Source organism: Eptesicus fuscus, chromosome 13 (genome assembly GCF_027574615.1).
Source record: "Eptesicus fuscus isolate TK198812 chromosome 13, DD_ASM_mEF_20220401, whole genome shotgun sequence".
NCBI lineage: Eukaryota > Metazoa > Chordata > Mammalia > Chiroptera > Vespertilionidae > Eptesicus > Eptesicus fuscus.
The window spans coordinates 64,877,506-65,021,684 of NC_072485.1; the positions used below are offsets into that span (position 1 = coordinate 64,877,506).

A 144,179-nucleotide genomic window follows, 5' to 3' on the forward strand; every position below is an offset into this window, starting at 1 on the left:
CAATAAACCCAACTTAGTTCAAATACAGATGTATTTCTGGTGATCCTTGGCAGGGGGGATCGATAGAGAGGATAGAACATATAAGAGATAAAATACAGCTTTGATGTTGGAATTTTATCAACCTGCTTTCTCAGAATCATTGCCTTGGACCCCAAAAGTTCTCTCTTGGGCTGTATCTAAGTCAGAGGTTTTTGTGGGGGTTTTTTCTAATAGGACCTGACTTACTTGAAGGTCATGAGATAACATAGAAAATATAGTGCATTGCATAAAATAAATATATAAGAATTATTTTTTGTGAAATTTGTCTTAGTAATATATTAAGTTGATCATATAAAATTGCCCATTTCTAATTATTTTTGCCATTTTCTGTGGTTTAAACTAATATATGTATCCAATATACTGGGACACAATATAAAATATATTTCAAATTGTGATCAGTCAAAACATTTAAAAGCCACGGGATGTTTCCAGTGGACGTTTCATGAAGCTTAGCTTTGGAAAAACATGTGTGCGTCCCCACCCCTCTATCTCACCCTGAACTGTCTCCGTGGAAGAGACTTCCTTCTGGGTGTCCTGTTTAGCTCAAGCTCGTCACAGTAAATTGCCATTCTCTAACCTAAGACAGCAATTTCTTGGGGACAGGGTTGAGTTTTGTAATGTTCTTGGAACACAGACCTCATCCCATTTTAACTTAGTCTGGGTCTCTGGTTGTCACAAGAAGCTGGAGTCCCATTAAACCCTAACCTTGGAACCACAGGGCATGCAGGACTGTAACTGGGGGAATAACCTGTGGCCAGGTCTGTTGCCATGAGAACCAAATTTGCGAGACAGGTGCTGAGGTGAAGGGAAGAAGTTTATTTCAATTGCCAGCAATTGGGGAGATGGGGGACTTTTTTTGTCCTCAAAAACCCATCTCTCCCTCTCATCATAGGCAGGCGTTTTTATAAGGAGGGAGAAGGAAAACAGAACAAAGAAATCAGGGCAGGGAGTATAAGGGGGTTTCTGGTGGTTTGCAGTCCTGGAATTCGAGTCCCTGTGGGGGTCTTGGGTCTTGATGAATGTCTTTATTATTGGTGCCTGGAACAGGATGGTCAGCGTTCTGAAACTGATCAAGCGGTGATCAGGTGTGCAGCATACAGGTGTTTCTGAGACCTAATTGATCAGCCTCCATATTCCTAGTAGCCAGTTGTGTAAGTTCAGGGCTGGGTTAAAAATCTTTTTGCTCCTGCCTGGTCAACTGAGAACTGCAACAAAATCTTAGCCAGAGTATAGGGTAAATATATACTGTTGATTAATCAAGTATACGTTCTTAGTAAAAGGGTGGGAAAGGAAAGAGAAAGGAAATTTAAAAATCATATTTTTTATTCTACCCTTGTACACACTTATCAAGACCTCGTCCAAATGAGCCTCTAGCTGTGTGAGCTAATTATGAAAGCACTTAGAGAGACCTAGGTGCCTCACAGTGAGCTTCCTGACCTGGGTGATCTAAGTGAGTCATTTTACTTCCTAGGGTTTCAACTCTAGTTACAAACTGGAATATATCAGGATACTGATGAGATAGCATTGGGGCAAACTCTGAGTCCTGAGAGGAAGAGGCAATTGAAATCCAAATAAGTCAGGACGGTTGAGATGGCTGTCCCTGCTGGTCTGGTGTGGGCACAGTAGAGACTGGTGACACTCCTCAGCCTACTCCAGACTTGTGCTCATTACCATTCAGAGAGACTTCCTCTTCATGCAAATACCTTTACAATAGCATCTCACTTCATCTTCACAAAGTAGAAGATGTACCTCTCATGCTGTGGATGAGGAAACTGACGCTCAGAAAGGTTATAGGACTTGCTGAAAGTCACATGACTTAAATATTAAGAAAAAGAATGGCTCATACCTACTGAGTATTTAGAATTTGCCCTTTGCAAAGATGATTTCATTTAAGTCTATGGAAAAAACAACACAGTTTTAGTTAGGAACTGGGAATATGGTTATTCTATCAGAGAGGAAACTGAGGTTCAGAGAATTTAAGTCGCTTTCACAGAAACCGAAAACTAAGCATAACAACAAAGCTAGGGGCTTAGTCTGGGTCAAATATTGGCCTCTGGTAATTCCTCATGCCTCAGTTTGGTTCTCTATAAAATGTAGTTGGCCTGATAAATTCCTACGTTACTTGAGGAGATTATGTGAGATAATGGATGCAAAGACTTTGGAACATCTTGACCTTCCTAAATTTGACAAATATCACACTAATGCTAGGGGTCTGATTTGCCGCTGCAGTAAGATTGGGACTCTGGGAGTCAAGACAGACAGACAGACCTGGGCTGAAGTCCCAGCATAGCTGCTTACTAACCCTGTGATCTTGGGCAAGTTATCTCACATTTATGAGAACTTATTTCATCTACAAAATGGGGATAATCATATAACTATTATTACAAGGATTAAGGGAGATAATGCAAGGAAATCTTTTAGTACAGTGCCTGGAACGATGTGGAGGTAATTCTGATGGTGGCAGGTGGAGGTGAGTAACAGCGGAGTGCTGGGTACACAAAGATATATGATCAGGATTCACAGTTGAGTGGGTCAGGCACCCACAAAATATAAATTACTCCTTGTGAAAATGTCCGAGCATCAAACAAAACATGGGAAAATGAATGAGGGACACAAATTCGAAGTGGGAGGGCACTGCCAAGGCTTCTGAGATGGAATAGGACTCCTCTCAGCTGGGCACATTTTCAGGTTTGTTCAGTTCTGGCCTGAGAGGATCCTTTCAATAGCAGCTGAAGGCCCATCTCTGATGGTCTCAGTTCATTTCCTGGGATAAGGCCCCCCACCCTCCGGCTGCCAAAACTGAGCTACCCAACCAAGAGGGATGAGGTGGCGATTGGAGCATAATGAAGGTTTTGACATGAGATTAAAAAAAAAAAAAAATTAAGGGCTCAGAATGGACCGCCCTAAAGTCCAAATCTGAACTGCTGTTGAGACCAAAGGAGGTGCTATTAATAATTAGACAGGACATGTTAACTGGAATGTGTCACTCCACTTTTATAGGGGACTTGTTTGCCACAGACTGACCTACCCTGTCACCCTGATCTCTGCCAACTTCTCCCTCTGACACCCACCCACTGATCCCCACGTCATGTCAATTCCTGGCTGTGCCTTTGTCTGTTGAAGACTTACTCATCAATCTAGACTGGGTTCAAGTGTCCTCTCCCCCAAGAATGCCTTTTCATTTGCCCCCTCTCCCCTGACCCTCACATACTTCTCAATCTCCAGGAAGGATGCATGTCTTACTCCTCTTCACCTCCTCAGCAGTATGTGACTAGGAGTGTGTTACTTTGCATGAGCTCTTCGTATGGGGGAGGGATGGCATTATGCTCATCACTTGCTTCCAGAGCTCAGCATCAGACCGAACACCTGGCAGGTGCTCTACTAGAGGTCTTGTGTGGTCCCAGGTGATGAGATCCAGCTACCACCGAATCCTTTTAGGTTGCTTGCCTCTCTTGGAATTCTTAAATGTACTATTATTTCATTAATAAACCAGTTTTAAGCCCTGTTTTGCCCATAATAAGAGCTTGAATAAATGTGAAGATGAATAAAACTCAGTTTTCATTGTCTCAAAATATTCTAGTCAAGTAGACAGATAAAAATAAAAGGGATGGGGAAGGGGGAGGTAGTAGCATGGTGGAAGCGTCCAGTTGCACGTTCCTTTTGGAACTGTGAGAAACAGGGTGGAGAGGCTGCTGAAATTTCATCCCAGCTGATGACAGAATGGGGACTGCTGGACAAGTGTCAGGGAGACCTTCCTTGTGACATTGCAGTGTCTTCTCCTGGAACAAACTTCTCTTAGACACTGGGTTGTTGCTATGTTATAGGCACTGTGATGTAAAACAAAAAGATCTTTCTCCTTATTTTGACTTCCAGAAAGCTTAGACCTAAATTTTGACCCCTTCTACAACATTATTGTTGCTAAATTCAATCTTAGTTCCACCTTTTCTGCCTTTATATTCCCTTCAGATTAACTCATTTTTCAAAGTTTTGTTATATGTATTTGTACAAAACACCATCAATTTTTTTTAAATAAAGGAAATGTATACAGAGCTGAGCAGTTGTGACAGGTGACTGATATATAAGGAAGGGCCTGGTCCACTTCTGAGTCCCACCTCTGAGCCCAGTCCTTATCTCAGCCACAATCTCATACCTCTGGCCTAGGTTGGTCCAAACCCATCCTGTCTTAGTGACTGTTCTCTGTACTTCATAGAGGGGACTGTTGTAACCCAGATGGTCTCTGGTGATCTCAGGAAATTCCTAAAAATTTGACATTGAAAACTAATTTTAAATTTAATTAATTTTTAAAATCAGGTTGGGGATGTAAATAAAAGTGGAATGGTGTATGTTATAAAAAAATGTGTTGAAGCACCAAATGGTTGGGAATTATTAAATTGTAGGCAAACAAACCAGCAGGTTTGGAGCTCAAAAATCAGACTAGGATTCAAGGAATCTCTGTTGAGCTTCATGGTCTAGGGAGTCCAGGGTGGGGAGAGTAGAAAGTAAAGGAAATAAAAGGCATTTAAATCATTCATTCATTCTTAAGAAGAACAACCCTTTACTAAATGCTAAAGATTTAAAAACAAAACAAAACAAAACAAAAAACACAGAAGGGTAAAATATAGAGAAAAACATCTTGTGACCTTGAGTTAAACAAAAAAAATTAGATATGACACTAAAAGCACAATCCATAAGAGAACAGGTTAATAAATTGGACTTTGAAGGACACCAGAATATGTCATCCCAAAATATGCTCTTTGACATAAAAATTATTTTGAGCTAAAAGCAATTAAGGAGCAGCAAAGGCAAAAAAAAAAAAAAAGCTCCTCCTTTTTGACCTAAAGGCAAATTCTTTTTACTGGAGACAGACTCTTAATCAACCCAGAGATGCACCAGGGGAATCTGCAAAGAAAAGAAACCTTCCTCCATCAGTTTACCTTCCCAGAGGCAGTTTCCCTTTGTCCTGTCTTTTCTCAAAAAATGTGTTCTGCCCCATGGAAGATGCTAGATAAGCTGGAATCTCAGCCGCCACTTGAGTGACTTTTGGTACATGTTTCTCCCACATCACGTGTGCTGCATGCTTTAATAAACAGTTTTCCCCTTGTTCATTCTTCTTTTTGTTAAGAGTCCCAGCTGAAGACCTAAGAGGAGTAGGAATAAAGTCTTGCTCCCTTACAACTTCCTCAAAACTTAGAAGAACTTAAAGCTCCAAAGCATAACGTTCATATAAATATGGGTAAACGCACAGGACTCCCAGGCTGGGAGCCTGCTTTTGCAAAGGAAGCTTTATTGAAACACAGCCACACTCGTTTGTTCCCATACTGTCTGTAACTATTTCCATGCTACAATGCTAGAGTCTACAACAGAGATCTTGTAGCACCCACGCCTAAAAATATTTGCTATCTGGCCCTTTAAGAAATAGTTTGTTAACCTTTCAGATTAAGCACAGACTGTCCAACAGAAGCCAAAATGTATTCATCCTTTCAACACCATGGTAACCAAGTGGGGACTGAGACTGTCAGACAAACCAGCCCTCCTGTCATACCAGGGAAGATGCAGCCCCTGCCTCCAAGGAGCCCACATGCCAGCAGGAGAGAGGCATACACACAAACAGTTAATACGCAGTGTGCTAAGTCCCATTATGGTGATGTAAAGAAAAAGTATGGCTTGTACACCCAAACACCTCAATTTGAATACCAGTTCTGCCAGTTATCAGTTCTGCAATGTTGGGTGAGTCATTTAACCTTTCTGAGCTTTGGTTCTCTTCTCTGTTAAGTGGAAATGATTACATCAAGTGTGATGGGGTGTTGTGAGGATTACTGAGCTGCAGAGCATCTAGTTTAATGTCAGAATTCAAACTGATCATTGTTAGTGGCAGTGGTAGTCACAGTAGTCAGAAGTAGATGCAGTAGTGATAGATGATGTATAAGGTACAGTCACAGCAAAGATAGGTGTATTGACCAGGGATGTTTTCACAAAGAAGTTGAAATATGATCTGAATCTTAAAGCAGAACAGGACTTACTCATGTGGAGAGGGAGGTAGTGGGACAAAAAAAATAAATAAATAAACCCTTTTGGGGAGATGCAAATTTGCCCAAGATGAGAGAGGGGGTGGGGTGGTTTTCTGATATACCTTAGGTCTACTAAACTCTGGTGACTGTCGGGATAGAGGAGGCTCTGCGCTTGGATTTAGACAAGGGACCCTTGCATTTCCCTGTAGGACTAAGGCAGAAGTGACCTGACCCCTGGTGATTTTTCCTTCTTTCCTTCCCCTTCCTTCTTATTGTGGTCTCTTTTACGCTGACTATAAGAGGGTCACTGATCTAAAACCGTAAATGGCCCTACTGGTTTGGCCAGTAGATAGAGTGTTGGCCTGTAGACTGAAGGGTCCTGGGTTTGATTCCAGCCAAGGGCACATGCCTGGATTGAGGGCTCTATCACCAGTGTGTGTGTGTGTGTGTGTGTGTGTGTGTGTGTGTGTGTGTGTGTGTGTGTGGTGGGGGGGGGGGGGGGGGGTCATGCAGGACGCAGCCAGTCAATGATTCTCTCTCATCATTGATGTCTCTATCTCCCTCTCCCTTCTTCTCTGAAATCAATAAAAATATATTTTAAAAAAATAAAACTAAAACCGTGAATGCTTTCGCATCGCCTATAGAATGAATCTAAAATTCAAGGCCCTTACAGTAGAGCCCAGTCTTCATATAGAACTTAATACAATTCCCAGCTATTCCTCACCCCACTCCTTCCTCCATATATTTTTAAATTTTATTTATTGATTTTAGAGTGAGAGGGAGAAAGAGAGAGGTTTGTTGTTCTAGGCTTTGCATTTTTAGCTTCCAATTTTGCCAAATTTCTGATCAAAAGTTATCAAATCCTTTCAAATCTGTCAGATTTCAGCATAACTAAATATTTCTGGCTATATTAAATAATTGCATGGACTCTAGAGGATGTGCAGGTCCTTGTCTTCTAGGGTTATTTCCTCTGAGAGCCGAAAGAAATAATTGGCTGAAACCGGTTTGGCTCAGCAGATAGAGCGTCGGCCTGTGGACTCAAGGGTCCCAGGTTCGATTCCAGTCAAGGGCATGTACCTTGGTTGCGGGCACATCCCCAGTAGGGGGTGTGCAAGAGGCAGCTGATCAATGTTTCTCTCTCATCGATGTTTCTAACTCTCTATCCCTCTCTCTTCCTCTCTGTAAAAAATCAATAAAATATATTAAAAATATAAATAAATAAATAAATAAATAAATAAATAATTGACAGCCTGCTCCTCCCAGTGAAACTGAGGGTCCTATGACTTCCATTAAATTTAGTTTTAAATTCTAAATTTAAATTTTAGCTCTAGAAACCATCTCTCTCTTTTTCCTTCTATAACCCTTAGAGACCTAACGTTGCCCCCTGCTCATCAGCGACCCCCAGGCAGCAGAAGACAGTGCCTGGACTTGACTAATGGTCCCATGGTCAGGACCTCTGCAGGCTAAAGATAACATCTTGACCTAAGTTATATTTCAGCTCCTGAGCCCTGAGGTGGAATGACCCTCTGGCTACTTCCCAACAGAGGGACACTGAAACAGACCTTAGAACTGTCCTCAAGACCTGAAGAAATGATTAACTATCCTTACCTCACTTCTGATCAATCAGCTCTCAACAACCCGAATCTCGAACCCATGGTGACTTGTGATTTTGCCCTATACAATCTATTACCTAAAGGCCATCGGGGAGTTTGGGCTTTGAGTATTAGCTTCCCGTTCTGCTGGATGGTGCCATTCATAAATAAATAGCCAATATTTCTCCACTGCAATATTTCTCGGTGCCTAGTGTTTGGCTCTCTCAGCCCTGGGTGGATGAACTCTTTCTGTTCGATAACACCAGGCAGGCAAAAAGTCAAGCCAAGCCTTTAGGGCACAGGCAACAGCTATCCCTGGGAAAGACAGGATAAAACCCAATTGGTCTTACAGCCTTTTGTTTTAGGTACTTCTCACATCTTTAATTTTTTTATTAGCCTATTACAGGAGATTCTTGCTTTTCATTACCTGCTCAGATGACCAAAGTTATTTTGGGATTCTTCTAGAGCTGTTTTTTACAGTAAGTTTGTTTTTTAAGAAGCTTCTGCAAATCAAAGAATACATTCCATCATCCCCAAGAGGTTTAGGATTCCCTCTCTAAGGAAGGGCCCTGGAGGTGAAATTAAAGTTTTTATTTAATGGCTGTTAGAATTTTAAATTATTTTGACTAAGTTGGTTGGTTTTACTCAAAAGAAAGATGAGGCGGGACCAAAATATTTTCTAGAGTTCCTTAGGAAGGAGCTTTTGGGGACTTTTAGAGGATGAAAATCCATGTTAAATATAAGTTTTGGCCCTGGTCAGATAGCTCAGTTGGTTAGAGCATCGTCCTGATATACCAAGGTTGTGGGTTCGATCCTTAGACAGGGCACATACAAGTATCAACCAATGAAAGCATAAATGAGTGGAATAACAATTTGATGTTTTTCTCTCTCTCCCTTTCTCTCTCAAATCAATAAATTAAAAAAAAAAATTTTTCTTAAAGATAAATTCTCCTGAAAGGTGTCACAGCTGGGCAAAAAAAGACAAAAGGGATGTCAGTCAAAAGCCCCAGGGAGTTTATCTGCAAGCTCATTAGTTTTGGGAGTGGGAGTGGGCCTGGAAAACAGGTTTATAGAACTTATGCCTGGGTGCTCCCCTATGAAATCTTTTTCTTATTGGTTGGCCAAGGAAGTTGCACAATAATAAGTGAGTTTAGATTTCTTTTTGTTTAGTCTAGAATTTGCTTTTTAGTTTCAAATTTGTTTCTTGAAGGGAGGCTATCTTTGAACCATTGAATTTCTTAGGGGCCTCTAAATATCACTCAGCTTGTTTAGCAGAGCTAAGATTTTCTAATTGTGCATGTAAACATATTAATTTCAGAATCTCAAAAGATACCCAAAGTGGCCACTGTAATTTCAAACTGTCCTTATCAGAAGTCCATCAAGGCAAATATTTAGCAGAGGACAGCCTATAAAATCAGCTGGCATTGTAGAATGAATGAATGTCGTTGTCATTCCATAAACAGACTTAGAAAGAGGGCACCCGTTACTAGAACCAGTATCAGAGGAGCCAAGAATTAAAGCTCTGAACCAATAGAACTCACCACTGGAATCCTGAAGCAGTCAGGAAGCTGACTGAGCACCAAAGGCTCAAGAAGGTAACCTTGCTGGAATCCAGCGGCAGCACCAGATTCCATGATACTGACACCATATATGTCAAAAGGATGTGAAGAGTTTGGAGGCTTTGGCTAGAAATAAATGATAAAGATTTATTCAAGGGTCTTAGAGTTTGCCAACTTGGAACACAGCTAGGCAAAAACCCAAAGTGTTCCAAAAAAGAAAAGTTAAGGGTTTTTTTTACTAAAAAGTGCATTGTTGAGAATAATCAGTCCTATATTCTTAGCCCTAGGATTGGTCCAGGACGGTTATTAGTCAAATGTTGGGCAGTCTGGTGATAGATGTCAGGAGGTCTGGATACGTGCATCCTTTAGGGAGTATTATGAGAGTTATCTACAGGACTGAAAAGTTCAAAAAGTTTAAGTTCCCAGGCTAGTCAGAGCAAGAATGCTCAACTTTCATAATGTCAATCATTTTAGTATCTTGGTTAAAGTAGAGTTTGTGTTGAGTTGCTATTCCCAGGCTCCCAAAGGCTGATTGGAGATAAGGATGCTAGAGAGCACTGGGTGAAGAGTAAAAAGAATGTAAACAGAGATACCCAATGTTTCCTAAGATGAAGTTGGTCTAACGGGGAAGCAGGAAGGTGCAGTGGGGAGGGAATGTCCCGGACTAAGTTCTTATTCTTCTATTTTCTAGTTGGGACACTGGAACGGATTACTGAACCTTTCTGACTCCATTGTGCTGTGTTTAATGTTGGGGTAGAAATAAATGAAGTTTGAGTTCCTTCCTGTATTAACAGGAGGGTGCTGACATATGGCAGGACAGCTATACGTCCAAATGCAGGCTTTAACACATCCTGGGTGGTGCCTTGGTTTGCATGTTTCCTTGGCTATCCAAAGAGCCTGCCAGGCTTCTCCAGAACTTGTCTGACCCGCCTATTGTGAAAGCCATCTTCTGGGTGTAGTGAACAGCCTGAGTCTCAACTCTTCACAGGCAGATGACTCCTGGAGGCTGTGTGAGACTGGGTCAGTCTCTAGTGGCCAAAGGCCCACACTCAGGGCAGAGTGTAAGTCTAGGCTGTGACCAGATGGATCCTGGGAAACAGCTGGTATTTCTCTGAGAAACTTACAGAACTCTCTCCTCAGTCTGAAGTCTTACATTAATCCAAGCTATTCCAGACCTTAAATACACTGGATGTTTGTATGTCATTTATAAGCACTTTCAGATACTCAAGTTTGTCTAAATCATGTGACGACCTATGAAGATAGTATTTGTCCTGTTTCATACATGAGGAAGCTCAGAAAAAGTGACTTGTCCCAAAGTTTAGAGACTTCATAGAACTTGCCATAGAGCAAGATTTGGTACAAGTAGGCACTGGCTTTGTCCAAAAATAAGTGAATTTCAGGATAAGATGACCTCAGTTACTAGGTGTTCCATGGCAGTGGGGTGGAGTGACCTTCGGAGACAGAACTAAAACTGCAGTCCTATCAGATAGCACTGGAGCAGGGGGCTTAGATCAGTAGTGTTCATTCTCATTCCCCTCATTGTGAAAGAGAGATCGTATCTCAGAGGATTAAATGACATGAAATAGTGTAGAGATGCCTGACATAAGTAAATGCAGTACTCATATTATGCCACCTTAAACAGGTAGATGAAAACACAGAATCTATTAGCAACTTTTCATATTTTCCCCTATGCGATTTTCCACAACTCAGTTTCTATCCTCAAACTGACCAGAAATGAGGTAGTCAAGAGTTCTTCTGTCTTTGAAAGGTTTGATTGGAGTTCAAATACTTGAGATTAAACCATATTAAAGAAAACCTTCCCCATCTGCAAGCCAGCTGGCGGGTATAAGGGCAGTCTGCCTTTTCTAAGCTGAGTGGCCTGCAGAGATTTACCCAAGGGCCTGGCTTCATGGAGATTTACCCAGCACGCCTGATTGAGCCTGGCCTGGCTGGGAAGATTACAAAGTTGAAATCACTTGAAATTCCTCTTGTTCATCCAAAGATACAGAAATAAAAGAAGCAAACTCATGATCTTGCTGAGGTGAGATCTTTATTGTGAGCCTTTCCTGCATCTTTTATTTTCTATTTGCCCAAAATTGATCCACCCAAGTACTATAAGAGTCACATGCATGTGGATTTTCTTATCTCATGCCCCACACACATTACATCAAAAGAACAAATTATATTTTTTTGTCTTTATTTATCTGTAGACCTTTGAGCTCTATAGAAGCTTTTAAGCAGATAGAGGAAATTTTTGTCACATTCATTTTTTTAATGTACCATCATCAGAGGATTCATTCTTGAATCTGAGGCTTCAAGCCTAGGTGGAATGAGACAAGAGGCCAAACCATTCTTTTAAATGTCCTGGCCTAAACAATGCTGGCGACACACATTAATGCACATAGACACCCATGCACACAATAATTGAAGTTATATCCAAATTCTATTTTCTTTCTCCTTTTCCTCTTCACCAACCCCTTTTCTCATCCTGATGAAAGCTCCTTTCCCCATCACCACCTTATTCTCAGCTATTTCACAAGGTGAGGATTTACAAAAACCATTCTAAACATTTCAGATATGTCTCCCTGAAATATTTACTTGTCCTCTCATGGTTTGACCAGCAGTCACCACGATGAGTCATCCGTTGGGCTTTAATCCACAGCGGCCTGAAATAACAGCCATACCAGGGCTATGACTTTACACTTTCCATTTTTATTAAAACTCTCACTTCCCTCAAACTTGATTATCTTAAAGCTAATTTTATTCTATGCTTGGCCTTCAAGTTTGTACTAATTTGCAAATCTTTTCCAAATGGCTCTCAGGAGGAAGTTATCAACTCTCACACATGTGATTCTTTGACAGTCAGGAAAACAGTCTCTTTCCCCATGAAGGGAGCATTTCTGGAAACAGTGGGATGGAAGGAATCTTCTTTGCAAAATAAGGATTAGGGGCAAAAAACTAAATTTGTGCGTTTTAATCATACACACATATAGGATATCGTTATATGTACATACTTATATATATATATAGTTTATATGTATATAAAAATATTATTTCCCCAGAGATCCTATCCATATACAGATCTGAGGAAAAGAGTTGAAATCTAAAGATCAAAAATCTCTTTTGGATTGTGGATGGTTAAAAATATATAGACTCGGAGTGTCACCATTTTCCCTTTGTTATAGAATAGGCACCTATAGCCCTGGCTTAATGTCAACCCTTCATTCAGTCTGTTTCATCCACTTCAGGTGAGCATGATGTGATGTCTAACATGCAGACCCATGCATGTTCATGTCTTTATTATTATAGCTAAGTGCTCATTTCCCCCTCCTGCGAGTTTCTTGAAGAAATGATACAAAGCACAGTGCTGGAGGTGCACTCAACAGACCTGCTCCTATTTCCCCCCAGTCAGTGGTTAGTACTTACACCTTTTCTGGACTCTCTGCCACTTCAAATGTGCCTCTTATGCATAAACATTCCTTCACGTGCAACTCAGCAGAGCTTACGCCATGCTCCATGGATCCCTGAAACTTCTGCAGGTGTCTGCGCTGCAACATCCAAATACAGAAGCAAAACCCTTGAAGAGGGGTCATGCCTTTCAGATTTAGCAAGTTTGTAATGTTATTTATTTCCCATTAAGAAATTTTCTAGTCACCTTTCTCCATTAAACAAAGAGCCCAAAATACTACATAAACTTAAGAACTTCACGTCAATAAGCAGCACTTTATCAAAAATACTGCTTGTAAGCAGAAGAAACAATTTAAATAGGAAAAGCTTGAATTAAATAAACCTCTATGCACTCACTGGGGGACTATCGATCTACACCAAAATCACAAATGAAATAAAACCAAACAATAATCCTCAAGGGGGTAGCTGGTCCTCTATGGATATTATTGCCTCACATTCTTCTTTTTACTGTTTCTGTCATGATTTCTGTTGATTTGGTACTCATCCAACCACTGAGACACAACTAACACTCCAGGAAGAAGTGATTTCTGGTCCTCATTGAGCTCCTTCTTTTTTAAAAACATATTTTAATGATTTTTACAGAGAGGGAGAGGGATAGAGTTAGAAACATCAATGGGAGAGAAACATCAGCTGCCTCCTGCACACCCTACACCGGGAATCAAGCCTGCAACTAAGGTACATGCCCTTGACCGGAATCAAACCCAGGACCCTTCAGTCTGCAGGCCAACACTCTTATTCACTAAGCCAAACTGGTAAGGGCGAGCTCCTTCCTTTAATTCCATAACATTTAAACCCATGCCTTACACCTCCAACCTAGTATTGATCTCTTATATGCATACAACCTTGTTTCCATACTAGACAACAGGGCCTTACTTCCCTTGTATTGCCTTAATTTCTACCAGAGTTTTCACATAATATTGACTTCATGCACCCATGTGGGAAAGGTCCTAAGGTAAGTCACCCATTCCACCTCATGCAATCTATGTGAACTAGCTCTCTCTGACTCATGGCCCATTTAAGAACACAAGAAAACCTCAAATAGGTAAATGAAATTTATTTGGACCCCCAATCCAAGGTCTTGCGTCTTAATTGATTGGGGTTATGAAATGATACACCTACCTGAGAACTTTTGGATTCCCATTTGTACTAGTTCATAGGCCCAACTGCCAGTGAACTTTTCCATTAATGCCCTCGTTTACTGGTGGGCACTTGTCCTACTCTTTCTCTCAAGGACATTAAACACAGAGTGCTTCCGCTTTGTTGTGAAGCATGGAGGCTTTGCTGTGTATTGTTTTAGTAGCACTGGCTCTCCCACTGGGGACAGAGTGGGCCTCACCCTCTCCTCATGACTAAGTCCAGAGAATGTGTAGTGAAGTAGTTCCGTGACTTTTTAACCTGAGCAGTATTCCCCCCATCGTCCATGAATGCTTGGGTTCGTAACTGTATTGCAGCATTGCTGATTACAATAAATGTATGCTCAACCCCGAACTCACCAACATTGGACACTTGGAAGCATGAAGCATTACCGCACACCCCCAGCTTCCCAAGTTTAGAAGTTAGGTGAGCCTAATCTTTTCCCCAAGCAGAATCTTAACAGCTCTACTGCTCTCTTCTTTGACAAGTATGGACAACATTGACACTAACATTGTGCCCTGCAGGACATGTACAGTAGTCCCCCTCATCTATGGGGAGACATCCAAGACCTCCAGAAGATGCCTGAAATGCAGATAGTAGAGAACCCTGTTTTTTCTTAACAATAAAAGATGAACAATAACGAAGAATAAAACAATTATAACAATAGCCTGTAATAAACGTTAAGTGAATGTGATCTCTCTCTGATAACTGAGATGGCTAACTGACTAATGGGAGGGTCAGTGTATACAGCGTGGCCACCCTGGACAAAGGAATGATTCATGTCCAGGGTGGGATGGAGCAGGCTGCATGAGATTTCATCACAGTACTCAGGACAGCACACAGCTTGAAACTTATAAATTGCTTATTTCTGGAATTTTCCATTTAATATTTTTGTACTGCAGTTGACCATGGATAACTAAAACCATGGAAAGTGAAACTGCAGATAGTGGGACTACCGTAAAGTGGTTGTTTGTTCAGTGCTAGGGATATACTCCATGGATCCATTTTCCAACCCTCTGTGGCAAAGGTACAGTGATAGAGGTTCATATCAGGCCTCTAAGCGAAGGGCATAGAGGCTCTTAAGTCAGAAAGATCTGGGTTCAAACTTAGTGTACCATTTGCTAGGTGGGTCATCTCAAATAAATTATATGTTTCTGTGAGCCTGTTACCTCATCTGCCAAATGGGAATAACACCACGTCCCTCATCATGGTTGTGAAAATGGTAATATACATAAAGCCCCTGGCATATTGCTTCAATATAGTAGATACTCAATAAGTGTTAGTAACTATTTTTATTATCCAAGAGTTTGAATTGGATAGAGTCCATGATTCTTAATTTCCTGGTATAGTCAGTCCTCTTAGTAGAGTCTTCCAGAACTAGAGTTAAAAATATACGTGGCCTATGAGGCTGTTAAATGTCAAAATGTCTGTAGAGGTTACTTAGTGGGTAGAAAGGTTAGAGCACTGAGGTGGAACAATGGCGCCCCTGCCCCGTTCCCATACGGCCCCAGCATCACCTCCATCCTCCCAATTAAACCTGCATTCCCATTTGTCCAGTTCTCCAACCCTACTCGATGAAAATGCCTGTGGTCTCAAAGGTTTTAAAAAACTTAAGAATGGGAAAGTGAGGCCTCAGAAAACTATAAATATTCCATTAGAAAAGAAAGGAAGAAAGAGATGGGTAACTGCTACTTTTGTTGTTGTTATTGATCTTCACCCAAGGACATGCTTAGAGAGAGGAAGGGAGGCAGAGACGAAGGGAAGGAAAGACAGAGAGAGAGAGAGAAGAGAGAGAAACAGAGAGAGAGAGAGAGAGAGAGAGAGAGAGAGAGAGAGAGAGAGAGAGAGAAAGAGAGAGAGAGAGAGAGAGAGAGAGAGAGAGAGAGAGAAAGAGAGAGAACTTCAATCAGCTGCCTTCTTTCTATATGTGCCCCAACCAGGGATTGAACCAGCAACCCAGATATGTGCCCTGACCAGGAATCAAATCAGCAACATTTTAGTGCACAAGATGACGCTCAACCAACTGAGCCACTCCAGTCGGACTAACTGCTATATTTTCTTGTCATTAGTAATATACCGGCTTTCATGTGCTGAGATCCCAGTCTGATGAGAAGAAATGACACGAAGGTCATGGATGGACCTCACTGTCCACTGGGAAAGCTCTTGGAGCACCTTTAGGCCCCACAGCTTCTTTTCAAAGAGACCACCGTCTCCAACAATTTCAGGCATCGCATCAGCCTCACTGGGGGGGATCTTGAGTTCCAGGAGCGTCATTAATTCCTCCAGCTGGTAAGCAAAGGCAGCAACTTGGAGTAGAAGGGTATGTATTGCTTGATGGAAGTCACTGTTAGCTGGAGTAAAATGCATCCGTTGGTCATCTAAAAGCCTGATCAACATACCATGGAAGGTACGATAAGCTTGGAGGTTCTCTAGGAGTCGCTCTGCCTCAGACAGCTCACTCCACCGATCAGTGCTTGCCATTGGCACACCATCCACAGAATCCAGGTCCATGTCCTTGTTCAGACCCTGATGTTTCACCTGGCCAAGGATACAGAAAAACATCACATTCTCAATTAAATAACCCCTAAATCTCATATAAAATCTTATTCACCTCCCTGGTCATGGACCCAAATGATAAAGAAAATAAAATGTAGAACAGAAACTCTTGATTCAGGGTCCATGATTGGACTTTCGGGAGATACTGTCCCTGAAATTATACAAATTGCTTTGACTACCTGTTTATTTTTCTTGGGAGACTCTGCCATTTTCCTTAGGTTTTCAAGGTTGAAAACCACTGTCTGGAGTAACTTTTCCTTCCCACTTCAAACTTCCTCCTGGGCATTTTAATCATACTGAAGTTTTAAAGTATTTTAAACATACTTGAAGACACTGGCCACAGCGAGGAAGCCCTAGAATGTAGCCATAGGATTTTTCTAATTGTCTCTTCTCTATTGCCCACTCTCCGTAGTGAGGACAATCCTTTAGAGCAGCCATCGCCAACTGGTGGTCCGTGAGGTCCGAAAAGTTGGCGACCACTGCTTTAGAGGATTCAGTGGAAATCATTTGGAAAAACTAGTGGGGCTGTGCAGATACTCTCCAAGGGTCTGGAGTGTTTTCACAGCAATTCTTAGGTAGAGAATCTTCCACTATCAGAAAACCAATCTGGAACCCATGGTTAAGGCTTTAAGAATATAATACTCCCCAGAGAATCTTCTAGGAAACGCTCTTGATAGTGTAGGTGACCTTTCTGTTTAGATCCAGAAATACATTTTTCCTTTTATATTGATTTTAGAGAGGGAGGAATGGAAGGAGAGACACATCAATGTGAGACACATCGATTGGTTGCCTCCTGTACATGCCCCGACTGGGGATCAACCCTGAAAGCTAGGTATACCCTGACCAGGAATGGAACCCTCAACCTTCTGGTGCATGGGACAATGCGCCAAACCATCAAGCCAGGGCACTCCAGAAACACTTTTGATGTGTTTAATTAAAAAGTGGGTGGCTAATATTATATAGGAGAAATTGATTTGGTTTACACTGCACTTCCCCCAATCCTATAAACCTTACTCTGCCTTTCATTTACATAGTTCAAAAATTCAGAACAACCTATATGACGAACCCAATCTTAGGGGGCTCATGGTTAATCTATTCTGGTAGAATTCAGATTGTAGGCAATCAAATTAGGAACAGCCTCCAAGACATATAGCCAACCCTACCTAGCGACCCATGGATATTTTCTTACTCAGGAACAAATCTCCTAAAAAAACTAGAGAAAGGAAATAAACTCATGTAAGTTTCCTTAAGGATAGGGGCCATGTCAAGTGATATGTGCCCACTATACAACTGACTGTATTAGGGCTTTCATAATTGGAAATGGGGCTGAAGCATGATGGTAAAGGGTTGGATCAGAATAGATGAAGTCAAAATAGACAACAGCAAAATAGGCAACTTACATAAGATTCCATAAGAGCCGTCAGGTCTGAACGAATCTTTCTTGCTAGCCAGATGGAGCGGCTACAGAGATCCCGACGGTGAGGGGTCAGCGATGAGTGCTCTGCGAAAGCCATCCCCTAACTCAACTGTCCCAGGAAACAAGTGAGCTGAGTTTGTTTCTGTCTACACTGTTCCAAATAAGAAATGTGACACTCAGACTAAATCCACTGGGCATTCTCTAATGGAATGGCGTTCCCTACCCCCACCCCCTGCCTGACTCAGAGGTGGCAGCAAATTCCTGGCTGTGGATTTTTGTGCCTGTGGAATCAAAGGCCCCTTTTACTCAGCTTTTTTCCTGCAGCGTCTGCCTCCATCTCTCTCCTCCACTGAGTGCCTAGCCTACTTGTTTTTATGTCATTGTTTTGCTTTTGCACTTAGCAACAAGGTCACTATCACACTAATCCTCATGATACCTAATGTAATCTATTTTATATACACATATCAGTTCATTTTATTACACTCTCCCTTGTGCTATGTCCTTTTCTTTTTCTTTTTGGCCTGGTAGTCTTCAATATTACAGCATTATTACTGATATAGCTGCCATTTATTAAGTACCTATCCTGGGCCAGGCACTGCTCAAGGCTGTAAAGCCTTTGATCTTCAGAATGATTCTGAGATAAGTATTATTTACCTCATCTTACATAAACAAAGTTTATGTGAAAAAGGTCCTTTAAAATATACAGCTTCTTTTTACTCCCATCCTTTTGCTGTGTATTTAAAGTTAACTTACATTTGATTAAAAATGAGCTAAGAAGTCATCTCTGATCTCAATCACAGTGCCTTCCTCATAGCTACAGGATGAAGAAGATACTGTTTAGGCCTGTTCTTTTCCAAAGGACAGTCAACACCCAACCCTGACATGGTAACATTACTAAGGCAGTCTCACTCAAGTGACAACATGTTTTTCTTTTTCTTCCTTATCGCAGTATACCACATGCTTCTTAACAAAATAAGATGAGTTGGGCTTTGAAATGAGGGCAAAAGAGTTTCAAAGCAGCTGTAGAGTTGCTATTCTATTGCACTTAACTCAGCAGGTTAGAGGATGGTGCTAACTGGCAGAAGTTGCAAGTCTCAACTGCAAATGAATTAATTAGCTTTCACTATTTCCTATCATAGACATTGCCTCTAAATTGAAACATGCCTTCTCAGGTGCAAATGTCCATAGGTAAATAAGAGGAAAACAAGAGAGAAAGAAATGAAGCATGGGTGGCTGTCACAGTAGCCTTTCACTTAGATAAAAGGATACTATTTTTTTTTAAAGTTAGTACTTTGTCAGCTCATCACATGGCATATCAGCATCATAAATCAAGAACTAAACAGTCAAAAGTTAACCCCACCCCCCGATTTTCCACAGAGCAAACAGTATCTGCCACATAAAGCCTGCTCCAAGGGCACCTGGTTTTCTTATTTAGCTGCATCAACTGTTTCACCCTGGGACAACTGTCACTCAGTACAACCAAGGAAGACCAGTTGCTTCCATGAAGACATTTTTATTTTCTTCTTTACATACTTATTTTGGATATGTCTTACCTAGATTAAGAGAAAACAAGAATTTGAAAAGCAGAGTATCCCTTTTATTATTATAATTTCTTTTTACATAACTTTTCAACCTAGATTCAGGTAACTACCTATCTCTCCCATAAAAGGAGAAGGGTCCTGCACATTACAATAGGCAAAAGGCTTTTAGGAAATAAAAATATTTTAAATTGATCCATTACAATTTTTCAATCTTCTTGAGTACATTGGAAAGTGGGAAAAAGACAGGAGAGAAAAATGGAATTTCAAACAACCAGACTGTAATAACCTCAGATTTAATACACTCTTTATATTTTTTCTCCAAACAAGTACAAAGGAGGTTCAAGTGCTCTATGTGGATGCCTTTCCATACCTTAATATATATATATTTTTTTACTCCCAGTAATCCTGGCCAGTGTTTATCTAAACTTTCTGAAGCATATTAGGTCTCAATTATGCAAAATAATCCTGGGCAATCAAACAAGGGGAAGCACAGAAATAATGCTTGTATCTCAACTAAATTTTCAGAATCTAGAATTGCCAATTCAAGATGGAGGATATGCAGTGGAGGAAAAGGATAACAGAATTTGACTAAAAGTAAGAAGTGCAGAATTTTAAGATTAAAAGAGCTCCTTGGAAGGACAACGAAGTAAACAGCATGAAGAGCAGAAAAAAGGGCCCAGTACATACACCAATTCTTTCCTATGCTAGCATCCTCATCTCAAAAGGAAAAAGATAAAGTCCATGAAAAATACTTGTTTATTGCAAACTGCTATAATTTATTGAAGCATATTATAGGCAAATGGTAGCTATGAAGAGGACAACAAAGGGAGAAAGAACAGATAGTTTCAATTATTAGAATTCTGACAGGGAGAGGAGTGTGAGAACATATTTACCTCTATTCTCATAAAGATTTATTTTAATGCAGTTTGCTTTCATGTACATGACTAAAGTATCTCATTACTACCTACCAAAAATGTAATTATGGACACAAAGGATAAAATAAATGTAATGAAGACAAAGGTAAATATGGGGAATGGATGTTAGCTAGTGAAACAGTACAAAATAGACTTATATGGGGGGGAGGGGAGAACAATTTTGTTGTAGACCCACCCAATCAGTCATGTATATTTTCGTATCTAATCAACATACCAAAGTCAACTCCAAATCCTTACTGTGGGCAGGAAAGCACATTCTACATCCCTTCTATCCTTATTCCACTTTCTACCCCCACACTGGAGGGATGGCAATGCTGCCACACACTGAAGAGAAACAATAGTGCATTTAAGACTGTGCACTGTAGGTGCCTCACTCCCCACTCCCTGGTATCCCAGCCACGGGCACTAGTGGGTGGTCAAGTATTTCAGAGATGACATTTTGTTAACCTCTTCTTGGGGAAAAAAAAATCAAAGAGAAAATTGATAAACTTTGTAGTTTTAGTGTTTGTGAAAAACAAGCTGTTCCTTATTTTGTTCTTAGCAAAACTTCATTCTTTCCAACAGCCATCGCACATTTCTGACAAACAATGCATAGGGCAAGCCTTGAATTCCAGCTTCTGAGGTACACAGGACAAAAATTGCCCTTTTAATTCCCTAAAAACGAGCCCAAATAGGTTTTGTCTTCTGGGAGTTAAGAACTTATACAAAAACATTACCTGCCTCTCTCATGGACAGTAATAAGCAATCCATCCCTTGAAAATCCCTATTTCAAGGGAAATGGTAATTCCCAGAATTTCAGGTGGGAGCCAAAGCTATTATTACCTTAATTTTGTCTATTGGAGCCTTTTTTCTTCTGAAGTGTTACTAAACTTAGGAAACAAAACAGAGCAATTTTCTTTGACTTAAAATTGTACGACTCCTAGACTATTCCTTCACTAATGGCAGTGTCCTTCACTAATTGGGAGCTGGAATGAGCCAATGATAAAGCAAAGCAAAAACAAAAACAAAGCAAGGGGCCAGAGTTGGGTCAATAGGGAGGTATGTATAAAGAAATGATGGGGACAAAATAAAAACAAATTCACAAGAGAAAATCTTGTATCTGTAATTCAGACCCTGAACAACCTTCCTCATCCCCTCAAAATTCCTAAATCTCAATGTTCTAAAAACTCACAGAGCACTAATGACCACAAATATAACATTCTCCCCTAAAAAGGCTTCTGAAAAAGCACTAAGCTACTGTAGTGATTTTATTAGTGCTGAGGACCAGCTTAAAGGCCACTGGAGAGCTATGATTTTAGAGGCTGGCTGTGCTTCTTCAACCCTATATCTTGCCTTCAAAAGTACCTCTTATGGAAAGGACCCCATGTCAGAATAATGTAATCTCTCCCAGCCCCACAAAATATAGCAACAAAGACAAAAAAAGAAAAAAAAATCAGACTTTCCGTTAATAAATAAGAAATCTCAGGTTCCACAACACAAAAACACACATGTTCAAAGTGCAAATTTCTGCCATTAAACTGGGACTTTTCTGTCTCACTGATATGCAGCCCTGTCCTATGGTCAAAGAGACCATGTAAAGGGCAGCCCCCTCCCTGTTGGGAGCCTGCTTCCAAGCAAGTGAGCACCACTGAGAGCCATATAAAGGTATTGGGAGGATTGAGGTGCTGGGGTCAAAGTGGTCCCCATGTATGTATCCTTCCTTTCTGAAACCAGGTGAGGAACGGAGGAAAAGGGGGTGAGAGATGTGTGCTGTTTTAACAGCTCACCCTGCTAAGGGGCCCTAAAGTGCCAAGTCAAGCTGCCAGCCTCCAGAGATTAGAATTATATGATACTTTGAGAGTAAGTGTGCTGCAGTGGGTAGAAGCCAGACCATAGGGCAGCAGTAAAGGAGGAGAAGGGATTTTGAGGACAGTATATACTACTAAGAGTTAAAAGCTGATCCAGAACATGTAAGATTTACAGGTTGGGAAAGGGAATCTGCTAATCAGTAGGAAGTCTGCCTGGCTGGAACCTAGCATGAGGATAATCTTCGCTTTAAGAGCTTTGTATTTTTTGTCTACCTTTCTGGTAAAGGCAACATCAATTTTATAAAGGGGACAGAAGAGGGAGGAGAGTGGATGTATGTGTGTGTGCTGTGATCCACATTGGAAAGAGCAGGCCCTTCAGTTATTTTACTAGATCTTAAATGCTTTAAATTTTTTTTTTTGTCCTTTTTATCTTTTAAATACAAAGTCTGAGCTGTCCCAGTGCCTAAAGTCTTCCCTTCTACTAAGGTCCAGTAGAGTCTGAATCTTCAATCAGAACCTCTGTGGTAGCACCGAGTATATCCGAGTTCATGACCAGCCCTTCAGTGCCCCCACTGCTGCTGCTTCCCACAAAGATCTTCCCATCAGCCATCAGGCTCACCCGTTCCGTCCCACTACAGTATGATTTTGACATCCCTTCAGCCTCTAGCAGGAGGCACTCTCCAGAGGTGGAGTTTCCCAAGGGCTCAGGAAGAAGAGGAAGACCCTGACCATCTGCAGGTTGTGTCAGAGACTCTGGGTTAGTGCCTAAGATATCTGTGCTGGTGATGAGGGCGCCTGCATTGGCAGCCAGAGCTTCGGCAATCAGCACCTCAGGGTGGCTTTTTGCTTTGTGTGCCACTACGCTGTCCTTCTTCTCAAATTTTTTGCCACAGATATTGCAAGAGAACTGGTAGAAGGAGTCTGCATCATGCTTCTTCATGTGCCAATTAAGGGATGCCTTTTGCCGACAAGTGAATCCACAGATCTCGCATCTAAGGAGAGGAAAAGAAAATGGTTGATCAGATATAGAAATAAAGAGTTCTTATTCAAAGTCAGGTGTGATTTAGAGATCACATACATAAGTAATAGAGTAACATATACTTCTTGTGAGAGACTAGAAAAAGTTACCAGATGGAACACTAATCTGACTTCTTTTCTTCTGTTTGTTTAAACAACAAAAGAAAAAGTTCACTAAGTAGGCTCACCCAAACCATACCCACTCTAATTTGGTAAAAGTAAAGAATAGCAGAAGCTTAAGTGTTTATAAAGGGCTAACCCTCAAGTGGGGTAAATAAATGTACTTCTCACCTAGATGTTTACCAATAAATAAGTACTCACTGTAATGGCTTCTCGCCTGTATGGATCATCCGGTGCACTGCCAGATTGTGGGAACTCTTGAAGGCCCGAGCACAGTATTCACAGATATAATCCCTTTGATCTAGGAAGAAAAAATTGTGGTTCGTTTTCCATTCAGAAACCCTTTAAGTATTTTTTTTCCTAGTTTACAATAAGTAAGCAGATAATCGGGCAGGTCAATTTCAGAGTAAGAGCAACACTGTTTTCATTATATAAAAATTGGATAAACAAAAATTTAGAATATACAGTTCTGTTTTGTTTCTTTTTTAACTCCATGCATTCAATAGTGTAAGGACCTATTTTTTAAAAAACCAACTCAATGGGAATATATGAGAACTAAAATCCTAATCTTAATTTTACCAGCAATCCAGATCTTGGATAAATTGCTTGGCAAGTCAGTAACTACATTTTTCATGAATTTTATTCTTTAAAAATGTTACCCAAGATAAACAATTTATACTTCTCTCAATAGACTACAATTGCTTCTATCAAATATACTGCACAGAACCTGTATTTACCTTATTCTCCTATTCCACATCATCTACACCATTCAACTACCACCCTGTCATTTCACAAGCCCTTCAAATTTCATAGGATTTTTGATGAATTTGATAACATGGTGTGGAATCTATGTGGCAAAGGAGCATCGTACTTAATTACTTCATCACTTGGTTCACAAGAGGGTGCACAAACAGATGCTTAATACCATTTGTTGAATGAATGACCAGTACATTTTCTTTTTTTTTTTTCTTTTTAAATATATATTTTATTGATTTTTTACTGAGAGGAAGAGAGAGGGATAGAGAGTTAGAAACATCGATCAGCTGCCTCCTGCACACCCCCCACCGGGGACGTGCCCGCAACCAAGACACATGCCCTTGACCGGAATCGAACCTGGGACCCTTGAGTCCGCAGGCCGACGCTCTATCCACTGAGCCAAACCGGTTTCGGCGACCAGTACATTTTCTATGCCTTTCACTTAATATTACTACAAATAGAGTGAAAACACAAGGATAAGTTAAAAGGCAAAAAATAACAAAATTAATCCTATATTCCATCCCAAACAGTTTTAAAATTAAGTATGGGAGAAGAGCCAAGTTTTTCTCAAGCTTGAATGTACATAGGAACCACCAAGAGACCTTGTTAAATAGAGATGCTGATTCGGCAGGTCATCCCTTGTAAAATTTATGTCATTATATTTTACTTTTCCACCTTTCTCTCATACTTGACTATAGATTCTTCTAAGATTTATGTTAGAAAAAGAACATAATTACCACTTGCACTTAAAAGTACAGTGCATTTATATACTTGCTGAAAAATTTTATTTTGAAAGTACCTGTATGATGTTTCGCATGTCGCAGAAGTTGCTTCTGGAGCCTGAAGAGTCGCCCACAGGAGGGATGAGGGCATACGTATTTCTTCTTCAGCAAATGCTGATATTTAATGTGGTGCTAAAACAGTAAAAGAAGGTGAAGAGGGATTAAAAATTAAGGCTTCTCAGATATCTGTTCCTTTGCTAAGTCAAAGTGCTGAAGAAAAATCAAATACTTTGTATATGGACAGAGAGGCTATATAATCAAACTAGAGGCCCAGTGCACGAATTCGTGCACAGGTGGGGTCCCTCGGCCTGGCTGGTGATCAGGACTGATGGGGGGGGTGGGGGAGGGAGGGACCGCGGGAGGTTGGCTGGCGGCTGGGGAGACGGACTGTGGGAGGTTGGCTGTGGGAGCACACTGACCACCAGGGGACAGCTCATGAGTTGAGTGTCTGCCCCCTGGTAGTTAGTGCGCATCATAGCAACTGGTCGTTCGGTCACTTAGGCTTTTATATATATATACAGATAGTTAAGAACATAGGCTACAGAAATAAACTTGTGATTCCAATCAGGGCCTGTCATTTACGAACAGCATGATCTCAGGAGGTGTGCACTTAATATACTGTAAGCTCCAGTTCTCATTTGTAAAATGGAGATCACCTGTCTTGTAGTGTTGTAAGGATCTAAAGATCATATACTGCATGGTGCTTAATGTAGCAAATGATACATAGCACAAGAACACTAGCTATCATTGTTGTAACAGAACCGAAACAGAAAGTAAGGCCTAAAACTCATGTTGTATTTGCTGCTAAACTAAATATCAAACAGGCATTTCCTAGGCTTTAGTGATTTGTATTCACTTTCATATTTTCTGTGAGACCTAAAAATAAACTGTTATCTTTATTCCTATTTTTTAAAAATCTATGCACTTCTAAAAAACCCTGCAAACTAAAAATTTTTAATTTATTTTAAACAGTATTCAAGAAATCACTAGTGTGAGTTACTAAATTTATCTTTTAAAAATACACATTAAAATTAAATCGGTTCTCCTTTGTCTTGGTGTATCATTATAATAATATTATATCAAAAGTATTTGCACTATAATGGGAAACACTGGAATTTTCTAAAATTACAAGGAAAATCCTCCATTTGGGCTCAGGTTCTTAAGACACTTCTCTTCCTCTTTTTTTTTTAAACCAATGAATAAACTAATTTTATGTTTAAATAAAGATTTTTCTTGACATTGCATGTTAATGATAAAGCTTACACAAAATCATACATCATAAAGTCCCATGAAGCTTGAAAACTAGTAATGGAACATAACCTGGAAGGCTGTCTTACACAACTTCACTGACCTGTAAATAGCGAGGGTGAGCAAGAACGGTTCCACATCCTTCCATCTCACAACGCACATACTGGATTGGAGGCTTTTTTCTAAATCAGCATGTAGGAGAAAAGTTAGCAAGAGAAGATACAGTCTGCCCAGTGACCTTCAACTCAAACTGCACTATTAGGAAATAGCAAGTTTATACTATAATTACAGTTTCCATATAATTTGTTAGAAGTAACCAGCAATTGCAAAATGTTTAATAATGTTTATACAAAAAATAACACAAAATAAATTAGTAATCCCATATCCCCAATGGGTAAAAAAGTATTAAGATTTTTAGAAACACTCGGATCCTGCAGTGGAAATAAAAACACAGTACCTCTGCATCATGGACACTAATAAAGTTGTTTTTGTCCATTCCTGCAGGATTATTATAAGGGCATATGTGAGTAAAATGCCTACCACCAGAAACAAGGTAAAACACAGGAGTACAAATCCTCACCTCCTTTTGGGTAATCGTGGACTTTTGTCATCTTTTCTTCTTCTTCCTCTCCTATAATAATAATTTAAAAAAAAATAAACTGTCCACATATTCTGGATTGAAGTTTATTGAGTGAAGGATGGCTGAAGACATATATATTCAAGACCAAAGAACAGGTAACAGAATACATAAAGTCACTAACATATCTGGCAAACCAAACCAAGATTTCACTCGCAGTAATTTTACTTTCCAAAAAGTCTGCATCATAAGTTAAAAATATACTGTTCATAAACTATAGTATACAATACTATAGAAGATTTGGATAAACCTCAAGGTTACTACTTGAAGAGTTGTTTCAGTGAAAAGTATACCACTTAAATATTCATTTAAAGAGTAAAAGAGTCTATTATCTAAAAAACCCTAAAAATATACACTATAGTCTCCTTGCACTAGAACCAGAAAGCCTAAACACACAAAAATCTTATTACTGCAACGAGAAATGGTTGCTATATAAGAGGTTTTACCTGATCAAGGTTATTACATCATTTGCCATACTTTTTCTTGCTGTTCTACTCCTTTTGCATCCTTATAACTTACTGTCTTGCCTATTCATTTGTATGTCTTTAATTACCACCTCTGAATTACACTTTTCAAGCTTTTTTTGAGAAGAGTCTCTGCAATACAATTGTTAGCTGCTCAAGGCAGGAATACAGGGTGGGGCAAAAATAGGTTTACAGTTGTAAGTACAGGAAACAGTTTATTACTGTATTAGAGGCCCGGTGTATGGATTCATGCACCGGTGGGGTCCCACAGCCTGGCAATCTGCGACCCCTTGGGGGATGTCAGAGAGCCGGTTTCAGCCCGATCCCCACAGGCCAGGCTGAGGGACCCCACCATGCACAAATCCATGCACTGGGCCTCTAATATGCATATATGATCTTTGATTAATCTCTTCACACCCCCCTTCCCTCTAAGATTCATCGTCTGTTCCATGTTTCCATGCCTGTGGTTTCCGCTCCTGTGTTGAGCATCTTCCCCCTGGTGGTCAGTGTGCATCATGATACCGGGCAAATGGTCACTTAGGCTTTTATATATACTAGGGGCCCGGTGCATAAGTATTCGTGCACGGGGGGTGGGTCCCTCAGCCCGACCTGCACCCTCTCCAATCTGGGATCCCTCAGGGGAGCCCTCTCCAATCCAGGAGTTTGTCTCTGCAATCATATGAGCGAATTGTCTGAGACCCCAACCCAGTTTGGTTTGTTGCTCACAGAATAATAGAGGCATTTTTTTTTTCTTTGCTTCATTGGAGATTTCCTGGAAGTTTTAGGATACCTTCCCTTTAATTTTTCCTAGACACTCTGATTTTACTTATGTCTCTCACCTTTGCTTTCCCTCCATTACCCACTGCAACAGTAACTTGCTCCAGGCTCACTTTGCTCTAGTGTCTAGGAGATGTCTGCCACCAGAACTACGATTCCCAGCATTCCTGGTGCTCCCCGCGCTCTTGGTTTTCCCTTCCTGCTCTGTCTTCATCCCAAGGCCTCCTGCTCTGCCAAGTCCTCCAAGCCACTAGCTCTCCCTCTCTGCTCTCTGTCTGGTGGCTTGGGGAGCCAAGTTCCCCAAGCCACTCCACTCTCCGCCGGCTCTCCCGCTCTGCTCTCCGCCCAGCGCCTGTGTACGCAAATTAACCTGTCATCTTTGTTGGGTTAATTTGCATACTCATTCCTGATTGGCTGGTGAGCGTAGCGTAGAACATTTACATGTTTCTCTTTTATTATATAGGAGGATAGATTAGAGGCCCCGTGCACAAAATTCCTGCATGGGGGTGGGGGTGGGGTCTCCCCTCACCCCGCCCTGCACCCTCTCCAATCTGGGACCCCTCAGGATATGTTGGACATCCAGAAGTTGGCAATCTGGGACCACTGGCTCCTAACCGCTCACCTGCCTGCCTGCCTGATCACCCCTAACCACCTCTGATTGCTGGCCTAATCACCCCTAACTACTCCCCTGCTGGCCTGATCGCCCCTAACCGCCTCTACCTGCTGGCCTGGTCACCTCTAACTGCCCTCCCCTGACAGCCTGGTCGCCCCTAACCACCTCTGCCTCAACCCCTGCCACCATGGCTTTGTCCAGAAGGACGTCCAGATGGATGTCTGGTCAAATTAGCATATTACCCTTTTATTAGTATAGATTATTATTTACTTTATTATTTTCCATAAGACCTACAAACCTACTTTTACCCCACCCTATATGTATATGTCAGCATCTCCCCTCACACTCCCACTTTTTTTCCACTAGTGCTTTCAAAATGTTAAGTTTCCATTTTTAGTAGTAATTGCTCACTCACTTCCTAGGAGGTTCCTCATCTTCCCTAATGTCATTCTCTTCTTCTTTCACCTCTACCTCTACTTCCACTTTAATTTCTTTCTTCTCTTTCTCCTCTTTCACTTTTCCTGATTTTCTCCGTGGCTTTGGGGTTTCCCTGAAAGCACAAATACATTTCAACATTGGTATCTAGTAAAGTATCCTTTCAAGGAAAACTTGATAACAAGGTAAAGCCTGGGGTTATCATGGATTTATTATAGAATGATGATCCTTGGCTCATGAAATGTGATTTCCAGCTAACCATTCCTCATATGCACAGTAATGACAAATATTTCAAGTCTATGGGATGACCTCCACCAAAGGCTAATGATGCCCTAAAACGAAATCTCACTATAGTTACAAAGAGAAACAAAATAAAAGCAGAAAATTCCAAGTATTCAGGCAATTCATGATATCTTATTACAATAAAACATGCAGACATCATAATAATATGGATATGATCAAAGTAAAGTTCTATAATGGAAGAAAGGGTTGTAAGAGGGGCAATAAGAATGTTAGAAGTGCATGCATAATTAATTATCCATTTAAAATTAAGTCTAGCCCTAGCTGGTTTGGCTCAGTGGATAGAGTGTCAGCCTGTGGACTGAAGGGTCCCAGGTTTGATTTCAGTCAAGGGCACATGCTCAGGTTGTGGGCTCAATCCCCAGTAGGGGGCATGCAGGAGGCAGCCAATCAATGATTATCTCTCATCACTGATGTTTCTATTTCTCTTTCTCTCTCCTTTCCTCTGTGAAATCAATAAAAATATTTTATAAATAAATAAAATAAAATTAAGTCTATACCCATTAGTTTGGCAAAAAGCCAAAGCAAAAACATGCAACAGTGCTTTCCAAACTTATTTTTCATTGACATGTCTGGAATAAAATGAGACATACCTTTCTAAGTGGGGTTTATAGGTCTCATCTCTTGGGTCATCCTTGAATGGTATTTCCTCTTCACTGATTAACATCTCTTCTTCTTCTTCTTCCTCCTCACTACTAAAAAGAAGCAAATAAGATTAGAAATTCTAGCTGTAAAGATTGAATCCGAGGGGATTTTCTAATTTAGTATATGTTATTAAGTAAATTTTTTTGGAGGTAGACAAAGATTCACAGTAAGTTACCTAGAATTTTTATCCTTATGATCTAGTTGAACTGCATCTAGCTGCTCTATCCTGAAGAAAAAATTTAACTAAAAATGCTAGATATGCTATCAGTTTATTAAACAAAGTCAAGGTGATGACTGTTCAATGGTGTGATGGGCTAAAATCCAATGGACTTTATAATACTATGTTTAGTAATCTGTTGTATCAAAAAACACATATCAACAGACAAAAGAATACATAAAAATCAAAGATATTGATAACATTTCAAAACCCTGGTCTAAACAACCTCATTTCATATTAGTGCCAAGCATGGACTAAACCAGAACACAGAAGATGCTTGAGATAATGATTTCTAAACTATACAGCTACAGTTTACATGGTCATGGCTCTATAATCAAGAACAAAGTGGGCCCTGGCAGGTGTTGCTCATTGGTTAAAGCCCTGGCCTAAGGGTCTCGGTTTCAATTCCCCTATCAAGGGTTGCAGGTTCAATTTCCGGCCCTGGTTGGATACGTGCAGGAGACAAACAATCGATGTTTCTCTCTTACATTGCTCTCTCTCCTCTCTCTGTCTCCCACTCCCCTCCACTCTCTCTTAAAATCAATGGGAAAAAAAAAATCCTCTGGTAAGGATTTAAAAAAAAACCAACAAAGTGGGATTTAAACTAAATACCAAAACTTCTGAAGTTACTTTCTTTGTTCTAGCTCAAAATTCAAATAGAAAACAACTTTAAGAATTTAATGTGATTGTGTTCTATGTTCCCGACATGAAATATGAAATGTTTCTTACCTGATGCCACCTGGAGATTGATGCTCTTCTGCAACTTCTAGAAAAATAAAGCCAAAACAAAACATTACCTATGTAGTTTTCTCCTTGCAGCTAAGACACCAAATTACTGCTTCAGGTAATCACGCAAAAGGAGAATATCTACAAATTGTCAAAAAAAAGAACCCTCCCTATATCACCACATCTACCCCTGAAAGTTAAGCTATTTTGGTAAATGTTTAGCATTACATTTAAAAGCAACAGACAATGGTTCTTACATAACCATTATCTGCTTGCCCCATACCATAATCAAGCTGATCTGTATTTGGTTCTGATTTGCAGATGAGCTGCAATGAGCCAGTCTTGGACCTAGAGCTTCGGGTGTTCTCTGTGTCACGATGCCGAGAGATAGATGTCCTGCTGCTACTGCGCCAGCCCCGGCTCGGCCTAGTTGTAGCAATGGAAACTTCCTGAGGGAGGGTAGAATCGTCTTCTTCCTTTTTCTCTTCCTTGGGATCTAGATGAAAACATATCATTCTTTTTAAGTTGATAGTTAACCAAAAACTATACTTGTATATCTACTATTGTAAATTCAATCAAGAAGGTAAACTTTTAAAAAATATATATATATTTTTTTATTTCAGAGAGGAAGGAAGAGGGAGAGAGAGATAGAGAACATCAGTGATGAGTGAGAATCAATGGCTGCTTCCTGCTAGAGATCGAACTCACAACCTCGGCATATGCCCTTGACTGGAATCAAACCCGGGATCCTCCAAGTTCACAAGCTGATGCTTTATCCACTGAGCCAAACAAGCTAGCACAGTAAGCATTTTTTTACAGAAAAAACACACACAAAAACCTTCAGCTTTTTAAACAAAATAGAAACAACAAAATGAGAGAAAAATCAGATAAAACTTACCTTACTATCATCTCTTTAAAGAAAAAACTTATTTTATACTTCTTTATCTACTAAAAAGTATGCTTAGAAAGGAGTAAGTAAAATATACCCAAGTAATTTAATTCATGGAATTCTAACTTTGAGATCTAAGACAACAGAACCTAAATTAAGTGAGTAAGGGATAACTGAAAAAGTATAGAGGCATTAAAAACAAAGAATCATAGATCTACATGTTTTAACAACAAAGAAATTCCATAACAGGAATGCTTCCCTTGATTCTTGTTACCCTATACTTTTCCCATACTTTAAAAGAGAAACATGCAAATTGACCGTACCTCTGCTACGCCCACCAGCCAATCAAGAGCAAGTATGCAATTTAACCCAACCAAGATGGCTGCGGCCACAGAGCAAGAAGGAGGCTTGGGTTTCCCCGGCAATGGAGGAAGCCAAGCTTCCTGCACACCCTGGCTGGCCTGGCCTCTGCTCAAGGCTACAAAGTTTCAATTATAGAAGATAAATAAATCCCAGATACCAGGGTTTCCACTTGGGTTGCCGGGGGGCGTGGCCAGCCTGCAAACCACCACAGGCCCCTCGCCCAGGCCACCCTACACCCCATGGGAACCCCTACCCTGATCCGGGACACCCTTCAGGGCAAACCAGCCGGACCCCACCCATGCACCAGGCCTCTATCCTATCTAATAAAAAGAGTAATATGCAAATTGACCGTCACTCCAACACACAAGATGGCTGCCACAAGATGGCCAGCAGGGGAGGGCAGTTGGGGGCAACCAGGCCTGCAAGGGAGGGCAGTTGTGGGCGATCAGGCCAGCAGGGGAGGGGAGTTGGGAGGGACCAGGCCTGCAAGGGAGGGCAGTTAGGGGTGACCAGGCCAGCAGAGGAGGGAAGTTGGGGGCGACCGGGCCTGCAGGGAAGGGCAGTTGGGGGGGGACCCAGGCCTGCAGGGGAGAGCAGTTGGGGGGGACCGGGCCTGCAGGGGAAGGGCAGTTGGGGGTGACCAGGCCTGCAGGGGAGGGCAGTTAGGGGTGACCAGGCTGGCAAGGGAGCAGTTAGGCATCAATCAGGCTGGCAGGGGAGTGGTTAGGGGGTGATCAGGCTGGCAGGCAGAAGTGGTTAGGGGCAATCAGGAAGGTAGGCAGGTGAGCAGTTGGGAGCCAGCAGTCCTGGATTGAGGGACACCCCTCTTCCTCCGTGCACAAATTTCATGCACCGGGCCTCTAGTATGCAATAAAAATTTTGCATTAGAAATTGGCTTTCAAACCTATAGTTTGTTGTTTCTATATAAGTTAGTGTATTAAAAGTGAGCCTGTTTCGACTATGGAAGATTCCTTTAATAATCTCAAAATAGAAAAGGCCTTTCTAAGAACAGCACAAAATTTCATGTCTTAACATTAACACAACTGACTACATAAACATAAAATATGGCTTTCAAACATACAAACAATAGGAAAGCTCAATCTACTCATAACAGAAACTCAAATTAAAATGATAGTGTGACACCACTGTTCCACCATGCTGGAGATGATCCAAATGTTTGACCAGACACTGAGTATTAGCAAAGCTGTAGGAAAACAGGCATTCTAATACAGATGACGATGTCATGTGCATTGGCAAAACCTCTAAGAACAATTTGGCAATATCTATCAAAATTATAAATGCACACACCATTTCATGTTAATTTTAACTATTAGGAATTTATCCTACAAAACTACAACCACACTAATACCAGGGAGGGACTGGTTATATGAATTCTGATATATCTAATCAATGAGCAATAGTATGGAATCAACTCCATGACACTTTATTATGCAAAAACTTCATATCCATTTAATACCCAATATATGCATATGTATGTGTTATATACATACACATGTAATATATATAAAAGATAAATTTCTTATAGATGGTAATACTTTTGGAGGACTATACAAGAAATTGACAAATATTAGTCACCTAAAGGGAAGGTCCAAAAATACATCCAGCAATTACACTTCTAAGAATCTACCCAAGGAAAATAAACTGGCAGGAAGAGGTTCACTGTAGAATCCTTCTATATAATAAAAGGCTAATATGCAAATAGACCAAATGGCAGAACAACTGAACAACTGATCGCTATGACGTGTGCTGACCACCAGGGGGCGTGTGCAGAACATGGCAGGCATTGGCTGCAGCAGGATGCTAGAGCAGGTGAAAGTTAAGCTGTTTTGGTAAATGTTTAGCAACTGCTGTCATTTGGTGAGCCTCTGGAGGTTACTGAAAATTCTTGGCTCCTGTGCGGCGCAGTCCCGCCTGGTGCTCGCACCTGCTGCCGGCACCGGCCCCGCTCGCACCCGCTGCTGGCGCCGGAGCCGCCACTCGCACCCACTGCCAGCACTGGCCCCACTGGCACCCGCTGCTGGTGCCCGGTGCTGGTCCTGATCACTCAGTGCCATCAGTGGGTGCGAGTGGCAGGCACCAGCCCTGATGCCCCATGAGGGCTTCTCCACCTCTCCCTGCTCCTGAGGAGTGATTGGGCAGCAGCCGCTGCTTGCACCCGCTGACAATGCCAACCCCACTCACACCCGCTGCTGGCGCCAGCCCCAATCGCCTCGCACTGTCAGCGGGTGCGAGCGGGGTGGTGCCATCAGCACATGGGAGCAGTGGCAACGGGAGTGGGGCTGACAGCAGACAGAGGACTGGGGGCTGCGGTGGGAGGGGCCACGCAGGAGCACAGAGGATGGGCTGAGACCCACCCCTGTGCCTACTGCAGCCTCGTGGCCCACAGTTCCTTTCAAGGTGCATGAATTCATGCACTGGGCCCCCAGTGTTTATATAAAAAGTGAAAACAACCTAACCCTCCATCAACAAGAAAGTGTTTAAATAAACCACACTATATTAATAAGATATTATATAGAGAAATCTATAAAAAAAAATGACATGAAATTATTGGCAAAAACATTGTTAAATGGAAAACTAAGACACAAATCCACCCACCTAGCTAGCTAACATTTAAACAAAACAAAACAAAAAAACTAAGTTCTAATGCATGCTAAAATATGAATAATTCTTGAAAATAAGAACCAAGTTTCTTCTGTATGATACTTCAAAGGCAATTACTAGTTGTTTCTCATAATAGCAGCTGATCTGAGGAGGCTTCCTGATATGTAAGTAATATAAAAAAGAGAAAAGCCACAGCAGCTTAGGTGAAGGAAGACATCAGATAAGCCAATGCCTGAACATGCAGGCCCAGTAAATACAACCATGTTCTTGAAAGAGGAAGAAGGGACAAAGAAAGAATGGCTAATAGTGTGAACTGAGACAAAAAGATGTTAATTAGTACTTACTACTGGCAGGTAATGTTTCTCCTATTTCTTCTAGGTAGCAAAAGATGAAATGTAAGAGTGATTTATGTCCATCCTACAGCAACAGATTCTTTCAAAGCAACCTAACTCATTAAATTCCAAAAGATGATAGCCACTTCATCATGATAAAATACTTGAAATTAGAAGAATCATCCTAATACGAACTGGTCCTCCTTCAAGGTACCCCATTTTTCTAACTGAAGCTTAGAGTAATGAAATGGTTTCTTCAAGATTACAAAGCTAACATATAGACTATGGGTGAAACAGGGAGTGGCTGGTTGATAGGCTAGGAAGAAGTTGGAGTAAAGGTCTTCTCATCTCTAAATATTTACATTTCCTCTGAGAAATGAACAAATGTTAAATACTGGTTAAGTGCTTGGCAGTATATGTATTTTTCATCTTTCTAAATTTAGTCTTCATAACCCTGACAAGTAATGTTATTATTCTTACCTTTATAGTTGAAGAAAGCAAGTAGTAACTGACTTCTCTAGACTCACACATAAAATTATAGACCTGAGATTTGAACCCAGGTGTACCTAAGTCCAAAGTCTATATTTTTTTCATATAATACACTTAACCATGTAAAAGAGGGCCAGGGCTTCATTCAGATTTGGCTCATTTTCACCCAACCTTAAGTTCAAGTGCCAAGAGAGGGCCCTGTTTATGTAATATACTGGCCTAATGGCCTAAAAGATCACAAGAATTACTCTATAAAAGTGAATTTTAATGTAAAACTGCATGCACTATTTTTGTTATGTTGCAAAACAGAAGGGAAGAAAAAAATTTTTAATTAAAATCGAGCAAAAAGCTGATTTTTTTTGTACGTTCCAATCTGCTTTATTCTTTTTTAAAATGTTTTTTATTTTTAGAGAGAGAGGGAGAGGAATAGATGGAAACATCGATGAGAAGCACCATCCACTGGCTACCTCCTGCATGCTCCTATTGGGGATTGAGTCCGAAACCCAGGCATGTGTCTTGACCAGGAATCAAAACCGGTGACCTCTTGGTTTGTGGTTCAACCCTCAACCACTGAGCCACACAAGTTGGGCAGGTTTATTCATTTTTAAGTCAACAAGACTGTTTGTGTACATATGTGTGTTAATACTTAGATTTTTTTCTTTTTTGTTATAGTAATCGGCTTCACTGTTTACTACATCTATGTTTTAATTTTATTTCCAGCAGACAACAGCTACAGAAACACTAAAAGGACAAAAAATATTAACGACCATTAGCAAAATTTCTATAGATAAAATAGGTTTGAGAAAGTGAAAGGATGCTTTTTCTTTGAAAGTGCCAATATGAAAACATGTTATTAACTGAATGGTTTCTATTGCTAACAATTAGCTCAAAATTTAACATTTAAGTTTGAATAAATATGGTTGGACTCTTGAGTAGATGGGTGGGTGACAGAGCAGGAGAAAGTAGGCACGTAATAGTCAAGAGATGGAAAATGAAAATAAGACCAACATGACTGGAGCAGTGAGAACATGTTGCTGAAGAAGTAGGAAAAATTCTAATAAAAAAGGTAGCCACAGAAAGCCAGGGAAGAGTTTAAGTACAAAAGCAGGATCAGATTTGGTTTTAATATTCACTCTGGTTGCAGGTGAGAGAATGACTTAGGTAGGTAAGAGAAGATTCTGGAGACTTGTTAAAAGTCTGCTGTAATAGGCTAGGCCCATGGTCGGCAAACTGTGGCTCGTGAGCCACATGCGGCTCTTTGGCCCCTTGAGTGTGGCTCTTCCACAAAATACTACGGCCTGGGCGAGTCTATTTTGAAGAAGTGGTGTTAGAAGAAGTTTAAGTTTAAAATATTTGGCTCTCAAAAGAAATTTCAATCATTGTACTGTTGATATTTGGCTCTGTTGACTAATGAGTTTGCAGACCAAACTCATTAGCTAGGCAATGAATAATCCTATATAATAAAACCCTACTGTGCAAATCGACTGAACAGTGAAATGACTGGCCAGTATGACATGCACTGACCACCAGGGGGCAGACGCTCAATGCAGGAGCTGCCCCCTGGTGGTCAGTGCACTCCCACGGGGGGGGGGGGGGGGGGGGGGGGGAGCACCACTCAGCCAGAAGCTGGGCTTATAGCTGGCAAGCACAGGAACAGTGGCGGGAGCCTATCCCACCTCCAAGGCAGCACTAAGGAGCAACAAGCCCGGCTCATGACTGGCGAGCGCAGTGGCGGTGGCAGGAGCCTTGCCAGCTTAGGCCCGTTCCCCCTAAGCCAGCAGATGGACATCCCCTGAGGGGTCCCAGACTGTGAGAGGGCGCAGGCCGGGCTGAGGGACCGCCCCCGAATGCACAAATTTCGTGCACCAGGCCGCTAGTAGCTTGAAAAATAATAGCATGGGAGATGGAAAGAATTGGAAATGTGTGAAATACTAAGGAGACAAACCAGACAAAGACTTAATAAAGGAACAGAAGGAGATAGAAAGGTGAATGGATTTAATTGGTTTCTAGATTTATGACCTAAACAATAGGATGGATGGTGGGAGCATTTACAGAAAAGACAGGTGTTTTTGTTGTTTAGAGGAAATACTGGAGAGTGTGTTTCATTCTGGACATGTAAGTTAGAGGTGTCTGCTGAGTAAAATTGTGCATACACAGACCTTCCAATCAGCATTTTAGTACTTTACTCCAAAAAAATATATATATATATCAAAGGAAAGTTAGAGAGCACCTGAACCTTGAGGAAAATCTCTAATCAGAGGTTAAATAAACAAACAGGAAAAACAACTTAAGATGCCGAGGCTGGTTTGGCTCAGTGGATAGAGCGTCGGCCTTCGGACTGAAGGGTCCCGGGTTCGATTCCAGTCAAGGGCATGTACATTGGTTGCGGGCACATCCCTGGTGGGGAGTGTGCGGGAGGCAGCTGATCAATGTTTCTAGCTCTCTATCCCTCTCCCTTCCTCTCTGTAAGAAATCAATAAATTAAAAAAAAAAAAAAAAAGAAATGGGCAATTCAGGAAACAGAAAAACATGTTTTTTACATATCCTAGAATGGGAGGTGAGTACACCATTAGATAAAAACAATATACTACATGTTTGGGCAAAAGTAGGCTTACAGTTGTGAATACATGAAAGTTTATTCTTGTATTATTAATTACTAGAGGCCCGGTGCACGAAATTTGTGCGGGGGGGGGGGGGAGGGTTGTGTCCCTCAGCCTAGCCTGTACCCTCTCCAATCTGTGACATCCCTCTCACAATCCAGGACTGCTGGCTCCCAACCGCTCACCTGCCTGCCTGCCCAATTGCCCCTAACCACTTCTGCCTGCCAGCCTGATCACCCCATAACCACTCCCCTGACAGTCTGATCGATGCCTAACTGCTCCCCTGCCGGCCCGATTGCCCCTAATTGCCCTCCCCTGCCGGCCTGGTCACCCCTAACTGCCCTCCCCTGCTGGCCTGGTTGCCCCTAACTGTCCTCCCCTGCAGGCCTGGTCACTAACTGGCCTCCCTTGCCAGCCTGGTTGCTTCAAACTGACCTCCCCTGCCAGCCCAGTCGCCTCCATCTGCCCTCCCTTGCCGGCCCAGTCAACCCGAACTTCCCTCCCTTGCCAGGCTGGTTGCCCCTAACTGCTCTCCCCTGCTGGCCTGGTCACCCCCAACTGCCCTCCCCTGCAGGCCTAGTCCCCACAACTGCCCTCCCCTGCAGACCTGGATCTTCCCCCCCAACTGCCCTCCCCTGCAGGCCTGGTCACCCCCAACTGCCCTCTTCTGCCAGCTCAGTCACCCTTAACTTCCTTCACCTGCAGGCCTGGTTGCCTCCAACTGCCCTCCCTTGCAGGCCTGGTCCCTCCCAACTGCCCTCCCCTACTGACCTGATCGCCCAAACTGCCCTCCCCAGCTGGCCTGATCGCCCACAACTGCCCTCCCCTGCCGGCCATCTTGTGTCCACATGGAGGGCAGCCATCTTGTGTTGGAGTGATGGTCAATTTGCTTATCAACTCTTTATTATATAGGATTACTGTACTAGTGGTCCAGTGCATGAAATCTGTGCACGGGGGTTAGGGGTGTCCCTCAGCCCAGCCTGGGCCCTCTCCAATCAGGGACCCATTGGGGGATGTCAAATTGCCTATTTACAGGCATCAGGCCTAAGTCAGACATCCCTCTCGCAATCTGGGACCACTGGCTCCTAACCACTCACCTGCCTGCCTGCCTGATCATCCCTAACTCTTCTGCTTGACTGCCTGATTGCCCCTAACCTCTCTGTCTACCTGCCTGATTGCCTCTAACTTCCTCTGCCTGACTGCCTGATTGCCGGTTACTGCCCTCCCTTGTCGGCCTGATCTGGCCCCAAATGCCCTCTCTGCCTCGGCCCCCACTGCCATGGCTTTGTCCAGAAGGAAGTCGGACGTCTGGAAAATGGCTGGTCGACCCAGTCTAATTAGCATATTACCCTTTTATTAGTATAGGTGGATTATATAGGATAGGATTGCTTAAATGGGGAGGAAAAGCCTTTTTCAGCAGGAGATGCTCTTGGCAGACAAAAATACATAATCCCTGTATCTGAACTGAAGGCCAGCCATATGCACTATACTGCCAAACCGGTCATTAAAAAATTGAATCGCTTTCTTACACCTTACACCAAACAGCTGTTGCCCTTAAAACCCATCCTCAGGCCCCACCTTAAGTTCTGTCTTCGAAGTTCACCCAGATTAGGTTCTGATTGGACAGTTTCTATGCCAGTCAGTGTCAGAAGCTCCTCTTCCTAGGCACCATTGGCTAGGTTATAATGTGCAGGTGTTGGGTCAAATACCAGTCTAGTTGTTGCTTTGAATATATTTTTTAGATCTGATTAACATTTAAATCAGTGGAATAAATTATCTTCCATAATGTAGATGGGACCAAGAGCAAAAAAAGGGATTTGGCCTCAAGAATTCAACTAGAAATCCTGAGCTTCCAGTCCTGTGGCTTTTAGAATTAAGACTACAACACGAGCTCTTACGCGTTCAGAGATCATAATAATCTGGCCACTCAGTGTATATATCCCATTGGATGTTTCTCTGAAGAACCCTAAAACAGACTGATACTTAAAGTGATTCCAGAGGAAGAGAACCTTAAGGGGTTCTGAATAGTTTCTGTGGGCTGATTAGATTTAAAGGCACTAATGACTAATATTTCCAGTAATAAAGTGAGCACTAAAAGTCCATTTTCTGATGTGACAAATGGTCATGGTATTCCACACAGCACTTCTAATCAAGGAAATGACTTCACAGCAAATGAAACGCAGCAATGGGCCCATGTTTATGGAATTCACTAGTCTTACCATGTTCCCCACCATCCTAAAGAAGCTAACCTGAGAGAATAGTGGGATGGCAATAACAAAAATTGGTGAAAATTTCGAAGAAACGAAACCCTCATTTATAGATGATGCGATGTAAGCGTCACAGCCACTATGGAAATGTTTGCAGTTTTTTGAAGTTAAAGATACATTTACCATAAAATCAAGCAATTTCACTATTAGATATCTACCCTAAAGAAATAAAACCATTTGTCTGCTCAAAAACTTTTCCATGAATATTCAAAACATTATTATTCATGACAGCTAAAAAGTGGACAATGGATGAATGAATAAATCAAATGGATTATCTATATATATATGAAAGCCTAATTTGTAAATTGTCCCCTCGGGAGTTTGACTGGGAGTCCAATCGCTCGCTATGACGTGCGCTTACCACAAGGGGGTAGCACGGAACGAAGGAAGGCCCTGGCCAGCAGCCAGGGAAGGAAGACCCCAGCAGGCAGCCAGAAGGCCCTGATCAGCCCTGATCGCCAGCCAGGGGTAGGGACCCTACCCGTGCACAAATTCCATGCACTGGGTCTCTAGTATAATAAAGGAGTATTATACAAAGGAATGAAAATACCAATACATGCTACAACATGGATTAACCTCAAAAACATTATGCTAAGAGAGACACAAAAACAATAAACATATTTATAAAATGTCTAGAAAAGGCAAATCTATATACAGATTGCATTCTTGAAATGGGCAAATTTTATGGTACATAAATTATGCCTCAAGGTCCGGGTGAGGCCATGTGTCCCTGGATCCGGGTGAGGCCACGCGCCCCTGGGTCTGGGAGAGGCCACGCGCCCCCGGGTCCGGGTGAGGCCATGTGTCCCTGGATCCAGGTGAGGTCTCGTGCACCTAGGTCCGGGTGAGGCCATGCGCCCCTGGGTCTGGGAGAGGCCACGCGCCCCTGGGTCTGGGTGAGGCCACGTGCCCCTGAGTCTGGGTGAAGCCGTGCCCCTGGGTCCGGCCGAGACCAAACCAGAGGGAGTCGGACCTCCGTTACCACCATTTGTCCACCATCCAGAGCTGAGGGGTCAGTGCTGACATGTACACATAAGGAACTGGTGAACATTGAAATTGGGTCTCTAAAGAACTGTTGGTCCAGAAAGAAATTCACTACAGACTGATTCATTTGCCTGTCAGCATAACTATTATTGCTCGTCTCACATTCAGTTCTTATAAGTATATCTCTAGTGACACATGATCTCGCTCATCTAGGGGAAATGATGAACAACATAGACTGATGAACAAGAACAGAACCAGAAACAAGGAGGCATCGATAGGACTATCGGGCCTCAGAGGGGAGATAGGGGAGGTTGGGGGGAGGGGGGAGAGATCAACCAAAGGACTTGTGTGCATGCATATGAGCCTATCCAACGGTTAAGTTCAACAGGGGGTTGGGGCATCCGTGGGGAGGGGTGTGGGATGGGAATGGGGGGATGAGGACAAATATGTGACACCTTAATCAATAAAGAAATTAAAAAAAAAATTATGTCTCAATAAAGTTGCATTAATAAAATATGCATTGCAGCACCAGTCATAAAGGCCAATAATTATGACTCCCCATAAAGCTACCCAAATGCCCATAAACAGTAGGATGGATAAACAGCGATATATTCCCACAACAGAACAATCTACAGGACTGTTACATAATGGTGAGCAAAGAAACCCTGCACCAAAGAGCACACACTGTATTATTTCATTTACATAAAATTCAAAAATGGCGAAACTAAATTTTGCTACCAAAAGTCAAAATGTTTAGCCTTGAGGGTGGTCGATCATGTCCTGCTTCTTGAGCCCTGTGAACATTCACAAAGCTATACATTTATGCTAAGTGTGCTTTTGTATATCACCTGTAATCCCAGAAAAAAAATACTGAAATATCAAATGTCCTTTAATCAGGTATGATTACTAGTAAATAAATTATGGTATACATATGTGCTGTAGTCATGCTTGGATGCCCACAAAGTATCTATTCACCTCTTCTTCTTTCCTTGAGGAATCAATCCCACTCTTAGAAAGAGGGTGGGATTCCCAATTAGTGTAAACTAATAGTTTTCAATGTGTAGTTTGTATACTACAGAGGTTCCCCAAGAACTTTTCAGATTTTCTCCACAGAAAAAACCCTATTGGAATTTTTATTAAATTGCATTTATAGATTAACTGGAGGCCCGATGCATGAAAGTCCTCCCAGGAGGGGGGGGGTCCTCCAGCCTGGCCTGTGCCCTCTCGCAATCCAGAACCCCTTGCTCCTAACTGCCTGCCTGCTCACTCCTTACTGCTTCGCTCGCTGCTCCTTAGCACTGCCGCAGAGGCGAGAGAGGCTCCTGCCACCGCCGCTGTGCTCGCCAGTGGTGAGCCCAGCTTCTGGCGGAGCGGTGCTCCCGCTGTGGGAGCGCAGTGACCATCAGGGGCAGCTCCTGCGTTGAGCATCTGCCCCCTGGTGGTCAGTGTGCATCATAGCGACCGGTCATTCTGGTCGTTCTGCCATAATGGTTGCTGGGCTTTTATATATATAGATATGGGGGGAAATGATATATTTTTTAAATTTAAAAAAATTTTCTTTAAAAATTTTTAATTAAAAAAATTTAACTCTAAGTAGAGTTGATATACAATCTTATATTGGTTATATTAGTTTCAGATATATAATACAGTGATTCAACATTTTTATACCTTACAATGTAATCACCCCACCAATCCTAGTAATCATCTGTCATGTGTAAGCATCACACTATTAGCTACCGTATTTTCCGGCGTATAAGATGACTTTTTAACCCAGGAAAATCTTCTCAACAGTCGGGGGTTGTCTTATATGCCGGGTGTCATCTTATAGGGCGGGTATATCCCAAACTCTATATTTTAACTGGAAAAGTTGGGGGTCGTCTTATTATGTCTTACTTCGTCTTATACGCTGGAAAATACGGTATATTCCCCTTCCCCTTTTTACCCATCCCCCCAACCCCAGAGTCACAGTAAAGAAAACAGAGTTTAGAAACTATCATAGTGGTATAATTACAAACAGAAGCAGCCAATAAGAAGTTATAATACAAATTGGGCACTTAACTAGGATCAAAGAAGCAAAGTAGGTTTAATGAGGTAGGCAGGCAGAAGACTAAACCATAGTCACCTATAAGGGAATTAACTGCACTGAACCTAAAGGGGTCCTTTCGCCAGATGTAATTAAATCAATCTGGCTAGTTTTAATTCAGAGGAGCTTGATCCTTCTTGGACTTAAAAGGTCAGAGAGTATTACATTAGAACTAATTTCTTTTTGTCAGAGGTTCTGGTCCACTCAGGATCATCTCAGTGTGAGAATAACATTAGGGCCTAATGCAGAGATGAATGTCTCTTAGGGATTTTAGATTCTTATCAACTGAATATAGGTTTCCCCACTCAAGACCTTAGATTTCTTCTGCTTCAATTTTCTGCTACCATGGCATTCTGATGCAACTCTCAAGTAATTCTGGGATGGAAAGGGATTTCAATATAAAGAAATTACTATGTAACAAAATAAACTTATAGCTGTGTCAGAGAATGTACATATATAAAAAGGCAGCTACCATAATAGCCATAATGACCTAACAACTGGTTGCTATGATGCCCACTGTGGCCAGCGAACTGGCCCAATCAGGGTGTGGGGGCAGCGGCCAACCTCGCGGTCCCTCCCCGCTACTGGCCTCCTCACCCCCTGATCAGACTCTCCCACCCTGAACAAGAGCAGGGCCTGCCGGCCAAATGAACCCTACCTTCCCCACTGCCAGCCACGCCCCCGATCAGCCCACCCCACCACGATAGGCCTGCAGCCTCTCCCCCAGGCCACCCCACCCCTGATCACACTCCCTACCCCAATAGGGGGTGAGGCTGGCCAGCCACCAACCTCCTGCAGCCCCTTCCCCCCTGCCAGCCACACCCCCGATTGGCTCCACCAACCTGATCAGCCCACAGCTCCTCCCTCTGGCCAGCACCGCCCCTGATGGCCACCCCACCTCAATAGGGGACAGGGCTGGCCAGCCAACCTCCTGCAGCCCCTCCCCCCACCCGGCCCCACCCCAGATCACCCGCTCACCCTGATCAGGGACAGGGCTGGCCAGCCAACCACCCATGGTCCCTCCCCCAGGCCACTGGCCCCTGATCGGCACCCCTCACCCACCTCATTTGGGGGCGGGGATGGCTGGCCTACCACCCACAGCCCCTCCCCATGGCCAGCCATGCCCTCAATCATCCCCCAACCCCAATCGGGAGCAGGGCCTGCCAGCCAATAGCCCGCAGCCCCTTCCCCCAGCCAACCTGGCCCTGATTGGGGGCCCTGATTCAGCCCTGATCCGGGCGGGCCGGCCAACCTCCCACCATATCCTCCTCCCTACAGGCCCAGCCCCGATCCGCCCTGATTGGGGCCGGGCCAGCAGGACCCCATCTGTGCACAAATTCGTGCACTGGGCCTCTAGTCTATATATATAAAATCCTAATATGCAAATAGACCAAACAGCAAAACAACCAACTGGTCGCTATGATGTGTGCTGACCACCAGGGGGCGAGCGCAGAACATGGCGGGCACTGGTAGCAGGCAGTAGAGCAGGGAACATGGTTGGCATCAGCCATGGCAGGATGGTGGAGCAGATGAGCAGGGGTGCCAGACCATGGTGAGGCGCTGGTCGCTATCACTGGGGCGAGCCTCAAAATTCTTTGCTCCAGCGCACTGCAGTCCCACAAGGAGCTTGCATCCACTGCCAGCACCGGCCCCGCTGGTACCTGGTGCCTATCCCGATCGCTCGGCACCATCAGTGGGTGTGAGCGGCAGCTGCTGGCCCCGATCGCCCCTGAGGGCTTCTCCACTTCCCCCTTCTCCTAAGGGGCGATCGGGACAACATCCATCGCTCGCACCCTCTGATGGTGCTGGCCCTGCTTACACCTGCTGCTTGTGCCAGCCCCAATCGCTCCACGCTGTTAGTGGATGTGAGCAGGGCCAGCACCGTCAGCGCAAGGGAGTGGTGGTCCCCGGCAGACAGGAGACCAGGGGCCACAGCGGAAGGGGCCGAGGAGGGGTGCAGAGGATGGGCCGAAACCCACCCCTGTGCCCACCACAGCCTCGCAGCCCACAGTTCCTTTCAAGGTGCATGAATTCGTGCACTGGGTCCCTAGTGTTCTTATAATATAACTAGAGGGCTGGTGCACGAAATTCATGCATGGAGGGGGGCCCCTTGGGGGATGAACGACTGGACATCCCTCTCACAATCCAGGATCGCTGGCTTCTAACTGCTCACCTGCCTGCCTGCCTGCCTGCCTGATCGCCCCTAACTGCCCCCCCTGCTGGCCTGGTCGCCCCTAACTGCCCCCCCCCACCGGCCTGGTGGCCCCTCACTGTCCCCTCTGCCAGCCTGGTCGCCCCCAACTGTCCTCTTGCCGGCCTGGTCTCCCCCAACTGCCACCCCTGCCGGCCTGGTCACCCCACGCAGCCTGCTGTTCGGTCATCCATCTGGTTGTTTCGGTCATGACAGCCCCTGGCTCTTTATATATTAGAATTGGCACAATGTTATAGTTACTTCTTTATAGGTAAGGGGCAGAAAGTCTCATTTATATAATGTCCTATAACTGAAATGAGCTGATAATCAAGGCTTTCTAAGCCTGTTTGACAATTCAGACATATCATAAATGAGTTATGTCTATACTTCTGGATGTCTGAACCAGGAAAAGGATTTAAAGATATGGGCCATCCTAAGGAATAAGGTGTCCAATAGATCATTCTCAAACTGAGAAATAATATGGTTTCTGCCATCCTATCTAATAAAAGAGAAACATTCAAACTGACCGTACCTCCGCTACGCCCACAAGCCATGCCCACCAACCAATCAGGAGTGAGTATGCAAATTAACCCAACAAGATGGTGGTTGATTTGCATATCCAGGTGCAGAGCGAAGACTGAAGACAGCGTAGAAGGAAGCCAAGCTCTGCAGAAGGAAGCGAAGCTTCAGAGAAGCAAGCAAGTGGGGCGGCAGCGAAGGGAGGGAAGCAAGCGGGGCAGCGGAGCAGGGAGGGGCGGTGGAAACTGCCGCAGGAAGCCCTATTCTTGCAGGAATCTTCCTGCAACGGGTCTCTAGTCTTAAGATAAAGGGCTAGGAAGGAAACAGGGCAAATAAAATGCTTATCTAATGTACTGTCACCCATTTGAGACATAAGCATTATTGTAACAGACACTTGAGTTTCTGAAACCTGATCAGACTACTCTGTATTTCTATAATTAGCTCTACTTTTTTTTCCCATAAATAATTAGTAAAGTCCATATTGAAATATTAGCCAACCTCAGAAGTATTAAGTCAGGAAAAGTGAATTTTTTTTTAACTAATAAGAAAAAAGCCAACTTTAGAAGAGTATTATTTAATTTGTGCAGGAGAGTTGTTTCAGTATTAATAAAACAAAGAGTTGTACCTCTGGAAAATATCACAACCTGTTCAAAATTTTTAAAAAATCTCAGTCTTTGGAATCAGTATGAGTTACTTCAGTCAAAATTCAGTAGACTGAACATGAAAATTGTTCTGGAGCAACAGAATAACTTTTTGAGAAGTTGAAAGACAAGGAAAAGGGAAAGAATTGAGGTGAATTCTTAATATTAAAGAGCACAGAAAAAAGTGACTACGACACTCTCCATTTCTTTATTCACTGATCTAGCTGTTGAAAGCTACTGGAATAGGTAAACTAATGATGAAGAGATAGAGATGGGAGTTAAAAGAGTATCCATTTCTTTAAAATTTTACAAACTTAACAGCTATTATTTATTGAGTGCTCACTGGATGCTAGGCATCGGAATTATTTGCAATAAAAGACAGAACTTGAATTCAAACCCTGAGCTCTAATTCTAGATCCAGAGCATTTAACTGGTAGATTAGAGTGGGATTGATTTCGTGATTGAATAACCCATGACGCAGTTTTAATCTCTCCACAGCTGCACAACTACTATTTAAGTAGTTGCCAATTTCTGGCTTATGACATCTACACAAAGAGCAATTGATTTATCTCCCAACAAGAGTTCAAAATTTCAACCACACTCTCCAAATTATCCTCATGGCAATCCAAAATTTTTAGACATATTCTTTAGATGCACAAAGTACTTTTAGCTCTGATAAAAGCAGGATGAGATTTTGTTTTTTTTGTTGTTGTTTTAGTAAGAACTGCTCTGATACTTGATTGCCAGCTGTCTCTACATTTCCCCACTTCACAAAATTTCCAAAATGAACACAAGCCCTTCCCTTCTTGGCAGACATACCCTATTTTGCAAGTAACAACAGTAACAAAACCAAAAACTTGCTAAACAAAATAGTCATATAAAACTTTCTACACAAAAATTTGCCTCATACAAAATACTTCTGCCTGGTATAACTATGGAAATACTAGCCTCAGAATCTAAAATTCAGAGAAAAAGAAACCTGAGCATTGACATCTAATTATTTACAAAACCACCACCACTTCAAGTTACTGGGGCCTAACACATTGTCATTCTCTAAAACAGCATAAGATCCAGGTTTTAACTTGATATATATACATACACACACATATATTTATTTATACACACACACACACACACACACACACACACTAAAAAAGGGTAATATGCTAATTAGACTGGGAGACCTTCCAGACGTTCTTCTGGACAAAGCCATGGTGGCAGGGCTGAGGTAGAGGCAGTTAGAGGCCAAGAGGAGAGGCAGTTGTGGATGATGAGGCCAGGATGGGACGGTAGTTGTGGGTGATCAGGCCAGTGGGGAGGGCTGTTGGGGGTGATCAGGCTGGCAGGGGGTGGGAGGGAAGTTGGGGGTGAGTAGACCAGCAGGGGGGCCAGTTGGGGCAAGCAGGCCGTCAGTGGAGGTCAGTTGGGGGTGATCAGGACAGCGAGGGGGGGGGCAGTCTGGAGTGAGCAGGCCAGCAGGGGGTCAGTTGGGAGCAAGCAGGCCGGCTTGGGGGGGGGGGGGGGGGTAGTTGAGAGCAAGCAGGCCGGCTGGGGGGGGGGGGCAGTTGGGGGTGATCAGACTGGCAGTGGAAGCATTTGGGGGGCAAGCAGGCTGGCAGGCAGAGTGGTTAGGGGCAATCAGGCAGGCAGGCAGGTGAGCAGTTAGGAGCTAGCAGTCCCGGATTGCGAGAGGGATGTCCGACTGCCAGTTTAGGCCCGATCCCTGTAAACCGGCAGTAGGACATCCTTTGAGGGGTCCCAGATTGGAGAGGGTGCAAGCCGGGCTGAGGGACACACACCCCCTGCCCTGCTCACGAATTTCGTGCACCAGGCCACTAGTGTATATATATATATTCTTAATAAAGGTTTTTCTGTTCATAAATAATGCTTTCACTATTTATGTGTGTGCGTGTGTGTATATATACACATATATATACACATATATGTGTGTGTGTGTGTGTGTGTGTACACACATGTACACATATATATGTGTATACACACACACACACACACACACACACACACACACACACATATATTAGGGGCCTGATGCACAAAATTAGAACAAGAGAAGGCCTTCCTTCCCCTGGCTGCCAGCACCGCTTCCCCCTGGCACCTGGGACCTGGGCTCCCCTCGCAGCCCTGGCTTTGTCCAGAAGGTCATCCGGTCTAATTAGCATATTATGCTTCATATATATATATATATATATATATATATACACACACACACACACACACATATATATACACACATATATATGTGTGTGTGTATATATATATACTAGAAGCCCAATGCACAAATTCGTGCTTGGGTGGGGTCCGGCTCGCCCGCCCCAATGGGGGGGGGGGAAATCATGGAAGGGGTCAGGGGCTGTTGGCAGGCCGGCCCCGCCCCCCTGGGCGAACACCCAGTCGAGGGGACAATTTGCATATTAGCCTTTTATTATATATATATATATATATATATATATATAGAGAGAGAGAGAGAGAGAGAGAGAGAGAGAGAGAGAATAGGAATAAATTAACCAGTCACACTTCAGTTAAGTAGATTCCTGTCAGATACAATAAACGAACAATACTTTAAAAATGCTTAAAGAATATAACTGTTCCAGTTTTAACCTTTTGCACTCGGATGTCGAGTGTGACTCGACACGGTTAGCATAGAGATTAAAATTACTCTTTGAATGTATCAATAATTTGAAATATAAAAAAAATCCAAATAACTAAGTTTGTATGAAAAGAAACTCCAGTTTTTTATTCTACTGCTGTGCTTTGTAAAATCTGGGGTATTTAAAAAATTAAATCCCGAGTAGAATAAAGGAATCGAGGAAAAAGCTAGCGAGTGCAAAGGGTTAAGATGGATGCTATACATTTAAACTTAGCATCAAGGAACATAGTCAATGACTAGAAAAAATAATGAAACAAATGAGCAATTGGCCCAACATAGTAGGATCAATTTTAATAACCTAATCTGCAAAGCCAGAATGAAGTCTCCTTTAAAAAGTGTTAAAGAAAGGAAAAGTGAACATTAGCTTCCCTTCATAATTCAGATAAGAAGACTATATTCAATATACATATTTGGTTTGTTAACTCTTTAAAGAGAAATGACCTAATGACCTCATTTAATTATTCACCAGGCTGACATCTTAGAACACTCTCTTTCCACATTCTTCAAGCTGCATTTATAATTTGAGTCTCTACCAGCATCAAGATTTTGCATATACTTTACTCTTTATATTGTGCATCATTCCTCTTTTTGGTATCTTACGAGAGAGAGAGAGAGAGAGAGAGAGAGAGAGAGAGAGAGAGAGCGCGCAAGCTTAAAAAACTGCAATAAATTGGCATCAAATAACCTCCTTTTCCATTATTAGGTTTCTAAATAAAGTCAAAGTGTTCCACTTACCCAAACTGCCTTTATCTAAACAGGTTCTATCTATTCCAATAATTCTTAACTAAATAAAAGTCACTTTTAAATGGGAACAAATAATCAGGCTGAAGTTCATTCTATTTTCTATCAGGTTATAAGACAATAATCAGTGTAATGTACATTAGAGGTTAGAATGACCAACTCTTACCTTTGTCTGTTATTTTTTCTATACATCTGAAAGAAAAAAAAAATTAAATGAACAATCTTGCACACTTTCTTAAAGCACAAATATTTACCTCTTCAGATTCTTCTACAGTGATGCAGAATTATTAGCTAAAATACGAAAAATGATGAGCCTAATTTTTAGAGTACTGATATAAAACCTTTTTCAACTTTGGTTTATATTTTCTTAGCCTTTAGGTTTTTATTTATTCTCTTGAGCGCATTTACTGAAAATTTATTTCCCTTTACAAAATTTCCTACTCTTTTCATTAACTTCTGAACATTTCAATGCAAATGAAGTTTTTATAAATTTGAGAAAGTTTATGAAAACTGTAACCTAACTATCATCTAACTGTAAGTCTCATTTCACAAATCATAAATTGTCAATTATAGATGAAAAGATTTAAAGAGGTTAAGTGACTTGCCCAAGGTCACTTAGTGAGTTGCAGAAAGCTGGGACTTGAAACTTTCTAAGTCCAATGCTTCTGCCACTAGTATATTATTTTGCCTTCTAATAAGAAAAGAGGTTTCAATCAATCCAATTTGCTGTATTTATTGACCTTTCAAGCTGTTGCACATTTGCCGTCTCTTCAATCGAGAAATAAATGTAGGTTAAACAGACGATTATCAGGAGTTTATAGGGGGCAATGTTGAGATATGGAAAGAAGACGTGAATAAAACAATTAAGAGTAAGATTAAACTTCTTACTTCATTTTTTAAAAATGTGTCATGTTATTAGGAAAACCGAGATGAATCAAGGTCAGAAGGCACTTGACCAGGGTTTAGAAAAACTGAAACTCAAAACCGCTTGAAATGTCTTTTAAAAGATTAAACTTCCTACTTAATTAGTTTGAAAATTTATTTCATCACTCTGAAAATCTATAATCCAGACACACACCTCCACTAATCAATGAATCTTCCCCTTATACCACAAGGTCCTTGGTTAAGCCTCACCCAAGGATATTTTTCCATTGATTTTTTTAGAGAGAGTGAAAGGGAGGGCGAGAGACACAGAGAAACATCTTTGTGAAAGACACACAATGGAGCCTGGGGATGGAGCCTGCAACGAAGGCACATGCCCTTGACAGGAATCAAATCTGGGACTCTTCAGACCACAGGTCGATGTTCTATCCACTGAGTCTAATGGACTAGGGTTCATTATCTTTATAAACTCTAGCTCAGCACACCACCAGGCCCAGTTAACGCTCAATCAAGGTTTACCAAACTCCTTTGATTTCCAGGGCTTGCAGCAAATTGAAAATGTGTAACAAAAAAATTATGGGAGGTACACTAAGAATTAAGACTTCCTCCCCACAGAAATATTGTGAAGGAGAAAAAGATTTAATTTAATAATCTTATCCAAGTTTGAATGTTGTAACATTTATATTGTGGAAGTAAAGACTCATTTTGGTACTTTTTGGTCAAGAATCAGGGAAAAAATAAACTTTTATGGTAAAACTACTACCACTATAGCTACAATTATCTTAAACTTACGAGATCATTTCTATAAGCAAAACTGTTGAAACAGAAGGAGGGGAAAGGTGTCAAGGAGATAGGTATATTACTCTCTCAAATGGGTAGGTGAGAATAAAAGGGAATGTTAAAAAAACATTTTAAGTTATTAACCTTCCTATGTATGGTAATAGGAAAAAAAAGAAAAAAGTTTAATTTTACATGAAAATACACCCCTACACACTTAATACCTTTTTCATACCATCACTATTAAAAACAATAGCTTTTAATAAATATTCACTATGTAACAGACTTCGTGCTGCCAGTGATTTTCGACCCATGTACAGCAAGAATTTTTAAAACATGCAATACCAGACTAGTCAGAGGAACTGACCTCTTTTCCCTTAGATTATTAAATAAAATGACAACAGCCAACACGACAATAGTCGTCCGATGTGAATCAAAATTACACCTATTTTATTTGGTCAAACTGGCAAAAAATATATTATTGGTGTGCTGCGGAATTTTAGTATTTAATTTATGTGTACCATGAGATATAAAATAGGTTGAAAAAGCTGTGCTAAGTGCTACACATGCTGCATTTAATTCTCATAAACTAATCTCATAGGGATTAACATTATATCCTATAGATGAGGAAAATGAGGCACAGGCTGTTTAAGAAATTTGCGCAAGAAATTGAGATCCAAATAAGGCTCACAATAACTTAACTCTTATTTTGGAACAGGTGTGGTTTCAAACCAACTGGGTCTGGTATAAACCACAGCTTGCCACACTCTATCAGGAAAGTGGGGGGTTTAAAACTGATTCCTTCCACTCTTCAACTTTCCCTGCTTTTACTAACTTTTTTCACTTGAAAATCAAAAGACACAAATGATGTTATCAGTCACGAATTCGATGGCTAATGTGATTAACTTCTAGAATTTACAAATGTGTGCTTCAGCGTTTGCAACATAGGAAGGTTATTTTGATAAACAGTTTTAAATATTTATGTTCCTGGTTCCTCTATTATCTCTAGGAAATAAAGGAATTCTAATTAGTCTAATTTTTAAGGATGAAGTTCCTACATTAAAACGTATGCAAAAACAAACAATAAAACGTTACTTGGCAAAAAAAAAAAAATTACCCATTTAAGTAAGTTTGCTATATGAAAGACTACACTTAACAAAACTGGCGAAGTCACTTTTTTTTCCCTGCTAGTAAGCACCAGATTTCCAAAACGTGTACAAAGTAATGTGAAAACTTAGTAGTGAGAAAAAGCTCTACAGGCTCCTAAGCTAATTAAAGGGAAGGGGAGTAGGGGGGTCGACCCGCTTTAAGGCCAGATAGTGCTGTGGGTTTCTTAATGGGGAAGTGATGTAATACTGGAGAGCCGCGCAAGGAGGGAAAGCGATAGGCTGACAAAGGGATGCAGATGCCAGAGTGCGGGATAAGCCTGCGACGGCAGGGATCGGGTGAGTCACGAGGGAGAAGAGGTAAATGCTACAAAGAACGATTTCACGGAGTGGGGAAGTGGCCCGACAGACACGGGAACAACGAGGAATGTAAGACAGCCACCAGGGAAGCGGTGTGACATCTGTCGTGCGAGCCGGCAGGGGGCAGAGCAGGCAGGATGTCACGTGGAGTGGGCACTACGGGAGCCGAGAGGGGAGCGTGCGGACACAGGGGGGTCTACCTCACCGCCTGGAAGACTGCGTTACTCACAGGAGTCGCGGACTCTTCTTGCCCTGAGCTGGAGACGCGGGCTTCGCGGCCTGGGACTGCAGCCCCGTGGGGTCCGGGGGCCTGGCGCTGGGGCTGCTCCTCCGCCGGCGGGGATACTCGGCCTTCCTCCGACGGGACACAGCAGCGGCGGGGGCGGCGGCGGCCGCCGCAGCGGCCCGGCCCCGGTCCCGTCCTCCCCTCAGCACGCGGCTGCTAGTGGTCCCCGCAGGCGCCGCCGCCGCCGCCGCCGCCTCCAGGGGATGTTGTTGGAGCTCTTCTGGAGCCGCCTCGGCCACCGCCGCCTCTCCCCCTTCCTGGTCCTGCTGCTCCGGGGGTCTCGGCTCTTCTGTCTCCCCCGGCATCGGGGCTCGCCCGTCCCCCACCCCCTCGTCCCGGGCGGTGGAGGCGGAGGCGGCGGTGGCCGCGGCGCTGCTCCCCCCCCCGCCCCCTGCCTCCTGGAGCGTCCTGCACTCTCTCACTCTGCGCTCCTCTCTCCCCCCCCACCCCTCCGCCCGGCTCAGAGAGTACCCCCCGCCCCCTGCCACTCAAGGCCCGCTACCCCTGGCGCCGCGCGCGCGCCCGACAAAACGCTCCGCGAGCCAATCGGAGAGGAAGAATGGCTTCTTCGCCCCGCCCTCCGGCACGCAGCGACGTACTGGGTTCCCTCCCCCACTCCTTCCTTCAACCAATCAGGGGACAGCTCCAAGGGAGCGCGCGAGGTTTCCTTCCCCGCGCACCCGTTCTCACCGTTAAACGGCCGCGTCCCGTGACAATCCTAGTGACCTTTCCCTCTCTCCGGAGTTCCACGCGCACTAGGGGTAGTGGGAGGGACCGGTTTCGCGAAGAGGTTGGTGGGAAAAAAAGCACCTCTTACCCCGCCTGGCGCGCTCCCTGGAGTGGCTGCGCGCGCACCTGCCTCCCTAAGGATCCGCTAATGCCACAAGGGCTCTTTCTGTCCTTCCTTAAAGCCGCTTCTTCTACCCCGGCGTTCTTCTACCTCCACCCAGATCCCACTTTCCTGTATGTGGCCTTTCTCTCCCCAGCGTTGCCAATTCCTGAGGGAGAAGAGGGAAATTTTTTTGAGCTGTCGCTTCTCCTTTAAGAAAAAAAGCCCCGTCGCTGCCGGATGAAAGTCTCTGAAAAAATGGCGGCGGTAGAACAGAGGCGGGGTCGGGAGGGCCTGGAGGAGCCGCCTCTTCGACGCATGCGCATAGTAAACTTGCTCAAAAGCATTCTGGGAGTTGGAGTCCTACTTAGCCTATGGTTTAGGGGTGGGGGAAGGTAGGAAACCAGAGGCGAAATGGTTGCCGGGAGTTTTTGACTGATGCAGGATGGGGAAAGTAGTTTAGTATTTCCACAGTCCAAGTGTACTTTTCCTGGGAGGCAGTGTTTCCGGGTTAAAGCGCGACACCTAAGCAGATCCCCGCGCAAATTTTGAGCCAGTTACCTGTCAGGATTTCCTGGGAAGGTTTTCCCTGCTTGTTTTCTCGGCGTTGGCGAAGCATTTCTCTGGTAGTCACATAATAGCTCTTTCCTTGGTTTTGGTTAGATGGCTTCTCCGGCCAGCGTTCTTGTCGGCAATATTCGTCTCGTCATCCTGTGTCTGACCCACCAACCTGTGAGCCCCTGGAGGTCAGGGACTGAATCTGGTTCTGCCGGATCCTCGGGCGCCTACCCATCAGTTATTTGATTACTAATAAAAGTTTGTGGAAATCACTGTGGAGTTGCGTTTCTGCTAGATATTGCGACCACTGCTTCACTTGGCTGTGGCCACTGGGCTGGAGGGAAGTTGTTAGCGTGTCCTGTCACCAACCTGGAGGAACTTGAAGGCCTCCCTCAGGCTCCCTACTCTGAGGCCAACTGCTTCTGCGGTTTTTAACTGTTTCTGCTGCGCAGGAAGCACAGTCAGATTAGCCCTTTTGTCAGAATTTCTTTTCTGCCCAATAACATGTGCAACTAAATTGTCCTAATCCCATAAACGGGAGTTTCCATTTGCTTATCTACAAAAGGATGGCAGTGGGCCTCTCATATCCCTTTCTTCCTTTCATCCATTATGACCAAGGGCAATTTGCAGGACCACTTTCTTACCCCTGGAAAATAAAGCATCCGGGGGTAAAACGCCTAAAGAAAGCGGATGGAAACAAGATCTGGGGAATCCAATTTAAATTTCACATTAATCATTCAGTTAAAGCTGCAGATACAGTACAATATATGCAAGTCAAGTGCTGACTTGCAATTTTCCTTCCAATTCTTTGGCTCAGTTATCACTTCAGATTAGGCAAATGTTTTCTATTTTCTAATGAGCATTTTGCACTTTCATAAGGCTAATGGCATTTCAGTTGTAAAAACTGGCAGAGATGGATGGGAATTTTTGCAAATCCATTTTTAAGGTATGCAGGCTTTTGGAACAGCACTGACATCCAATGGCTGCTCAAAGTAATGCAGAGTGGGAATCTTAATTAAAAAAAAAAAATCTTCAGTGACTCTAGGGAATGGAGAATGAATGATTCCTTTAGATCATCTGAAAAAAAGACCACTGTCTTATAGAGGAAAGTTCACAGGCCTTGAAGTTAAATATAGATTACATTAGGTAGAAAAGCTACCTATTAACTCTATTATCTTAGCAAGTTACTGTTCCTTGAATCTATTTCTCCACTGGTGAAAATGGGGGTAATACCTATTTCACCAGGCTATAATTATAGTTCTTTCCATAGTAGGCTTTTGTAAATGTTTTATTTTGTTCAAGGTGAATAAAATCAGTGGTTTAAAAACAAAGTAAAAGTTAATCTCAGCGTCACTGTTCAGAAAACTGCTATAAAGCAATGTAAGTAGGCAGGAATTATGCTTAATTGAGATATCTGCAATTAGCACTTTGTGTCTTAAACCGTCCAGTTTCATTCTTCATGACTCCTTTGGTTGTTTGCATTTTGGACCCCTGAAATAAACCAAGCCCTGAGAATCCAAAAGTGAATACACTTCTGCTGCATTCAATGGACTTACAATCTATTCAGGAAATTAGGTAAGCAAAATTTCCGGGTAATTAAATAAAGATAGCAAAATGAATCGGGTGCTGGCTATGAAGCAAACTATGCCCCCCGCCCCCCAGCTTCACATGGGGGGAAAAAGTTTCCTGATGCATATAGTTGCAGTGTGATACCTACGTTGGGGGAAAAACACAAGTGCAAATATGCCATTCCCATGAATTCCAGATGAATTCTAGCATGTAGTAGGTGCTCAAATTTTTCAAAATTACTTTTGAATCTTAATTGCCCTAGCCCGGTGGTTGGCAAACTCATTAGTCAACAGAGCCAAATATCAACAGTACAACGATTGAAATTTCTTTTGAGAGCCAAATTTTTTATTTTTTATTTATTTTTTTTAAATATATCTTATTGATTTTTTACAGAGAGGACGGGAGAAAAATAGAGAGTTAGAAACATCAATGAGAGAGAAATATCGATCAGCTGCCTCCTGCACACCTCCTACTGGGGATGCTCCCGCAACCAAGGTACATGCCCTTGACTAGAATCAAACCTGGGACCTTTCAGTCCGCAGGCTGATGCTCTATCCACTGAGCAAAACCAGTTAGGGCAAGAGAGAGCCAAATTTTTTAAACTTAAACTATATGGGTAGGTACATTGTTATTAACTTAATTAGGGTACGTGGTATTTTGTGGAAGAGCCACACTCAAGGGGCCAAAGAGCCGCATGTGGTTCGGAAGCAGCAGTTTGCCGACCACTGCCCTAGCCGGTGTACCACCAGAATTCAAATTTTACTACCTGCCTTTCTATGTCCCGTTTTAAAAACTCTGACCTATTAAAAAAAAAAAAAAAAAAAGAAAAGAAAAGAAACTCACCAAATCAAAAGAGAGGAAGTGCTAAGCAAATACAGGAACCAAAAAGGGTTATAGAGGCTGCTTCACACTGTCTCGTTCAGTTCCTTTGCGGTCCTCTTCTTCAGCACAGACCAAAGCAGTTCCTCGCAACCTGTGGCACCAGAGCATCTTGGGTGTGTGACAATGGAAGAGTTGGGTGAGTGAGGAGCTTCCTGGTAGAGAAACTCTGAGGGAATAAAGACCTGGCTGCCATCTCCATGTGTGGTGGGGTGTGCTACTAGCCAGATGGAGGGTAGTGCAGGAAGATTTTATTTTCACTTCTCTCCTGACCTCACTAAATTTAAAGCACGAGGAACTATGATTAGGGAAATATGGGTTCACTGTTTCTGTGGCACAAAAGGCAGAGAGTTTGGTGCTAACCACAGAGTAAACTCCACACAAATACTTTTGGATTGAATTGTGATTAAAATGGTCATTTTATTATGAGCATTTGCCCTTTGGGGGCTACTGGAGATCATAGAGTGATCACACGGTAGGCGACGGTAGAGATGTGATTTGAGGAGAAAAAGAAGAAATGAGTGTTATGAGGAGAAGAAACAGAAGTACAAGAATGAGGGATTCATAAAGATTGGAGAAAGGCCAGGGTGGTTTCAATTGTTCTAGGATTTAGTATTAAATCAAGACAACATAGCACTAATAACTCCAGGGTTTTTATTGCTCAGCTTTTTATTCAGAGGAACTCTGAAGGAACAGATTACTATGGCCTGGAAGTATAATACCTCCTTCCATTCCAAAGCAATTAAAAACAGCAGTGAAATTATTGGCCAAGTTGCTCAAGAGAGATCTCTGATTTCAAGCCTTTGGAGTAACGTAAGATTTATCATTCTTGGGAATGTATTCCATATCCTTTGCCAACGTTTGTTGCCGACATCCTTACTAACACTGAGTCACTAACCCGATTTCCAAGCTGTATTAATTACAGTGTCCTGGTTATTAATTACAGTGTCCTGGTATATTTGGGGCACGTCAAAAGTGCAAACAATGACCAAAAACATATTTTACATATTGTCTTTTTAAAAAATTGTTTAGAGTATAATTTGAGAGTTGGAGGAGTAGAGGAAGGAAGGCAAATTACAGGAGGGAAGAGGAAAAGGTGGTGTTTGATAAATATGTATTGAACTGTTTTGGAGGTAAAGTCTATTTTGACACTTGGGGTAGAATCCAAATTCTTATCTTATGTGAGGGTTGGGGAATTTCATATTTCTACCCGAGTTCCACTAGAAATGGAGTTTAGCTCTGCTTTTTTATGTTAGGGATACCTGATGGCCTTCATGCAGGTAATTAAAAAAGCAAGTAATACTTTTTGTGATCACTTAAACTAGACATTTTTACATACAATAACCATTTTAGTGTCTAAAGCAATCCACTAAAATGGGTATTATCCACATTTTTTTTAAAAATGAGAAAACCAAGAAAAGCAAAATAACTAGCTCAATGTCACTCTCAGAAGCACCTGACACCAAAACAGATTAAGCTACAAGGTATTCTCTTATTTTAGAAATGTGTTGGCTCAGATGTTTTGGCTAACGGACTAACCCAGATAACAAAAAACATGAAATAAATAGATTTGCACAGCTTTGCATTTCTTGAGCAGGAAAAACGGTAGAGAAATTTGGTCCAGAAATGTAGAAAGAACCACGCAGTTTGGAGGGTAACATTCCTGTTGATGATTCAAGTGGCTAAACCTCTTCTTCAAATTGCCATCAGCCCAATTGCTACCCTAATGACTTAGGATGGTTCTCTCTTCCTGCTGGAGAGAGGTAGCATGGAGGGCAGGTCGGCACAAGTGATCACTTAAACTAGACATTTTTACATACAATAACCATTTTAGTGTCTAAAGCAATCCACTAAAATGGGTATTATCCACATTTTTTTTAAAAATGAGAAAATGAGGTAGAAAGAAAAAGCAAAACTTTTTTATACCACTTTAGAGATAAGCAAACTGAGCTAAATTCTGTAGATAAGCAAACTGAGCTAAATTCTCCTGTATTTCCTCTTTGCGTCCTTCTTACATGGGGATACTAGATAAAGGGAAACCAAGAGCAGATTCTGGCTCTGAATGAAATCACTACAATCCAATGAGACCTCCAAGAGACCTTGCTTTACAAATGTTTTCTTGTTAATACCGATGACTATTTGATTCCTGCAGATGAAGGGCTACAGAGAAGGACTGTAGAATTTTCAGTCTAGTATCCCCCACCACCAGTCATCCCATATTTGTCATACTGAAATTAGTCATCTTCAAATTACGGAATCTGGCAAAAGGCAAGATGATCTTTGGGTGTTGGTGATACGTGCACTCAGGAAACAGGAAGAGAGGGGCCTGTCAACTCCTGACCCAGAAAGAGAGTTGCAATAACTTTAGCGAGCCGGTCCTTCTAAGGGTAACCTTCTACTCTTAGTGGTATAATTTGTTTCTCTTGTAAAGGGTCTCCCTTCTCACCTAATCTTTATTGTAAATGCTTTTTTATTTTTAATCCTAGAGGATCCATGACTTCTAGTTAGAGAAAAGGTTAGAAATAGAAAAGAAAGGGGCTATATCTTGATGGATATAGACTAAAAATTTGGAACTCAAAAATTTGGCATTCAGTCTGGCTAGTAAAGTTGTGAGAAAAGAAGTTTTGCTTTTTCTTTCTACCTCAGTTTTTGTTTTATTTTTTCTTCTTTAGGAAATCTTTTAATATAGAGAATTTAAGCATATGCAAAAGTAAAGAAAATAGTTTAATGAAATCTGATGTGCCCATCAACCAGTTTAAACTATCAAGGTTTGGTCAATCTTTTTTCATTTATAGACCCACCCATTCCTTTAATAACTGTATTATTTTAAAGCAATCTCAGATATTATATAATTTCATCTGTAAATATTTCATTATACTCTCTAAAATAAATCTATACATACTTACACAAATAATCATAATACCATTATCACACCCACAAAATCTTTAATAGTAATTCTTTAATATTATGAAATACCATTATCACACCTAAACTATTAAAAGAAATAATCAAATATTCTTATCATACCTAAAATAAATTAATAGTATTTACTTAATGTTATTAAATATCCAGTCAGTGTTTAATATTCCTGATTGTTTCTTTTTGTTTGCTTATTTACTTTTACCCTCAGATTATTTTAAGTTAAGGCTCATATACTAAAATTAGTTATAAGTTTCTAAAGTCTTCTTTAACCTATTGGTTCACTCTCCATCTCTTTTTTCATTAAAATTTATTTGTGAAGGGTAATTTTCCCTGGAGAATTTAGCTCAGTTTGCTTATCTCTAAAGTGGTATATAAAATTCAATCTTTTTGTGAGATGGATGATTTAGAAATATATGTAGATTTTTTATTAAATTTATTGCAGTGACATTAGTTAATAAAATTATATAGTTTCAAATGTACAATTCTGTAATACATCATCTGTACATTGCATTGTGTGTTTACCACCCAAAGTCAAATATCCTCTGTCCCTATATATTTGACCCCCTTTACCCTTTACTACTTCCTCCCACCCCCTTTTCCCTCTGGCAACCACCATACTGTTGTCTGTATCTATGAGTTTTTGTTGTTCGCTTGTCTTGTTTGTTCACTCGTTGCTTTCAGTTTTATATTTCACATATGAAAGATCTATGGCTTTCATTTTTAAGAAATGATTAGGTCTTTTCTTATGCTATCAAGAAGTATTCATCCGCCCAACATCTGAAATAAATGAAAATCTTTTTCTTCATAATGTGTGAAGTTCATTTTCTTCATCTGAGGACTTCCAAGGTAGGCATATACTTAGAAACAATATAATCCAGTGTTTTGCAAACTTTTAAAAAGTACAACCTGTGGTAAGGAAACCACTAGAGAATCACTAATGGGTGTTGATCCACAATTTGAAAAGTATTATTGTACTATAATTGCTTAATCATGTAGATAAAGAAATAGCTTCAGAGAAGAACATGTCTTGCCCAGATGACCCAGAGAATCCATATGAGAATGAGGTCTGGAATTTCTGACTTGAAGTTAGTGCAGGGGTTGGGGATCAGATAGCCCAGGATCAGACAGCCAGGTTCTGAACTCAGTAACAGTGTGAACTCAAACAATTTATTTGGTAATTTCTTGAACTACAAAATAAGCATAATAATATCTTCTGCTTCAAAGAATTAAGGTAACTAAATTAAATATATAATCCTTAATTTTTATTCATTGTTATTAATTTCATCATAACAGAAAGGTAATATTGTAATACTTGAAGTCAGAGTCCATTATTTGTTCTTAAGAAAATATAAGAGAAACAATCAACTATTTGGACTGTAAAATCTAGCTTGATTTTATAACATCTGTGGGTTTTTTTTCCCAATTTCCCTTTCTCCCCATACCCTAAAAGGACAGAATACTTATACTCTCCTTTGAGAATTTGATTATGTGCTTGGGATATAAGAAAAAAATCATCAAGGTTAATAATAAATGTTAGCATCCTGGTATATTTTTAAAAACTGTAATATAATTGCTTATATTTTTCTGATAAGAAAAATATGTAGAATTTACTTTTTTTCTAACTGGGAATCTTTATGAGTGATTCACTCCAAATAAATGACAAAAATTAATACCATGCAATAAAATAAGCCAAATTATAGAGTGCGACTATGAAATTGAATGCAGCCATAGGAAATAAGAAATAGGCCACAGGATATGGAGGCTTTAAACATCTTTTAGTAGAATAGACCACATTCTAGAAGTAAAATAAGGAGTAAGGGAAGATGTTTTAAGGAAAATAGCCTTAACCCAAGAGAAGAGGGAGATGAATGGGGGGACAGGGGGAGCTATATAAGAGGGAAATTATTCCAGAAGACTTTCGTATTCTATACTATGATTCCCTTTTGTGTTATGATATAGATGCTTTATTGGAGGAATTGGAACACTCCACCCTCCAGGACAGTGGTGAATACTCCAACCCTGCTCCTCTTCCCAAGGATCAGTATTCCAGAAAAGAGAGTGCTGAGACTTCAGACATCCCTTCTGTTCAGGATGACACAAGTCCCTTGCAGGTAACTTTTCATTTATTGCAGTGCCTTGAATACAGATGTTTGAGTGCTTTCTGAATATGAATTGTATCCTACACAAAATAATGTGAAAGGACAATCATATATATCCAAGAAAGAGAAGAAAATCCCTCTATGATAATTTAAAGGTGCTCTCCCTGCTGTTCCTTCTACCTGCACCAGGTTACTCCTGATATCTTCAAACTTTTCTCACCTCCTCCTATCAGTCCTTGCTCAAGAGTCCCCTTCTCAATTAATCCTTCCTGGATCAATTTATTTATTTTTAAAATTTTTCAATTACAGTTGACATTCAATATTATATTAGTTTCAGGTTTACAGCATAGTGGTTAGACAATTTTATAACTTTTGAAGTGATCCCCTCACTAAGTTTAGTATCCACCTGGCACCATATATAGTTATTACTATAGTATTGACTTTATTCCCTATGCTGTATTTTACATCCCCATGACTATTTTGTAACTTTCAATTTGTGTTTCTTTTTCTTTTAGGCTTTTAATTTTTTTTTCAATTACAGTTTACTTTCAATATTATCTTGTATTACTTTCAGGTGTACAACATAGTGGTTAAACAATCATATACTTTACAAAGTGTTCCCCCTGATATTTCCAGTACCCACCTAGCACCATATGTAGTTATTACAATATTATTGACTATATTTCATATGCTGGACTACATACACATGGCTATTTTCTAACTAGCAATCTGTACTTCTCAATCTCTTCTCCTTTTTCACCCAGTCCTCCAATCCCCCCCCCCCCCCCCTTGCTTTTGGCAACCATCAGTTTGTTTTCTGTATTTATAAGTCTGTTTCTATATTGATAGTTCATTTCTTTTGTTCTTTCAATTCCACATATAAGTGAAATCATATGGTATTTGTCTTTCTCTAACTGACTTATTTCACTTAGCATAATACCCTTTAAGTCCATTCATGCTGGCCAAGTAATATTCCATTGTATATATGTACCACAACATTTTTATCCACTCAGCTATTGATGGGCACTTGAGTTGCTTCCATCTCTGGGCTATCCTATATAATAAAGAGGTAATATGCAAACTGACCATCACTCCAACACACAAGATGGCCGCCCCCATGTGGTCAAAGATGGCCGCCCCCATGTGGACACAAGATGTCTGCCACAAGATGACCAGCAGGGGAGGGCAGTTGTGGGCGATCAGGCCAACAGGGGAGGACAATTGGGAAGGACTAGGTCTGCAAGGGAGGGCAATTGGGGGTGATCAGGCCTGCAGGGGAGGGCAGTTGGCGGCAACCAGGCCAGCAAGGGAGGACAGTTGGGAGGGACCAGGCCTGCAGGGTAGGGCAGTTGGGGGTGACCACGCTAGCAGGGGAGGGCAGTTAGGGGAGACCAAGTCAGCAGGGGAGGGCAGTTAGAGGAAATAGGGCTGGCAGAGGAGTGGTTAGGGGGTGATCAGGCTGACAGGCAGAAGTGGTTAGGGGCAATCAGGCAGGCAGGCAGCCAGGCAGGCAAGTGGTTGCGAGCCAGCAGTCCTGGATTGTCAGAAGGATGTCTGACTGCCCGTTTAGGCCCTATCCCACCAAACATCCCTCGAGAGAGGGGTCCCAGATTGGAGAGGGTGTAGGCTGGGCTGAGGGACACACTCCCCCTGTGCATGAATTTCATGCACCGGGCTTCTAGTTACAAATAATGCTGCAATGAACATAGGAGTACATATATTCTTTTGAATTAGTGGTTTGGATTTCTTAAGAAATACACTCAAAGTGAAATCATTGGGTCATAAGGCAGTTTCATTTTGAATTTTTTGAGGAACTTTTATTCTGTTTTCTGCAGTGGCTACACTAATCTGCATTCCCAGAGGGTTCCCTTTTTTCTCTATGTCCTCATCAAAACTTCTTGTTTGTTGATTTATTGATGATAGTCATTCTGACAGATGTGAGGTGATACCTCATTGTGGTTTTAATTTGCATTTTTCTGATAATCAGTGACATTGAGCTGAGCATCTTTTCATATATCTATTGGCCATCTATGTGTCCTTGTTGGAGAGATATCTATTCAGCCCATTGCCCATTTTTAAAATTGGATTGTTTGTTTTTTTGTTGAGTTGTATGTGTTCTTTATCAATTTTGGATATTAACGCCTTATTAGATGTACCATTGGCTAATACATTCTTCCATTCAGTGGTGTTCTTATCATTTTGTTGATTATTTTATTTGCTGTGCAAAAACTTTTTAGTTTGATGTAGTCCCATTTAGTTTTTCTTTTGTTTCCCTTTCCTGGGGAGATAGATCAGAAAAAAATATTAGTAAGAGAAATGTTAGAGATTTTATCGCCTATGTTTTCTTCTAGGACTTTTATGGTATTTAGTCCATTTGTATTTCTTAAGCTCTTCACCTTTTTTATCCATCTCCTTAGCACTCCTCCCATCTGGCAACGTCAGTTTGTTCTTTATATCTGTGAGTCTGTTTTTGTTTTGTTTATTTATTTTGTTTTTTAGATTCCACATATGAGTAAAATTATATGGTATTTGTCTTCCTCTGTTTGACTTATTTCACTTAGCAAATTATTCTCTATGTCCATTTGTGTTGTTGTAAACAGTAAGATTTAATTCTTTTTTATGGTGATGAATATATTTATAATTGTCATTTATTCTGCATTTTCTATCTCCCACTCCTGGTTTATATTACATATTCATTAACTTATTTTTAGATATTAATTTGTTTATCTGTTTCTCACAATGTAAATCCAGGGTAGACAATTTTTGTTTATTTATTTTTGGTTGCTTTGTTTTCTGATGGCTACATCTCCAGCCCTGACACATGACAGGCTCTCAATAAATATCTGTTCAACAAATAAATGAGCAGTTAGCCAACTACCTTTTAGAGTCACACATTATTTCTCTTGGTATGCTAATTTTAATCATGTTTTGGTCTATAAAGGGGCTTTGCTTATTTTGTTGTTTTATTATTTTGTCTGAGTACTTCTCTACTTCAGTGCTTTTAGGGCAAGGAGAGGGGCACTATTTATTCACATGGCAGCTATTCTACTTAGAATCTGGCCTTTCTCTGTGGGATGGCTGGTATTCCTCTGCCTTGTAAAAGGATATCTCAAAGACATAGAAGCTAAAAACATTCTTTAATTCTGGGTGTAGATAAGCACCAACATTCCACTAACAGAAATCCATTCTGTAACTCTGTTTTAGGTGCAGCTCGTGTATACTACTAATATGGAGGAGCCCCATGTCTACAGGTATTTTTTAATATTAAATTCTTGAGCAAAGTTATTAGATAATTATTATCAATCTGTGTTTGGACAATACTTTGCTTGGAACTCCTACTGCTCTCCTTTTTCTTTCCATAGTTTTTGAGCAAAGGTGGAATGGTTTCTGCTGTTTCCTTCACCACCTGAAAAAGTTCAAATAGTTCCAATCATCACAGATGCTTTGGCCTAGCTATTCCAGATCACAGAAGAAAAATCAACAAATGAAATTTTAGCAAGACATTAACAAAATCAGAGCTAGGCCCGAGCCGGTTTGGCTCAGTAGATAGAGCTTTGGCTCTTAGACTGAAGGGTCCTGAGTTCAATTCTAATCAAGAGCACATACCTAGGCTGCAAACTTGATCCCCAGCATGTGCAGGAGGCAACCAATCCAATCGATGTGTCTCTCTGACATCAATGTTTCTCTCTGTCTCTTCCCCTCCCTCCCATTCTCTCTAAAAATCAATGGGAAAATATCCTTGGGTGAGGATTTTTTTAAAAGTCAGAGCTAGTTTCAGAGTTGAACTAAGAGATTGGGTCTCCATGGCAGACTAATGAATATAGACTTCTTTTCATATTTGCTCAAAATTTATTTAGTGGATGGATAGATTGCCTTTTTACAAGAGTTACAGATTGGAACAGATACATTTACTAAATAATTTCTACTGGCCAAAGCAGAATTGGCAGTCTGTGAAAAACAAAACAAACAAACAAAAAAAACACAACAACCCACCACTTTTCTTGTTCTCTTTTCAGTTATAGCTTGAAATTTGAAAAGTCAGACAACATTCTGGAAAGTAAAATAAAAGCCTTAAAATGTAGGTAGTAAAGGCTCATGCTTGATAAAGAATACTATGCCACACCTTATTTGGTTTCAGAATTGCAGCCAATAGTGCACACACGATGTTAAAATAAGGAAAGGACCTATGCTATCAAAAAGTCTTTTTATAGCTTCCCACAGGAGGACACTTTCTATTGTGATGGGAGGGAGGCCAATTTATTAGTACAATTGCCAGTGTGTTCCAGTTCCAGTGGGCATGCCCCCTTGTAAAAAAGCAAACAAACAACATCAAAACAGTGCCTGGTACGTAATAGGTTCACAGTAAATTTTGGCTTTTTAAACCCAGGAAACCAAGACTTGGATACAAACACTAATGAACATATGAACATCTATATATATAAAGAGCCAGGGTCCATAACGTCCAAAACAACCAAAGGCTCCACTGAACACCGGAAGTCAGTGCTGGGTCACTGCGGGTGTCTCAGCAACCCAGCACTGACTGCCGCGGGGGCTGCGATCAGGCCTGGACAGAGGCCCGGAGAGAAAAGCAGGGTCTGATCGCAGCCCCCGTGGGAGTCAGTGCTGGGTTGGTGTGGCATAAGTCAGTCCTGCAGTCAGTGAACATAGGGTCAATTAATATCTCTTTGAGAGGAGTTGAGAATATAAAGTATAGTGTAGAGCAATTACTTATATTGTTTCACATAAAACTCTTTTCAACTAAGATATTTTCCTTTATTTAAAATGTATCTTTACTATTAAAGTATTACAGATGTCCCTTTGTTTTAGTTTGTTTTTTCCCCCCATTGATCTCCTCCACCCTGCACCCGCCCCTTCCAGACCTTAGCCAGACTATTGTCTGTGTCTATGGGCTATTCCTATCTAATACATAAAAATCTAGAATGATTTAGAGAAAAGAAAATAAAAGATATGCCAGGTAAATATTGAACAGAAGAGCTAAAGTTGCTGCATGAATACTGGATACAGGCTTGAAGCCAAAACACAACTCATGAGATAAAGTTAGTCATTGTAACATAACAAAAGGTTCCTTTCACTAAAGAGATAAGATGTGTCTCAGTGGTATGCAGAGTTTTGAGCTAAGGGCAATTTTAGCTTCAGGCTCAAGTGAAAATTCTGCCCCTCCCTTTAACTACCTAAAAAAATTTGAATTAGAGGTCTTGCCCATAATAAGACATTATCCTATATAATAAAATGTTAATATGCAAATCTACCAAACAGCAGAATGACCGGTTGCTTTGACATGCACTGACCACCAGGGGGCAGATGCTCAATGCCGGAGCTGTCTCCTGGTATTCAATGTGCTCCCACAGGGGGAGTGCCACTCAGCCAGAAGCTGGGCTCATGACTGACTAGTGCAGCAGTGGTGGTGGGAGCCTCTCCTGCCTCTGCAGCAGCGCTAAGAATGTCCGACTGATGGCTCCCAGAATGTGAGAGGATGCAATCCAGGCTGAGGGACCCCCTCCTCCAAGTGTACAAATTTCGGGCACCAGGCCTCTAGTCCTATATAATATACTGAATGGTGATGACTGGTTGCTATGACGCACACTGACCACCAGGGGGCAGACCAGCAATGAGAGGTGGGGCTGGCCGGCCTAGGCAGGAGCCAGCAGGAGTGGGGCCGGGGGAGGGGGGGGGGCGGGGAAACAATTGCCCCACCTGCTGGTTACCCCACAGATCAGCTCTGATTGCTGGCCAGGCCTAGGGACCCTATCCTATATATTGGGAACAGTCTCTTAGATTTAAAAATTAAAACCTGGCAAGGCTACTCTAACACTGAAAAAACAGGATGATGCAGTGATGACATGAATGGACTCTGGCTTGCACATTTTGTGGTCAGCCCTGATTCTAACACTTGTAACTGTGTGACAAAGCCAATTACTTAACTTCTCTCTGCTTCAGTTTTTCTACCCATAAGATGGGGAAAAACGGTACTACTGCCTCAGAAGGATCATGTTATGTACTACTTTTTATAATCAGGGCAAAAAATGTAGCTTCCCATCCAACAGCAAGATACCTTTCACCTGTATGAAAAGTATGGTCACTGGTGCATGTAGCGTCCCAGATTGCAAGAGGGATTTCTGACTGCCGGTTGTCGGACATCCCCCGAGGGGCCCCACATTGCGAGAGGGCACAGGCTGGGCTGAGGGACACCTTCCCCTCCCGCCCCCGCCTCCTGTGCACTGGGCCTCTAGTATAACATAAAAACCAGTCCAAACAACAACCATTTCCTGTCTGTCTAGCACTGCGATCAATTGATGGCACACCATACTAACTTATCAATGTCCCTTCACCAATATGGTAGATTTTTTGGTAGATTTCTCACCAGGCCCATCCCTCCTTCTTCTCTTGGCTTTGCTAGTATTCCAGAGAAGCTGACCCTTGTGGGTCGGGTTTTGCAGGCTCCAGGCTTCAACCAATAGGAGGCACTGTGGAAAGACTGGAGGGTGAAAGGCATGGAAATTTAAGGCATTTCTCCCCCAATATCTGTCCACAATCTCCATTCTTTATGGCTTCAGATGGAGCAAAACAGGTCTGCTATGGTTCCAGCATATGCCTGTTGACCTGGGTCCCTGGGCTCTGATCACTTTGCCTATTTGCTTTGTCGCTTCAGCCTAATGACTTCCTGCTGTGACTAATCTCTGGGTTCCCTCAATGTCTTCTGTTTGCTTTTTTAGCTCTCCCATCATCCATGTAATCAAATTTCTGGATTAAATTCCTTCTGCTGACTCCCAATGTCTGTATTTTCCTGAGTGGACCTCGATGGACACACTTTCCATTACTGAATAATACATGCTATGTGTAGGAATCCCTTTCCACGTCCAGCGTGGTCCAGGGTTCCGGTTCAGGGTTCGAGTTCTGGAGAAGGGCCGAACACAAATGAAAGGAGACTTGAAGAAATTCAATTTGGCGAAATGGGGGGCCAGGCGGTAGTCCACCTCTAGTGGGAGAACTAACCAACTGCTCTGGCTCTGCCATCCCTTTTGAGGCTTTGGGGAAAAACATATTAGGCAAGATAAACAGAAATATACATGTAGCCCTTAGGCAGGAAATAACAAAAACTTAATGGGACAAACCAAGGTGGAAGCTGCTTCAGCTAACAATATCTCAACTAAAGGGTGAGTGGTTAGAGCAATTAAGGTTGTTGACCAGCCTTCCTGGCTTCCTGTCAACATCTCTCTTTTTAGTGAAACTGATTTGTTTCCGGCAGCTATGTAGACCTTTATGGGAGAGTGAGACAAAATCCAGGTGACCTAGTAAATATGTAATAGAGTGATACAAATCCCTGAGGCTGGTAAATTCAGAGTGAACAATGCTGGCATGTACAGACAGAGCATGAGATTCAGGATCTAGATTCTTGCATTGTGTTCACCATTTCCTCTAGTTTGCTTAAATGAAGTAAACATTGCTTTGGACCTAGAAAGCATAGTCAATACCAGTTGTGAATATAGCACTGTAATACTAGTTCTAATATAGTGATATATTGGTAGCTTTGTGACCAAAAATTTAGAAATTGTATCTTTTACATGCACAAAAATAATTTTGGTAAGAAGAGGGAGAAACAATTCATAAAAACATTGCAGAGGAAAGAATGGGGAAGAAAAGTCCTGCACTATGAAGCCTCTCCCTTGAGATGTCTGGATTCTTATAAACATACTAGAGGCCAAGTGCACGAATTCATGCATGGGTGGGGTCCTTCTGGGTGGCCTGCAGTACAACACCACCTGCAATTCCTACTGCTGCTTCCACTCATCCCAGCCTCACTGTGCCTGCTGTGGGCTTGCACCCAATCAGTCCCGATTGGGAGAGGCTCACGTTGCCACAGCAGCGCTCGCCAGCCATGAGCCCTGCATCCAAAGGGAGTAGCCTGCAGGATTGGGCTGAAACCAGCTCTCTGACATCCCCTGAGAGGTCCCGGATTGCAAGAGAGTGCAAGCCAGGCTGAGGGACCCCACCAGTGCACAATCGGGCTGCGAAGGGACCGCGGGAGGGCTCCCAGGTGTGTCCGGCCCATCTCACTCAGTCCTGATAGGCCGGACCCCAGCAGCAAGCTAACCTACTGGTTGGAGCATCTGCCCCCCGTTGGTCAGTGCACGTCATAGTGACTGGTCGACCAGTTGACTGTCTGTCCCTAGGTGGTCAGTGCATGTCATAGCGAGCGGTTGAGCAGCCTTAGCATATCATTAGCATATTATGTTTTGATTGGTTGTTCACTTGTTCTGCCATTCAGTCTATTTGCATATTGCCCTTTTATTATATAGGATACTTTGTGATTTATATTATTAAAATCTCCGAGAAGTGAACTAAGTTGTTACTGATGGCATAGCAAAGCACCTTTACCATTTTCAAGAGGTCAGGGGACAAATCAAAGGTTGCTATAGTGATACAACCATCAGCCATTTCTTACTTAGAATGTTAAATTGTTGACTCGATTACTATTAGGGTAGCATGACAGTGATTTACCTCCCTTTATACACTGCTCTAGGAGTCTAGTTAAAAGCCAGTGAGAATTCTTTGAATAAACACACATATGCCCCTGCTGCAAGATGGACAGGTTGTTAGGACTCTACAAACCCATATATGAAACTACATTTATTCTCCCCTGGGGCACAGAACAGTAGAATGTGCTCACTGTCCAGCCACCTTTTGTACCTCCAAGACACATCCCTGTGGCAACAATTGCTAAGGGATTGCTGAAAAGAGTTGCTAGGGTGAATTCCTGTGCACTTTTCTTGGACACCTCCAAGGAATGAATCAATCCCTTGATCATTTTTGTTCCCAGGTTAAAAAAAAAAATCTTATGTCTGGAAGGAGGCCATGTTGCACCTAAAAGACTAAGTCTTTCATCTTAGGGGGGAGAAGATATGCACCTTCCTCCTGCATTTTCCTTGCTATTAAATACTCAATCATAAGTAAGTCAGGAGTGAGACTGTCAAATCCAAGAGACAGATTTGTTTTTCTTAAGAGAGAAAGAGATACATTTCCTTCTGCTTTATTCCTGGTTTATAAATACATAAAAAATAAGTAAAATAATAAATCTTTGTTTTCATTGTTGAAAATATACTTAGTGAAAGACTTAGAATATTTAGTTTTGTGCACGTGTGTGTGTGTGTGTGTGTGTGTGTGTGTGTGTGTATAAAAGAGAGAGAGAGAGTTTGGTGGGGAGTTAGCTAAGCTGACATGGTTAATGTTGATTACAAACATTACTTGAGTCAGTTGCCTGCATGATCCAGTTTTTCCACTTTTCAAAATTTACTCTATGGAAATAATCAAGTATTTATTTAGCAGTATTGATAACAGCAAAAATCAGAAACAGTCTAGGTGTCTAATAATAAATGATAGGTTTAATAAACAATATAGCCTTTAAACATCATTTGGAGGATTGTTTAGCATAGTGATAGAGAACATAAGCTTTGCAGTTGTCAGGCTCACACTCTGTTATTTGCCAGCTGTATTATGTAGAGCAAAGTTTTTACTTCTCTAAGCCCCAGTTTTTTTCATTTGGGAGTGACAGTACATCACTGATGTAGGATTGTTATAGGATTTAAAGAGGACACATATAAAACCCTTTACAGAGGGCCTGGCTTCGTGAAAACACTCAAATAAATGTTAGCTGTTATGGTTGCAAAGGACAGATAAGGATGTGCAGAAGGATATGGAAAAACATCTATCTTCAACAAAGGAATAGTGGTTGAATTCGTTTTTAACTGCTTTTCAGCACTTATCAATGTATTTATAAAGTGTTTTTCTTATACATTATTATAATGCACTAGAGGCCCAATGCACAAAATTCGTGTAGGAGTAGGCCTTCCTTCCCCCGGCTGCCGGCACCGGCTTCCCTATGGCACCTAGGAATCAGACCTGGGCTCCCTTCTGTGAGGGAGGCTCTGCCCACCTGCTGCAGCCCACCAGTGGCCTGAACCTCCCTCTTTGGGGCTATCATGCAACCCCCCAAATTGATCACTCTGCTGGCCAATGGCCTGGGCCTCCCTCTGCAAGGCGATCATGGGGCAATGGCCGGCCCCTGACCAATTGCATTGCACCCACCTTGGTTGGCCTGGCGCCAGTGGGTGTCATAGTGTGGTCCCGGATGTTCGTCCAGATGGTCATTCAGCTGTTCGGCCATTCAGTTGATTTGCATATTACCCTTTTATTAATATAGGATTATATTAACCCATTTAGTATATGGAACCATCCTTGTATGACTCGTATAAACACTACTTAGCCATGTTATTTTTATTTTTTTAAATATATTTTATTGATTTTTTTTTACAGAGAGGAAGGGAGAGGGATAGAGAGTTAGAAACATTGATGAGAGAGAAACATCGATCAACTGCCTTCTGCACACCCCTTACTGGGGATTTGCCCGCAGCCAAGGTACATGCCCTTGACCGGAATCGAACCTGGGACCCTTCAGTCCGCAGGCCAATGCTCTATCCACCGAGCCAAATCGGTTAGGGCTAGCCATGTTATTTTTAAACACATTTCCTTTATCTTTTTTTCTCTTTCTCTTCTTCCCCTTCTTCCCCTTCCTCCTTTTTCCTCTCTCTCCCTCTCTCTTTTTCTTTCTCTCTCTCTCACTCAATTATGCAAGTATTTTTTTAAAGATATTTTTATTATTTTAGAGAGGAAGGGAGAGGGAGAGAGAAAGTAAAATATCAATGATGAGAGAGGATCATTGATAAGCTGCTTCATGCGCACCCCCAACTAGGGATCCAGCCCACAAACCTGGCATATGGCCTGACCAGGAATCAAACCGTGACCTCCTGGTCCTTAGGTCAAGGCTCAACTACTGAGCCATGCCGGCTGGCCGAATTGTGCAAGTATTTTAATAGACTGTGTTCTGTGTCTTTGGTTCAATTTTTTATTTATTAATAATTTATTCATAATCATATCAATATTATGCACATTATCTAAACTATCAGGAGTCTGCAAACTTTTCTGTAAAGGGAAAATAGTAAATAGTTTAGCTTTGTGGACCATAAGATCTCTCTCTGCCACGGCTGTCCAACTCTAGGAAAACAGCTATAGACAGTATGAATGGGCATGGCTGAATTTGGCCCACAGACCTCAATTTATGGGTGAATGCCTGTTCTAGTTTCTCATTTATTTGTTGTCTCTCACCTGACAATAACTGAGAGAAGATATAATACTTTAAAGTTGTAAACGAATGCTATTAAAATAAAAACAAACATTTGGGCCAAGGTCTTAAAGCACTTTTCAGAGCCTGCTCTGCACATGGCTGTTGGGGGCGAATGGCCTGCCAGTTATACGTCCAGTGCTTTTCTTCATGCCCTTGAGAACAATAATCACTTTTTGAGATGAGCAAAGCGGGAACATGGAGACACATTTTTAGTCTGGTACCTATATGTATTTTAAAATACTCTTGGTCTATAGTTTTACTGACATCTAAGCATTTAATAGCTAAAACTGCATTTTCTAGTACTTTATGTGTGGCTTACGTTTATTTGAGTTTTGATGTATTAGTATGATTTTTTGTTTGTTTGTTTTCTTCCTATAGTGACATCCAAGAGCCAAAGGAATCACTGCCACATTCCAAAACCTCAGCAGCTGCTCAGTTGGATGAGCTCATGGCCCACCTGTGTGAAATGCAGGCCAAGGTGAGCACAGTCCCTGTGATAAAGCCTTCGGGTTTATCTCTTTGGAACACAGCTCTGCATTCCCCCTTGAGGGACACTTTTAAGTTGTCATTTATTTTCCCAGACTAAATTTAATTCAATAAATGAACTCAACCTTGTGCTATGTATTATCTGGACACAAAAGATACTATGATCCAGGTACTGATCTCAAGGAGCTTAGCCTGTTCTTGGCAAAATGAGGCATAAGCCTATATAATATTTATAGAATAAAAGACAGGTGGTTTATCAAAATATGTGGAACAAACATCAGGAATATATAGAGGTCAAGGAGAGTTCATTAGAGGTGGGCATGGGTATGGGATAGACTCTGAAGAATGAAAAGAATTTGGACACAAAGAGATGAAAGAAGATGTCCTTTGAGTTGGAGTGATCCCTGTGGGCACAGGTCTCTAATGCTGGTTGAAGTGTGGCAGGACTGTTAAGGGGACCTGCCTGAGCAGGATAGAGGAGAGCTGTGGACAAGCTAGGGCACACAAGAGAGATCAATTGTGGTTTTCAAAATAGGTATCATGAGGAATCCTAAGCCCTACATTGAGATAAAATCCGTCTCCTTGTTCTAGCCTCCAGAGCATGAGTGGCGAGCTCATGTGGCCTGGCAGGGAATGGAAATCAACTGCATGGGCTTAAGAATTTATCAAGGGAAATATCTCCTAGAATTCTTAAAGTAGAGACATTCTAAATTGGTTGTAGGATTTGTCACACACACATGAAGTGACTATGAAATAATTTCAAGACAGTATATAAAAATGTGTATGATTGGTGAGAATAAGAACTTTATCTTTGTGGCTCACTGTTGGACTCCCAATACTCAGCATAGTTCCTGACAATGAATAATACATACTTATTAGAGGAAAAAATGAATAAACATCAGAAACAAGTTTTTCTTTAATGTCTACAATAAAGCTGAGTTTATTCCTCATTGAACTGTATATTTGGAAATACTAGAAAAGTAGACTTTATGTTTGTGTGGTGTTTTCTAATTGATTTAGCATGTTTCTTGATTTATTTACATTTTTAAATATCTGTTAATATTTTTAATAGGCCATACCTTCACATTGCACAAAATTCAAAAGCACAAAAGTTTGTAATGAACAGTTTCCTTATTAGCTCTGTCCCAAATTATCCAGTTCTGCTGCCTGGAGATGGTCAATATTTTTTGTTTCTTATATACCTATTCAGAAGTATTCTGGGATATGATGTAAATGTCATTGTAGATATAGATATATTATTGTATTTTTACTTATTTTTGTACTTAATATTGGTCACCCTTACAGGCCTTTTAGACATTAACCTATTAACACTGATCTTTTCAACATTAACTAATGTCATATAATAGAGGAGGAAGGAAATCTGTTAGATGATAAAAGTTTCTTTATTTTTTAAATAACTATTTTAATGTTTTATAACTATTTTGGAATTTTGCTTCAATAACTACAATCCATCAGCAAGTCTTATCTGACAATTTCTCACCACCTTTTCCGCTAACACTGGTCCAAGTCATTATTTCTGGTTTGAGCTGTTATCACAGTCTTCCACATAACTAGTGCCTCTAATTCCTCTCTACACTTAATTCCTCACTCAGCTACCATAGGGATCTTATAAATCAGATTCTTTCACCCTCCAATGACCCCATCACCTTTGCAATAAAATCATATCTTTTATCATGAGGGTAAAAATGTGATCATTGTGATCTTTACCTCCTTCTCTATTATCTTCTCCTGCCACACTCAACTTCACTCTCTTTACTCTAGCCCCACTGACTTTTCTTATCATTCTTCTAATGTGCCAAGCTACTGCCTTCCTCTTCATCTCCCCTTCCTCTGTAATGCTTTCCCCACAAAAATCAATATTTCTGATTCCCTAAGTACATCACTTAAATATCCACTGAAATATCACATCCTTAGAGTTCCTTCTCTAATCACCATCATCTCAATCAATTCTTCCTCACCATCCTACCCTTGGTCACTTTTATCTTGATGTATAATCCTAATATATAAAAACGCTGGGTCCATCACATCCACAATGATTGGAGGCTTGACCAACCAGAAGTCAGCCATGCAGTCAGCACTGGATTGCCGTGGCAACCAGCACTGACTGCTACAGCTGCAGGTGTGGTGACCCAGCACTGTCTGCTGAGGGGGCTACAAATCAGGCCTGGAGAGAGGCCTGAAAAGAGAAGCAGGGTCTGATCCATAGCCTGTGTGGCAGCTGTTGATCAGCACTTGCCTCTGTCTTTCTCTCTGGGCCTGGCCAGCAGTCGCACCTCCATTTCTCTCCAGGCCTCCACCGGGGCTGCTGATCAGCTTTGCCTTTCTGATCAGGCCCTGTTGATAGGCCCAGAGATGCTGACTGGTGTAGAAACTGAGCAATCAGAACCAAATCTGGGTCAACTGTGAGGAGCCAATGGCTGCCTAGGAGGTGGAGCTTTTGACGCTGACTGGCAGAGAAACCGACCATTCAGAACCAAATTGGCCAGCAGAGGAGGGAAGTTGAGGGCAAGATCAGGCCTGCAGGGGAGGACAGTTGGGGGCGAGATCAGGCCAGGAGGGGAGGGCAGTTAGGGGTGATCAGGCTGGCAGGGGAGGGCAGTTGGGGGGATCAGGCCGGCAGGGGAGAGCAGTTAAGGGCGAGATCAGGCCTGAAGGGGAGGGCAGTTGGGGCAAGATCAGGCCGGCAGGGGAGGGTCATTGGGGGCGAGATCAGGTCAGCAGGGGAGGGCAGTTGGGGGCAAGATTAGGCCAGCAGGGGATGGCAGTTGGGGGCAACCAGGCTGGCAGGGGAGGGCAGTTGGGGGTGATCAGGCAGGCAGAGGCAGTTGGGGGTGAGATCAGGCCGGTAGGGGAAAGCAGTTGGGGGTGGAATCAGGCCAGCAGGGGAAGGCAGTTAGGGGCGATCAGGCAGGCAGGCAGAGGCAGTAGGGGTGATCAGGCAGGCAGGCAGAGAGGTTAGGGGTGATCAGGCAGGCAGGCAGAGGGGTTAGGGGCAATCAGGCAGGAAGGCAGAGGCAGTTAGGGGCAGTCAGGCAGGCAGGCAGAGGGGTTAGGGGCAATCAGGCAGGCAGTCAGAGGCAGTTAGGGGCGATCAGGCAGGCAAGCAGGCAGGTGAACAGTTAGGAGCCAGCAGTTCCAGATTGTGAGAGGGATGTTCGACTGCTGGTTTAGGCCCGAACCGGCAGTCGGACATCCTGGGGTCCCTGATTGGAGAGGGTGCAGGCTGGGCTGAGTGAACCACTCCTTCCATGCACAAATTTTGTGCACTGGGCCACTAGTGTATATCATATTTCTCTCTGGCATTGCATCATATATTAATTTATTATTATTATTTAACATATTTTTATTGATTTTCAGAGAGGAAGGGAGAATGAGAGATAGAAACATCTATGATTTTCAGAGAGGAAGGGAGATGAGAGAGAATCATTGATCAGCTGCTGTCTGCATGCTCCCTCTGCAACCCAAGCATGTGCCCCCAACTGGAATTGAACCCGGGACCCTTCAGTCCATAGGCTGACACTCTGTCCACTGAGCCAAACCAGCTAGGGCCATCATATATTCATTTTAATTGTTTATTGTCTATCACCCAGGGAATGTAAACTTTATGAGGAGAGACACTTAGTTGCTCTTGTACATTGTCTCTACCAAGAGCCAGCCTAGAGCAGGGTTTGGGGAAAACTAGGTGCTCAATAAATACTGCATAATAAATGAATAAAAAGAAGACTACTGAGTTGTGGTTATCACAAGAGCCAGAATTATCTTCATCTACTCAATTTCCTATGGTCAGAAGGAAGATTAGTCAGATTTCATTCAGCATGAGGAATTTAGAATGAAAAAGAGATGAAAGCATTTTTATTGGTGTTATAATGTTGAATTCTTCCATATCTTGGAGGAAGGTTCAGTGAAGACTAAAGGGTCCATAAGTAGAGGTGAGTTTATAGGGTCATGAAGAAGATGCCACTGAGGATGAATTCCATGAGGCTGACTGTTCATGGTTCTCTCCTTGGTACCAGGTGGCAGTGAAAGCAGATGCCAGCAAGAAGTACTTACCAGACAAGCAGGATCACAAGGCCTCCCTGGACTCAATGCTGGGGGGATTGGAGCAGGAATTGCAGGACCTTGGGATTGCCACAGTGCCCAAGGGCCATTGTGCTTCCTGCCAGAAATCGATTGCTGGAAAGGTGGGACAGGCCAACATATTGGTCCTACAGCCATCTGTGTCTCTCTCTGTGTGTGTCTCCGTTCCATCAAAGATTGTTATTTCTCCTTATATTCTAAGATGTTTTAATAATCTATCTATATAGAAGCCTAAGCGACCATCGCAACCGAACGACGACTGAACAGGCTGCATGGGGTGACCAGGCTGGAAGGGGGGTTAGTGAGGGGTGACCAAACGACCAAGCAGCAGGCTGTGTGGGGCAACCAGGCTGGCAGGGGGGTTAGTGAGGGGCAACCAAACTACCGAACAGCAGGCTGTGTGAGGCAACCAGGCCAGTAGGGGGGGGGGCAGTTGGGGACAACCAAGCTGGCGGGGGGGCAGTTGGGGATGATCAGCCAGCAGGCAGAGGCAGTTAGGGTTGATCATGCCAGCAGGGGGGCAGTGAGGGGTGACCAAACTACCGAACAGCAGGCTGCATGGGGCAACCAGGCCGGCAGGCGGGGGGGGCATTTGGGGGCAACCAGGCCGGCAGGGGGGGGGGGCATTTGGGGGCAACCAGGCCGGCAGGAGGGGGGTAGTTGGGGGCGATCAGGCCAGCAGGCAGAGGCACTTAGGGTTAATCAGGCCAGCAGGGGGGCAGTTAAGGGCGACCAGGCCACCGGGGGGGGGGGGACAGTGAGGGACGATCAGGCCGGTAGGCAGAGGCAGTTAGGGGTGATCAGGCTGGCAAGGGAGGCAGTTAGGGGTGATCAGGCAGGCAGGCAGGTGAGCAGTTAGGAGCAAGTGGTCCAAGATTGTGAAAGGGATGCTGACTGCCGGTTTAGGCCCGATCCCAGCCAGTCAGACATTCCCCAAGGTGTCCTTGATTGGAGAGGGTTCAGGCTGGGCTGAGAGGACCCTCCCCCACATGCACGAATTTCGTGCACCGGGCCTCTAGTCTATCCTATCTAATAATAGACAAATATGCAAATTGACCATGCCTCCGACACACCCACAAGCCATGCCCACAAGCCACACCCACCATCCAATCAGAGCGAGTATGCAAATTAACACAAACCAAGATGGCTACAGCCAAAGAGAGCAAGGTTTCCTAGGTAACAGAGGAAGCCAAGCTTTCCGCCTGCCCTTGCCAGGCCTAAGCCTCCACTCAAGCTACAAAGTTTCAATTATAGAAGGTAAACAAATTCAAACAAATGGCGGCAGAACGGAGCTTGAGAGAGCAGGCCAGGGTTGCTGCCGGCAACAGGGGAAGCAAAGCTTTCTGCACACCCAGGCCGGGCCCACCTGCTTAAGGCAACAAAGTTTTAATTATAACCCCAACAGAAATGGCTGCCAGCCTGGAGGGAGCCCCAGGCTTGGCTCCGCTCCAGGCTACAAAGTTTCAATTGTAGAAGGAAAATAAATTCCAGATACCAGGGCCTCCCCTTGGGTTGCCAGGGGGCGTGGCCAGCCTGCAAACCACCAGAGGCCCCTCGCTCAGGCTGCTCCACATCCCAAGGGACCCCCCACCTGATCGGGATGCCCTTCAGGGCAAACCAGCTGGCCCCCACCCCTGTACCAGGCCTCTATCCTATCTAATAAAAGAGTAATATGCAGATTGATCATCACTGCAACACACAATATAGCTGCCCCATGTGGTCAAAGATCCTGCCCCCATGTGGACACAAGATGGCCACCACAAGAAGGCCAGCAGGAGAGGGCAGTTGGGAGGCACCCAGCCTGCAAGGGAGGGCAGTTGTGAGGGACCAGGCCTGCAAGGGAGGGCAGTTGGAGGTGATCAACCCTGCAGGAAAGGCAGTTAGGGGTGACCAGGCCAGCAGAGGAGGAAAGTTGGGGGCAAACAGGCTGGCAGCAGAGTGGTTAGGGGGTGATCAGGCTGGCAGGCAGAAGCGGTTAGGGGCAATCAGGAAGGCAGGCAGGCAAGCAGTTGGGAGCCAGCAGTCCTGGATTGTGAGAGGGATGTCCGACTGCCTGTTTGGGGATCTGACTGCCCATCGGGATTGGGCCTAAACGGGCAGTCGGACATCCTTCAAGGGGTCCCATATTGGAGAGGGTACAGGCTGGGCTGAGGGACAACCCCCCTCTGTGCACGAATTTCGTGCACCGGGCCTCTAGTATATATATAAAAGCCTAAGTGACCGTTTGACCATTCGACTGGTAGCTAAGACATGCCCACACCACCAGGGGGCAGACACTCAACACACAGGCGTGGAAACATGTAATAGACTGATGAATCTCAGAGGGAAAGGGGCAGGGGGAAGGGTGGGAAGAGATTAACCAAAGATCTTATATGCATACTAGAAGCCCGGTACATGGATTCATGCACTGGTGGGGTCCCTCAGCCTGGCCTGTGGGGATCAGGTCAAAACTGGCAGTCAAAACCCCCCAAGGGGTTCTGGATTGCAAAAGCGCACAGGCCAAACCAAGGGACCCCACCGGTGCACGAATCCATACACCAGGCCTCTAGTAGTTAATAATTACTGATCACTTATAGTGCTCTGGGCAGTGAGCTAAGTGCTTTTACAAGTATTTCTTCATTTAATGGTCACATTAGTCCTTGAGGGAGACTCTAGTATTATTCCCTTTGTAAAGATGAGGAAACTGAGGGCTCAGGTCCAAGGTCTAGTAAGAGTTAAAGATAGGATTTGAACCCAGGCAAGTCAAAGCTTTTAACCTGAGTTTAAGCTCTTAACCCAGGAGTCCTCAAACTTTTTAAACAGGGGGCCAATCCACTGTCCCTCAGACCGTTGGAGTGCCGGACTATAGTTCAAAAAAAATTATGAACAAATTCCTATGCACACTGCACATATCTTATTTTAAAATAAAAAAACAAAACGGCAAAAACACCTGCATGTGGCCCGCAGGCCGTAGTTTGAGGACCTTTCTGAGGACCTTTCTGTCTTAACCTTTCTGTGCTGTCTTTACTGAGAGGAATTTTCTGTTTCCCTCTGTGCAAAAATTCCTGTTTACATTGATTGCATACAATTTTCAGCTGGATTCAGCTCCAAATCGTGGCCACTAACTCCTGCTCTGCATCATACTCCACCAAAACCATAACAGGGTTTTGAGACCCAACTCTGCATGGGTCGTGAGATGAGATGTTCAAATCAGAGGAATAAAAACTGTCTTTTGGCCTTTTACTCTTCTAGGGATCCCTGCCACACCAAGGCTGTAGTTATCTGCTGTCTATCACTACTGTGCTCTATTTTGTTTCTTATACCATCTGGGGAAGTATAGTGGTAACAAACATTTACAGGCTTTTATCAGGGTGAGCAGTCAAGAAAGTGGGCACTTTTTTTTATCTCCATAAAGCATGGGCAACAGACCACATAGGTGGGGCCAGGTCCAGGCCTTAGTGTTGTGTAACTCCAGGGAGTGTCATTTACTAAGAAAACTGTGTGAAGAGTGCCCACCACAATGTGCGACCTGCAAGCCCTCGAGCACCCTACTGGGCTCTCACACCAGGCTTTGTTTCCTCCTCCAGGTGATCCATGCTCTAGGGCAAGCCTGGCATCCAGAGCACTTCATCTGTAGTCACTGCAAAGAAGAGCTTGGCTCCAGTCCCTTCTTTGAGCGCAGTGGCTTGGCCTACTGCCCCAAGGACTACCACAATCTGTTTTCGCCACGCTGTGCCTACTGTGCTGCTCCCATCCTGGATGTGAGTAAACCCCCCTCCCTCTGCTTTCCTGCAGCTTTTCCTCATTCCTCTAGCACCAGGGTCATGTTTTACAGTTTGGAGGCATTCTGATATCTCTCTGTGTGTTCCTTTTCCAGAGAGTGCTGACGGCAATGAACCAGACCTGGCACCCAGAGCACTTCTTCTGCTCTCACTGTGGAGAGGTGTTTGGTGCAGAAGGTATGGCCTGGGGTACTTTGATCTGTCCTGGTTGTCCAGGATTCTGCCTCTACCACCCAAGTGCCCATTTCAGTGCCACATGCCATCCTTCCCTACCTTTTCCCAACATTTATAGATTTTGTTAAAATTGAATTATTTTAATCAAAGAAACATGATTGCATAGTTTAAAAACTCAAACATTACTTCAAGGGTGATATTAAAAATGAACAGTCCCCTGCTCCTCCTTTCTCCATCCCAAACCCTACTTCTCTCTTAATTTTTTTAGCTTTTTCTTTTGTTATTTACCTAGGTTTTTTAAGTGATACATTACTACAAATTTATTTCCCTCCTAATTTTAATCATTATGTATTCACTTTCTATCAGAGAAGATGAGGATTTAGAAATGTTATTACTATCCCACCATATTTAGGGATACCATACTTTCACCCCCAACATATTTCCCCTTCCACATTTTCTCAGTTTATAATTAGGTCATAATTACAGGTCAGGTCGGTATTCCGTGTGTACAGGTAGATAATCATGTAAATACTACTCACAGTTGAGCCTGGGTAGCAAACTGTGATTATAATAGAACCTGGCTTTTGGAGCCAGACTACCTGGTTTAAATCTGGGCTGTGACATTTATTTACTAGACTAGAGGCCCGGTGTATGAAATTTGTGCACTGGGGGAGGGGGGCGGTCCCTCAGCCTGGCCTGTGCCCTCTTGCAGTCTGGGACCCCTCAAGGGATGTCTGCCTGCCAACTATTGGGCCTAAGCTGGCAGGCAGACATACCTCTCACAGTCCAGGACCGCTCGCTCCTTACCACTAGCCTGCAGCGAAGGTGGGAGAGGCTCCCGCCACCGCTGCTGAGCTTGCCAGCCATGAGCCCGGCTTCTGGCTGAATGGCGTTCCCCCTATGGGAGAGTGCTGACCACTAGGGGAAAGCTCCTGTGTTGAGCATCTGCCCCCTGGTGGTCAGTGCGCATCATAGCGACCAGTCATTCTGCCGTTCGGTCGATTTGCATATTAGGGTTTTATTATATAGGATGATGTTGTTAACCTCTTTGTATCTCACTTTCCTTATCAGTAAAATGGCCCTAATAATAATGCCTACCTTATAGGATCATTATGAGGATTTTAAGAGTCATTATTAGGGTTTAAAACAGTGTCTGGCACATGGAGTCCTTTTGTATATATATATTTTTTCCTGAAGTCAATATTTAGATCCTTTTTACATTATCTTAATTTTCATTATACTTATTACTAATTTATCTGACAGAACTATGAAATCTTTCTCAAAATGGTCAACCACATGTGGTGATAGGTCAGTTCCATTTTTTTTCCCTCATAGACATCTGTCCCAGAGATGCCCATATTCCTGCTCCAGTCTGAGGCCTGTTGAGAAGCAGTTATTCTGGGTCATTATCTTGGGAATTCCTTTTACTATTTTCCTCTTTGGAGCCTCTGTTTCCTGGATCCCAAGTCTTTTAATACATGTTACTGTCTTTATTTTGATAAAGCACATCCTGTAGTAGCTCTTGAGAACAGGTAAAAATTTTGAGACCTTGAATATCTGAAAATGTTTTTGATCTGTTGTCTACCTTCAGTTGCCTGGGCAGATAATTCTAGGTGGAAACTATTTTCCTTCATAATTCTGAATACTTTGTTTGCTTCACTGTCTTCCAGTTTCCACAGTTGAGAGGTTTTTTTGTTTTGTCTTTTTATTATTTTTTAAAATCTTTTTAAAAATTGTTGAAAGTATTACATATGTCCCCTTTCTCCCCCATTGACCTCTTCTAGCCCACCCCCACCCCCTGCCCCAGGCCTTCACCACCCTATTGTCTGTGTCCATGGGTTATGCATTTATGCATACAAGTTCTTTGGTTGATTTCTTCCCACCTACCCACCCTCCCCCTGCCTTCCCTCTGAGATGTCTGTTCCATGCTTCTATGTCTCTGGATCTATTTTGTTCATCAGTTTATTTTGTTCACTAGATTCCACATATGAGTGAGATAATGTGATAGTTGTCTTTCTCTGACTGGCTTATTTTGCTTGGCATAATGCTCGACTGGTCCCTCCATTCTGTCTCATGGTGTAAAAGATCCCTCTTCTGCCCTGGCCAGTTTTGCTCAGTGGATAGAACGTTGGCCTGCAGACTGAAGGATCCTGGGTTCGATTCCTATTGGGGGCACATGCCTGGTTGCCGCCTCGATCCCCAGTGGGGGGGCGTGCAGGGCGCGGCCAATTGGTGATTCTCTCTCATCATTGATATTTCTCTCTCCTTCTCCCTTCCTCTCTGAAATCAATTAAAAAAAAAAATCCCTCTTCTTTACTGCTGCATAGTATTCCATGTTGCAAATGTACCACAGCTTTTTTTTATCCACCCATCTATTGATGGGCACTTGGGCAGTTTCCAGATCTTAGATATTGTAAACTAGAGGGCTGGTGCACAAAAATTCGTGCACTGGATGGGGGTCCCTTCAGCCTGGCCTGCTCCCTCTCACAGTCCTGGAGCCCTCAGAAGATGTCCTACTGACAGCTTAGGCCCACTCCCAAGGGCCTAAGCCACAATTGGGATGCCCTCTGTAGGAGGAGACCAGGCTGATCAGGGAAGGCACCGCCCTCATCATCCCGCTGTTGCTGCTGCTGCTGCTGCCACTGCCAGCCACAGGGGCTGCAAGGCCTGAGCCCTGGGCCTCGCAGCTGCCTGAGCCCACGGCTGCCTGAGTCCATGGCTGCCTGAGTCCTGGGCCTTACAGCGGTCTAAGCCCATGGATACCTGAGCCCATGGCTGCCATGAGCCCACAGCTGCTGTTAGCCCCGGGGCCTCACGGCTGCCTGAGCCCCAGGCCTTGCAGCCACCGGGGCTCACGGCAGCCTGAGCCCCAGGCCTTGCAGCCACCGGGGCTCACGGCAGCCTGAGCCCATGGCTGTCATGAGCGTTGGGCTTTGCAGCCACTGGGGCTGCCTGAGCCCTGGGCCTTGCAGCTGCCTGAGCCCACGGCTGCAGTGAGCCCAGTGCCACGCAGTGCTGGCTCCCCTGCCTGTGTCCACTCCAGGACCACCCGAGCTGCCTTGCCAGCTCAAGCAGGCCCCCCTGTATCTGTCTCTGTCTCTGCTCTGGGCCTCACCTGCACGCACAACCTCCTCCTGTCCGGTAGTGACCTGTTACAGAGTCCTGGCCTAATTTGCATAGCGCTGCTATGAACAAAGGACTATGCATCATTCTTTCTGACTGATGTTTCAGGTTTCTTAGGATATATTCCTAGAAGTGTGATCACTAGGTCAAATGGCAGTTCCATATTTAATTTTTTTAAGGAAACTCCATACTGTTTTCCATAATGGCTACACCATTCTGCATTCCTGTCAGCAGAAAAGGATTCCCTTTCTCCACATCCTCACCAGCACTTGTCATTTGTTGATTTGTGGATGGTAGCCATTCTGACAGGTGTGAGGTGATACCTTATTATCCTTTTAATTTGCATCTCTCTGATGATCAGTGACTGAGCATTTTTTCATATGTCTCTTGGCCATCTGTATGTCCACTTTGGAGAAGTGTATATTTAGGTCCTTTGCAAAATTTTTAATTGAATTGTTTATCTTCCTTTTGTTAAGTTGTATAGGTTCCTTATATATTTTGCATATTAACACTTTTTCAGACGTATCATTGCCAAGTATGTTCTCCCATACAGTGAGCTCCCTTTTCATTTTGTTGATGGTTTCTTTTGCTGTACAGAAGCTTTTTATTTTGATGTAGTCCCATTTGTTTATTTTCTCCTTAGTTTCCTTTGCCCTAGAAGATGTATCTGTAAACATACTGCTAGGGGAGATGTCTGAGATTTTGCTGCCTAAGATTGTGTTCTTATTCCTGACCCTTGTATATTATCTGGTTTTCCCTCTTTGTATGTTTCTTTTTCCTTCTGTTTTTCTGAATTGTCTTGATTTTTTCCTGACTTCTTTTTTATGTTTGTTTTGAACAAATATAACCCATGCATGGATTCAGAAAGCTTCTTTGTTTGTCTTTTCCTGTCTTTTTGGAATTAATTCCATGGGGAATGTTTTATCCTCTCTCTGAAATAAAAACTTGGGCAGTCCCATGTCTTTTCTGATTCATCTTTTCTTTAAAAAATTTGTAATAATTTTATTGAATTACATTTGTTAATAAAATTATATATTTCAAGTCTACAATTCTATAACACATCATCTGTATTTTGCATTGTGTACTCACCACCCAAAGTCTAGTCTCCTGTCACCATATATTTGACTCCCTTTTTGCTGTTGTTGTTAATCCTCACCTGAGGATATTTTTCCATTGATTTTTAGAGGGAGTGGAAGGGAGAGCAGAAAGAAACAATGATGTGAGAGAGACACATCCATTGGTTGCCTCCTGCATGCACTCTGAATAGGACTGGGGAACCTGCAACCAAGGTATGTGCCCTTGACTGGAATCGAACCCAGGACCCTTCAGTCTGTGGGCTGACACTCTATCCACTGAGCCAAACTGGTTAGGGCTAGGCCTTTAATCTTGAATCACTTCAAGAGATGTTCTCTCTGCCAGCATTATGAAAAATTTTTAAAAGGATTAGAAAATGAGGTTTCACCATTCAGAATGTCAACTTGTATGTAATTCCCCCCCCCCTTTTTTTTCCAGTAGAAAGCTTTACTTCTTTCCTCATGGTGCCCAGTATCTCTGGTTTGATATCTCCAGAATTAATTACTGAATCTTATGGAAGGGTGGGGAATCTGATCTTCTAACAGCTCCTTAGAATTGCAACCAATCCTGTTTTCAGTCTTGAGACTATTTTACGAATTCAGTTCCTGAGCCCCTCTGATGATATGGAGCTCCAGATGACTTAAGTTTTATTGGCACCTCATCTCTCTGAAGATGTAGATTTCAGTGTTCTTGTCTTTGCCAAGCTAGTTGTCACACTTATACCTACTTTTAAATTTTTGAAAATTTTATTGCTATCTCATTTGTGGCATCTCTTTTCCTTTTCTTCTTTTTCTAATGGGTCTTTCTATTTTAGATTATTCTTTAACTATCATGTCAGTGATGTTTCAAGCAGAAGTGAAGATATTCCCAAGTGTCTTGCCCTCACCAATGTGGACTCTACTAATGTCAGGCCTGTTATTATGTATATTTCTAATTACCATTCATTTAATCCCACCCACAACTGTGTAAGACTAATTTTATTCCACATTTTATCTAGTTATAGGTGAAAACACTGAACCTCAGAAAGGAAAAGTGATTTTCTTAAAGTCATAAAATTGGAAAGTCAAAGAGTTGAAATTAAAATTAAGGCATTATTTTTGCAAGTTTCATATTTGTTTGCTTTTCTACAACATCCTAAGTGCCCTTTGACAGAGTCTCAATTCCTCTTCTACTGTTGGAACTTTGTACTTTCTTGGCACCAACATAATGCACTTTATTTGAAGATAGACCTGGACTGAGTAGCACTGATATACTCCACTAGCTAAGTGCTTTGTAGTAATTTGCATGTTCACTGAAGCTCATTCAATGCTTTTCAAAAATCATTAGTCCTTTCATTTCCAGATTGCACTTTAGTTAAGCATATTTTTTATTGGGGTTTAATCTAAAGCATATTGAAATGTGTCATGGCAAATTTATATTGCATCAGTAGCCATAGAATTCTAAGAGCTAGGTGAGTAGAATAGTAAGTAGAATATTACCCAGAGATAATTATGATGTGGAAGTTGCCTGAGAGAAGAACAAGAGGATACAGATGAATTTCAAGAAGAAATGTAAGTTAGATACAAAAGGAAAATATCCTATCCATAGGACGACCAGGAAGCATCATTGCTTTTGACTTGGGCCTCTTCTAAACTGACAGGCAGATTGGGTTATTTATAATTTCACATAAATATGAATCCACACCTAAGGTATATTTATTTAGACAATTGATTAAAAAGGCCATTTACTAATCAGAAGCTCCTCTTGAATAGCATTTTTGTTTTTATTCTTTGCTTTCTGTAAATGGGTCTCCTACTATAGGGTTAGTCCATTAATTAGGTGGCATCCTGCTTTATTCAAGTCACACACAGAGCTTCTATAATGACAGCTAAACCATTGAGCCTCCTGGGAAATTAAATTCATCTGCATTTTTTGTTTCGGTTCAGGGAATTGCTCTTTAAGCCTTAAGTTTCTAAGTACATCAGGCCTTAACATCCTCCCATAGGGAATAGGTGCTCATTGCCTACCTTCTTTTTAATTGTTCATTATCCAGGCCATGCAGGTGCTCTCTAATTTCCCTGGGGGATAAGAGCCTCACAGAGTGTGGCACTTTTAATTGTTAGTGTTTCTCATCCATCCTCCAGAGGTAATTGGCCCCAGAGAGAGCCTCTAAGTAAGTAGGTGCTGAAACTTTCTCAATTATTGCATAACACATGCAGGGGTATCACAGCAAGTTTGCTTATTGCTTTTGATTCCTCTCCTGAGACTCACCTGAGTTCAAACAGAGGCTGTTACTTCCCTGTAATCTCATTCTTATGACCAGCTACCCTACAAATGCCTAGATGAGGGTCATTCCTAGATCAGTTGGCATGTTTTATAGTTTTCTCAAGTAACACTGACTTACAAGCAAGCTCACTTTTAGGTCATTTGCATTGCCTGAGAACTTGTCTGAAATAAAAATTCTCAGGCCCCATCCCAGACCTTCTGAATCAGAAACTCTGGGGTGGGGCCCAGCCAGTAATCTCACCAGGTGATGGATGCACAAGAATGTATAAGAAATATTGGGGCACACAAAAGCAAGAAAGGTGGCTGTGCATGTTTGTTAGTTTTTCTTAAATACTAGGCTTGCCCACAGTCAGTTGCACTTGATCAGACTCCAGAAATTCTTTGATAAAGTGAAAAAAGTAAGCAAGCTCCTCTCTGTCTCAGAGGAAAGAACACAATTATTAGTTTAGATTGTTAGATCTATAGGCCTCAGAAGTCTGTTAAACTATCTGCTTTTCCAAGACAGCATCATTGAACAAGGCAAGGCATATCAAACAGTGACTGGAGATCATGGGAAGATTACAGCCACCTGAGTTGGGTCCCATTGCCTTTTTTCTCTTTTTTAATTTGGCTGCTACTATCAAAATAGATTTCCAGAAATAATGTTCTTGGTGGGCTACTTTCCAATCCACTGAGTATGCTTTACTTTCACACTATTTTAGTAGGCACAGGTGGAGCTTTCATATTTGCAGAGATATCGGCTTATGATATTTGTGCTCAGCCAACACTATCAGGTCCCACGGAGAGGTATTGAGATTTTTTTGTTCTTTTTGTCTTTAGAATTCATCCAGTAGGACTGTACAGTCAAAATACGGTATTTTAAGGACACTAGAATGAATTATTGCCTTTCCTTGGTCATATCACCAATTTGTTATGTAGTTTAATGTGTTTCCACTTGATTCAATTTGTAGGGATACATTTTATAAAACAATAATTGAAACCATATTATTTTTAAACATATATTTTAGAGAGGAATAGAAAGGGATAGAGAGATAGAAACATCAATAAGAGAAACATCATTAATCAGTTGCCTCCTGCATGCCCCCCGACAGGGGATTGAGCCTGCAACCTGGGAATGTGCCCTGACCTGGAATGGAACCGGTGGCCACTTAATTCCTGGCTCAATGCTCAACCATTGAGCCACACCAGCCATGCTAAACCATATAATTATTTAGGGACCTTTACATTCATTGTATTTCTCTGAGATATAATTAACAAATCATTTCCTTTGTTTGTCCTTCCTCTTAGCTTTGCTTACAGTGTTTTTTGATCATGCATAAGTCATTAATATATATTTTTAATGTAGCTTAATTTATTAATATTTAACTTGCTTTTGAAATTTGAGGCATTTTATGACAGTTCTTATTTCATTCCCAGATTAAAGAAGAATACATCCATTTTTTTAATTCAAGTATTTGTATGGTTTGAATTATTACATTTAGATCTCACATCTATTTGGAAATTATTATTTCATAGTTCTATATTTTTAAATATGAGGCAGGTTTTTTCCAGGTGCCATTTTAGATACTGGAGATACAGTGTGACAAGACCAACAAAATCTAGTTTCTCTCAGAGCTAATGTTCCAATAGGAAAGACAGACCACAAAGATGATTTTAGATAATGGTAAATAAAGGCAATGAAAAAGACCAAGTGGTAGATACAGGCTGGAGAAATGCCGCTTCGATAAGATGATTTTTTTAAGCTGATTTATAAATGACAAGGTGAGGCTAGCCATATTGAGGTCTAGGGCAGAACTGTCCAGGCGAAGGGAATAGTTAATACTAAGGCATCAAGAAGCAATAGCCCTTAACACTGTTAATGCTCACTATGACTCAGGCACAATACTGAAACACTTTACCTGCATTATCACTGTATTTCTCAGAATGGCCCTTTGAGGTAGGTATTTGTTGTTAGCTCCATTTTGAATACAAATACACTGAGTTTGGGCGAGTTTAAAATCATTGGCCTCTTCTCAACCTCAAACTTGGCTTCTGGTCTCAAACTGCAACAGTGAACCCTTGATTTTTCTCTCTCTAGGTTTTCACGAGAAGGACAAGAAGCCATATTGCCGAAAGGATTTCTTAGCCATGTTCTCACCCAAGTGTGGGGGGTGCAACCGCCCGGTGTTGGAAAACTACCTTTCAGCCATGGACACTGTCTGGCACCCAGAGTGCTTTGTTTGTGGGGTCTGTGCACTCAGTTATTATTTATTTATTTATTTATTTATTCATTTATTTTTATTCATTTATTTATTTATTTTGGATTTAAGGAAAGTCAGGGGTTCTCCTCTCTGAGAGGCAGAGCTGCTAAAAGGGTTCAGAGCTTGGGATGAGGGATTGATGTGGGCTTCCTAAAGGAGACCTGAAACACAGCATTTGTTGTGGCATTTGCTTTCTGTTTTGCAAGTGGGCCATATTCTAGGCTTCATTTATCAAGGACCCAAGTAAATTCTTACTGCTTACTGGCAGGTAACTGGCAGGAATTTCTGGGCTGAAAGTTTTACTTTGCTGATGTTTTATTCTTGACATCTGCCTTCCTTTCCTTTTTCTTCTGTTCACCCCCAGGACTGCTTCAGCAGTTTCTCCACTGGCTCCTTCTTTGAACTGGATGGACGTCCATTCTGTGAGCTCCATTACCATCACCGCCAAGGAACCCTCTGCTATGGGTGTGGGCAGCCCATCGCCGGCCGCTGCATCAGTGCCATGGGCCACAAGTTCCATCCTGAGCACTTCGTCTGTGCTTTCTGCCTGACGCAGTTGTCGAAGGGAATCTTTAGGGAGCAGAATGGCAAGACCTATTGTCCACCCTGCTTCAATAAGCTCTTCCAAATATAATCTCAGCTGAACCCACAGCCCTCCAAATACCCTTTAACATTTAAACCAAGAGAGGAAAGAGTACATTTGTTGTTACTGACCTTCTGCTCAATAGGCTTATAGAGAAAGTAAAGCCTTCAAAGGGAATGTCTAAATGTTAGGCTTGTAGCCTTAAGTTTCAGATTTCTAGCCTTATTTTTTAAATTGGGTACTTGGATTTAGATCTGGAGCCTGCTAGCTAGTGTCTCTGCAGATATATTTTCCACAGGCACACATTCATTTAGTAACTGGTTTTCTCAGATTTCTCCATTTTCACCCCTATGATGGCCCTGTTCACATCTCCTCTCCTTTTCAAGCTTTCCACATTTCCCTGTGACTCAGTTCCTCACAATCATGGCTATGGACTTTATCCTTGGTGTCAGGAATCATGGTAGCAGTCTTAAGCTCCTTGCATCTCCCTTCAGTGTATTTCTCTTTTTCAAGAGGAATTAGATTTTAACTGGACAACTTTGAGTGCTGACATAATTGTCAAATAAAGTGGCTTGTGTATGTGTGTGTGTGTGTTTTAAATATGTTTTCATTGATTTTAGAGAGAGAGGAAGAGAGAGAAACATTGAGGTGAGAGAGAAACATCAATCGGTTGCCTCCCATATGCACCCTGACCAGGGATAAAACCTGCAACCTTTTTGATGTAGGGGACAACACTCCAACCAACCAAGTCATACTGGCCAGGGCAAGTGGCTTGTGTTTTAATGACTCAGTATCATGTAGTTTGGTAGATGATCCTTCTGCTTCTCATATTAATAAACTAAGCACTTTGTGCATTACATTTATATCATACCTCTTGTTTACATCCATAAATAAACATTTTTTAATTAAAAGGGGGGACTCCTATTCACTAACTTTTTTATTAATTTGGACCTGTAACATTCATTTTATTTTATTTTATTTGCACTTAGATAAATGAATCATCTTAAATGATGGCAAAGCTTCTTAAAATTGTTCTCATCACTTTGTTTACTAAAGGAGAAAAACTGGATCAGTACGAGGCACTTGCAAATCTTTATTTACATATAAATGCATGTCTCCAAACTAAAAAAAGAAAGGTATATATTAAATATGTCCAGATTTCTTGTATATCAACTATATCTCAACTAAAGGCCCAGTGCATGAAATTCGTGCACTGGGGTGAGGGGTCCCTCAGCCCGGCCTGCCCCCTCTCACTGTCTGGGAGTCCTCAGGAGATGTCCTACTGATGGCTGCAGTCTGGCCTCCCTCTGTGGGAGTTGACCGGGCTGATCAGGGGAAGGCGCCACCCCCATCACCCTGCTGCTGCTACCACTGCTGACCACAGCAGCCGCCAAGGTGTTTTCATCAACATGGACTCCAGTCCCTTACCACAAAAAAATGACAACTTTCTTTAGGCATTTTCAAGATGTGTCTTTCATAGGATATGACATATCTTTCTTTCTTTTTTATCTTCACCTGAGGATACGTTTCCATTGATTTTTAGAGAGTGGGGAAGAGAGAGGGGAAGACAGAGAGAAACATCAATGTGAGAGGGACCCTTCAATTGGTTGCCTCCTGTCTGAGCCCTGACCTGGGCTTAAATCAAACCCAGACCCTGCAGTCCACAGGCCGAGGCTCTATCCACTAAGCCAAACCGGCTAGGGCAGGATATGACATTTCTTAGCCCCTCCAGCAGTGGACCTTCGTTTTCCTCCAGGAGTGAGGTGGAAAAACCCTAGATCACCTTCTTGGATTCTTATTACCCAAGTTACCAAGAATACTGCGAGTGGCGGTGTACAGGGAGCTTAGCCAATGAGCAGTCAGAAAAGGTGTTTCCCCCTGGTGTTGTGTCTGCTGGGGTGGGGACGTGCTCTGAACCACATCGCGGCCTCTCAGAGCACAACCCCAGCCCTGGTTTTGTGTCTCTGCTCCGGCCCACTCCCAGCCTCAGTCTCCCCATAGCCGCTGGGGCTGGGGGCGGCACGCAGTTCCCTCCTGCCCATCTGCACGCGCAATTCCTACTGAGTCAGCCATGACACCTTAAGGCATCCCAGCTAATTTGCATATTAGTGGCCCGGTGCATGAAATTTGTGCACGAGGGTGGGGAGTGTTCCTCAGCCCGGCCTGCACCCTTTCCAATCTGGGACCCCTCGAAGGATGTCCTACTGCCGGTTTACAGGGATTGGGCCTAAACCAGCAGTCAGACATCCCTCGGGCAATCTGGGACTGCTGGCTCCTAACTGCTCACCTGCCTGCCTACCTGATTGCCCCTAACCACTTTGCCTGCTGGCCTGCTCACCCCCAACTGCTCCCCCCACCAGCCTGCTTGCCCCCAACTGCTCCCCCTGCTGGCCTGCTCACCCCCACCTGCCCTCCCGACTGGCCTGCTCGCTTCCAACTGGCCCCCCCTGCTGGTCTGCTCACCCCTAACTGCCACCCCTGCCAGTGTGATCACCCCCAATGGCCCCCCACTGGCCTGATCACCCACAACTGCCCTCCTCTCTTGGCCTCTAACCGCCTCTACCTCAGCCCCGCCACCTTGGCTTTGTCCAGAAGAACATCTGGAAGGTCTCCCAGTCTAATTAGCATGTTACCCTTTTATTAGTATAGGTAGAGGCCTGGTGCATGGGTGTGGGCTGGCTGGTTTGCCCCGAAGGGTGTCCTGGATCAGGGTGGGGGTTCCCTTGGGTCGTGGGGCAGCCTGGGAGAGGGGCCTGTGGTGGTTTTCAGGCCAGCCATTCCCCCATGGGGTGAGCGTCCCCGCTGGGGATGTATGGCCAGCCTGGTTGAGGGGCTGAGGGCTGTTTTCAAGCTGGCCACATCCCCTTCAGGGTGGGGGTTCCTGCTGGGGTGCCTGGTTAGCCTGGGTGAGGGGCTGATGGCTGTTTGCAGGCTGGCCATGCCCCCCAGCAGGGACCCTCACCCCATGGTGGCGTGGCTAGCCTGGGTAAGGGGCTGAGGGCCATTCCAGGTGATCCAGGCTCCCAGCCCCTCCTCCTTTTTTTTTTCCAGCCCCTCTTTGAGCGGAGGCCAGGGCAGGTGGGAAACTTGGCTTCCTTCATCACCGGGGGCAACCCAAGCCTCCTGCTCGCTCCAGCTCCATGGCCGCTGCCATCTTTATTGGGTTAATTTGCATTCTTACTCCTGATTGGCTGGTGGGCGTAGTGGAGGATGGCAATTTACATGTTTCTCTTTTATTAGTGTGTATGTATATACATATACATACATACTAATAAAAGTATATATATATATATATATATATATATATATATATATATAGCTGTTCTTTATAAAATGAAAATGCATCTTCCTCAATATCACAATTGTCTCATGAAGACAATCAGGATGGCTGTTCTTAGAATATCTCTGAAGAAAGAGCCTATCTAATAAAAGAGCATTATGCAAATTAACCATCACTCCACTACACCAACAAGACATGCCCACCAGCCAATCAGGAGCGAGCATGCAAATTAACCCAAGATGGCTGTGGCCATGGAGAGAGCAGGAAGGAGGCTTGAGTTTCCATGGTGATGGAGGAAGCCAAGCTTTCCACACACTCTGGCCAGCTCAGGCCTCCACTTAAGGCTACAAAGTTTCAATTGTAGAAGACAAATCCCAACAGAAATGGCTGCTGCCATGAAGCGAGCAGAAGGCTTGGCTCCACTCCAGGCTACAAAGTTTAAATTGTAGAAAATAAATAAATCCCAGATACCAGGGCCTCTGCTTGGGTCGCCAGGGGGCGTGGCTGGCCTGCAAACCACCACAGGCCCCTCGCCCAGGCCACCCCACACCCCAAGGTAACCCCCACCCTGATCCGGGACACCCTTCAGGGCACACCAGCTCGCCCCCACCTGTGCACCAGGCCTCTATCCTATCTAATCCTATCTAATAAAAGAATAATATACAAATTGACCATCACTCCAACACACAAGATGGGTGCCCCCATGTGGTCGAAGATCCTGCCCCCATGTGGACACAAGATGGCCACCACAAGATGGCCAGCAGGGGAGGGCAGTTAGGGGTGACCAGGCCTACAGGGGAGGGCAGATAGAGTCAAACAGGCTGGCAGGTGAGCAGTTAGGCATCAATCAGGCTGGTAGGGGAGTGGTTAGGGGGTGATCATGCTGGCAGGCAGAAGCGGTTAGGGGCAATCAGGAAGGCAGGCAAGTGAGTAGTTGGGAGCCAGTAGTCCTGGATTGTGAGAGGGATGTCTGACTGCCCGTTTAGGCCTGATCCTACCAGGATGGCCACGATCTTACCAGGATCGGGCCTAAACAGGCAGTCAGACATCCTTCGAGGGGTCCCAGATTGGAGAGGGTGCAGGCTGGGCTGAGGGACACACCTTCCCTGTGCATGAATTTCATGCATCAGGCCTCTAGTGTTATAAAAGATCATTTACCATTTTCTGGTTTGGATTAGGAAATTCCAACCCCCAATGAAAGTCTCCACTTAATTATTTCTTCCTCTGCAAAATATTATAAGTAAAGTAGAAAAGCTAGTCAGGTTATTAAAGAATCTTACTTTCTCATGTCTTACCTCAAGTAAGCCTCAAAGGAGTCATCCTTACTCAAAAGAGATAGTTATGAGATCTGTACTATATCATTTGTAACATGGTCTTATAGATATAGTATTATTTGTTTAAAAATAGATTAAATGACTGAAAAACTCCTTAACTAAAGATATTTATTGAAAATAGAACTGATTTGGTGTCTAGATTGTTATGAGCACAGAACTTCTTGGAGAACTGATAGATTAAATGATTCTTGCCAAGCTTTATTATATCTATATAAGTCCTGCTATCTAGTGCCTTTGCAGATACATTTTTCACATGCACTAGTTTGTTAGAATGAATGATAAGGGGTTTTGAGAGTTAAGAGGAAGTGGTAACAGTTATAGGAACTTCAAATGCATCCAAGCTATGTAGCAGACCACACAGATAGGAAGCCATCTGGCCTCATGTACTATTTGGTTGGCTGAGAGTACCAGACTAAGCAAAATTTACATTCAACTTCTTACCAGACTAAGCAAAATTTACGTTCAACTTCTAAACATCCCCTTTACTGTATTTGACTCTATGATGTCATAAGCAGGTGTTAATATAGCAGTGTTCATGGTTGCCAGGGCAATTTGACAAAGTAAACTTGAGGTTTTAGCCTTTAAGAAAGAATGTTGAGGTGCTAAAACTTTTTGTTAAGGATGAGCTATTTTGAAATACCAGTAGGTCTAAATATTTTTAAATGTCAGAGAAAAGCCAGAGTTCAATAAGGTGCAATTAAGAAGTGAAGATGTTTTCTTTTCACAATAAATATAGGTGGTTATACTTATTTAAAAAGAGATGATGCCTTTGGGACTAATGTTTTAGCCACAAGGAAGCCATTTGCAAGTAAAACATTTTCCCTTAAAAAACCATAAATACTATTACTCAAACTGATCACCTGTTTACTCTTGATTCTGAGTAACTCATAGTTTTTTAAAAAATAAAAGCTACCCTCAAAGAGCAGGGATTTTCTACCAGTGAGGTATATATACCTAAAAGAATATGCTGTACACTGGAAACTCTATTCTGAAATAGGAATTTTTCAATTTGTTGGCCAATTATTCTTTAGAATAAGCATATAATCCTCCAAGGTGATACTATGGTAAAGACAATTATTTGCCAGCCACATGAACTTCTTTGTCATGACCAGTAGAGGGAGAAAGAGTGCTTTCTTCTAGTTTAGTAAAAAAAAGTCCAGAGATTCTCCTAACTGGACTAGCTTAGGTCATTTGCCAGCAAGTGATTTTTTTGCTGGGGGAATGGACTATACAGCTTGGCTTAAACCAAATCGGACCATTCCCAGAGTTAGGAGCAGAACTAAATTCCTGAAAACACAAGGACTTTGTAGAGGAGATGTGAATACTTTAAAAAAAAAAATCTGGGTATTGCTGGGAAGGAGATAACGAAACTTCGATTTACATGACTACATGTTTCAATATTGCAATAACTTTGTACGGTGACAGATGGATAGTAGACTTTTTGTAGTGATCACTTTGTAATAAATGCGACATTTCACTATACTGTACACGTATATAATATTGTGTGTAACTATACTTTGATTAAAAAGAGCTTTACATTTCAGATATTTTTAAAGCAAAAATATTAAAGTGTTTTCTGAGTTTCAAGGTAATACAGAAAGTAAGCAAATAGGTATTCCCAGTGCCTGAGGGAACTTGAGAACGCTGCGGAGTTCAAAAATAGAGGAGAGCCAGGAATAATGGTGTTATACTAATAAATAACGCATCAGGCCAGAGATACTGGTCTTCCCTAGGTCCCTAGGGCACAGCAGTAAGAAGCATCCTCAGCAGTGTCAGTCTGAGAATCTGAAAAGGGAGCTCTTCTAGCTAAAATAAAGGTGAAAAGATGCGACAATTTTCTTTAGAAGCAAGTGTCTTAGGCATGCACAAGTCCTTAATAAGGTTAGTGGTCGCAGCCACTAAAATATGGGAGTAAAGAAGCGACAGTCTGCCCCCACAACATGTAAGTGCTGAGAACACACTCTAAGGAGAACTTGGAATCTACTGGGATTTGTAGGATGAGAATGAAAGAAATGTCAGATAAGAGTTGGTGATTGAGTTGTGCTTGTTGCAAATGTATAACTGTAGGAAGCAGTTATAGGGTTAAACCTCTGACTGACCTGTGGCAGGGTCACAAACAAGTTCGTTTGGAGGGCAGACCCCTCCCAGCATAATTAAGCCTAATCCTGTAACTGATCCCTAGGTCCTTCCTGGGTAGCTAGTGGGCTGTGGGAGGGGCAGCAAGTGCTGCCAAAACAAGTGAAACTTACAAGAACATTGTCAATTGCCTTGTTTGTCCCTGGTTATAAATAAAGCCTCAGCTTTGTAGTCTGGATCTGTTCTGTGGCCTCAGCCAGGCACAGAAAGGTCCACTCAGCTCCCAGCTTTCAAATCTATCTCTCTCTTCTCTCTTTATTTCTAATATTTCTCAATCCCTGCCCGCCTCCATCTAGAACCGGTTCATTCATCTCTCTTTCTGCACAGGACACGGAAAAGGAAGATCCCCGCCATGTCTGGCCCCCACCGCATCAGGCCCCCGCAATAACTTTGCCAGGAAGCAGCAATGTCTCAAATTGATTCTGTAAGAAAGGAGACGGTTTATGTAGGAGGTTACACCTCCTGATTGTGCCTAAATTAATCAAATGTACTGTGTCCAAATTAATTTCCTGTGCAAAGAAAGCTCCTAATTGTGTTTATGTTCATAGTCTGGACAATCACATAGACTTCCTGGCATCTTGGTGAGAATGATCCATCTTCCCTTTGTATTTTGGATATCACCAAATCTCAACAAAAATTACTCTAGGGTCCTCGCCAGTTTGACTCAGTGGATAGAACGTTGGCCTGTGGACTGAAGGGTCCCAGGTTTGATTCTGGTCAAGGGCACATGCCCAGGTTGTGGGCTCGATCTCCAGTAGGGAGCATGCAGGAGGCAGCCGATCAATGATTCTCTCTCTTTATTAATGTTTCTACCTCTCTCTTCTCCCTTTCTCTCTGAAATCAATAAAAATGTATTTTTAAAAAACAACACAAAAAACAAAACTACTCTAGGAATAAGGTTTTGCCTGGGATAAACCTGTGAGAGATACCTCAGATCATAGATGCTTATGGAACAATTTCTACAGCTGAGAATGAGCATACCAATAAGTCAGATAATTTTACTTCCTTTAAACTTGAACTTGAAGGAGATGAAACCATTTGATTTTGGATTTTATGGCTGTTAGATTATGATACACTATGATAACTAATATTACTGAACATAATCAAAGATGTGAAATAGAATGGGAGTACACTTCTCAGCATTATTTTTTTTTTTTCAGTCTAGTTTCTCCACAAGGAACCACATCTCTCTCCTACTTGGCCCATGTGGTTATTTATAATGGGCTGACTTTACAATCAGTTCCTGTAATATATACAAGTGTCAGGCCTGACCAATAAGTTATTTTGTTCTTTTGGACCAGTGGTTCTCAACATTTTTAATGCCGCAACCCTTTAATACGGTTCCTCATGTTGTGGTGACCCCCAACCATAAAATTATTTTCGTTGCTACTTCATAACTGTAATTTTGCTACTGTTATGAATCGTAATGTAAATACCTGTGTTTTCTGATGGTCTTAGGCTCTACAGCAGCGGTTCTCAGCAGTGGGTTCTACACTAGCAGTGGGTTCTCGCGACCCACAGGTTGAGAACCACCAGCAGGGTCGCCTAAGACCATCAGAAAACACAGATATTTACATTACGATTCATAACAGTAGCAAAATTACAGTTATGAAGTAGCAAAAAAAATAATTTTATGGTTGGGGGTCACCACAACATGAGGAACTGTATTAAAGGGTCGTGGCATTAAAAAGGTTGAAAACTACTGTCTGGACCTAGGTGATTGGATCAGGAGTAGACATGTGACCCTAGCAAAGCAAATCAGATTGCTCCCCAGGACCTTTACTGAATTACTGGGAAAAGGGTATTCTGTTGGGATTCTATCTGTTGAATAATAAAAAACTCATTGCTGCTGAGAAATCCTGTCTAATCAAGACAGAATATGCAAATTGACCATCACTTCGCAACAAAGCTAGCGGTGCCCATGGCCAATAAGGAGGGAATATGCAGATTGATGCAACAAAGATGGCGGCAGCCGGGTCAGGATGCTTGTGTCATTGCCATGGCAACGACGCAGGTGTTCTGCCCTGCCCCAGCTGCTCTGGGCAGCACACATGCATGCAGGCATGGGTTGGCCAGGGAGGGATGCCTGCTATGAGGGGAAAGGCAGGGGGTGGAGGGAGCTATAGGAGAGTGGCAGGGCCAGAGCGAAGGCAGAAGGCAGCTCGGCTGGAGCAAAGGTGGAAGGCAGCAGCCAGAGCGAAGGCCCGGGTCCTGGGTGCCAGAGGGAAGCCAGTGCGGCAGCCAGGGGAAGGAAAGCCTATTCTTGCACAAATATTGGTGCATTGGGCCTCTAGTATCTTTATGATCACTTAGAGGGGAGGCTTCTTGAGAAAGAAACCAATACAGAGGAAAGTAGAGTTGAGTACTGATGAGACCTTATCTTCTTTTGAGCACTCAATCCTACCATATCAGTGTCTTGACCCCAGACTGGAAATTATGTGAAAAAATAAATTCCCCTTTTTACTTAAACTGATTTGAGGTAGATATCTGTCACCAGTTAACTGAGTAAGCATAATAGATATAATGGTATTCTCTCTCTTACAAGCTTAACATGTTGCTAAAGAATGAATAAATGAATGAACAAATACACTCAACAGTGGCACAGAATGTTCATGTCACCATGAAAAACAAATAGACAAAAATATTATCTTATCACTTCCCAATGCTTTTAAATTGGAGTACAGTGAAACACTTCATATTTTAAGTCTGAGGCATCCTGTGGATAGCTGATGTATTTAGAATAAAAACTTCTTTTTCCTGTCCAATTTTTTAGTAAAGTTAAATAATGTGTATCAATATCAGTAAGGAAAAGGGAGGGTGCTGTCATCCTCTAAGATGCAAAAATGTGTTGTCAATTATGTTATGTATGCTGCTTTGAATTTTTAAGGGACAGATGAGGGCACTAGGGCAGGACAATGATTCACGGCTGTAGCTTATGTTGTTTTGGGGGATAGTAACAAGAGCAGTAGCCTTGGCACAAGACAAGCCAACACTCAAATGTTGTTTCTACCACTTACAAACTGTGTAAACCTCAGTTAAGCTATTTATCTTCTCCAAACTTCAGTTTCATAGTATGCTAAACGTGGGCAATAAATAATATTTCCCGTGTGGGTTTGTAGTGAGGATTAACCAAGATAATAAATGAGAAGGGGCTTTGTAAACTGCCAAGAACCATACATGAAAGGCTGAAAGGCATTAGCAAAATAGTCCAAGAAATAAGTGAAGAAGTCAACTTCTAGCATTTCCACAGAGACTGTGAAAACTGTAGCCAGCCCTTCGTTGTTTTGGGATGATTTCAGAAATCGTTTTAAAGGCTCAGGATGAAAGCTGATGGAACTGAAAATACTGGAAGATTAGGAGAAGAGCTTGAGTTTGAGCTCATAATCTTCCTTTGTGGCAACATATTGACAAAGTAATGCTCAAGAGTGAATGATTTCCGCAGCACAGGAAACCCATCCAGTTAGCTGTTTCCCACAGATAGAGAACCTCTACGTTTGTTTAACAGAGCAGAGCCACATGAAAAAAGTTAAGGAAGCTTCCAGTGCAGTGATTTTCACTGCCTATCAATGGCCTAACCATAGTTCAAGGGAAATTCCCAGGAAAATTCCTATCTTGTTACTTGTATTAGTTTGCTAGGGCTCTCTTAACGAAACACCAAACTTGGGGGCTTACACAATAGAAATTTATTTCCTCACAGTTCTGGAGACTGAAAGTCCAAGATCAAGGTGTCATTGGGTTTGGTTTTTCCTGAAGTCTCTCTCTTTGGCATACAGATGGCCTCTTTCTCGCTGTGTCCTCATATAGCCTTTTCTCTGTGTGCCTCTCTAGTATCTCTTCCTCTTCTTAATAAGGACATTGGGTTAGGGCCCCAACCCATGGCCTAATTTAACCTTAATTACTGCTTTAAAGGCCCAATATCTAAATTCAAACACATTTGGGATCAGGGCTTCACATATTAATTTTGTGGGGACACAATCCAGTCCAAAACTTAAAGAATTACAATGCAATTACTTAAAGAATACAGTAGCAAAGATACAATTCCACATCTGATCTCCAGCTAGGTGGCTTCATTCTGTTAACCAATCCCTAAATCACTACATTTTATTATATCCACAGGTGATAAAAATCCCAGAGCTACTGGTAGTCACGTAAATACATACCCTACTAAATTTTTAATGTTATCAAACTTCTATTGCTAGAGAATGATTTTGAGGCGCGCAACCTAAGTTCTGTCTTCCTGTCTGTCTGGAGAGGGCCTGATCTGGCTGGGAATGCAGGCCACCATTTCTGTCCTCATTTCCAGCAGCTTCCTTTCACTCAATGGTTACAATTCTTTTACTCTGCTCTTTTCTAGATTAAAGTCTAACTTTGCAACTGTTCAGACTTTGATCAGTTCACCGGTTACTATTATTTTAACTAATGTACTTCAAGTTTTATTTTTGCATATTCTGCTCTGAGGGATGAAAATTCATTCTACTACAAAATAATCTTTTTTTAAAAAAATTAACAATCAGACATTGTTTGGTGACGAGTGATCTCCAGTTGTGTCTTGGTGAACATATCTTTGTCCATGTATTCAAGTTGACCTCCATGGTCAATGATTTCTGCTTGTGAAGTAATAAATCTGTTTTCTTGTGGTTAACACACTGTCATGGTTCATGCATCAGTTTGGTTCATTTGGGATTGCTGTATTGAAGTTATAGTTGAAAAGTAAGGAAGACTTTGTGATCTATCCCAGCTCTATTGCACATTATCTTGTAGGCAACATGCAAGTAATCAGGGTTTTGAACACCATAGACTGAAGAAAGAATGGGAGACAGTGGGAGGTGAGACCATGCAACAGCTGAGGGTCCAAGCTTCCCATACATGCTCCATCATCCCGTTGGATTTTACTTCCAAAACACAGGTGCAAAGGTAAAATTATTAATGATTTGAAGATGGCAAGTACAGGACATTCAACCCCAACTATGGGGCATTTCTGAGCATGGGGCCCCAAGTGACTACACTGGATACCTATCTGTGAAACTGGTTCTGGAGTGACCTTTAAATATTGTCTCAGTAGAACGAGGGTGGAAGCAGTTGAGGCTAGACTGCAGTGGCCTGAGGATAGAATTGGAGGTGATGCTGGGGTTCTTGTCCCAGCATTAAGAAGGGGTTCAGCAATCTGGAGAAAGTCTGTGCATAGATGATTAAGAAGGAGTCCAAAGACAAAAGATAGTTTTGAAAGACATTGGGGGTCAGAGGAGCTTCAGCTAAGGGAGCTAAAGACTACCCCTTGACTCAGGATCTCATGCTATTTATTAACACAAATTGTCCCAAGGCAAGGTGGAGATGATACACTTCAAAGGGTAGGGTTTCAAAGGGTAAGGTTTACAGAAGCATTGTCAGATTGGGGAATAGCCTACAGCTGTTCAGATGTTTGGCCAACAGGAGGCAATAACATGTAGATTAAGATGCCCTGAGCTGTCTGACAGCAAATGATTATCCTATTCAGGTTAGGGGAAGATGCTTTTTAGCTGTTCCAACAGATTATTACATATGTGGCTCAGCCCTTGTTAAGCACCTAAGCTTCATCAACCTTTTGATGAAATTCTTGTAATTATGACATGCTGGAATTGGTTCCCGGCAAAGTGATATAGACTACTCTTGATAATTGAAGGAGGGACATCTGTACTAGGGTATATTAGGGTGGAAGAAAGCTTCTTTAGAGTTTTGAGAGAAGGGATAGGTAACAAGCATATTTGTGGCTAAGTCTGGTAGGAGCAAGAAAAGAATAATATAAAGAACAGGGACTAATTGCTATTGAAAGAGCTCTCAAAGTAAGTAGAGATAGAATCAACAGTATAGAATGAGAGGTGTCAAGAGAAAAAGAGGAGAGGTTCTGAGACAGGAAGGTAGAAGAGGATGAGATTGATTTAAATGGAGAGGTTAAAGGAAAATTAACATTAGATGGCCCCAATCTTAGTAAAGGAGATGAAGATGTCATCCACAGAGGGTGCAGATACCTGAATGGGGCTAAAGAGTCAACAGACACTCAGGAAATTCTGGGGAAATAGATGAACAGAAATAAGTCAAGAGTCTTAGAGCCACAGGTTTCAAGTGGCTTTAGGCAGATCACTTCTAATAATCTCAGTTTATTCCTTGATCAAATTAGATATTTGCAAAGCAAGACATATTTATATAGTGCTCAGTTTTATAAGTACTTTACATTTATTAACTTAATTCTCACAACAACCCCATAATGAGAAAGGGAGGATTGGAAAAGCTAAATGACTTGGCTGAGCCTTCCAGGCATTAAAAGAGGGAGCTGGGATCTGAATCCATGCATATGGCTCTAGGGACTGTACTTATCACCCCTGGGCTATGATGCCTTGTACACCTTAACAACTAGTGATTTCTTAGGTCTTAAAAGGTACTGATTACCACAACCTGCCTGGCTAGGTTTCAGGATCTGAAGGAGGGGCCGAAAAACAAATGCAAATGCTATATAAGAAATAGGAATTTAGAAAGCATTGGAGGCCAGGTGGAGCCTCTTTCTTGAAGAGACACACTGACTTCTCACCTGGTCCTCGTTTTATTATACTTGAATACACATTTGCCCTTCAGCAATGCATGTAGGCAGATCAAAGGTAAAGTTTGGTAAACAGTATAAGGATTATCAGGTTAGGAAATTGCCTTGAGCCATTGAGTTTACAGCAGGGCAATATTATGCTGATTTTCAGCCCTGCTGAATATCAAATTCCATTGGCCTTCCAATGATTCCTTTAAAAAAATTTTTTTTATTTTAATGTTTAAAGTATTACAAATAGTAGTACATATGTCTCCTTTTTCCCCCCATTGACCTTCCCTCGGCCTCCCCTACCTTCCCGCCACATGCCCTCCTCCCCCCACCCCCCAGTGTCTTGCATTCATTGGTTATGCTGCTGTTTGCTTTAGCCTCTGGCAACTGACATCCTATGTGACCACGAAATTAACATTTTTAGACAGACTAGTAGCTTCTTAATTCCTCTTCTAAGTCCAAAGTATTTTTCTTCTATGAACATACTGGTTAATGCCTCAGAGGAAGACAACCTTTCCTTTTTCCAGCCAGCACCACCGGAAATAGCTCATTACATGAAAGGCTTGAAATGGCCAATAGGTGGCAGCATTAACTTGAAGATGGATGGACAGATACTGCCATTTGGCCTTGAACTAACTCAAAAGTCTGAGTTGGCCTCTTTCTTCTCCTTTTTTTATTTTTCCAAAACCTCAACTATATACTATTTGAAGGTAAAGTCACTATTTGATTTTTTAAGACGGCCAACAGTGAAGGAGCCAGAGAAGTCAAAGCAGAATTATTGACCCAGAAATGAAGAGCCTTTGGGAGGGAAAAGAAAGATAAATTCAATGCCATGAGGAATTGATGAGTCTCAAAGAGATTAAAGATTGATCTAAGTTATCCATTCAGTAAGTAGCAGATTCTAGGTCACTTACTCACCAAAATTCAGGACCATTACACATTGCCATGTTAATAGGCTTAATAGGCTATTTAATTTTTTTTTAAATGTTTAACCCTGATAAAGTAGAGCACTAATTTATTTCATAGAGCCAGTTGTTTGGGTTAGATTGTCTCAGTTGCTAGGGTTTTCAAGCTACAGGTGAAATTTCCTTTTCTTCCCCCTCTCTCCCCTTCCGCCTCCCACTGCTTTCTCCTTCTCCTATTTGCTTTTCTTCTCCTCTTTCCTTTTTCTTCTCCTTCCTTCTTTCTCTCCCTCTTTCTCTTGATTGTCTTTCCTTGGTTGTTATATTGATCTGCTACAATAATGAGGAGGAAATCTAGTCTTTGAGATCAGGATATTAGATGCTACAAAATTCCAAGAGTGGTACAAAAATATCCTTGGCCTCCTATCACTTGCTTGCCACTTAATTGGCCCTTTCTCACTTTTTCTTTTCTTTTTTTTAAAATTATTCTAACAAAAACTTCTCCCATGAAAATAGTATTGAAACAGGAATTTTAGGGGTAAAATAGGACAGATTTGGGAAATTTTAGAAATTTTGGAAACTAAGGGGACCATGGAAGAAGCACAGGGCTACAGAGCAGCAGAAGGTATTTCCATAGAATAGGGGAAGCTGAAAAGCTACAACAGGTACATTTCCATAGAATGAGGGAGCTGGGAATAGCAAAAGGTCTATATTTACAAAATAAAAAGAAGGAAACCCTTCATCCAGAAGGAGAAGAAGAAAGCCCAAAGGGAATAGGAAAACAATAAGGAAGGAGGGGGGGGGGACTTCACTTGTCCCAAGTGAGGTTCGATCTTTGAGCCGAGGAGTTACTATAATAACTAGTCTAAGGGAACAGTGATCAATCAGAGGGGATATCAAAGCACCAGGATCTGCAGCCATTGTAAGCCATGGCCTTCCAATAGGGAAAAGGAACTCAGTAGGACCCTTTCTTCCTCCCCAAGTGGGAGTCTGTACTTGCTCTTTAATAAATTTCCACCTTTGCTATACTACCTTCTGTCCATGGATTCATTCTTTGATTCTGGCAGACAAAGAATCCAGGTTCTAGTCCAGGGGAACACTGCATGTTCCTGTCCAAAGTTTCCGCTACAGTATTATGAAAGAAAAAAGAGGTAAACAAGCTTCACTTTTGTAGCTGACTTTACTGGAAGACGCATTGTGAGTCCCCGTGGGAATTATGAATTTTTTCTAGATTCTGCTCACCTATATTGATTAGAGACGCATTGATAGGAGCAGTAGGCACAGTGTAAAAGTATATAGACTTTGAGTCAGACAGACTTGAGCATCTGGAACTACAAGATGCTCCAGGTCTATATGGTGTATTTCCTGCTTTAGTTCTAGAATCAGTCATTTCTCCAAGAAGCCCTGATTCTTTCTATTGAAAAATATTTTTAGAAACCAAGATCTGGGCACTGGTTATATACTGCACATCTGTAAAACTGGAAGGATGGTACATTTCTCATAGGGTTGTGTGAACATTAAGTGAACTAACACACATATAGTACTTAACAAGGGCCTGAAATACAGAAGGCATCCAGTATATGGTAATCCAGTATGGGCTGAAATAAAATCTTTTGCTTTCTGTAAACTAAAGTTCATTTAAAACCATGTTGATTGGGAAATATTTTTTTCTGAAAGTGTTTTGATCCACAGAGCTCCTTGGAACTTGGGGTTCTTTAGTCAGAGCTGGGTTTAGGCAAAAATAGAGATTCTGATGTTTACCATCTCTATTTGACATTTAAAAACGTCTCCCCATTTAGTTTTAGAGAAAGACCTAGATCCCAATACTCACAGCAATACTCTTCTGTGGGTTGAGTGGGGAATGATTAGACCTCCCAGCTCCTTTGAAGGCATTTTTGATGGAACTTGATCATCAATCATTTAGCCTGAAGAACGAGCTCCTCCTGAGCCTTTGCTTCCATGGCATAATAATGTTTCACTCCCTCAGGAAAGCAACCCCTCACTTGATGGCTTATTTGACTGTCACTGAACCTTAGGTTCCCTTGGGGTTGAGACCTTAGGGACCTTCCCTCTACAGAGATGCCAGATCTACATAGATGCCAGCTTCTGGCAGACCCCAGCCTTATCCCATAGTTTGGTACCGTTCACTCTGAAACCAACTGCAAAGGAAGCTGAAATGCCTTTACACTTTTACCACACAGCCTCAGGTAGACTTTTCCTCTTTGAAATCTGAGGTCCTCAGAGACCAAATAGCTTTTCTTTTCCTTTTCAGACTTCAAAAAGTCCAGTAGTTGAAGGCAGCTCTAAATTGAGATCTCGCAATTCCCAAGGAGCCAGGTATGTTTTCCCTGACCTTTTTTTAAAGCCGCATTCTTCACACTGTGGGTAGAAATAATGGGTTTGTCTAGGAGAAAGGGCTCAGAAGTCGGTAAAAAAATGATTCAGTTCTATTTTCCCCACTCTCCTCTGCCACAATCTTATAAAAAATTGAAATAGAGTGAGCTTCCCATATGTAATTTCAGGTCACAGATAGATAGAATGTTGTCATTGCTAGATAGTCATTGCTAGATAGAATGTTGCTACCAACTGGCATTAATAAAACCCAGGTCCAAGTCCATATGATCAATCAACAGTTTAATAATAAGATAAATAAATTAGTCTGCGTTGAGAACCCACCATAGGCCACACAGTGGCTTGATTTTTTTTTCATATTTTTATCTTACTAATTCTCTATTAATGGAAAGAACTTGACTTGCTTATAGTCCCACAGCTATTAAGCTTTAGACCATTATTCTAACTCAAAAGTTCAGCTTCTAGTCCATTCATTCATTTAACAAATATTTAAAAATCTACTATAAGCCTGGCACTAGTCTAGGCCATGAATACTGATTCACGAAACAGTGACAAATTTGTCTCTTCATGGAATTTAGTCTGATAGTTTTCTATTAAAATATTCTTTGGAACTCCCCAAATGGAATGTGATGACTGGGGGCGGGGGGGTGTGTGTGTGTAATTCTTCAAATCCCTTTAGAAACAATTTTGATAAAACTTTTATTTTCAGACTGTCTATCTTGGTAGCTTAGACTTCTACAATCCCTTAACACAGTTTCTCCTTTGCTATTCAATAAAACAGACCAACATGCATTATCTTCAAATATTTTTAAAATGTCTTTGCTCATTTGAGGCTCCTTGTGATATTTATTTTCGGCCTATGCTGTAGACCTTGGCCTTGGCAGGACTTGGGTGGGAGGAAATACACCAGCAGCAGAAGCAAATGAGATTTGGGTTGGGGTCTTTCCTTTCTCTGCATGATTCCAGATTTCTCTCTGCTGCTCTGGATCCAGACACAATTATTAACAGTGACTGCAATGCATAATAGGAAGAGAACACAGACCATGTCTTGAGTATTAATTGCTGCTGTATAAAGATGGCAATCTGGGGCAGTTCAATATAGGCAGTGTGTGATAACTGTTAGAAATCAGACCTATAGCTGAATGTAACTGGGTGGTCAGTATTAACCAATGAAATTGATTGATTAAGCATTTGAGAAGGTATTTTGGAATAGAATTCAGAATCCATGCCTTTCATTCTTGGAGTTTTCCCAGGTCACTTATTCTAGCTTGTGTTGGGAAAGTGGTTGGTTTACAAGGTAAGAGGGTGAATATCTCTTTAGTCAAAGAACCATAGTACTTAGCAAGGAGTTTTCTCTTCTTGGACTCCCCCGACCAATGCAGCAATATTTGGCTGGTACTCTAGACCTTAAACTAGCCACTTTATCTCACATAGACATAAAATATATATGTATGCTGTAAAATATATAAAATATGTGACTCATGAAATAGTTGTGATTACTAGTACATGAAGAATGAAAAACAGAGTTTTAAAGACTCTGAATTCTCAACCAGGGATGATATTGTTGCCTTCCCCTAACCCCACCCAGGAAACATTTGATAGTGTCTGTAGACAGTGTTGGTTGTCACAACTGGGGAAGGAAGGTGTTACTGGCATCTATCTAGTGGGTAGAGTGCAGGGATACAGCTAAACACCTTGCAATGCATAGACCAGCCTCCCCCACCCCCCACCCCACCTCCAACCAAAGAACTGTCCAGCTGTAATGCTAATAGAGCCAAGGATGAAAAATTCTGCTCTGTAGCATTGTATAGATATTGCAGCTAAGTAATTGTGTGACCTTGAAGGATATCACATACCTCAGTTTTCTAATAGGTAAGATCAGGAAACTACTTGTCACAGATTATAGGACACTGTGTCTGTTAAATTAGGGAGTAATGCATATGCCAGAAGTCAAAAGAAAGAAAAATCAAAAGGAATGGATAAATGTAACGAGAACTTCTGTTGATTAGAAAGTCAATTGGTACATTATTGGATGGAACTCTACCAATAAACAAAAAGCGGATGAAAAGTATAGAATTCTAGGAATTTATCCTAAGGAAAAAGAAAGAGGGGTGAGAAGACATGTCTGAGGATATTCACTGGAGCATGGTTTTTAGGTGGAACATTGGGAACGAGCAGTGGAATGTCATCCTGGTTCCTGACCAGTAGTGGTTCACAAGCTGGTTGAACCAGTTCTTAGGATGCCAGCCACATACTGTGTGTGTAATTGTTGTCCTGGCAGGAAAGGCTGGGCTGCCCCACACCCACCCCTTGTCTGGGCCTGTTGCCATCCACTCTGTGACCAGGGACAGGAAGGCCTATAAACACCTCAGGCTGAGGAAAAACAATAAGAGAGAGACAGTACCCTAGAATTAGGACACCAGCCTTTCTCCAGGCCAGCCCATCCCCAATCTCATTTTACTTCTGAATATTTTTCATACCACAAGTCGAAGCTAATATTTTGGCAGGAAACTTGGATCCAACTAGACAAGAGAACAATCAGCTGTTTGTTGTAGAGTTAGCATGAAAAATTTGTTTAAACCCTTTGCTATTGATGTTCTTTCAAATATTTATTTATGTGTGCGAGGGACCATGGTAGGCTGGAAGGACAGAGGAGAGGAAGATAGTCTCTATCCCAAAGGGCTTAGGACCCATTAACGAGCTGGGTGGTTGTCCAACAAATTGTGTGATAATCAATCAAGACTTGTGTGCTTTGAGAGAGCAGAGAAGGAAGGACTTAATGGTAAGTAACTAGGATCAATAACAAAGACTTCTGATAGGATGTGGAGATATATCTATCTCCATGTAAATATATAAATATGACTTTTAGTTAAGTCATTATTGAAAGGTAAACTCATAAAGACATTAAATGTTGTAGTTCAGAGCTCTAGATTTAATATCAAACAGACCAAGGTTTGAATTCTACTTCCAACACTTACCAGTCATCTGACTTTGGACAGTAGTTCTTCTTATTATTATTATTACTGTTAATATCATCATTTTATAATAATAGCTCTCCAGTCCCCATCTAAAAGCTACTACACTTTAGGAGCAGAGAGTAGCCAGAAAAAGGAAACCAAATGTAACATAGACTGACAGCTAGATATAACCTAGTAAGAAAGCAAAATGCTCTGTTTGCATGTTTTATCCCATGGGGCATTGTTTGTGAAGGTGACAAGTTGGAAATGAGGTAGTGGAGTATGTTCATCTGTACAGTTGCGTCTTGTGTAAAATGAGGAAAATAAGAAAATCAACCCAAAAAGTTGGTGTGAGTATTAAATGAGTTAACCACCAGTAAAGTCCTTGGAACAATGCCTGGGATATAGTAAGTGATTATTATGATTAATATCAGATAATTATATGTGCATAGAAAATGTCAGGAAATCTCCATAGAAGCTATAGTCTTAGGAGTGAAATAAGAAGACAAGGAATGGAGGATTTGTACTTTTTACTTTATACTATTCTCTCTCTTTTTTTATTTTAAAACTAGAGGCCTGGTGCATGGATTCATGCACCAGTGGGTCCCTCAGCCTGGCCTGTGCGAAGCAGCAGGCAGCCGGGGAGAAGCCAGAGTCCGGGCCGGGTGCTGTGCCACTCCCGCTCATCCCAGCCCTTCTGTGCCTGCCACTACTGCTGTTCAGAAAGCTCGCTGAGTGGCACTCCCACTGTGAGAGCACACTGACTACCAGGGGAAGCTCTTGTGTTGAGCATCTGTCCTCTGGTGGTCAGTGCACATCATAGCTACCGGTTGTCCGGTCGAACAGTAGACCGGTCACTTAGGCTTTTATATATATAGATATTAATATAGATATTAAACTAGAAAATCTTAAAAATGATACTATCAGATATAATTGTTTTATATGATCTAAACAGGTAGAAAAACTCAAACTCTGAGTGCATTGGCTTTGGATTTCAAAATATAAAGGTGTGAACTTTGAGTCTGACCTCTAATGGTTAGGTTATTTTGGTCAATATTAAGCTCTCAAAGCCTTAACTTTCTCATCTATAAAATGGGCATAATAGCATCAATCTAACAGCATTATACAATGAAAGGTTCTGGCGTATACCTTACACATAGTACATTCTCAATATATATTAGTTTTCTATTTTTATATTGTCAGGACCCAGGGCAGGATACCCCAAGATATCCCACAATGGCATATTGATTATTTCATACTAAAGTGAATTGAGAAGCAGCAGGAATGAGAGGAGCTCTCTGTCTCTCTAAATGCAGGAAATAAATCTCTGTGTGATAGGTGACCTCTCCATTCCTGAGAGCTGAGAGACAACCTGATCACAACACTTAAAAAAAAATAAATCCAGAGTGCAGATTAACTAAGGCTCTTTGAAGTTCAGTTGAGCTTTAAAGATAGGTGTTTTGGCTTTATATCTGGGACTTGTCCCATTGTACTGATATTGGTTTTTGTTTTTGTTTTTTTAATCCTCACTTAGGATATTTTTCCATTGGTATTTAGAGAGTGGAAGGGAGGTAAGAGAGAGAAAAAACCATCAATGTGAGAGAGACACATCGATTGGTTGCCTCCCACACGTGCCTCAACAAGGGCTGGGGGTCGAGCTTGCAACCGAGGTACTTGCCGTTGACCAGAATCGAACCTGAGACTCTTCAGTCCACAGGCTAATGCTCTATCCACTGAACCAAATCAGCAAGGGTTGGTATGGATTTTTAGAAGGTAGGAAAATGAGCTAAATTTTGTCAGTGTTGATACAATGCATTCTTAAAAGAATAACATTGTTTTCTAATCATTTAGCATTCCTTATATGTGCATTATTAACAATTCTGGTTAGTTTAGGCTTCTGATTACTTGCAATCTTATTAAGATTCTAGTTGAGCCATCCTCCTCCTATTTTTAAAATATGACTGGCCTTTGGAAAATAAAACAAAAAAGCCTTGGAGAATCTATCTCCACAAACAAAAAGGTAATAGTTGTTTATGCATAATATTATTTATATACAAATAAATATGTAAAACATTTATTATACTAAAAAAAACACACCCCTGAGTCAGAGTTGAAAAAGTCTGTATAAACACACTTCATAACCTTTACTACCCAAGCCCAACCTTGTTTAGATTCCTCCCTAGTGAGCACTGACTTTGACCTGTCAATTTTTCATAAATTTAGTCTCTTTGTCTTAAAAAGTACAAAAAGGTACCTACTTTGATCATTTCTTTGAGCCTCATTTTATGATCTGAGCATCATATTGTGATTCTCTTGTGTGCACACATATTAAATTGGTTTTTCTCCTAATGATCTAGTCTTGCATCAATGTTATTATTTTATTGTTAGTCCAGTTGTAGGAACTGAAGAAGGGCAGATGGGGGATTTCTCCCCCTTCCTCACAATAACACCCCCAAATTCCTCTTGTACACCTGAGTTTCATTGGCTTCTCTTCTTTAATTGCCAGAGTAAACTCAAGTTGACCTCAATGGAGAACAGCACAGAAGCTACAACATTCATCCTCTTGGGATTAACAGATGACCCCAAACTTCAGGTTCCCCTCCTTCTGGTATTTTTGTTCATCTACCTCATCACTCTGGTTGGGAATTGGGGGATCATGGTGATAATCCACTCGGACTCCCACCTTCACACTCCAATGTACTTCTTCCTCAGCAACCTGTCCTTTGTAGACCTGGTTTACTCATCAGCTGTAGCTCCGAAGGTGGTGGCTGCATTGCAGTCAGGGAACAAAGTCATCTCCTACAATGGCTGTGCTGCTCAGTTATTTTTGTTTGTGAGTTTTGCCACTGTTGAGGCTTACCTCCTGGCCTCCATGGCCTATGATCGCCATGCAGCAATCTGCAGGCCTCTTCATTATACCAGCACCATGACCACAGGTGTGTGTGCCCTCCTGACAATCAGCTCCTATGTCTGTGGCTTCCTCAATGCTTCCATTCAGACGGCAAATACCTTCAGACTCTCCTTCTGTGGTTCTAATGAAATTAATCACTTTTTCTGTGACATTCCCCCACTCCTAGCTCTTTCATGCTCCAACACACACATCAGCAAATTGGTTGTCTTCTGTGTTGTTGGCTTTAATGTCTTTTTCACCTTCCTGGTCATTCTCATCTCTTACCTCTTCATATACATCACCATTCAGAGGATACATTCTGCTAAAGGAAGGAAGAAAGCCTTCTCTACGTGTGCGTCCCATCTCACAGCAGTGTCCATATTCTATGGCTCAGTCATCTTTATGTACTTACAGCCCAGCTCCAGCCAGTCCATGGACACGGACAAAATAGCATCTGTGTTCTATACGGTGGTGATTCCCATGCTGAACCCCTTGATCTACAGCCTTCGAAACAAAGAAGTGAAAAGTGCTCTCTGGAAAATACTCCACGTACTTCACTCCCAATCTTTACTTGTGAGAAAGAAATAGGCAGGTACCCAAAATATCAGACCTCTATGCCTTCATGACTTTTGAGGTTTGACAGATTTCAGTTTTTTCTTTATCAGAAACAGTGGTTACTTCTGCTATTAGGAGATGTTGTAAAAGCAGCACTTTGAAATGTCTCACTCAGGAAGATAATTTTATTTTTGGTGAATGGCAGCATGGGACATTTACATCCTTCTTGCATTTGTTTCTTGACATGGTTTAAAGCAACAGATGAAAACAAGCTGAATGCACTGAATTTCACCTTCCTATTTTTAATGGGGAGAAATTTCCACTCACTATTAAAATTTGGTGTCAGGATCACATTGTCCCTGTATAATATTTTTTCAACTGGAATGAATAGTGTGTTGCTTTCCATTTCTTTGGTCCATGGATTGCAAAGTAAATGCTGAAAAAATGTTTCAGCATTTTTAATAATGTCTTAGAGAAGGTTGTAATGTCTTAGAGAGCACTGGACCAAGAGTCAGGTGACCCAGTATTAAATCCTTCCAACCCCCCACCTTCTGTGCCCACTCATAGGTCACTCTCGCTCACCAGTTGCGTGTCATAGTCTTCATCTCCTTCCATTGAAGTATTGGGACAGCCTTGGTAGAAAACAATAAGTTACCTTGTGTATGTGACAGTTTCGGCAGATAAATTGTTTAAACTTTAACCTGAATAAACATATCTTTCTTTAAAGAGCTGCATTCTGTTCTATGCTTTTGGCCTTTTTCTAACATCATTACCAAAACTTGCAGAGAAGGTTTGGAAAAAAAAGAAGCAATTTCCCACAAGAGTTATAAAAGAGGATATTTGTCTTCTGAATTAAATGCTTGCCTTTCTCAGCACCCTTAAGTTTGGTGAATCTATTGAAAACACACATAATAACTCTCTGTGCCCTCTCTGCCTCTGTTTTTTCAATAATCAGTTCACCTCTGGATCCCTGTTGCTTTCTGATGTTCTGTAATTAGATGCTCTGAGAATAAAAAAGCCTGTGGAAATTGTATTCTTAAGATAGGAAAGGCACTATGACGCACAATGCAAGTCTACCAGGAGGTCTTATTTCATGTGCTAGAAGGTGTGAGTGAATATGTGTGCATGGGAAGCGGGTGGAGATTAATTTAACTTCTCACATATCAACTGCTTGATGGCGTTTATAGCTACAATTAGTCTAACTCATCCCATATTTCATGATTTCAAGATAACACACACACACACAAAAATTGATATTTTAAATGGGAAAACCAGAAATCTTGATGTGGTAAATCAAGAAAATTAGCTTTGAGATGATCAAATTCTATTATGCACAGGGCAGTGTCTGTCTAAGAAGGGTTGATCATGAGTCTTGTGGAGAAAGGAGCAAAGAAAGAATTTTGGAACATGAGGCTGGTTTGTAGGAGAAGATTTTTCCAGCATAAGGCCACCATCTCCTAAGAGATCAGGGGTTTCTCCTGGATCCCAGGCCATGACAACCTAAATCTACCTCATCCATTTTCCTGCTTCCCCTTTTAAGAATGGAGCCTATCCAGCAACAAACATACAACAGCCTTGAAAGGTCAGGATCCACTTCATGTAGAAGTCCTTCTCAGTGACTTACAGAAGTTACAAAGCTAAGGTACCCAAATTTGGAGATTTGCTATTCAAGCACTGAGTGCATTCTAGTCTTAACTTAGTTTCTTTTCCTAATTGGTTAATAGAATTGCCTCCTTTTCCTCTTTCTCCTGTTCCTCCTTTTCTACTTCCTCTATTCACTTCTCCTCCTCCTCTTTCTTCCTCCTCAATTTCTTTCTGTCTTCAGCCCAAACAAGAACTTTCCTCAGCATTAAGCCATTAGGTCCCTATAAGAAATTAAAGTCTATAGTTTGTATATTGTAATTGTGACATTACATAGTAAAGTGTGTTTCTGGGCATGTTTCTTTCTTTCTACCTTTTCAATTAAGGCAAAAGTGTATGTGGATCTTTTGAGAGTGAAAGGCTTAATGCCTATATATTTCAATTTTCTGTTGAAGTCATCCCACTGTGTAACAGTTAACTGCAAATGGGTATAAAAGAGTACTAGCTCTGATATAAAAACTGGATGAAAGTCCTTATTCTTCACATCAGTTGTGTGACCTCAAAGAGTTGTTTCATCTCTTTGAACACAACATACAGGACGAACTGTGAAGATGCATTTAATAAAGTATATTAAGAAGTTTTTTCATAATTAATGTGTATTTGATACAGCTGAGATTACTGGAATAGCTCTCATGTAGCTGACCCTGTACTTATCACTTTTGAGGACTCTCACTCTCTCCACTCTGTCCAAATACAAACCTTTATTTTCATCCATGGTTTAACTTTCTTTCCTCCAAACTCCCAGTCCATAGCAGACAAATTTCAAGCTGTCACTACATAAAAATCCATTTATAGAAGCTATGCAAAAGGAGATGTCTTGTTGCCAGAGTACACATTCCTGTGAGGAGCTTTTTCACTTCCACATGGGAAATCTGTCAAATGGAAGCCAAATGCCCATTTGGCTATTAACGCCACCACCCTCTCCCTGCAGGAATGGTCTAATGAGTGAGAGACAATGTGAGTAAGGCCTGTAGATCAAGATAATGCAGTAAAAGCATAGAAGAACCCCCTTTCTAAAATGTTTGAAAACAGAATGTGAAAACACATTAATCCAAATAGGAGGCTCCCTTTGTGCATTAGATGATTTGTTTAGCATTATATATAGGAAAAGGAAAAATAAAATATTAGGAGTTCTTGACAATTGAGGCTAGCATTGCAAAATCATAACTCTTTAGCCCTCAAAGAGTTTTTAAAAATAATCTAAACCAACCCTCTCATTTTATAATAGAAAACCCTGATTCCCACAATTTAACTTGCTTAAACTCAGAGACAACCAAATCTTACTTGATTCTTACTCATCTTGTAAATTCCAGAAATTTCTTGATGTGTCAAAAGACATTTTTATCCTTATTTGTTCACCATGAGACAGATTTTTGTGCTTTAATTTTGCAGTTGAGGAAACCAAAACTTTGAGATGTTAACTTGACTGCCTACTGTTAACAAGAGGAGCCAGTCTTGCCTTCTTTGCCCAATTCTCTGAGAAAAGTAGCCTTATATTATAGTAAATTTCAAAGAGGACTTATTTGATGTATGAATCATTCACAGATACTCTTTCATGATAAGTTCCTGCTGTGTGGAAAGGCGCTCTGGGGAATACAAATATAAGACTATAAGATGTAATTCTTTCTTCAACAAAGTAAATCCTCCTGCATATATGGTGACTGATGTAATGTACTTGGAGATTAATGACTCAGTGTTCAATAACTCTGTCAACAGCAATTTTTCCCATACTCTATGGAACACAAATGGACCAGGGCACATTTGTTTTAGCCTTGGTAGTTAGTGTTGGCTCTTTGAATGCTGCAGCCCACAGAGATAGCCAAGTTCCATGCAGTGGTTAGTGGGTACAAGCTGCAGGAGAGACAGGGTGTGAGATCTGTGAAGGAACCAGGTGCTGCATGACACTGTTCTTGCTTCAGGAGCAGCATGCAAGCAGTGCAGTGAAACAGGGCACATACATCGAGATAGATAGCAATTCAAGGCATATGTGGCCAGTGTCAAGGGAGTAAAATAGAAATAATAATTAGAACTCTTCAGTGATGAGAAAGAATCTTGTGGGCAGGGAAAGCTCTCTGTTGGAAGTTGAGCCAGGCTTTGAAGAGAGAATTGTAGAAAGAGCCCAGAATTTCAAGAAAGGAGACTTAGCTTCTAGTCCAAGTTGATCCAGGCTTTGAAGAGAGAATGTAGAAAGAGCCCAGTAATGGAACAGCTAAATCATAGGTTATATATATTTTCAACTTTACTATATAATGTGACACTATTTTCCAAAGTGGTTGTACCAATTTATACTCCCATCAACAGTGTGTGAGTGTTCCCACTGCCAACACTTGTTATTACTAGGCTTTTAAATTATGCCAATTTGGAGAGACATTAGTGTTAATATTGTCTTTACTTGCATTTCCATGACTACTGATGAAATTACACACCCTTGTCGGGGGGTTTCCCAAGTCTTTCAGCCATCTTTCTACTGTTGTGTAAAAATAAAGAAAACCACAATTGATATAAACAGAATGTATGGGAATGGGCATGTACAGAGGCCTCCACTCTGTTCTTGACTGGGATGGTGGATAAACTATATATTGGTGTTTGCTTTGTAATTATTAATAAATTCAAGCTAGATGTTTTATGCATATACATATGTACATATAAATCACAATTGAAATGTTTAATAAAGATATATTCAACAGAGCTTCTATATTTAAGAAATTTATAGTATAAACTAGAGATAGCATCTACATATAAATAACTTTAATTCCATGTAAAAAATGATAAAAACCAACCTGAGATACATATAAAATGCTACTATAGAATAGAGAAAGAATAGATACCAGGATGAGGAAATAAAGAAGATAACATTGTCTGGACAAAAAAAAGATAGGTTTAGTGAAATAGGAAGGGAGCTATGCAGATATACTAGGCAAACAGTGTTCTGTTCATCTGGAGTATAATATTCATGAAAAGAAATAATGGAAAATAAGTTTGAAATGCTATAAATTGGTACCCAACCTGTACAGGATTAAGATTTTTCAAATTTAAACTTCAGATTCAAACTCTACTAGGAAAGTCTGGGCATCATGCAGATACCAGAGCTAAGAGTGGAATCCCATCTGCTGTAGAAGAACATTTGGAACAATTTTGCTTACATGCCTATGTTAAGGTAAAGTATTTGTTGCTTCAGCCAAATTGTTCAGCATTTTATGTGTGAGCACATATCTTCCTAAAAAGTTATTTGAGCAGCAATTGTAGCAGATATTGTATCCAGAATCCATTTTTGTTCTTCAAAACATTGACTTCTTTGGAGAATGATCTCCTAATCATTGTGTAGGTGGAAGAATAACTCCACATGCCCATCTAAGTCTATGGAAACTCAAGCAAGGAGAGCCTTTTCTTTCCTACACCCTCTAGAGAAATGGGTAGAGGGACATAGAGGGGCAGGCATGAGCCATAAGCTATGCCAATAACAAGTTCTCACTTCCCCAGATTTGAATCTGAAGCAATGACAACATGAGGACTTGGAGCTCATTTGTCTCAGAGATTGGATTCTGGCTGGGCCATCCTGATAGTTTCTTTGCTGCTGACTTCTGCTCCTTCACCCTCTGTAATGCCCTGGATTCTTACCTTTTGCTCAGTTTCCCTTTGATTCTGTGAACCTCTTGATATCCTTTCAATTACCTCCTGTTTTTTTTTTCTTTACATTAGCCTGAGTTGGTCTCTGTAATAAAATATAACTGATTTATCTACTACATGAGAGTTACTTCTTCAAGAACTGTGTAGTGAACAAGTGATAAGTCCCTGTCCTCCAAAAAATTGAAAAATAGAGTGACATGTAAAATGCTAAAACAATAGGATTAAAAAACTCTCAATAAGAGGCATCTGTAAGGATTTCAACTAGCAAATTTGTATGAAAATTAATAATGCAGGGAAAGCATTGTCACAAAATTTATCTTACCAGCAGAAAGGGAAGTCATTACCAAGTCATCCATTTTATAATCATTTTTTCTTGCTAACAATGCTGATAAAGACCTGGAATTATTGGTACATAGAAATGCGAGAGATCTTAGGGCTATGTTTGTTCCACTGTTTCTTGTTACAGACAAGGAAGTTGAGGCTCGGGGAGGGGAAGTGGCTTCTGAGGGTCTTTCATCCAGGAAGTGGCCCAGCAGATTGTGTGCCGTATTCCACCACTGCAGACCATACCGCACATCCCACAGCTGCCCTGGCTGCTGGCCACAACCCATTTCGTGCTTGCTTCTCCCTGGATATTTTTGGTAGAGTCACCCTTTGTTTTTATAAACACATTACTCATTCTCTCCTCAAATAATGATCACTTTATACCTGAATGACATGTTGGCCTGTTCACAGCTGGAGAGCCAATATATTGCCTATCAAGTTAATTGCAGCAATCTCTTTTCTTTAGGTTTCCTGTTAGCTAATCTTAACACTTTCCTTCTTCAATTTCAATTTCGTATGTCAATAATAATGTTTCCCGCAGTGGATGCCATGAGCTGCCTGGACCTCATAGCTGAACTTCCTCCAGGAATTGCCTTCAGCTGAAGGGAGCCACCTCACCCAAGATAACTATCACTTCCTGGAACATAGTAGGTGCTCAATGATTCTCACTGAGTGGATGAACGATTAAACATTCAGCGAATGGGAATTATAATATTATTGAGTACCTTTATCATGCCAGATATGTTTGCTATATCATAATGCACATTATTTCTTTAAAATTCATAATAAAACTGTGAGGGATGAGTTAAGTTTTCTCTTTTACAGATGGTGAAACTGAGGCTCAGATACACAGGTGCTAAGTGGTAGAACCAGGACTTTATTCTATTTTCTGGCTCTCCCATGCCTTCTACTGTATCTTAATTGCTCTCCTCCACATCCTATTTCTCAGGTGAGGAAACTGAGGCACAAAAACCTTACATAGCTCTTTCCAAGTCATATTGCTAGAGAGTGGCAGCGCAGAGGCTAAACCCAGGTTTTCTATCTCCCACTTCACAACATCAGATAGTTCTTCTACCCAGCATCTCTAGAACTCCAGCTTCCTTTCCCAAACATGGTTGGTAGAGTGGCATTCTCACTTAGATTAAAAAAGAAACTCTTCACCAAGTATGAAACTAAAATGTAGGCCACCTGTCCATGTGATTGCATTTCATAACTCAGCTGAAAGTAGCTCTCAGCTTGCTTGGTCTGTTTATAACATATTAAAAGCTCATATTCAAAGTCACTCACCTCTTGGATTAATGTTAAGATTATGGCTTTCCAGGTTTCTTTCTCTCTCTGGCTCTCTCTCACTCAGTAGGGAGTGGATTATGCTTGCCCACATTATTTTCACATGAATTACTGAGTGCTTATTTTCAAAGATGAATTTCATGACCCTATTCTCTTTGCTGTCCCTGCAGAATTCATTTTGGAAGGCACAAAACAAGTGGTTAAGGGCGTAGGCTCTAGAGCCAGATAGGGGTTAAGGCTATGTCTTCTTGGGCAAAGCATGGAACCTTTGTCTTAATTTCCTCATCATTGAAATGAAGAAAAAAGTACCTATTTCCTGGCATTGTTATGAGGATTAAAACAAAATAATTCATCACCAGTGTTTAACTCAGTTCCCAACACAGAGAGAGTGCACATATAAGATAACTAAAAATGCCCTAGCCAGTTTGGCTCAGTGGATAGAGTGTCGGCCTACAAATTGAAGGGTCCAGGGTTCAATTCTGGTCAAGGGCATGCACCTCTGTTGCAGGCTCCATCCCCAGCCCTGCAGAAGGCAACCAAACAGTGTGTCTCTTTCATATCAATATATCTCTCTCTGTTTCTCCCCCTCCCTTCCACTTTCTCTAAAAAAATCAATGGAAAAATATCCTCCAGTGAGGATTAACAACAATAAAAAAATAACTAAAACCAAAAAATCAACAAAAAAGAATCACCACCACCTAGCATGAATACCTTGCCCCAATTTGCCTGGGACTTTCTGGATTTAGCACCAAAAGTACCAAGTACAGTACCAGGAAATCTCTCAGTCCTGGGTAAATGGGAATGGTTGGTTACTCTATTCTCCACTAATGAAACAAACAATAGGTTCTGAGTTATTCATTTATTCACAAAGTATTTACTAATAACTGATGCATTTCAGACATTTTGAAGGTATTTGGAAGGTAAGCATGACAAAGTGTTCTCATAGACTGCTCAAGCTAAGAGAAAGAATCATGAAATTGAGAAAATTATAAATGATCCCCTGAAAGTTGGCATGAACTGTGTAACTCTGAAAGGCATTGCTCTTGGGGAGGAGGTACAAACTTGGAATTTGGAATTTCATGGATTACAAACTTCTGTCTACTAGGAAATTCTTTTCCCCAAGCACTAATGCTGTGGGGATTTAATAGGTTTACATAGGAAAAAGCGTTTCCTTGAGCAATTTACAGTTAAACAGCTTTCTCTACTGCAATACTTCTCAGCATCTTTAATCGGCTAATGGGCATTTGACTCTAGGATGTCTTAAACATTGTTTCCAAACTTTAAAAAGTTTTTGATATCACAGAATTATTTTTAGGACTTATAAAATGATGCCAGTGTCCCACAGAGCTTTGACAGAAAGAGAATCTAGGTGGTACCTGGCATTAAATACAAACTAGGGAGGAAGGCACTAAATCCCAGATTATCATAAATAGAGCAGCCAGGCTTTAGCCATAATCACCCAAGCTGTGGTTCTTAACCTTTCTCATTGTTGTTCTTCAGGAACTTCCTTTCAAAATTTGATGAGCACATAAGTGCACAGAGGATAAAGGACACCAATCCAGAGGTATGAGCTTTGCAGAGCATACTGGAGAGATGCTATATCTTCTTAGGAATTAAAAAATCTTGTTCTCTAAGAGAATTTTGAGGCTTCATATCAGTAGGGATGCTGGAAAAAAACCTGCAAAGACGGAAATAAATTCTGATACTGAAAAGAAATATTTGACTGTAGACTAGCACAAAGTATGAATGCACAAAGGCAGTACTTAGACAAAATACTAGTCATCACTTTGACCTATTGAGTGCTTGCTATTGTATAATTACTTTATTTAATCAGGAGGGTAGTTTATTATGTAGCTTAGGCTGTGGCTTCTTGCCATCAGACTTCCCAGTTTTAAATATTTTTTTATCATTTTAAGGTGATGCAACACTAGGGAAATTACTAAAATCTCTTAGTATTAGAATTCCCACCTATAAAGAGGCAATCACAACAGTAATGTTTTTGATAAGGCTTGTAGAGGTTACCTGACATAATTCTTACAACCTAATGCCTAGCTCATATTAAAACTTAGTAATTATGAGCTATCATTACTAATATTATTGTTTGGTGATTATTACCATTATTATTTTTATTTCACAGAAGTAACTGAGGACAAGTGGTCTGTAGAAGATTAAGCCTACCAATCACACTCATCTCAGAGAATTAGTTAATATAATCTGATGCAGTGAGTCCAATTGTTTATGCAACCTTTCTACTTGGAAGGCCAAAAGGAATCTCAAACTCCTCATGACTAACCAGCAATGGTCTCTCTTATTCTTTCCCATACTTCTATTTCTTCTACACCATGGCTTACATCACTACACCAGAAGTCATCAATGTTCCTTCTTTCTCTAATGCTCCATATTTGATATACAAGAAAATCCAGAAATATATCCAGAAACTATTGGATAGTTTCTCATTACTTCTTTCACTACCACCCTGAAACATGACTCAGGAAATAAACGAATTCTTACTTGGAATAGCTGGACTGGCCACTACCTAGAAGAGAAATATTGTGTGAAAAATTGGGGGAACGTATAGAAGAAATAAAGAGTGGAAGGAATTTGGGTTAGAAACAAATGAAAATAGTGAGTATATAGGATGTTAAATTTCATACTTATCTGCAATCTACTACAACATCTACCCCTCTAATTCAGGTGCAGCCAGCCAGGGAGAGACCATGGGAGATTGGCTCCAGGGCATGTCTGGCCTTTCTTGCCCAGTCCCACCCCACCAGCCACCTTCTAATTAATTTCCTTTCAATGTGCATGAATCCACACACTGGGGCACTAGTTCTATACATAAACATACACAAGGCATTTTGTTCTACATGGAATCATGTGCTTCTCAGTGTTTAGTTGTTTAGTGTCTGTCCTTTCTATTAGACTTAAGCACCCTGAATACAAAAATTCTGGGTTTCGTTTGTGTGTGTGTGTGTGTGTGTGTGTGTGTGTGTGTGTGTGTGTATTCTCAGGGCTCATCATTATGGCTTAAACACATTTGGGATTGATCAAGAGTTGAACAAATTGATATTTCTTCTCAGTGGTACAAATATTTACAATAAATTAAGTGAAGCACTAATTCCTGGACTCCAATTGTCTTGTTTAATGGCATAGCCCTCATCTCCATCCTCCAATATTTATGTCAAACTAGAGGCCCGGTGCACGAATTTGTGCACTGGTGGGGTCTGGCCGGCCCTTCCCAGTTGGATCCAGCCAGCTGGGAGGGAGGGGTTTAGAGAGGTTGGCCGGCTGGCTCTGGCCCTGATCAGGGGAGACCTATCAGGGTCAGGGCCAGCCAGTGGGGGGCCACCCCCAATCAGGGTTGGGGGCCTATTGGGGACCAGGTCTGCAGGGGGGGGGGTGTGGGAGGTTGGCCATCTGGCCCCATCCCCGATCAGGCCAGTTGGCCAGCTTCAATGCACGTCATAGTGACCGTTCTTTCTGGTTGTTCTGGTTGTTTGGTCACTTGGTTTTTATATATATAGATTGCAGCCCTGGAGGTCATGCTGTGGCTTGCTTTGTTCATTATTAAAGAGAAAGTTGCAAATAGTGCAAATGAACCCATGATATCCCTCAACAATCAAAGTTGGATCCCCATAGACACATTAATCACTTGTTCTCCAGTTAAGTGAGATAGAGAGTTTTGTAACTCTCTTAGGGTATTGTCCCCTGAGAGTTCCATGACTATATAACTTCCTTCTGGTTTTTATTCCTTAATCTTTCAAGACCCACTTAACTCCATTTGGCAGCCTAAGAACCAGAGATCCTTTAGTCATTCATTTATTCATCTAATTTTTAAATAGTGGTCTAGTAGCCGTAATGACCTTCCCCTATAATGACCTTGTGATAGTTCTAAGAACAAGAAGCAATGTCAAAGGAAAACAACTACAAATAATAGTGATAATGAGTGTGATTATGATGGACACCCTTGACCAAGTATAAGGCATTTTAGGGAAGTCCTTATTTTCTTACATAGCAGCAGTATTTAGAGAGGGTGTTATTGAGCTGCCTTTTTATTATCTCCCTTTTATACATGAATATATCAAGACTCAAACAGGTGAAGTGATCTACTTAAGAAAAATGAGCAGCAGATTCAGGGTTAGACCTCTTGTTAGCTGATTCCAAAGAAAATAGCATTTTTTTCCTTCAGTTTCTCCCTGCCTCTGGAGAACTTTAAACACATTGACCAAACACTAATGAAGAACATCCCAAAATAATGTTACTTTTATCACAGACTGAACTTCTGATTTAAGATTCACTCATATATGAAGATGCTGAACTTGTATGATGTATTTTTTTCAGGGAATAAGGTAAACCTATATATCTACTAGATCAAGTCTGCTGTCTGCATAAATTTGCATGGATGAAGGTAATCAAGAAAATGCATCAAAAAGTAATTTATCCTTTGATTTATTTCAAGATTGTGCTTGAATGTTTTGAATATTTCTTTTTTAAAACTTTGCTTTTCTTTTATATATATATATATATATATATATATATATATATAAACTTTTTTATACACACACACATATATATATGTGTGTGTGTGCATATATATATATATATAAAACTTTTCTTTTCTTTTATATATATGTATATATATATGTGTGTGTGTGTATATATATATATATATATATATATATATATATATATAATTTCAGAGAGGAAGGGAGAGGGAGAAAGAGATGAAAACATCAATGATGGGAGAGAATCATTGAATGACAGCCTCCTGCACACTCCACAATGGGGATCCAGTCCGAAGCCCAGGCATATGCCTGACCAGGAATCAAACCATAACCTCCTGGTTCATAAATTGATGCTCAACCACTAAGCCATGCTGGCTGGGCCAAACTTTACTACTTTCCTTGTTGACACTATTACAGATGCTCCCATTTCCCCCACCTCTCCCCAGCCCCCGCCCCCTTCCCTCTGGCCATCGTATAGTCTAAACATTGTAGAGATCCTATTAGAACATGTATGTTTATCATGTGACATAGAGGAAAAGCACATAAGGATTTAAGTCTCTGCTAAGTGTAAGCTGATTTAAATTAGTTTAATTTCAGTTTTCTCTATCAGGGAATGTGGTGATACAGTATTAGTTATTTTGACTAATCCCAGAATTGCTGAGAAAATCAAATGGAGTATCAATATAAAATTTTCTTGTAATCTTGGAGCTAATATTTAAAAAGAGAGAAAAGAAATGGAGAATAATAATGAGAGAAAAATCAGGCTTAGGAATAAGTCATAAAATGCACTAAAATGAAGATCGGTGAAATTACTTAAGACTTAACTAATTATGGAAATAGATCTGATCTCAAGTTCTACTTTGCCATTAAAGAGTTATCTGGGGTTGGGCACTCAATTTATTAACTATTACATGGGCTGACTAATGGATTACAGTGTAAATGAGATAAACTACCATTACACAGTCTAAGCAAATGAGAAAACAATGCTCTCTCTTGGGAATGGAAAATTGAACTAGCTCATAATATTCATCAGTTTATATAACTGTCTCAGTCCACTAATTATCCTGAGGTCAGAGACTGTATCTTGCTTGTGCATCTCAGCAGGCCTGGAAATCAGCACACAGCTTGGTGCACTATAGGGACTTGGTATTCAAGGAGTGAATGAAGGCATGGATAGCATCCAGGACTTTATGTGGCTTACCAGTTGGTGTTACTAGTTATGTTCTTTTTTAACTATTTGAGGATTTTTGAGGTTTGAAGCAGATTGTAAACATTTGTGGATCCAGTTCTTTTTCTTCAATTAAGATCCAGAAAGGTAGTTATTTGTACAAAATCACACAACCATTTGATTCCCACTTTGGGCTTTTTAATTATTCACATTGACTTCCAATGAGAGATTGACTTAATCAGTTAATCAACCAGCCAACTAAATGAGTTACTTTGTTGTGCCCAGTTTAGGTTAAATGTAAAAAGTTTAAGGCAATATTTCTTCTTGATAAAGAGCCAAGATTTAGATTCAAAGTAACTTGGCTTCAAATTCCAGCTCTGCAACTTTCTTCAGCCTTAATCGAGTAACTAAATGTAGGCAATCTTCTGTTTCCATGCCTGTGAATTGGGGATAATATCTCACATGTGTGAGGATTAATTGAGGTAAAGTAGCACAGTCTCTAGTTTGTTGATGGGAGCATAGCTAATGCTCAATATCTATTGCAGCTTAAGTCATTATGAATCATGACTTCCACTCACACAAAAGAATAACAAAATTTAAAAATTTTTGGAGTAACAAAGTGATAAATTCCACTGATTATAATGACATAATTGTATTTTAAAAGAAAGTATTGGGGGGGGGACTTCAAGAAAGTTTTGGAACTTGTGTTATTCTTTGAAAAACACATGAGATTTACATTGGGGGCAGGGAGCATTTTGTGAGAAAGATTGCATTTTTTAGTTTTTACTGAGCACCAACTAGACATAGGAAGTTTCCATCTGTGGAGCAAAGAATAAGAGATCATTAAGTGCCTCAAAGAACCATTGCAATTCTTAATTTCTTTTCAAGACAAAACAAACTTTAACTTTCTTTTTTGGTGTGGGATTAAAATCTAACATTTCACATGTAGAGAAGAAAATTGATAAAAGTTTTGAAATTATTCTTAGCACATTTTTATTTACCCCAGAATTTGAGAAATCTGTATCTGTTCTATTGATTTAAGTTGGCATTTTGTTTTGTTTTATTTTGTGGGTTTTTTTTTTGTTTTTTTTTAAGGAACCAAGAGAATATCCTAGTTACTCTGCTCTACGTAAGTAGCCCTCATACCTCTAATAGCAGGAGCGAGCTCTCCCCGAAATTCTCCACGCTTCTGTCATGACCTTCGTCCATTTAATCACCTTTCCAACCGTACCCTTACCTTGAGAACCAGAGGACTAATCTCATTATTATGGTTAATACTATGTCACTAGCATGAAGCTGAGGATTGTTATACAAGCCCTCAACTCCAACAAAATAATGCTCACACATCCAACAAAATAATGCTTACATATCCCTTTTACTGACCTTGGCTTCCACTCCTGCTCAACCCCTGAAATCACCTTGCTGTGCCCTTTGGAATTTATAATCAGTCATCAACATAATCCAACACAATCTTAATGTTTTTTCCTGAAAGTCCCTTTTACCTGTTTGGTCTAACTGAAGTCTGTGACCTGGGACAGAGCTTCCCTTGTGGCCACCTCAAGTGCTGGCAAATTTCTCTCCTATATATCCCCCTTACCACCAATCTCCTCATCTTTTTGACCCTGTAACATTAGAATATTCTGATTTTTGTCTGTCTAAACTCTTGCCTTTGGTAGTATTGTTTAATCTTGTGGATTTAATATTACATATATATGCATTGAACCATTAGAAGTTACCAACATAGTTCAAATTCATGAATCTGTTGTAGCCAGTTCTCATCTCTAAACTCCAGATTGCATATCCAATTGTTTATGCAATACTTGTACATGAATATCCAAAAGGGATCTCAAACTCGATGAAATTATCCCCCCCCCCTTTCCCAAACATCTGCTTCTCTTACACTATTCTGTATATCGCTATACAAAAATTGGAGACAACATTGACCTCACTCTATCTCTCATGCCCCTTTTTTAATATATCAGGAAATTTAGTTACCTCTCCTTTTGAAATATATATCAAAGTGGATAATTTTTCATTATCTCTCACACTATCATCTTGGTCCCAGAAATCATCATCTTTTACCTACAATGACAATGACCTAATTTTCTAGCACCTTTCATTCTTATCCTGCTAAATTTAATTATCGACAGATCTAATATAGTGATCCTTTTCAATAAGAAGTCCATTTTGTCACCTATGATCCAAATCCTATAATGCTTTCCAATATCATTCAGAATAAAAGTCTAGTAACTTAAAAAGTAATTTATTAAGTTCTTACTTCACCCCACTGTACCTCTCTGACCTAATCTCCTCTTCTCACTGCAGCCATAATGTTTTCTTGCTGTCCTTGAACAATCTTGGCATGTTCAAACCCCAGCAACCTTGTATTTCCTGTTCCTTCTGCCTTAAATATTCTTCCCCAAAGCTCAAGCCCTGCTCCCCTGCTTCCTTTAGGTATTTGCTCAAAAGTTTCCTTTTATGGATGAGTCTCTCCTAGACCACCATGTTTAAAATTATATACCTACCTATCTCTAAATTTACCCAGCTCCCACTTACTTTTGAAAAAATATCCAAATATACTATATATTTTCCTATTGATTTTATTCTATACCTGCCTCCATTTTAAAAATAGAAATTACTGTTTTTCCTTTTATTCCCAGTGTATATGGCAGTATCTTGCTTATAGTAGCCACTCAACTAGATTTTTTTAATGAAATGCATCATTGGACCAAATATATTAGTACTGCAGTATAATTAATCTTTTAAGGGTTTTTAATCTCTAAATTACTTAGCTAAAATTTTGAAATAGATAAAATTATCAGACTTCATTTTGAAATGATTCTTGATTTAAAAAAATAGAGATTCCATGATAGGCTTTTATATAGGCTTCAAAAAATTTCCTTACATAGTTTATAAGATCAGCAATAATGTCTAAAAATTGTTATTGTTTTTATCTGTGATGGCAAGTAGCAGGAGTGATGTTATCAAACCTTTGGTTTTGCCCTTATCGGGAAGTTCCATCTTGTATTACCCACTTCTCTTATACCAAGTAGATCTAGCCCTCTGTCTAAGTCATAATATTTAACCACTTACATAGTTCCAGTTTTCATGATCAACTCAATTTTATAGGGAAAATGTTGCACATTGCCCAAGTTCATTGGTTATGTACATAGCAGAGGTGTGATTTTCATATTTTAACATGGCTTTTACATGGTCCCCAGATCAGAGACATCTGAATGCAGAAGTTTAAAATAGTACTAGTGTAATGAAAGTTAAAAACTATTATTTTCTAGATGTATTTATTCCTTGTACATGAATTTCTATTGTCTTCTTATTATTTGATAAATTATACATTCTGTATTCTGTACTATACTGAGAGCATTTTAGGCTAAGGACATGTTTTCTTTAACTCTTTCCCTATCATATATCACTGTTGTTGATACAATGGAAAAGACCAAAAAAAAAAAAAGCCAGTTGAAGTAAAATTAATTCAATTTCACATTAATTTTATGAAGTTATTCTAATTTAATATAAAGAATAATTTGTGGTTGTTCTGTAAACTTTGAATTGGGAGTCTGTGCTCCTTCCATGAGCAACTATAATCAGATAACATTGCAGACGTCCTTTCTTTTCTTCTCTTTATCTTAATTCAGTCTTGTATGAAGTTAGGAGATTAGGATATATTATCTCTAAATCTTTCTACCTGGATATTCTATGATCTATCAATAATTTATAACTGCATTTTATTGTCATAGCCATGCTTTATTTAGATCTACAGACTGGAAACATGCTGTTGCAATAGTGAAATGAGCCACAGAGTGGACATGCTGGTTGATTTCAGCAGAGTCTTATCTCCATTTGTCATTCTGATTCTGTTTTCTCGTTGCTACAGGGCAGCCACATAAATCTTAATTGATCCTCATGGAAAACAGTACTGAGGTGACTGAGTTCATTCTTGTGGGGCTAACAGATGACCCGAAACTGCAGATCCCACTCTTCGTAGTCTTTTCCCTCATCTACCTCATCACTCTGCTTGGCAATTTGGGGATGATTAACCTGATCCTGTTGGACTCTCGTCTCCACACACCCATGTACTTTTTCCTCAGTAACCTCTCCCTGGTGGACTTTGGTTATTCCTCAGCTGTCACTCCCAAAGTGATGGCAGGATTCCTCACAGGAGAAAAAATAATCAATTACAATGCTTGTGTCACCCAGTTCTTTTTCTTTGCAGCTTTCATCACTGTAGAAAATTTTCTCTTGGCCTCCATGGCCTATGACCGCTACGCAGCAGTGTGCAAACCCCTGCATTACACCACCACCATGACGACAGGTGTGTGTGGACGCCTGGTCATAGGCTCCTACATCTGTGGTTTCCTGAATGCCTCCATCCACACTGGGGACATGTTCAGGCTCTCCTTCTGTAAGTCCAATGTGATTGATCATTTTTTCTGCGATGCTCCTCCTCTCTTGGCTCTCTCATGTTCAGACAACTATATCACTGAGATGGTTATTTTTTTGGTGGTTGGTTTCAATGTCCTCTTTTCTGTCCTGATCATCTTGTTCTCCTACTTGTTTATATTTATCACCATCCTGAGAATGCACTCATCTGAGGGCTGCCAAAAGGCCTTTTCCACCTGCTCTTCCCACCTCATTGCAGTTTCCATCTTTTATGGGACAAGCATCTTCATGTATTTACAGCCCAGCTCCAGTCATTCCATGGACACAGACAAAATTGCATCTGTGTTCTATACTATGGTCATCCCCATGCTGAACCCTCTGGTCTACAGTCTGAGGAACAAAGAGGTCAAGAGTGCCTTTAAAAAGGCTGTAGGAAAGGCAAAGTCCTCTATAGGATTCATAGTTTAATTATATAGAATCAACAGTAAGACAGTTTCATACAGCTCAGACCTATCTGGATAAAATATTTACCTTTCTGGCCACAAAATTCCTAATTCCTTGTAGTAATTTCTCCAACAATTACATCTCCAAAGCAAATGTCTTTTTTTTTAATTTATTAAATTGATTGGGGTGACATTGGTCAACATGATCATAGGTTTCAGGTGTGGGTTTCTATGTTACAAGATCTGTATATTGCACCGTGTATCCACCACCCAAAGTCAAATCTTCTCCTGTCACCTTATATTAGGACCCCCTTTTCTTCCCATTCCCTTCCCTCTGGCAACCACCACACTGCTGTTTGTGTTCATGAGTGTCAGTTTTATATCCTACATATGAATGAAGTCATATGTAGCTTTTTCTGACAGACTTATTTCATTTAGCGTAATGCAAAAATCTTAAAAATATGACACCTAGGAATAATAGGTTAAGAAGACTAATCCATGAATATACAATTCTTATTTTTAAAATATTTTAAATAAATATGTTCACTCCCACTCCCACATGAACATGTACACTAATGTGTATGTATAAGTATATGTACACACAAGCATCATTTATGAGAAACTCATGAAACCCACATACCTATGAAGGAGAAATTAGTTAAGATGTGCATGAGATAAGTCCATTGTTATAGTAGAATTTAAAACAATTATTTTTGTGTCTGAGAACACATTCTTTTTTTAACTGTTGACATTGTTACATATGTCCCCTTCTCGCCAACCTTTGCTCACCTCTACCCAACCCCTGCCCCCTCTTCCCTCTGGCCATCACATATGTGTCTATGGGTTATGCCTATAGGTTCTGTGACTAATCCCTTCACCTTCCTTCATCCAGTCCTCCCATCCCATATTAATATAAATATTTGACTTAGTAAAAATATATGTTATATATCCTGTGTTTTTTTAAAATTATATTTCACTTTATCTTTTACATATAAAAAGCAATCGATTTTTTTATTTTTATTAATCTTATAAAATACTTCCTTGAGTGTATATTTATTATTTTTTATTTTTTTTTGTAATGAAAATGCATGTCTTTACACAGGCATTTCCTTTCCTAGCCAAATTTCCATATTAATAAGTCATATCTTCATGCTACCTGACTTCAAGTTATACTACAGAACTATGATAATCAAAACAGCATGGTATTGGCAGAGGAACAGACACACAGATGAATGGAACAGAATAGAGAGGCCAGCTATAAAACCACATGTATATGGACAGATAATTTTTGAAAAAGTATCCAGAAACACACAATGGAGTAAAGATAGTCTCTTCAACAAATGATGATGGGGAAACTGGGAAGCCATATGCAAATAAATGAAACTGGATTACAGTTTGTTTCCATGTACAAAAGTTAATTCACAATAGATCAAAGACCTAAATATAAGAACTAAAACAATAAGATTGAAGAAAATATAGGTACCAAACTATGGACCTTGGTCATAGAGAACTTTTTGTGAACTTCACATCAAAGACAAGGGAACTAAAGGCAAAAATAAGTAAATGGGACTATATCAAACTAAAAAGCTTTTGCACAGCAAAAGAAACTGACAATAAAACAAAGAGGCAGCCAACCAGATAGGAGATGATATTTGCAAACAATAGCTCCAACAAAGGTTTAATTTCCAAAATATGTAAAGAACTCATAAAACTCAACACCAAACAATCAAACAACCCAATCAAAAAGTGGGCAGAGGACCTGGAAATACACCTCTCCCAAGAAGACATACAAACAGCCAATAGATATATGAAAAAATGTTCAACCTTATTGGCAATTAGGGAAATGCAAATAAAAACTATGAGATACCACTTCAAAACTGTTAGAGTGGCCATTATCAACAAGACAAGAAATAACAAGTATTGGAGAGGTTGTGGAAAAAGGAAACCCTCATTCACTGCTGGTGTGAATATAGACTGGTACAACCACTATGGAAAGTTGTCTGGTGATTCCTCAAAAAATTGAGAATAGAGCTACCATATAACCTAGCAATCCATCTTCTGGGTATATACCCAAAAACCTCAAAGCCATATATTCACAAAAATATGCACCCCTATGTACATGGCAGAATTATTCACAGTGGCCAAGACACGGAAACAACCAAAATGTCTTGCAATGGAGGACTGGATAAAGAAGATATGGTACATATACACAATGAAATACTACTAAGCTATAATAGTGTCTGAAAGGCTGAAATAGTGTCAGTTGCAACAACATGGATGGACCTTGAGAACATTTTACTAAGTAAAATAAGTCAGTCAGAAAAAGCTAAGAACATATGATTTCACTCATATGTGGGATATAAAACTAAAACTCATCAACACAAACAGCAGTGTGGTAGTAGCCAGAGGAAAGGGGATGGAGGGAAAATGGGATCCTACTATAAGGTGATAGAAGATTTGACTTTTGGTGGTGGACATATGGTGCAATATACAGATCTTGTAACTTAAAAACCCACACCTGAAAAATATATGTTCATGTTGACTAATGTCACCCCAATAAATCTTATAATAAAAATTAGGTCATATCTAAAAATAATGTTTATATGACAATTTTATTTTTTATTTTTTAAAATATTTTATTGTTGATAGTATTTGTAATACTATTACAAATACTATCAACAATAAAATATTTTAAAAAATAAAAAAGTATTTCTCTCCTTTACCCCCCTCCTCCCATCCCCTATCCACCTCCCAGGTCTTCACTAGTCTATTGCCTGTGTCCATGGGTTATACATATAAGTATATAAGTTCTTTGGTTTAGCTCTTCTCGTCACCCCAGCCCCACAATGAGGTATGTGACAATTTTAATAAAGGAAACATATCACAAAATAGGGGGGAAATGAATGATAAAAGCATATTTTAATTCATTTAAATAAAAATATAACATTTAATTTTTAAAGTTTAATTACCAAAAAGACAATACTAATAACTTATTTATATATAAATTTGTTAATATACAGTATATATATCTGCTCATATTTTGAACCTCACTATGATAAAATTTGAATCTATGTGTATATCCATTTCTTTCCTCAGATTTGTGAAATTTTTTACCATTTATTTTTTCAAATATCCTTTCTGGCCCTTTCTCTCCTTTTTTGGACTGCCATTATGCATATGTTAATACTCTTATAGTATTCCACTGTTCTCTGAGACTGGTTTTTCTTCATAATTCTTTATTTCTGCTTCTCAGACTGGATTTCTCAACTCACCTGTCTTAAAGAGCACTGATTTTTTTCCTGCCAGTTTTAATCGCTACTGATCCACTTTAATGAAATCTTTGTTATTTAATTTCATTTTCAAATCAAGAATTTCTATTTGTTTTTTGAAATCTATATCTTTATTGGTTTCTCTATTTAGTGAGACATTGCTCTCATACTTTCCTTAATTTTTTAGACTAGATTTTCTTTAGTTCTTTGCTTTATAACAGTTTTCATACAGTGGGGAATTATTAAAAATAGGAAGAGTTTGGGTAAAGAGCATCCACAAAAATGTCATATTTCAGCTCCTGGTGGCCATGTTATAGTTTCTACATAGAAATATAGCTGGAATTGTGTGTGTGTGTGTGTGTGTGTGTGTGTGTGTGTGTGTGTGTGTGTCCCAGGGTTATTCAGCTTTGTCTATAACTCAGTAGGTGAACCAAATGTACCACAGATGAATCCTTAATTATTAACACACACTCCAACCCCACAACTACAATGTTAGGGTCTTTGGAATTAACCCATGGTGACTTATAAGGTCTCTAAAGGATAAATGATTTATTCTTGAGAAAATAGACACTCTTTCAAAAATGAATGGAGGATTTCTCACACAAAGTAAGACTTTGTAATTGTTTTATAGTGTTTGATGAGAGTTCACAATATACCAGGCTCTGCTTTAAAACCCTTATAAATATTAATTTATATGCACCTCATAATGCTGTGTGAAGCAGACACTATCATCATCTTTATTTATAACAGAGGGAACTGAAGTTTTGAGGGATTGCAGTACTAGTAACTGTTTTCACATGAATTTCAGGAAGTCGTGTTGATGTGAGGCAGCACAACTTTTATAACCTCCCAGCTTGTTTCCATCTCCCCCTCATGATTCTGCCTGATTGCCACTGGGATAGTTAAGTCTGAATCTCTTCTGCTGAAGACATCTACATTTTCAAGAAGACATAGCCCCAAGTAATGTAACACATTAGTGCTATGCCTTCATGAACTAAGCTAGGTCTCTACAGTCTAATTGCTTCTACTCTAAATGACTGGGGTGGAAGACTCACATTGCTCTCTTGAGTACCTAGTCCCCTGGCACCTTCATGTATGTATAAATCCCTCTGGTTCCCAATCATTGGCTTCTAACATGCCAACATTACTCTGACATAATTTTAGTTACCAGTCTGTATGCTAGACTCTTAGTGTACTTTAATTGATCTTAATGTAAAATTCCATTTTACTAAGTGGCCTTATTTCACTGGCATATTACTCTGAGCCTGCAACAATGGTTAGGGATAAACCCCCAAGCTAAAATGTTGCCCATGATGAGTATGCTGTTCCTTCTTGGAGCTGCTCAGCATTTACAGAGTACATTTTTCCTATTTGTCTTCCCAACAATATTCCTGTGTGACAGGTTGGAGAATATTTTATAAGCCTCACCTGATAATTACCTTCTTTTTATATTTCCCTGCCTCTAGAGAACTTAAATCTTTGTGACCAGACATTAAGTACGAACTTCAACAGGATTCTGCTTTTCTTTTCGAATGGGACTAACAATTTGAGGATCATACGTGAAGTTGTGTTATTTTCTTTGAAGAGCAAGGTAAATTTCTAGCTCAGTTTTATGATCAGTTTGGATTATGCTATTAGATGTGCTATGTTAACTTACAAGGGCAACGTCTTCTATGAGTTTTTCAGAGTTTAATATACCACGTGTTACTACTCTCGTGCTTCCATGCTATTTATTTAGCTAGAGTCCAGATGTTACAACAACCTCCATTAATTAGGAAAATGGTGATTTTTTGCAAATAACAGAGGATGGTATTTTTCTTATCATTTAAAATTCCTGTGTTTAGGAAAGCACTTAGAAAATGGTGGACACTAAATAAATCTTTGTTGAGGCAATGAGTGAACAAATAAATAAATGAATGGGTGAGTGAAGCACTGAATGAATTGTTTATTGCGCCTATTTATTAAATACATTCTGAAGTTCATGGTCCTGTATTATTAAAACATATTCTCATGTGTAACTTTGCACAAACTTTCCCAAGGCTTCTGACCAAATGTTTTAGACTTTTTTGAACAAGGAATCCACAGCAAAAGGTATGATTTACACTGTCACCCAGCACACACAAACACATACACACGTACCAGAAACAAAACTTTTACTTATTTTCTCATTTGCAATGCATGTTTGCCTTATAATCTTTTCTATCTTAAATGAGCTCAAATATTCAAAACACTTAGAAAAACATCTTTATGTTATAGGTGTTGTGTGTGTCAGGAATTATTACTAATAATTGTAAAATATTGTTCTAGGACAATTTGTGTTAAATTAATTCTCCAAGACTCAGTTCACTCAAAACAAATTCATGGAGGGTTTACTGGCACTTGTTAAAGATTTGATGAATATAACAATTTTATTGATTCAACAAAAAGGTGTTTCATAGATTATTCTTCTTGATTATATATATAAAAGGCTAATATGCTAAGTGTCCCTCCAACCGTCCGACCAGTCACTATGATGCACACTGACCGCCAGGGGGCAGACGCTCAATGCAGGAGCTGCCATGACATGCACTGGTCATTTACAAAGAAATGGCACCGCGGACCTGATGCCAACAAACCAACACTTGGCTTCCCCCAAGTGGGACACAGGCCCTGCCACCACCCCAGAGTGACAGCCCACCAAATTGCAGCCGATGCTGCCAAGACCCCATGGCACAAAATGCAGCCCACAGCCCAGCCCAGCCCAGCCCAGAAATGGTCACTGTGGGCACCAGGTAATGACATCAAGTAGCAACAACACCCGGCTTTCTCTCCCTAGCGAAAGGCCTCCTTGCAGTTTCTTCAACCCAGGAACACAACTTGCTTTATAGCCAAACATTTTACACTTTAACCAAATGTCTGTGAAGCATTTTCCCATGCCTCATCTCATTTGATCCTCATAGAAGTCCTGGAGTAGGTAGATAGGAAACTCAGTTGAATCCTATTTTCTTTTCATTAGCCAGAAAACGGAGATTTAGAAAGTTTAGAAACTTGATCTGACTGAAAAGAAGTAAGAAATGGTGGACCTTGAAAATGACTTCAGGTTTTCTCACTGTGCAGAATATTGTCAAACACTGCTGCAGTTAAATATTTTACCCGTTGTTCTCCCTGCCTGCAAGATCTACAATAATAATCTGCTTTGTGTTGATATTTACTGCTGTGTTGCTGACAATTACCTGAAAGAGAAGTTGGGGTGCTTCACTAGGTTGGAAAAAGTTTAGCTAAATCTGAAAGCAGGTCTAATTAAACAAGTTTATTCTCTATAAAAGGCTAAGTTAACTCGCGCATACATATAAAGCTCTTGCTGACACCAATCGCATGCGTGTGTTTTGATCTGTCATTGTCGATTGTGAATTTGGTTGACACTTCTATTATAGAGAAAAGGTGAATAGCGATATTAAAATATTTCTTCTAATTAATTTCCTTTCAATGTGCATGAATCCATGCACTGGGCCACTAGCATTCCTATAAATATACATATGTTCCTCTTGTGATTTTAATATATTTTACTGAGTATATACTCAGGTGAATTTAAAGAGAGCTATTGACATTAACTATATTGAATAAAAGTGGAATCTATTATAAAATATATATTAATGAAGAATATATTCTATAAAAATAGTAATGAAATACATGTAAGTTCTGTTTCTCTTAGATTTTTTCATCTAGTATCAGAGCGTTTATCTTTGTAGATGTTGCTTATTCTCTTGTTCGGCATTATTTTTTACAGATCTACTTTCTTGTAGAAATAGCAATCATTTCTTCACTAGCATATTCACCCAACAAAAATTCATTGACTGTGTGATAGGTGCCATGCATTTTGCTAGGCACAAGGTCACAAAGATAGATAAATCAAGGCCTTTTCATGTTACAATCTAGAAGGCAATGGATAGATAAACATATAAGTAAAATAAAGTTTTCCAATATATGTTTAAAAAGTTATTATCTCCATTTTGCCATTATTTTAAACTAGAGGCCAGTGCATGAAATTCGTGCACTCGGTAGGGGTTCCTCAGCCTGGCCTGCACTGTCTTGCAGTCTGGGAGCCCTCAGGGAATGTCCGACTGATGGCTTAGGCCCACTTCCTGTGGGGAGCAGACCTAATCCAGCAGTTGAACATCCTTAGCGCTGCCACAGAGGTGGGAGAGGCTCCCATCACTGGTGCGCTCACCAGCCATGAGCCTGGCTTCTAGCTGAGCAGCGCTCCCCTTGTGGGAGCACAATAACCACCAGTGGGCAGCTCCTGCATTGAGAGTCTGCCCCCTGGTAGTCAGTACGCATCATAGTGACCGGTTGTTTCGCCGTTTGGTCAATTTACATATTAGCCTTTTATTATATGGGATGGCCTTTAGAGATTTTTAAAATTGTGTTCAAACTCTTAAGTGAAAAAGCTGAAATTCAAATACGATGTGTGGTCCCAAAACTTAAGCACTTTTTATTACCTCAGATAGACTTACAATTATAGAATTATTTAGCCTCCTTAATTATTATCTACTAGAGGCCCGGTGCACAAAAATTCATGCACTTGAGTGGGGGGGGGGTCCCCTCAGCCCAGCCTGCACCCTCTTGCAGTTCAGTACCTCTCAGGAGATGCCCATCTGCTGGCTTAGGCCTGCTTCCTGGGGGATCGGGCTGATAGTCAGATACCCCTCTGGCAGCCTGAGAGACCTCAGGGGATATCTACCTGCCAGCTTAGGCCCGATTTCTGCAGGAAGTGGGTCTTAGCTGCAGTTGGACATCCTTAGTGCTACGGAGGAGGTGGGAGAGGCTCCTGCCACTGCCGCTGCACTCACAGCCATCAGCCTGGCTTGTGGCTGAGTGGAGCTCCCCCTCTGGGAGCGCACTGACCACCAGGGGGGCAACTCCTGCATTGAGCATCTGCCCCCAGTGGTCAGTGCGCATCATAGCAACCAGTCGTTCCCCTCCCTGTTAGGGTCAATTTGCATATTACCCTTTCATTATATAGGATTATGTGTTAAGTTATATACTAGATATATTGGGTGGGGGATTTAAGACATCATAATATATTGTTTATACTATGAGTTGTTTTAGCACTCAGACTTGGATTCAGATTGTGAGGGGTTTGAATCTATATGAACTGGGACAATAGTACTTGGCATGAAAGGCAATACAGCTACCCATTACATTGCTGGTATTATTTTGTTAGGGTCAGAAAAACATTGTCTATAGGACACAATTACTATCTAGTTGAAAGACAAAACTTCAATATCTACTCCTTAGTCCCCACCATCTCCCAGCTCCCGTATCTCCATCTCACCTCAGGTTTCCTTTTCTTGACTTTTCCACTGGCCCATTCTGTGCCTGAGTTCTTACGAGGGGTGCCTTAAATGATGGCTTGGCCTGGAATAGTCACACTGGAGGTGGTGACAAGTGAATGAACTTGGGATACATTTTGAAAGTAGAGATACAAGATGAGCTCATGAACTACAAGTGAATTGTGAGGGAAAGAGCTCTGAGGCTGGATAATTCTGGCATTAAGGGATTCTATGTTGAAGACTCTATCAGGCTTGACCAGATATTTAGCCTGGATTCTGAAAACTGTGGAGGCTATTTTATAATGAGATTATGTAAGTGGGTGAAATAATCAGTACAGCCTTTAATAGTTTCCTCTTGCAGAAACCATGCCATGAAAAATGGCATCTCAAAATCTGTATTTATAATTATCCTTGGAGCTCAGTCCCCAATTTTTTGTTAACATTTGTAAAAATAGTGTGTTTGTTTAAACAAATTTGGATTTAACTTATGAAGTTACATAAGTTTCTTTAGTAATGTGATTCCAACCATTTTGTTAGGTTTCTTTTGTTACTTTCTTTCAAACCATCTTATATACTACTATTATTAATAATAATATTTATTTAATAATAGTATAAAACCTATGGTTTATTGCATGCTAACTATGTATTAAGCAGTATTCTGTGTGATTTAAACAAGTCAACTCATTATGTTCTCCAGGTTTGCAAGATCCTATTATCATCATCCCTATTTTTAACTGAGGCACAGAAAAGTTGTGACTTTCCAAAGGTTGCCCACCTGGCAAGTAGAAATGTAGGAATTGAATGACCCCAGAGACCATGTTCTTTACCAACATGAGATGCCGCCTCTCTATAGAGAGTGCACCTTTCAAAATTGCTGTAAGAATTTTTGTGACAAGGTAAGAGTAGGAAACACATGCCTTATTTATTTATTTATTTATTTATATGAAGAATTTCAAGCTCAGGGACACTTACATTGCTCCCCAAGGGGATAAAATGGTGACAAGCATCTTCCTCCATTCTCTGCTACTTCCCTCAAGAGTTTGAAGCAAGATGTTTGAGTGGTCACAGTTTTGAGATTTTTACACTTTTGGGGGTGGGCATATCTTTCAAGGGGGCAGTTTTCTCTGAAGAGAGAAAGGGAAACTATTCTTTCTTAGATCTCAGATGGATAACAATTGCTTAAATGATAATCTTCACAGAACTTCACATCCAGAAAGGCATTGGCACATCATTTTTCTCAGGTAATTAACTAACAGGACAGCTGGGAGATTAAATGAGGTAGTATTTATTATTCTCAGACTACCTGGCACATTTATTATTCTCAGACTACCTGGCTCCACATAATGGAGCATAAGTGCTCCATTAATATGAGTGTTACATGCCTCAGGGATGACCAAGTAATTGACAGAGAAAGCAGAAACTTTCAACCCAAATGAAAATAAACAGTAGATATTTTGAAGATAAGGTCATTTGGAATATCTGAGTGAAGTCAGGAACTAATAAATGTGTGCATACCCTTACAAATTGAAAGATGGAGGTCAGAAGATGCAGTCTCTTGGTTATTGGCAACCCTTCACTGGTAATGGCATCATGGTGACTTTGGTATGCTGTGAGCCATTTCCCATGCATTAGTAATTTATCCATTTTACTTCTCTTGTTTTGACAGGTGAAACACAATTTCAAAATGACCTCCATGGAGAATAACACAGAGGTGAATGAATTTAGACTCTTGGGACTGACCGACACCCCAGAGTTACAGGTCCCCCTCTTCATAATATTCACTCTTATATATCTCATCACTCTCATGGGAAATCTTGGGATTATCATGTTAATTCTGTTGGACTCTTGCCTCCACACTCCCATGTATTTTTTCCTCAGTAACCTGTCTCTGGTAGACTGTGCTTACTCCTCGGCTGTTACTCCCAAGGTGATGGCTGGGTTCCTCACAGGGGATAAAGTCATCTCCTACGGGGGATGTGCTGCTCAAATGTTTTTCTTTGTGGCTTTTGCCAGTGCAGACTGTTTCCTACTAGCTGTCATGGCTTATGATCGCCATGCAGCGGTGTGTAAACCCTTACATTACACCAGCACTATGACCAACAGGGTGTGTGCTCAAATGTCCCTAGGCTGCCATGTCTGGGGCTTGGTTGAATCCGCCATCCACACTGGATTTACCTTCTGTCTCTCCTTCTGCCGCTCCAATGTGGTCCATCACTTTTTCTGTGATATCCCTGCAATCCTGGCTCTTTCGTGCTCTGACATATACACAAATGAGATTGTGCTCTTCATCTTAGCAGCATTCAATGTCTTGTTTGCCCTAACAGTTATTTTGACCTCCTATCTGTTCATATTCATTGCCATCCTGAGGATGCGCTCAGCAGAGGGACAAAAGAAAGCCTTCTCTACCTGTGCTTCTCACTTCACTTCGGTAACCATATTCTATGGAACTGTAATCTTCATGTACTTACAACCCAGTTCTAGTCATTCTATGGACAACGATCAATTGGCATCTGTGTTCTATACAATAATAGTCCCCATGTTGAACCCTATTGTCTATAGTCTACGGAATAAAGAGGTTCATAATGCTTTCAGGAAAGCCATTAAGAAGAGGAAGGTCCTGCTCAGCACATAGTTTTAGTTAGAGAGATTATATATCTCAGTTGTCTATTGCTATGCAACAAATTACCACAACACTTAGTGGCTTAAAACAACAGCTTTCGTTTATCATAATTCTAAGAACAGGTACTTGGCTGCTTTCACATGGGTTCACTCATGAGGTTGCATATCTTCTGCATGGTCAGTTGGGCTGAAAGTTTCAAGATGGCCTTACATTTTTGCATGCTGATTCTGGATACTGTCTACCTCTGCTCTACATGGTCTTTCATCCTCCAGAGGCTGGATCATTCTTCTTTCATAATATTTTCAGGCCAGCATTCTCATAGTGTGACCATTTCTCTCCAAGAATTTGTAATAAGGGAGAAAAATGAGAAGTTGAGGTGGCCTTATAGTTCCATTAAAGAGAAAAACAACTCAAACCTCACTGTTATGGTAGAGTCAGACTGGCCCAATAATTACAAGAATTTAAATTCAGGTGGTTATCACCAACCAGATTCAGAATTATTGAACAGGAACTTCATCTTCTTAGTGTCTTTTCTGTGAACCATAATTCAAGTAAGAATATCACTGTTGCCAGGCGCATATGGCTCAGAGGTCACAGTTCAATTTCCAGTTAGGGCACATGGCCCAGTTGTGGGCTCAATCCCACAACAACATTGGTGCAAGAGCAGAACATTGATCGGATGCCTGCCTCATACCCCTCAGTGTGGACTGAGCCCGCAACCTGGGCATGCACCTGACCAGGCACCAAAACAGCAACCCTTTGGTGCACAGGATGACACCCAACCAACTGAGCCACCCTGGCCAGGGTGGATTCTTGACAATTTGCTTCACAATCTTGGTTTGCATTTTCCTGATATAAACAAACAAACAAACAAACAAACAATTCTTCCTTATAGATACATTTTAGTTCTTATTAAATTTATTGGATGACAGTGGTTAATAAGATTATGTAGGTTTCAAATGTACATTAATATAATATATGATCTATATATTGCATTGTATGCCCACCACTCAAAGTAAAAAAATCTTCTGTCACCACATATTTGGACGCCTTTACCTTTTACTACCCCCAAACCCCTTCTTTCTGGTAACCACAATACAGTTGTCTGTGTCTATGAGTTTCAGTTTTATATCCCACATATGAATTAAATCAAATGGTTCTTAGCATTTTCTGACTAACCTATTTCA

At 41.2% G+C, this 144,179-nt stretch overlaps 6 protein-coding genes and 1 long non-coding RNA gene across 11 annotated transcripts; 5 read left to right on the forward strand and 2 right to left on the reverse strand.

Moving 5' to 3' along the window:
* Positions 1-8,010: 8,010 nt before the first annotated feature.
* On the reverse strand, positions 8,011-19,275 carry CNTF (ciliary neurotrophic factor). 3 transcript variants are annotated; one of them, XM_054725304.1, is made up of 3 exons: positions 17,757-19,275; positions 15,878-16,338; positions 8,011-8,208 (listed from the first exon to the last, which is right to left on the reverse strand). In XM_054725304.1, the coding sequence occupies exons 1-3, from the start codon at positions 17,868-17,870 to the stop codon at positions 8,196-8,198; spliced, it is 588 nt and encodes a 195-aa protein (XP_054581279.1). In that variant the 5' UTR covers positions 17,871-19,275; the 3' UTR covers positions 8,011-8,195. The 3 variants fall into 3 exon arrangements, with proteins under 3 accessions (XP_054581279.1, XP_054581278.1, XP_008147123.2); XM_054725303.1 differs by lacking the exon at positions 8,011-8,208 and adding an exon at positions 11,230-12,746; XM_008148901.3 differs by lacking the exon at positions 8,011-8,208 and having other exon boundaries at positions 15,652-16,338.
* Positions 19,276-19,591: 316 nt separating this feature from the next.
* ZFP91 (ZFP91 zinc finger protein, atypical E3 ubiquitin ligase) lies at positions 19,592-53,990 on the reverse strand. 3 transcript variants are annotated; one of them, XM_008148900.3, is made up of 11 exons: positions 53,517-53,983; positions 50,329-50,354; positions 31,057-31,269; positions 30,777-30,813; positions 29,779-29,877; positions 28,866-29,000; positions 26,540-26,590; positions 26,063-26,141; positions 24,729-24,843; positions 23,375-23,474; positions 19,592-23,028 (listed from the first exon to the last, which is right to left on the reverse strand). In XM_008148900.3, the coding sequence occupies exons 1-11, from the start codon at positions 53,876-53,878 to the stop codon at positions 22,518-22,520; spliced, it is 1,728 nt and encodes a 575-aa protein (XP_008147122.2). In that variant the 5' UTR covers positions 53,879-53,983; the 3' UTR covers positions 19,592-22,517. The 3 variants fall into 3 exon arrangements, with proteins under 3 accessions (XP_008147122.2, XP_054581276.1, XP_054581277.1); XM_054725301.1 differs by having other exon boundaries at positions 29,779-29,880; positions 53,517-53,982; XM_054725302.1 differs by lacking the exon at positions 28,866-29,000 and having other exon boundaries at positions 29,779-29,880; positions 53,517-53,990.
* Positions 53,991-53,998: 8 nt separating this feature from the next.
* On the forward strand, positions 53,999-55,232 carry LOC129151220 (uncharacterized). Its single transcript, XR_008557956.1, has 2 exons — positions 53,999-54,729; positions 55,066-55,232. It is a non-coding gene; the product is annotated as an uncharacterized LOC129151220 (long non-coding RNA).
* Positions 55,233-57,435: 2,203 nt separating this feature from the next.
* LPXN (leupaxin) lies at positions 57,436-92,269 on the forward strand. Its single transcript, XM_054725098.1, has 9 exons — positions 57,436-57,547; positions 62,290-62,441; positions 65,634-65,680; positions 74,008-74,107; positions 78,150-78,317; positions 81,780-81,953; positions 82,070-82,151; positions 90,688-90,836; positions 91,215-92,269. The coding sequence occupies exons 1-9, from the start codon at positions 57,535-57,537 to the stop codon at positions 91,482-91,484; spliced, it is 1,155 nt and encodes a 384-aa protein (XP_054581073.1). The 5' UTR covers positions 57,436-57,534; the 3' UTR covers positions 91,485-92,269.
* A 21,208-nt stretch (positions 92,270-113,477) lies between these two features.
* LOC103292750 (olfactory receptor 1444) lies at positions 113,478-114,431 on the forward strand. Its single transcript, XM_008149013.3, has one exon. The coding sequence runs from the start codon at positions 113,481-113,483 to the stop codon at positions 114,429-114,431; it is 951 nt and encodes a 316-aa protein (XP_008147235.3). The 5' UTR covers positions 113,478-113,480.
* A 16,437-nt stretch (positions 114,432-130,868) lies between these two features.
* LOC103292749 (olfactory receptor 5B12) lies at positions 130,869-131,816 on the forward strand. Its single transcript, XM_008149012.2, has one exon. It carries the CDS (start codon positions 130,872-130,874, stop codon positions 131,814-131,816), a length of 945 nt encoding a protein of 314 aa, XP_008147234.1. The 5' UTR covers positions 130,869-130,871.
* Positions 131,817-142,056: 10,240 nt separating this feature from the next.
* On the forward strand, positions 142,057-143,004 carry LOC103292661 (olfactory receptor 5B2-like). The gene has a single exon (XM_008148899.2). It carries the CDS (start codon positions 142,057-142,059, stop codon positions 143,002-143,004), a length of 948 nt encoding a protein of 315 aa, XP_008147121.2.
* Positions 143,005-144,179: the final 1,175 nt, after the last annotated feature.

What these genes read in the sequence shown, in the direction of transcription:
- ZFP91 (XM_054725301.1), bottom strand. Translation starts at nt 53,878, where the DNA reads ATGCCGGGGGAGACAGAAGAGCCGAGACCCCCGGAGCAGCAGGACCAG. An exon ending in AAGAAGAGTCCGCGACTCCT is followed by an intron (nt 50,355 to 53,516) that starts GTGAGTAACGCA and finishes TTTTTCTTTCAG; the next exon opens with ATGTATAGAAAAAATAACAG. An exon ending in ACAGGCGAGAAGCCATTACA is followed by an intron (nt 23,029 to 23,374) that starts GTGAGTACTTAT and finishes TCCTCTCCTTAG; the next exon opens with ATGCGAGATCTGTGGATTCA.
- CNTF (XM_054725303.1), bottom strand. Translation starts at nt 17,870, where the DNA reads ATGGCTTTCGCAGAGCACTCATCGCTGACCCCTCACCGTCGGGATCTC. An exon ending in CGGCTCTTATGGAATCTTAT is followed by an intron (nt 16,339 to 17,756) that starts GTAAGTTGCCTA and finishes ATCCTTGGCCAG; the next exon opens with GTGAAACATCAGGGTCTGAA. An exon ending in ATCTCAGCACATGAAAGCCG is followed by an intron (nt 12,747 to 15,877) that starts GTATATTACTAA and finishes TGGATGTTGCAG; the next exon opens with CGCAGACACCTGCAGAAGTT.
- LOC103292750 (XM_008149013.3), top strand. Translation starts at nt 113,481, where the DNA reads ATGGAGAACAGCACAGAAGCTACAACATTCATCCTCTTGGGATTAACA.
- LOC103292661 (XM_008148899.2), top strand. Translation starts at nt 142,057, where the DNA reads ATGACCTCCATGGAGAATAACACAGAGGTGAATGAATTTAGACTCTTG.
- LPXN (XM_054725098.1), top strand. An exon ending in ATGACACAAGTCCCTTGCAG is followed by an intron (nt 62,442 to 65,633) that starts GTAACTTTTCAT and finishes ACTCTGTTTTAG; the next exon opens with GTGCAGCTCGTGTATACTAC. An exon ending in TGTGTGAAATGCAGGCCAAG is followed by an intron (nt 74,108 to 78,149) that starts GTGAGCACAGTC and finishes CCTTGGTACCAG; the next exon opens with GTGGCAGTGAAAGCAGATGC.
- LOC103292749 (XM_008149012.2), top strand. Translation starts at nt 130,872, where the DNA reads ATGGAAAACAGTACTGAGGTGACTGAGTTCATTCTTGTGGGGCTAACA.